The 144,179-nt window shown below is 39.2% G+C and overlaps 1 protein-coding gene and 2 non-coding genes across 4 annotated transcripts; all 3 read left to right on the forward strand.

The window, feature by feature from the left end:
- Positions 1-13,811: 13,811 nt before the first annotated feature.
- Positions 13,812-101,776, forward strand: clmpb (CXADR like membrane protein b). 2 transcript variants are annotated; one of them, XM_027161708.2, is made up of 7 exons: positions 13,812-14,386; positions 80,651-80,808; positions 85,787-85,982; positions 89,132-89,299; positions 93,943-94,065; positions 94,245-94,386; positions 96,233-101,776. In XM_027161708.2, exons 1-7 carry the CDS (start codon positions 14,356-14,358, stop codon positions 96,543-96,545), a joined length of 1,131 nt encoding a protein of 376 aa, XP_027017509.1. In that variant the 5' UTR covers positions 13,812-14,355; the 3' UTR covers positions 96,546-101,776. The 2 variants fall into 2 exon arrangements, with proteins under 2 accessions (XP_027017509.1, XP_027017510.2); XM_027161709.2 differs by lacking the exons at positions 13,812-14,386; positions 80,651-80,808 and adding an exon at positions 85,254-85,420.
- Positions 32,389-32,461, forward strand: trnar-ccu. The gene has a single exon. It is a non-coding gene; the product is annotated as a tRNA-Arg (tRNA).
- Positions 101,777-103,672: 1,896 nt separating the features above from the next.
- trnam-cau lies at positions 103,673-103,745 on the forward strand. The gene has a single exon. It is a non-coding gene; the product is annotated as a tRNA-Met (tRNA).
- The last annotated feature ends 40,434 nt before the right edge of the window (positions 103,746-144,179 follow it).

Consider the following 144,179-nt stretch of genomic DNA (forward strand, 5'->3'; position numbering starts at 1 on the left):
CATTTGGGGTAATATTTCACTTATCCAACAATTTGAATTTCATCACTTTTCCAGCAATTTAGGTAGGGCAGCATTTTTACCCTTTGAGGTACCTTATTTATTCATTAATTTCAAAAACAAACGAACAAATTCATTTAACGACAATATGACATTCAGGACCTTTGACCCCTGAAAACAAGGTGAAAGGACGCCCTGACTGGTACCAGACAATCAAAGAGTACCATATACCACACACATATTCAAACATAGCAGCTTTAAAAGCATAATGCTTGCTTATGCCCCAGCTGTGGCAGCTCAGTGATGCTGGGATTTAAAAATTTGACCTTCTGATCAGCAGCCTAATGTCTTCACCACTAAGCTACCATGGCGTCAGTTTTTGGCAGGTGGATTCCATGTTTTTGGGGGGTGAAATAAAGCCAGAGAATATGTAAAACTCACTGCTGCTCAGACAGCCTCTCAAGATGGGGATCATTCTGGAGACCCTGGGGCTGTTACCTGACTCTACCAGCTGCACCACCATGCCACCTAATCTATTTTATTTTGGGTAAATGTTAGTGGCATCACAGAAATCCTTCTCAAATTAGGTTAAAACCAATTCATTCCGTTCTGTAATTAGTTAGCACCGTAGTACAAGCATAATATGTACCTATGTAAACAAACAGTTTGTTTTGTAGCTAGCTAATAATCATAACAGTGTTCATAGAATACCAAGAGAAATTACATGGGTAAAATGTACTGTATTACCGGCACAGAAAAAAGGACTTGTCGAAGCTTATTTGGATTGTTGTGCTCTTCACTTACTAAATGGATCCTGCTTGGAGCTTGTCTAATAGGGAAACCCTTTACACATATGATTTTGATGGTTTCCACCAGAAGGACCAACCAAGGAACACTTTAGGGTTACAGATTAAAAAAAAAAACATTTTGTATGTAATCATATCACCCTCCAAACAAGTTTTGCCCCCAAAGACTTTTAATAGGGGTGGCCAGAGGAGGCCACAGCAAATCTTGGGGTGGCACCAAAAAAAAAAGTTTAAAAAAAAGTGTAGTAACGACGAGATGGGGAGGGGGAGGGGCAGTGAAACAGCTACTCTGGTGGCACCAATCTTTTTTGGTGGCTGCAGCGTGTGCTTCATTTTATCTATCTATCTATCTATCTATCTATCTATCTATCTATCTATCTATCTATCTATCTATCTATCTATCTATCTATCTATCTATCTATCTATCTATTTGTTTGTTTGTTTGTTTTTCACTTCATGAACTATTGTGAATTTTCATTATGCATTCAAATACAAATTCATACTAGGGTTGGCCAGAGCTTAAACAGTTTATACCAGCTATTGTCTAAAAGTAAATTACTAGCTTAACAACCAACTAGCTATGTTAATAAGTCAAAATTGTCCTGTTTTTTTTCCTTGCAGAAACAGGAACAGAAATGAAAAGATGACTGGGCTAATTATTCCCATGGAACTGAGTCATGGAGCCAGATACAGTGTCCACCTCCAGTTACCCTGCATACAAGAACAATTCCCAATATTCTGGGGCTGGATTAGATTTTCTAAGCATTTTTTTTAGTTCAGCTCAGCAGCAGTTACAGTACATATGCACATAAATATTAAGTTTAACTAGAGCTAGCTTTCTCCTTACATAGGTAACCAACTCTGTCTCATAGTATAGTTCCCCAAGTGGGTGACAATCTAACTAATGCCACAATGTATTACAAAAAAGCATTAAAAATGCAGACAGAACCTGCCACTTGAGAAAAGGGCATGTGTATTGGGTGCAACGGCAGTTGCAGATTGTTGAGAATAATGTCTCCATTACCGTACCTGAACCCATGTGGCATTTACTGTAGCTGAATATAAAGGAGACGACACATAAAGTTCAGATATGAGGTTCACAAAGCATATGACATTATGGGAAGCACTACGGGTTTTGACACTAACATGGTACGCAGTTGGATGCATACACGACAAAAATGAATTTGACATACAGCATGGAAAGCGAAGAAATTTGTGTATCGGATTTGACCATATGTAACTGTTGAATTAGAGGCGTTAAGTTGATGGCATGGGCTGAGTGAGCAGGATGCTGCATAAATCTCCTGTGCTTCATCTTGAAGTCAAGGCTCATTGTCTCATAGAGGTGTTTGATTCATGAGCTGATACACCAGTGCTGGAGGGGGGTTGGCTGCTCTCACTCCCTCATGCGGGTGTGATTTACTGCAGTCTCTGAATGCTTGTCTTCATGCCAAACTTCCTGATTGCTAAAACTTTTTTTTTTGTTGTTGTTGTTTGTTTTAAAGTTAGACTCTATAAAGAAAAGGTAAGCGGATAAATGTTTAAAAAAGTCACTGTTTTATTCACTGGGCATGGTGGCTTAGTGGTTAGCATGTTGGCCTCACACCTTCAGGGTCGGGGTTCGATTCCCGCCTATACATTGTGTGTGTGTGTGTGGAGTTTGCATGTTCTCCCCGTGCCTCGGGGTATTTCCTCCGGGTACTCCGGTTTCCTCCCCCGGTCCAAAGACATGAATGGTAGGTTGATTTTTGTCTGTAGTGTATGATTGTGTGAGTGAATGAGAGTGTGTGTGTGCCCTGTGATGGGTTGGCACTCCGTCCAGGGTGTATTCTGCCTTGATGCCCGATGACGCTTGAGATAGGCACAGGCTCCCTGTGACCCGAGAATAGTTCGGATAAGCGGTAGAAAATGAATTAATGATATTACAAATATTTTCAGTATATTCGGTATGTGAACCTGCAATGAAATCGTTTTACTTACATTTGTTGAGCATCAAAACGATATTGTAGATAAAGTGGTAAATGCAAATATTTACTGTAAGTTGATAATAAATGGTGTTATAAATATACATGTTATCTAAATGGAAGGAAAGTCTATCTTAGACTTTGCTTGCTCCATCAGGATAATGAATTCATTACATTTCAAGAGAAAGTAACATCCTAACAGTATCTGTTACTGAGTATCGGTGCAGCTCGTTATTCATCAATTAAAATTCATTGGCACTGAAGGGATTGTTGTTAAGTAAATTTAAGGCTACTCTGAAGCTTTCCTAATGCAATATCCAACAACATGTGGCCAATTTATGGTAAACCAAGCTACTGGCTCCCGGTTTTTAAAGATCTCTGAAAATAATCAATACTAGTGGTGCCATTCAATCTGACTTTAAAAATGAAGGCTATTCAGCTAATCCATTTGGTTCAATAAAGTCTTGAAGACTTACATATCCTAATTACTACCCTTCAATTGTTTCCATTTTCCAAATTATCCTGGGTCAGCCGATCAGTTTTGCTGACTGGGAATGTTTCTCTCTGTGCTGGGGTTAGAAAAGCAGGTGAAGATGCATGAGCAACTGCTCACATCTGGTTGTAAATGCCGTAACTCAATTTGGCCGCCATCTCAGTTGATCTCATCTCATTAACGTCTTTGTCCCTGTGCAGGACTGAGACAATCTGTTCAGCCACAAGGGCCTATAACACAGAGAAAGAGAAAGAGGATACCTGCAATGTGCTGAGCCAGATATTACAGAATATTAATCAGAATGATACTTTTCTACAAGATTTAACAGAGTGCTACCGTATTAATAATGCACAGGCCAGTTAAAGCAGTGAAATGGAAACGAAGAAGAACTAACAGATCGTTTATCTAAATTGCAGTGCATTAAAGGACCAGTGCATAATTTTTAGAGGCCACATGTGATTAATTTGGTCACTGCTAAGCCTTTTCCTTTCCCATTAACAAAATGTGTTTCATGCGCTTATCTTTCTTTAAGAATAAGAAGCATAGCTATCTTGTTGCTATGGGCGTGGCTCATTTCAGGGCCAGAAAAATGTAAAACATAATATAGGAATCATTGGTACCCCGCTTATCGACTTTAATCTTTTCTTTAAAACTGGTCAAAATGCAAAAAGGTCGAAGGGCGAATGTAATTATCCCAATAGAAATAATAGATACCCAATTAATCCGTTCCCGACCTCCACCGATACCTAATAATTAACAATTTTTGCCCTGTTTTTAGCAGTATTAATACTAAATAATACATAAAATAATACAGGTATATAAATAATATTGTATATAATGCAGTAAAAAATTATAAATTAAAAACTTTAATGATTGTACTGTACTGTACTTACTCGTTAAGTCGCAGTGATGGCTTGATGGAGTGGGCGGGAGGAGGCTGAGTGGTGGTGTTAGTTGGAGGAGGATGAGCCCTCACTGCCAGGAGACTTTACACTTTAAACAAAGTATTGTATATACAATATACACGCACTAAATTGTTATATTGACCGCTAAATAACACTAATATTGTTCACAAACCGAAGTTTAATTTACGGTAGATGCTCTCTCCACGAAGGCTGCGGCGAGACTGGGAAGATCCTTCCCCTCGTGCTACGTGGGTCGAGGTCGATAAGCGGGGATTTGGTCGTTCGGTGGCCACAAATTGCAGTCGAAAAACTGTTCGCTAAGCGAAAAGGTCGATGTCCGAGCCGGTCGATAAGCAGGGTACCACTGTATATGTAAACTCATTAATTACATTGTTATGCACAATTTGTCACAACTTTATACCGCATATTTACACTGTATGATTATTACAGGTCAAGCTACAGAAATATGATGTGAAGCAGCACAACAAATTCAGTGTCATGTACAGTGGAGCACAAGTTATGTGATTTGGATTGATGGATTCGTCTTGACAGCATCGGCCCCAAAAAAAGTAATTCACCTTTTAAAGGAGGCTTGCACAGCACTGCTGTCAATCACCAGATGATAGATGACATTACTTTTGCTCCTGTTTTGATAAGGCACCGAAGACATCAAGCAACGGGGTGGGTGTTTAATCTAGTTTAATCCAAAATACTTCATCATTAGAAAAACTTTCAACTTTGCAGAGTTGGTGTTAGTGCCACACAGTTTAAGTTTTAATTAAGGTACAACTCGATCCCTTAATTTCTTCAGATTTTATCCATCATTATATAAATGAAAGATTTGTAATGGTTTGAGTGACCAGAAGGTTAGTAAATAACACACGAGTGCCAAAGAACCATCTTTGGAACCCTAAGAATGATAGTTCAAGAACAAGCCAGAGGAAACATTGGCAAGGAAAAACTTGGAACCAAAGAGAGTCCATAGAGAAGTCATCCTACTCTTGGTGGCCCTGGATATCAAGATTACATATATATAATTACTCACTGCCAACATTATACTATACAGTCAAAAATTTCTAATATTGTTGAAATGATTGATTACGAGTCCTTAAATGAACACATAAGTGTTCACAAATAAATTGGCAGGCGATGATCATGAGATCTGGTTAGTGACTGAAAGAATATGGTCTCAGATAAGGACAGTGGAAATGAGGTTCCTTCAATGGGTTGCCAGATTTATTCTGTGTAAAAACTGTGAGATCCTCTGAATCATGAAGAGACAGATATGGTGCTTCAAGGATGGACTAAGGGTTGACAGTCTATGGAGAACCTGGTGCAGATCCAGGACCCTCCTGGGAGATTAAATCTCACAGTTGGCTTGGGAACATCTGGGAATCATCCAAGAAGAGCAGAAATCCAGGGCTGTGCAAATAAGAAAATCTAAGATAACCTTCTCAGCCTATAAGTCTGAGATGACCTTCTGCCACCACAATGACTTCCACTAAGGAAAATGGAGAACCGTGAAAAGGAACAATGTGCCAATTATTCATTTCTGCAGTGTTGTATCATTTATTACAACCTCTCCACATCTGTAATAACATCATAAAAAATATTTTGTTTGGTATCCATAATTCTGGATAATATACCTCCCCTATTCCCTTATCGCACTAGGTCCTTGTGAAAGTTTCTCATGCAAACCAGTTATGAATAAAACAAAGCAAAAAAGCAACACAGACTGTCTGAATCCAGCAGCACTTTGGGGAGATTGGCTCAAACATCATTTTCTGTTCATTGCAATCATAGCAAAAGCCCATGACAAGGGGTCCCTTTGGTCTTCCGGTCCTTATAACTGTGTCCTTTTCTGTGCAACATGAGGTATGGCACATATATTCTTAAGCCACCCCAGCAGTCATAACAGATTAACAGGTACTAACAACATGAGAAGACGGTGTGATTTTTGTCATTGGGTTAAAAAGGGCAGCACCTTGATGAGCGCCCTGTTACATTAAAACTAATGGGATTGCACTTTACTTACTCATAAACAAACATGGAATGCAGATCAATAAATTGCGAGGCCATTGCTGCCTGAAGCCCTCGAGCATAAATCTCAGAAGGCCGTCCCTTCCCTCATTAAATTACGAAAGATCCATGAGCCGTGAAATTCGAACGCTGAAGGATCTTGGCAGCAAGCTAAAAATAGCACCTTTGCACAAAGAGATGCATATTGTTTCCCAGGAAGCCTTTTAACTTTGTATCAGTCCCAGGATGTCAGCTTGGATAGGGTCACCTTCCTGTGGCACATGTGTATACTTACGGGTGTGTTTTCTTCTAGCAGGATCGGGACTACTCGATATCTCCATCACTGCTGATGTTACTCGTTGCAAAGCAATTAGCATTGCAAATCTACATAATGCACATGAATATGAACGGCTCCTGAATACAAAAGGAAACTGTGCAGTGTCTTGTTAAAAAAATCATACCACTTGCACTTAGGCTAGATTACGTTTTCATGCATTTCCTAACATATTGATGTCATGGGATTAAATAACCTCTTACGTTCCAGGTCCTCTCACAAAGGACACTGTCTAAAGCCCTATTCGGACGGGATTAGTTTTACGTGGGGACGTGGGGTAATGCAATTTTACCTCAGGACGTCTGTAATATTAATTGGCCAATTCGCACGGGACAAGACATCTCAGTAAAACTAGCAGAAGTGGGAGGGGTAACTCGCTTTAAGCACCACAGTAACCTCCTTGTCGTCATGTGCGTATGACGTTGCTTCCTGTTTCAAGCGCCTCCATGCTTGCAAAACGTGCCAAAAACTACTTTTAAACAGGAAATGATGGAATTTTACCGTACATATTTACAGCGGGTCTATTCGGACGGGATTAGTATTACCTGAGGTAATTTTTCTGGACCTTTTTACAGAAGGTAAAAGTCGCCGTAATCATTGTACTGACATTGTCCGTAATGATTACCGAGATGGCACATTCGGACGGGACTAAAATCACAGAGAAGCTCTGGTAATAATTACTTTACCCCCACGTCCCCACCTTAAACTAATCTCGTCCGAATAGGGCTTAAGGGACAACGGTTACACAACAATTACGGAAAAAACTCATTTTACTCTTCACTTCTAATTTTTCATACAAGTCAATGCATTTATAGGTGTATTTTAGGGAATATTGCCCCTTTGTGAGGGCATGTGTATTAATATGACTAGAATATAATAAAATAAAAGGTTTTATTTTTACACATATTCATTACAGCACAGTAAAATTCTTTTTCTGCATATCCCAATTTTTTGTAGGTTAGGTTCAGAGTGCAGAGTCAGCCATGATACAGCACCTCTGGACAAAAGAGAGTTAAGGGCCTTGTTCAAGGGCCCATCAATGGCAGCTTGGCAACGCTGGGGCTTGAACCCTGATCTTCAACCCAGAGACTTAACCACTTGAGCCACCACTGCCCACTACTCTACCATGTAAATGAAACTTCTCCTCAGCTTATTTTATATGCTATATCCTTGTCAGCCATTAAACTAGCACTCTTAGTACTCTTAGTACAAAAAGGTACAGACAGAAAATATGAAAAACAATTAAAAGGAGCATCAGATTCATCACGTTTTACACAGTTTATGTAATCGCTCTGTAAAGTTAGCATCATTGAACATTGGAACAAATGAAAGAAAAACTATTTTTAGAGCCAATCAATATTTTTGCAGCTTTTTTTAAAACTCTGATATGAACTGACCTGATCTAGAAGCCCTGTCCTCCTTCACCCCTCCCCCGTCTCACCATTCTAATGTTTTAGCAGGTGTTCGCTTTCTGTTATAATAAATTGACAATGTTTTTAATATTCTAATGTAATTCTAATAACACCTTCTGGCCAATCAGTATCAAGAATTATTCAGCAGCCTGGTAAAAAAATACGTTCACATGTACAGTGATTGTTTTTTCTGCAAATCTCAATGAAGTGCTGTACAATGAAGTCACCATTTGATGTTCGTACAAATTTGATGATCGCCAGAGTACAGTAGTAACGTTCATAAGTGGATGGAGCGACTAGGATTCCACTCGAGAACAAGTAAAAGTTTTCTTGCTTTTAAAATGTAACTTTCTGGAGAGAGTTTTAGTGTTTGTATATAAACTTTATCTATATCGTCTATATCTGCATCATTTAATACAAGAAGAAGTGTGTGCTCTTTGCCACGGAGCTACCGTCTAACCTCCTGTTGGTAGTCGCTGCACCGACTTCAAGTCAAGTCAAGTCAAGTCAAGATCAAGTCAAGTTTATTGTCATTTCAACCACATATAGCTGTTGCAGTACATAGCGACATGAGACAACGTTTCTCCAGGATCAGGGTGCTACATAAAACAAAGACAGGGCTAAGGACATGTAAGTAGTCTTAGCCACATGTGTGCAAACAGTGCAGGACAAGACAAACAAGACAGACAAGACAGTGCAGGACAGTGTGGCCAAAAAGTTACAAGACAATACAAAAAGTACAAAAAATACAATAAACAAAAGACAATAAACAGTAAACAGAAACAGCGCCGACCGACCCGTGTAAGTACTGTATGTGACTTGCTCCATATTTGCATAAAATTGAAATTTTCTCAATTCTGTCCCATCCCCCATATCTAGTGACACTTTTATCCTTCATACAGTAGTATAAACTTATGGTATTCTTCCTAGTATAGACTTGTCACCATTGTTTTGTCAATAGAATAGGACAATAGAATTGCCTGCCAAAATGTTTTCCCATTCTGTCTCTTCTGACTTTTACATCTGAGATACAGCTTAAATAACGCTTCCAGAGCAGAGGAATCTTGACAGGATGTCCCTCGTGTCATGCTCTGTAACATGTCCAGTTCCTTTGAGAGATGTTTGTTCGGGATCCTTTACTGAGCACAGGGTTTTCTGGGGTAAAGCAGAGCTTCCATACATCAGCCTTATTTACAATGTTTATGTTGTGAATCATGTAAACTTACTGTACAAGTGTGACACTGCAATTTAAAATACAATTCAAATAAATTTAAACCTTATATCAACATGGATTAGGCTAGGGATTATCATATGTGCTTTATTATATTTTATTGCTTCTGCCTGTATTTTAATGCTGTGTTCAGTAAGCTGTATTCTGTTGTGATGTGGTTTGGATGCTGACAAACTGCCTGCCGCCGAGCTCTGACAGATTAGACAACGTGATGTTATGCTATCATCAGTCACAGTGTACGGAAAGGTAAAAGCTATCACACGGCCTACAAAAATACTGTTATATACGACATGTTCGAGTTATCAGTTCCTGGTTACATTATTGAGGCTTTTCACGGTGCAGTGTAAAATTCACCGATAAAATTCAACCATGGAAATAGCAAGAAATAAAACAAGTTAGGGCACAGTGAGATGGGATGGAGTTGACTTCCTCTTACCAACCTTAGATTAAAATATTCTTAACATCTTAAAGTGTTTTAATCCTCAAATAACAGCAATTTTAGAATTTTAAAGAACGACACATCATACTTTTCTTCGAAGATGTTGCCGCTGAGGTCGGCTGCCGTCACGACTGCCCTGAACATGCTTTGTTTGTTTTTTCTTACATTTAATCGCAGTAATCACTGTATTCAGAAACTATCTTTTCTATTTATTTTTTAAATTATATTTCTTTTTCTATTGCAATTTTCCACCATATTTTCCTTTATTTGTTCTATTTTATATTGTTGTCTTAATTTGTGTTTTATTTTTATTAGTGTTAATGGACTTTATTTTTCAAGGACAGCCATAAAAAGCATTTAACTTCATATCATACTGTGTACGTATATGTGACAAATAAAATTTTAATTACAATTTTTATTTTTCTATTTACAGCAGCATTTTACAGGTCATGGAGCATTATCGTTTACATTGTAGCAGCAATTTCACACTTCCCTCCCTCATTTTTATCATTGCCAAAGTTAATAGAGTTAAGGCAAAAAATTGCAGCATTTTTCTTTTTTTCTTTTTGTATCTCTACCTTGAGGTATACAATGACTATGAACATATAGGACATAAGGACAAGGGCAACAAACAAAAACAAAAAAAACTATGTATTGGTTTCAAGGACTCATAAATAACGTATGCAGTTTAAAAATAGTAAAAATGATGATATGATATTGTTGTTCAGCTCTCAGCATTTGGACATATGAAAGACGATCCAGAGACGATCCATAGTTAGGAGGAAAGTGGACAGGGACATTGATGAATGCTTGTATAAATCAATGTGTGTGTGTGTGTGTGTGTAGCACTGCTTTGAATGAGGAAGCCCAGGACTTGTATAGTGCTGGCAGGTTGTTGAGAGAAAGTTGAGTTGGGTATTAATGTGACCGGAGACTGTGCACCGCTGCACTTTCTCTCTTATTCAGCTTGTTTACTTAACACGCATCGCCTGCTCACATCTCAGCCAACAAAGCAAGGAATAAATAAATCACGAGCCCACAATCCCTTAAAGGGAATAGAGTCGTGTGCTGTTGCTTCTCTTAGTCTCTCAGTGCTATTTAAGGAAAGCACACGTTTCCTAAGTGAACTCAATTTACTTATCAGTTCACCTGCAAGCGATAATATTTATATTATTCTGGATTTAGACAAAATAATATTTGTTTTGGCAGAAAGATGAAAGATGACTTACTTACATCTACATGGATTCTTATTTTCCACAGTCCTGGGAAAGAGAGCCGGATAAATTAATACATGATAAGTCTCTAATCATTGTTGCTTTATTGTGTTTTTTTTTCGTAGATATAAGGATGTTCTTATACAAACAGATCTCTTAAAACTTAACTAGCAGCAGCTAACAAACAATGTAGAAAACTTTGTTTAGAACATTTTGTCACATTAACAAGCTAGCTTTGTTATAGGCTGTTCTTAGACATTAGCTAGCTAGAATTATTTTGGGGGGTTTGTTTATATTAGCTAACTATGTTTGTTATAAACTGTTCTCTGAACTGTTCTAGCTAGCTTAATTTGAAGCTATTCCTTACATTAAATAGCTAGCTTTGTTATAGTCTGTTCTCTGACATTTGCTAGCTGTGTTTGTTTTAGGCTGTGTTCTGACATTAGTTAATTATGGCTCCACTTTGACATTAGCTTGCTAGTTTTAGTGAATCTAGCTTGGTTCTTTGACCACCGTTAGCTGCTTGTATTCTATGACCTTAGGTAACTTTATTGAAGATTTTTTTCTTTGACCTTAGCTAGCTTTATGTGAGGCTATTTTCTTTTATTAGATGTTAAATTTTATTCTATAACATACAAGCCTTGATTATCTGCTTCTAATTTAAGTTTCATTAAAGTCAGTAACAATTTAAAAACAACGTATAAAAACTGTTGGGGCAGAGGAAGATTAATTTATTTAAAGCAGACTTAATAAGGTTGCTTTTAGTATAAACACTGTAGAAATATTCTCAAAAAAAAAAAAATAGGTCACTAATTCAGTATATTATTTGTAGCATCTTTTATAAGATCTTGTGCAGAGTGTAGCATCTCTGCTTTCCACAAACCTTCCAAAAACATAGCGGGAGTCAATTGGTACCTTAGTCTACTGTAGGTGTGAATGAGTGTGTGAATGAGTGTGTTGTCCTGTGATAGACTAGCATCTTACCCAAAGAGTCCAGACCCATCATGACGCTGATAAGAGGTTGCTGAAGATTAATGAATGACTGAGTGAACTACTTTAAAGCAATGGAGTCATTGTGTGCCAGTATAAACATCATTTTAACATTACGCTCTTGTTTCAGACTTCCCCATTATGTGATATATTTTAATTTAAACTAGATTTTATGAAACCTGTGTGTTTGTGTAAGCATTGCAAAGGAAAGCATCTGTCTTAAAACATTTATATACAGCTGTTGTAAACAACAATCTAGTTTAGGAACATCTGCTCAGACTATTTATTAAGACCCAGACATGCTCCACATACCTTCGTTTGAAGGAAAGCATGTAGAATGTGATTTGGGGAAGTGTTCGTACTGGATCAGGATTTGGTATTGATTTTTTTGCAGCTATGTGTCCCAGTGGGAGTGTGTTAAATTGTTCAGTCCGTTTTAAGCCAGCATTTTTAAAGAGTACAGAATCCAAGAGAGTTTTGCTTGAGATCATTTAAAAGTTACATTTTTTTAAAGGAATACTAATTAAAACTAAGACTATAGCAATTAACATGTTCAGTTTTATTTAATTAACGCTTCCCATACATTCTATCAAAATTAGCTCTGTGCTGCAATCAGTGTTAAGTGCTTATTGTCTTTGTGGGTTGTCCGGTTTCCGTTTCTGTATCCCAGTATCACTTCCGGAAATGAATGAACGAATCAGTTGTAATCAATTCATCACTGTAATGCAATAAGAAGCCAGCAAATTCAGATGGCGAAAGTGTTTCTTAAAAGCAGCAGTTTTGTTCCTAAAGAATAAAGAGTGACACAATTTAGACTTGGGATACCAATTCACTGGGTTATATTGCTATCTTCAAAAGTATGTGAATACCTAACCAATGAATGTCCCATTCCAAACTGTCAGCATTAATATAGATTTAGATTAGAACAAGATTTCCAAGTCTTTTTCTCTGGGATTTGTGTTCATTCATCTACAAGAGCCCAGGAGTAAAAATGCTGATGTCAAGCAAGAAAGTCTGGTATGAAGTTTGTGTTTCAGTTTATCCCAAAGGTGTTAAGGTTGAATTGAGATCCGGACTCTATGAAGTTCTTCCGGTTCAGTTTTGCCAAACCATGTCTTCATGGGGCTCGCCTTGCACAGAGTAATTGTCACATTGGAATAGGTTTCTGGGGAAAAATCTTAATACTATGAAGGCATCATATACCATTTTGTGGCAACTGTGTGGTGATGACCCAAATATAGACGTGATTGTTAGGTGTATAGTGTATAGTGCATAGTGATGGAACCATCAGACCTGGAAAATCCACTGTAGTGTGTTTTTATGTGACTTTTCTAAAAACTGAATCTGACATTAAAAGAATCATATTATACAGTAAGATACAGTAAACAATAAGTGTGGCTATATAGGCTATAAAATGATAATAACTGGGTATTCAAAATAATAATAAAATAATAATAATAATAATAATAATAATAATAATAATAATAATAATAATAATAATAATAATACATTTTTTGTTTGTATTTATGTTCATTTAGGCTTAAGATTCCTGCACATTTTAGTGTTTTACCTGCTCTAACACCTACTTCATGGAACAACTAACTTAGGGGTAGTTGTTAATTCGTTTATTAATTAATTAATTGACTCAGGTATGGAGAATGAAAAAGAAATGTCATCCAACATGACCGTCTTGGGAACCTGTGATTAATGCTGTTTATTATTATTATTATTATTATTATTATTATTATTATTATTATTATTATTATTATTATTTCTCCTTTCTCTTTTTCTTCTTCTTCTTCTTCTTCTTCTTCTTCTTCTTCTTCTTCTTCTTCTTCTTCTTCTTCTTCTTCTTCCAAACCACTGAAACATATTTGTATTTGTGTGCAGATAATGTAGTGTTGCAGTGCTGACTGTGTGAAAACGAGCGTAAAGGATGTTTCTTCAGTTAATCACAGGCATGCATGCTGTAACTAAATTCGTATCGTGACGCAGAGCGCGTAGAAAACGTGCCACTGTTTTGCGCCCTTGCCGGTTAAAACGGTGCCAGTCCGCATTCCAGTCCGCGCGTGCTATTGCCCCTAGTTGTTCCGAAAGCGTTCGCGAGAGCTTCGGACTCTAGAGGTCCCCATCCTCCTCCAGCATCCGCAGCAGTACGCTCCAGTCCTAAGCATCAGCTCGTGCACTCTCGGACGAAAGGACAAAACGTGTTTCGAGGGAACCCGAGAGCTTGAAAGAGGCGATTCGATTCCATCGAGCAGGACGTATGGAAGAGTCCCAGGGACGCGGCTTGGTTCCTTAAAGGCGGGAGGATAGAAGAAGAGAAGGAGGAGGAGGAGGAGGAGGAGGAGGGAGATGGATTCGTCTTTCACAATAATTTAGATACACTGTCCTTGGCGCACGGGTCCTACCTACATTTTTTTTTTTGTGTGCGTTCTCTTATCCGAAATAGTGTTGCTTAATTGTGCGGGAGGTTTTTGCGCGCTGTAGCGCATTAAAGTGCTTTGTTTCCAACCCCAAAGGACTTCTGTCACCTCCGTCCTGCGCCGCGATGTCTGCTTCATTCCAGTCCCTGTTCCTCGGTAAGTAAATTTGTCCAAAATAATGCAGTTTCAAACAAGTTAGATAAAAATGTGATTTTGTCTGGAGTGTGTAATCAGTGCGGGACAAAGAGATTTCTTCCACAGAGTCTGCTCGGTTCGCCAAGTGCTAGACCTGATGGCACGTATTGTTTCATTTTACTCTCAGCAGTGAGTTTTCTCAGACACCTTTCTGAAGTGATGCACGGGTCCATTTATTTATTTATTTATTTAGTTTTTGTTTCCTGTCTTACAATGCGTCTGAAATTCACAAGTGGGCATTCATTTGGATTGTGCAGTTATTGAAGTGTGACTCTTCCCCAAACACACACACACACACACACACACACACACACACACACACACACACACACACACACACACACACACACACACACATGCATGCATATAGGGCGTCTCATTTAGAAATCATCTCCTCTCCAGATGCATTTGGGTGCTGAAGCCCTGAGCATGAGTTTTAATATACAGTGTCTTTTGTTTGGTGAGAACAAAGGCAGCACGCGTCGTCCAGCTCCGGTTTCTGCAGATGTGCATCAGTAGAGTGACCCGAGCAGCTCAAGCTCTCTGTATACGACATAAAGTGAGATGCGGAGCCGGGATTCAGAGAACACGCAGGGCGTTGCAGAGGAAAGTGTGCGACACAGTGCGTCTCGCGTCTTAGTTCCTTTCAGGGTTTTTACGCATGCTGTAGGCTATTTAGCGCGTACTCTTAACACGTGGATTGCTCTGTCTATATGGTATTGCTGTATTGCAGCTCTGAAATTACTGCAGCAAACTTTGTCCCCCTCAATTGTGTGGCTCGTGGCTCTGAAGGCCCACTGAAGGAGTGGCTCTAACTGTTCTCATGTCCCCTCGATTTATGACACGCACTCTATTAAAATTCCTCGCGCGTTCTCTGCGGCGCGCGAAGGTCAAACACCTCCCGCAAACACACACACACACACACACACACACACACACACACACACACACACACACACACACACACAGAGAGAGAGAGAGAGAGAGAGAGAGAGAGAGAGAGAGAGAGAGAGAGAGAGAGAGAGAGAGAGAGAGCTGTGGCAGGAAGATCATAAAAACACGGTTGGTTTATGTTCTGTCCTCAACCATGTCTCAGGTGTATACTGTAGATACATCACCAGTTCAGCGCGCGCACCTTGAGAACAGGCTGAATATGATGTTGACGTGAGAAGTGAAATACACGTGCGCCAGTTCCTTTAGGGCATCCGGATACTTTTTTACTTATTTACTTCATTTAAGCTCCATAACTGGACAGAAAGCTATATACTGTAAAGCTGCACCACCACCTGCACCTTCCCAGGTAAAAGATACATACCCAAGGTTCAAAACATGTGCAACCCAATGGCAATACTTGAATTCTATAATGTCTATAACTATTTGTCTTGATTATTCACACAGCAAAGTAAAAGATAAACAAAGCACCACCCCTCTATCAAGACCCCTCTAAATATGGTCTAAATACGGTCTACAATAAATATTTACATATAAATAAAAATCAAAAATTAAGTTCTCTACTCTCTCAAAAAGAAGGTAATTTTTGCTTGGCTGGTATCTTGAAACAATTTTACATTTATTATGCACTTTGTACCATTGTACGTTTAAAGCTTAACCTCAGATGTCCGAATACGTAACATAGATCATACAACATTCCCAAGTGAACGACAGACACAGTTTAAAGGTACAGAGAAAATGTAAGGCAAGTTTAGTGCTTAAGTACAGATTTGTACCTTTTTTCAGTGCACATTATTTAACCTGTGTTCTAAGATACAGAACCCATGTCCATTCCACTTTGTACTGTGCTCCGTTCCAAAAGCAGTGCTGTAAAGAGTCTCGTTTCTTGTGATTAATGACATGAATAAAGCCGAAAGGTAAAAATCCAACTACACTCCAGAGGCTTCATTATGCCCCTGCTGAAGCTCATCAATGTGTCAGAAACAAAAATATATCCTAAAGGTCATTTGTTACATAAATGCAGAATAAAGCCAGATAAATAACAGTTAACAAAATAAGCAATAAAGTAGTTCTAAGTATCCCCTGATGTAATGAATCGAATTTGTGGTGTGTAGTAATAGGAATTTCTGAATTGTTTGATTGTAATCGTTATAATGACTTTAATGTAATACAATTCAGGAATCATGAAGCCTTTGAAAAGGGGAAAATGAGGGAAAGTGGATAGTTTTTGTTTGTTTTTTCCAGAATGCAGTATCGAATTCGTAGCAAATCCAAACGTGATAAATGAGAGTCTCGTCCTTTCTGAGAGGATGCCTGACTGTGAATGAGCAACACTAAATGACGTTCTAGCAGATTGCAGTTCACTTCTCAGCACAGTAATGGACCAGACCATAATTCTTTTTTTTTTTTTTTTTTTTTTTCATGGCCAAAAAGTCACTCAAGCTCTTCAGTCCTACAGAAGTGAGTGGTTATGAACTCATGTACATATTTGCATCTATGCTTCTGGATAGATGTACTGTAGGACTATGAGTTCAATATTAGCAGCTCTGTTTGATCGAGGATGACGGCCGGATCTCGTACCGGCGCACAGCTACAAACCGGTCGAAGAAATGCAGATTCGGGTTCTGCGCTATATTTAGCCGATATCCTGCGGCAGAAAGCAGATCTCAGAAACCCAGAGATGACAGGACATTGCGCACCCAGAGGTTATAAAGTGACATCCTGATGCTTTTGTCCCTGAATCACTGGGATATGCAAAGACGTACATGCAGATATTCAAAGGGCGAACTGTCATTCACGTTTAGACATTTGAGATGGGATGCATCGAATGTTGTGATATTTTTTTTTATTGTGTAGGTTGTGTTCGCATTGACACATACTGTGCAAGGACAAAGACAAAGTCTACTGTGTATCCATGTACCGATCAATCCATAGGTCATGTGGTATTTTACACAATCCTATGTCCTTTAACAAATCAAGGCATAACCTGCTGAAATGTACCGTCACACATGTACATTCTCACGTTTTATTTCTCTATATACATGCTTTCCTGAGTTGGCTTCCACATCTGGCTGCAAAGCGACTCTGACATTCCTGAGGTTTTCCATGAGGTCCTTGTTGGGATTGAGCACGCAGCCTAGGATTCAATGTTTCTCATTGTTGCACAGACTGCATTCTGCTTAATCGTTTCTTGCTGCTCGCCATCATCGCCAATTTCTACGACTTTGCTTTGGTTATCAGAAGGCTTTTCATGAAGCCTTCACTTTGGCTAAACCCAACATGGGAGATGTTAAGCTTTGTTGATCTTTTGTAGCCGATTTTCACTGCGTTGTAACCATCACGCATTGACATGACGGGAATTAGAAGGGTTGAAAATAAAACCTGATATTGTTGATGCTGTAGTCCTTGGTTCTTGGATGTTTGCGTAACAGCAAGTTATATTAACTTTATTTGAATTTATACCGTATATTTTTAAAGACAAAGCAGATTTAATCTCTTCTGTCCCATTTGTACCATTTTGTCCCTCATTAAAATCCAAACAAACAGAACTTTCCACTGAAATGTATAGCACCTAGACTTGCAAGGGGATACGCAGCGTAGGTGTTCTGACAGACTGAACATCAGCAAGGTTACTGACACTGTATGACTGATAAATCTCATCTTTTTCCGCATCTCAGCACTACGCCAGGAAGAACACTTTTTGTATCAGTCACTCTCACTGACAGACAGTCTCTCTGTGAGTTGTATTGTCGGCGTCTTTGTGATTAGCATGTTGTGTGAAGCTCTGATTAACCAGGTGCTGTGCTTTTTTTTTTCTATGGACCCGAGACGTTTGTCGTCCTGAATCATTAATTTACACTTTCAAGGACTTTAAATGTTAAACTGAAATCAGTCCACTATGAAACGGTTGTGTTTAAAAATACACCAGATTTCTGTAACACAGCTAAGTTACGGGGGGCACGGTGGCTTAGTGGTTAACACGTTTGCCTCACACCTCCAGGGTTGGGGGTTCGATTCCCTCCTCCACCTTGTGTGTGTGGAGTTTGCATGTTCTCCTCGTGCCTCGGGGGTTTCCTCCGGGTACTCTGGTTTCCTCCCCCGGTCCAAAGACATGCACGGTAGGTTGATTGGCATCACTGGAAAATTGTTCGTAGTGTGTGAGTGTGTGAGTGAATGAGAGTGTGTGTGTGCCCTGTGATGGGTCAGCACTCCGTCCAGGGTGTATCCTGCCTCGATGCCCGATGACGCCTGAGATAAGCACAGGCTCCCCGTGACCCGAGAAGTTCGGGTAAGCGGTAGAAAATGAGTGAGAGAGTGAGTGAGTGATCTAAGTTACGATGTTAAAATTGGCATTTGGAAAAAAAATATTTGGCACAAATGTGTTTTCTTAGTGCTGGCGATACCGTTAATATTCCAGTGACGAGGTTTCAATAATACAGATGTTAATACCAACATCAAGGTAATGGCAAAATTATATTTTAACATATGATATATGTATATTTTATCCTTGACTAAAATTAGTCTGTATTATTAGTACCGAAAACCCGTATGCTTTGTTGTGTACAGTGGAAAATGAATATAGTGTGCTGTGAATGACTAATAAATGCCAAAGGGATCCAAAGTAAACTAGAGTCACATTCTCAAAGCTATAAATGTGAGTCGTTTTTAGACCCAGCTTGCTAAATTACTTCCAGATTACTCTGTAGCTGACGAACAGGAACTGCCCATTTTCCTTCATGGTTAACCTCCGGCAGATGCTTGTGAATGGTTCGTGTTTGCGTTAACTCCGAGCAGATGTGTCACTCAATGTAGATCTCAACCTAGCTTTCTTTCAGAAGTTTTTGTCCATGCATGGAACACTCCACTCCACTCCACCCCTGGTGTAACACACATTTCCAGTTTTATAAAGCAGCCTCCGTGATTGCCAGGCCCTGCAGGGTTAGGTAATCGCCTCTGTTATGCCCATCTGCGTTCAAAAGCAAAGTGGAATTTTGCATTATTTGCCATGGTAAATAACCATGAAAGTCAATGGGGCAAAAACAATTGCTGAGTCTTTTTTATTTTTCTTAATAGAGTCTGGTTCCTGGAAATCTCTAACACGCTGCCCGAAGCTTTCAGAGAGTATAAACACTTTGATGAGGGTCTTCACAGAAGTGCTGAGATTTATACAAAGGCAAACAATGACGAAATGTGGCATGCGTCAACGACAGGCTAATCACAGTCTGGGTTTATCATGAGAAATTCCAGCTAGTGATCAGGACAAACAAGTGAAACAACCTAGTGGGAACATCAGACAGTTTATGTTGCTAATAACAAATGGATGCTGATAAGAAGCCAGGTAGCAGGATGTTTACGAGGGCATGATAACACCTATCATTCCAGTTGACTGATTAAGCTTTTCTCCTGTTTAAGATCTCCTGTATGTTTAGGAAAGTGTTTTTGAGTATGTGTGTATCCTTGAGATGCTGTGTATGTGAGCACAGGAGATTCACACAATTGACTATTCGTGTTTGTGTGGTGTGTTGGGCTGGAGGGGTCCTAGTGCCTTAGACCCAGTTAAAGAGGCAAGGCCTTGCTTTCATTTCCAGTGAAGTAAGTGTGCCTTTTGTGCTTTATTTCCAGTGATGTTCAAATTCAAGTTCAACTTTATTTATATAGCACATTTACAAACAGCCACACGGCTTAGCAAAATGCTTCACAGTGCGTTTGACATTACACGTACACTTAAAAATACACACATACACAATAAAATAGAGTTCAAAAAGCTAAAATAAGAATCATTAAAAAAAAAAAAAGTAGACCAGATAAAATAATGTGGACTTTTTACCTCAGTTCCAGTAAAGGAGGCTTGGGCTTTCTTGCACTTCCAGTGAAGGAGGTGTGGCTTTTGTTTCTCAAACCCAACGAAGGAGACATGGTCTGTGTGCCTCAGTACCAGTGAAGAAGGTGTGACCTTTCATCTCATAGAAAAAAGTACTTCATTTCCAGTAAAGGAGGCGCGGGCTTTCTTTCTTTACCACTGAAGGAGGCAAAGTGGGTGTGGTCTTAATTTTCTCTTGAATTGGGGTCTGGTCTTTGCGCCTCAGTCCCAGTAAAAGAGTTGTGGCTTTTCTTTCATGTCTCTTCTTGAAGGGGGTGTGGTCTTTGTTCCACAGTCCCAGTGAAGTAGGTGTGGCATGTGTGAATGTTCCAGTTAAAGGGGTGTGGATTTTTTTTCATGTCTCTTGAAGGGGGTGTGGTCTTTTGCCCAGTCCCAGTGAAGGAGGTGTGGCATATGTAATGCCCCATTCCCACCAAGGCAGTTCGAGTGCAGGTTCGGAGCCTAATTTAGAACCAGTTCTTTCTTTTTCGACAGCCAAAGCACCGGCTCCGAACCAGGAAAAGTGATTCTTAAGTAGCATCAACACGTTGCTGGTCTAGACTTAAGAACCGCTTGCGTCAGGAGCTGGGGGCGGGGCTACTGTTAGCGCATTTGATAATGCACCTTAAGTATACTAATGTTTAATACACATTTACTTTACCGCAATATGATCAATTATCAGCACACATGATAGTAGGTAGCTATATGCTAAGGCTAACTTTTTTCTGTGTTAATGATAAAATAATGTTCTGTACTTTATCGATTACAACCTCCGTTTATACAGATTACACGGAGCTGCACGTACACGTTTTATTCGCCGCGTTTGGATGCCAATGTAGGTTCGCAAAGCCATGAGCATTAACAGTAAAGCAACATCCGCCACTGTTGTTGTGGTGCTGGGACACGTGACACGTATACAGTGACGTCAGACTCGGCTCATTGATGCTCTCTAGCCGGTGGAAAGGCAAACCGGTTCTTAGAAGGTTTGCCAGTGGAACCAACTTTGAACCAGCACTAGCGCTAGCTCTGAACCAGCACCCGGTTCTTTCCGGTGGAAAAGAGGCATAACTGTCCCAGTGAAAGGGGTGTGGATTTTTGTATAAGAAAGATAAATGACCTAATTGCACCTGCCATAGTGTATAGGATTTAACAAGTATTATCATGATTCTAAAAATGTAACAGGTCGTGTCATATTATAGACTCTTTCACTCCATTTGCATCTTAGAGAATTATTGGTTCCTTGAGTATAAGCATTTTGCATAGATTCGACAGCTACACCCCCAGTGCTGTGTGCCCCAGGGTGCATGTTGACTTGTTAGCAAGCCAGTGTCTGGTTAGGAACTGGCAGACAGGGAAATGGGAAGGAGGTTGGCGCTCTTGTCTATTTACAGCCCAAGAAGCTTTGATCTACACTCCACGCTTGGGAATCAGAAAGGCTTCTCTGAGAAGGTGCAGTGATCTACTTGTGCAGAATGAAAATAAAAGAGAATAAATAGGCTGGAGAGAGACAATAAGGAAATAAGACACTGCTGGTGGTTTAACAATCAGATGCAAAGAACAAATAGTTCTTTGCAGCTAATGGACTGATTACAGCAGGGGGGATCATCTGGTGGACCGCAGACCATATGTGGACGTGGAAAAGTATTTCACTGAGCATCAAAGAAATACTTTACATGTAAAAAAAAAAAAAAAAAAAAGAAGATGATAGCTCAGTTAGTAAGATTTTCTGTAAAAGAACCTTGGTTGTAGTTTATCCAATTACATGCGTTTATGCTAATTACTTTTTGGCAGGTCACTGAAGCACAGACTAGCTACAAGGCCACATTAGTAGCTTGGCAGATTTCAATTGAACATGTTAGAGAATCCTTCAGGAATAACCTGTGATTTCATTTTCATGGCTGGTTTAGAGAGAGAGAGAGAGAGAGAGAGAGAGAGAGAGAGAGAGAGAGAGAGAGAGAAAGCTTACAGAACGCAACATCTGATGAGAAGTTTCTGCCTTACCATGCACCTCCTCTCAGCACAATCTGTCGCTAGATGATGGATTATCACTGTAATCGTACCTTATTGCAGCAGGCGTCCTTACCGAGGGTGATTCGGAGCACATTGCTCACTCTGTAACCTCTCTGTTCAGCGGGGTTTCGCTCAGGTACGGCATAAAGCTCTTTCGGATTGGAGACAACAACACTCTCTGAATTCACACTGAGGCCATTCCTGTTGCTCATTCGCCACAACGCTTTCTCACATTTCTCTCATGCGAGGGACTTCATAATCGGAAACAGATGTTCCAGTTGTGGTCGTTTGTCGATTTCCTAGATGAGTGACTCAAAGCAAGATAAAACAACAGTGCTTGTTGAGCTTTGAAATTCATACATCGAACATGCTGCTTTTTTTTTACTCCAGGATATCTGGAATTAATCAGAGCAATCCTGAGTGTTTGTTTTGCCTAGGATTTACATATGACTGATTTGATTACCATTAGGCCAATAGGCAGGGCGAATATCATTTCTGAAGCTTGTGACTTGTTGTTCTCAGTTTTACAAACAGTTCTATGTCCAAGAAACCTCAAGAATCTTAATCGGATAAAACTGAAATCATGAAGATTGTCTTAAGCTCATGTCAAGACTCTTATCCACAATATGTTAGTGTATATATCTCACCCAGATGAGGCCACGTTCTCTGATTCCTCTTAAGGCTCCTTACTCATGTCATCACCGGTTTGTTGATCGGTATAGATTTCTGTAAAGCCGTTTTATCCATCATTTAAACCACTGCACGAATCTATTCGCTAATTTGATGGTAATTAATTCTGCTTCAGCTGTCTGACTCTCTTTTTTTTTTTTTTTGTCTTTCTTTGTTGTTGTTTTTTTTTTTTTTTTACATTTCTGCTCCAAACAGGAGGTAAATGATCCGTATCGGTTTCACTTACATTTAGAGTCGACTTTGTGTCTTAGTCAGTGAAGGATGTCTGGTCTTTTATTACCGATGAAGAAGCTATGTCCATTCTGCTTTATTTCCAGTAACGGATGAGTGGCCTTTGTTACAAGGTGTGGCTTGTGTGTTATGATATGGCTTAGTTTTCTTGTTCCTCTTAGGCTCTTAGCACTAGCTTGCCGTTCAATATAAATTTCTGCGACGCTGTTCAAAGCGATACACAAATCTAATTGGAAATTAGTCGAATTTTGTTCCAGCTGTGTGTTTTTTTCCCCACCTCATACAGGAGGGAAATGTTCCGTATCGGTCCACTTAGACACCTGCTGTACCTTTCCATCTGAAACAGGCTATCGACTTCACTCACAGGGCAGTCCACTGGGTGTGCTTTACCCTGCATGTTGGACTGTTTGCATTGCTTCCAGCTACAAAGCTCCTCATTTCAAAATGGGAAATACACCAATGCCTTTTCCCACCTGCTTTCTGCCTTTTAATCATTCTCTTCTTTAGCGGCTTCAATCACCTGCCTTTCCACCGCATGCTATGCCCAGACCAGTTAGCATGCTGGTATACACTAGTATACCCTGGGCAGAGAGTTTGTTTAATGTCAAATATGTATAACAAAATAGTCAAATGTATAAAAGTAGATTTTTTTCAAAAATGAATAATTATTTAAAGAATAAAACTCTTGTGTTTAAGAATGTGCTATTAGAAGAAAATGAGCTGTGGCCTGACGAGATGCGGAGTTACACTTATCGTCCTGAAGTCGAAGACTATTTAAGTTGAAAGTGTTTTAATCCCTTCCTTTCATCATTATATATTAATTTAAATAAATGAATTGAACTATTCCTTCCAATTATAATTATATAATAAGTAATGTTGTGGAACACATGCGAAACAAGTTAGTCCCCTGTTCAAGTGGGTTAAAGCATCTGTCATTCTATTTCTGTAAAATCTCTCTGTTATATCTTGCAATTGTAGAACGTCCTCTGTGGGACGTCCTCTGTGGGACGAAGCCTTTGGACGTCCACTGAGCCGAGGCCGACTCTAAGTATCCTGAGACATCTCCAGTTAGACTCTGTGGTACTCAGGAGATCAGAAGTCCTTGAACCTCACACCAATACCACATTTAGCACGTTCGCCTCACACCTCCAGGGTTGGGGGTTCGATTCCCGCCTCCGCCTTGTGTGTGTGTGGAGTTTGCATGTTCTCCCCGTGCCTCGGGGGTTTCCTCCGGGTACTCCGGTTTCCTCCCCCGGTCCAAAGACATGCATGGTAGGTTGATTGGCATCTCTGGAAAAATGTCCGTAGTGTGTGAGTGTGTGAGGGAATGAGAGTGTGTGTGTGCCCTGTGATGGGTTGGCACTCCGTCCAGGGTGTATCCTGCCTCGATGCCCGATGACGCCTAAGATAGGCACAGGTTCCCCGTGACCCGAGAAGCTCGGATAAGCGGTAGAAAATGAATGAATGAATGAATGAATGAATGAATTAATTAATAATAATAACAATAATTTTTATTTTAACAATTGTATTTTCTAAATCAAGGCAACTGATTGTAAATTCTTTGCTAATTGCCACGTTGCACATGCTAAGTGTTTAAGGGTGACTCATTCCACCAACAAGCGGTATTAAGTAACAAACTCCAGTGACGCACATTTCTTGCTTTGTTTTTTGTTTTATGTCAGATTTAAAAAAATTAGTTTTAGAGCGTCACTGATGGATTGCCAGCCTGCCTTCAATTAACTCTGCTAACATGGCTGATTACACAGATCTGCAGCGCGCCGGCTTAACACAGCACTTTAACCTTTAAACCTGCCAGCCGCCACACACACTCGCCGAATGAAGTTTATGTTTGCGCAGAAGATTACGGCTCTCGGTCAGGTGCCTTAACCATCAGAGTACCGTGAGCACTGCTCCAATGAAAACCGCTTCTCTCTTTCACTCTTCTGTTCTTCCTCCTAATTTTCCCACTTCTTTGCTCTATGGAAACAGTTCCACAACAGATGGTGCCTCAATGTTTTGTTTTTTTTTTTCGTTTTTTCTTTCTTTTTTTAACAAGTCGTTAAGATCGAGACTCTTCGCCACCGTGCAGATGTGCATTTTTTGCGGTTTACTGTATCATCCATGTCACTGCTTTCTATATGCAAATAGAAAAAAACAAAAAAAAAGCAAAACAAAGATGGAGCAGAAATGTGTAAGCTCCTGATATGGCTGGTGTGTCTCAAAAAAAGAAAAAAAATCGAGCTCTTTTTGCTGTTGTCATGCATGAATGAAACACAAATGCTTTAGCCTGAAGTCCTGGGAGACAAACTCTGTGTTGTAAAGCTGCAGATTTATTTGGTTTAGCGATAAGCAGATCCCTTTTGTGTTCCACAGTAGCCTCGCAGTAGATCTTGTTAGCCTTATCTCTGTAAACCGACCTGGAAACTTCTTCTCTACAAAGCCTGCTGACTAGACTCGTTAAAATAAAACATTTTTGCTATTTTACATATTGACAAATTAAGGCTTCGTCCGGAATTAAACCCAGAATTGCTTAGGCTCCGTTCTAATAAGAAATGATTAGCGTGCCATGCTTAACATAATCCCGTAATTCAGAAACACGGCACATGAAATTAGATCAGGACACGGAATTTCTCGCTGACTGTCATTTTAAAAGGAGAGGAGAGATTTCTAGAGTCCACACTTGGCATGATTTGCTGGCAATGCTCCTGGGGTTCTTGCAAACAAGAAATGTGCTCCATCTGCAAAATGACGCTTTCAGAATAATTAAACAGAGAATTATTTCAAATATTTAGGTGTACCAGATCCCAGGAGCTTTCTCACTGCCAAAGGATTGTTGCTTTTTTATCTTTCATTTACTGTTTATGTGTTAAATATTTGTGCATTCCATTACCAGTATAACATGAGCCTAGTCTCAGAGGCAGTAAAGCGGCCCTGGTGCTTAGCTGTGGGGGGAATGGGGATGTGAAAGGGGTATCTACTTTTGTAGTAGGTTAGTGATACTTTGCTGACATTCCTGATCAAAGTGGATGGTTTAGCTACATGCTAACAAGGCTATAAATCAGTCATGGCATGGTTTCCTGAGGTGTCCCAGAATGCACAATGATGCTAGTACTACTACTTGCTGTTGTTGTCCTGAGGCTGCTACCTGTTCAGGGTCACATCATCAGATCCGATCCCATCTACACAGGTTTAAATTTTGGAACTGGTTTTATGCCGGATCCCGTTTCCGTTGCAACCCTCCTGTGTTATCCGGGGCTCGGGACAGGTACTGAGATTTCAGTGAGCTCTCGGTGACTGGGTCGGTTCCCTGCACAGGAATAGAACCAGGGCCATGGAGGAGAGATTGTTGGCCCACCAGGAAATCAGTACTACTAATAATTAAAAATATGAATTATGAAATTATTTAAAATATTTATTAAAGTAATTAGTATTCGTTATTTATTTATATTATTTATTAAAATACATTTTAGGAAGCAACTTTCATGTAGCATGTTTTCATGGAGAATTTCTGTATAAAGAAATTCTAAACCAGAAAATAAACAATAAATGTAATATAATAAAAAGGTAATACATTTTCTGAAAACTCACAGAAATGATGTCATCATGATAAAACAGTAGATACAAATAGGCCAAAGCAGGGAATTGTATCCCTAAAATAAAAATAGAATAAATAAATAAATAAATAAATAAATAAATAAATAAATAAATAAATAAATAAAATGTAATATTTATAGCAAATAAAAAAAATTTATAATTACTAGTAACATGCCCTTGTTATATCTAACAAATCTAAATTTATATCTACATTTATTGATGTATGTTTGGTAAATCTCATAGGGCTGGTTAGTGACCACATCCACTTTTGCCCTCACACAATCCTCGCTAGCTTCAGGCAGGAGATTGTTCACTGTGCCTCATTCCGCTGCACTACTCCGGCTAATCAAATGAAGCTCATCAGGCAAGACTTCCTTTTCATTACAGCTCTGATCTACAGTACGTGTGTTAAAGTCAGTATGCAGTAAGTGCTATAATGTCATTTACAGATTGATTGATTCGACCTGTATCATTTACAAACCTGAATTCCTCCAAAACCACCAGGATTAAATCAGCAGGATACCGCAAAACTCTGTGAAATTTGGATTCGAAGCCCTCTTCAAATCACTCAAGTCATTACATATGTATTCTTTAAAGTAGGAGTTTTTCAGATTCAACAAGTTTGGTGGCAACAATCACAAAAAAAAAAACCTCGCTGGTTAATGTCTTGTTGCTGTAAATCATTTCCTTTCTTTCAAGGGTATGCAAACTTTTGCACTCTGGAAAGTCATGCAAGCTTGTTGCCAGAGTTCATGTAACATATCGTAGATGTTCAGAAATGTTATGTTACAGAGAATTTAAGGCTTCTGAAATACAGCATACATATAATATACAGCAAGCCCCTTTAAAAGAAAAACATATCATGGGTTCTGAACCTAAGTCAACCTTTGGGTTCTGAAAATAAGTCAGTAGGTGAATTGTAGGTGCTTAATTGGGTTAAATTATGAAGGATTTTTATGAATGTCATGTTGACGTCTTCACGGGTCCACTTAGATCCGAAAACCCGAGGTCCGACCCGAGAACCGAGCGGGTTCGGGTCTAAAAGTTTCACGTGCGCCTCGGACACGGGTCGGGTCTAATAATAGCGGCATCGGGTCTCGGGTGATTTAAAATGAATGTGTTTTTACCGAACAGAACCGAGAAGACCCAAACTACTGTATCTCGTGTGTGTGCATCGACCCGAGTCCTTTTCCAACATCTCCTCTGTTTGCCAAGACCTCTTGCGACGTGTGGCTGGCCACATGTGGCTGGCGCTAAGCTAATTTTCGTTGAAACAGACCTTTCAATCAATTTTGAATCCACGCTGTAGCGGTCACTTTAGTGTAGAGTTACGCAACATTTGGGTCCAGTCGGGATAAAAAAAATTGCCAACGAGTCTGGTCGGACTCGGGTCAATTTTTTTCGGGTTTGTCTCGGGTCGGGTCTTTCTTTTAAAAAAAAAATTATGCACTTCGGGTTCGGGTACAGTACATTCGGGTCGGGTACATTTCTTTAGATCCAAGAAGACCTCTAATGTCATGTCCAAGGGGCCCAGTGTTCCTGGTATAGACTCAGGATCTTGTGTAACCCAGGCCAGGATAAAGCACTCTTCATCATCATCATCATTATCATCATCATCATCATCATCATCATCATCATCATCATATCTTGTTGGTTCTGAAGTAACAGAGATGCCCTGGAGGATTGTCTGAGGCAAGATCTCATTTCCCACCCTCTCTGAGCTTCACAGCGTAGGTTCAATATAAAATCATTTAACGTTTCAGCTGCCGTCCACGGACTTGTGCGTTTTCCAATCCTCGAGTGTCTGACCCAGTAAAGTGGATTGGATGCTGCTGAAGAGATTCTGCTCAGAGTATTTACTACACACTGACTATTATTTATTCATGCCACAGACAGACCTTGCCATGCTTCAGAGAGCAGCTTTACCTACAGCGCTCATTCGCACCCCAGAAAAAAAGCCTCCCTGTACAGAGAAGCGTTTTCACATCTTTCTCACCTCCGCTGAATGCTTTTTTTTTTTTTTTTTTAATGTGAGCATAACGAAAAGCGAGAGCTGTGTAACTCTGATCCCTTCTAGGCAGGAACAATTCATGCTTCGATGTTAATTGTTTACACTGCAGGCAAAGTTTGGAGACGAGACTATAAAATAGGTTCTCGGGCCCAATTAAATTAGACGGACATCAATTACGGCACCTCGTATGCCGACTGGCGGCTCGCAGCCGTGTCATCCCGAGGACGAGGAGCACGCGAGGGTGGCAGGCTAATGCGTTTAAGGCAGGCGCAATTAAAAAGAGCGAGCTTTCTGATAACGACAGGCTTAAAGTTGCTCAGAAGGGATTAGAGAGCCGAGCTGCCTGTCCCCGAATGCTGTGGCTTATCTTCCTGCTCTCGTCTGCGAGCTAACGAACGGACAACTTGGCATTCTGGGAGAGTAGGGGCCTCGTTAACTACAGGCACACAGGTAAGGGCGATGGGAGGAACGGCGTAGCCAGAGTTCTGCCAGAAATCTTGTGTGTGTGTGTGTGTGGGATGGATATGTGTATAATATGTTTAGGTGTGTGTTTATTATTGCTGAATGAAATTTTTGCAAAAAAACAAAATCTAGATGAAACTTGTAATTTATGTAAACACGTATTCATTTGTACATCCTTGTCCGGAGTGGACATGGAGAAATGTTATTTATTTTAAAAATATCATTATATACAGTAGCAGAGAGGCACGGTGGCTTATTGGTTAGCACGTGCGCCTCACACCTCCAGGGTTGGGGGTTCGATTCCAGCCTCCGCCTTGTGTGTGTGGAGTTTGCATGTTCTCCCCGTGCCTTGGGGGTTTCCTCCGGGTACTCCGGTTTCCTTCCCCGGTCCAAAGACATGCATGGTAGGTTGATTTTCATCTCTGGAAAATTGTCCGTAGTGTGTGAGTGTGTGAGTGAATGAGAGTGTGTGTGCCCTGTGATGGGTTGGCACTCCGTCCAGGGTGTGTCCTGCCTCGATGCCCGATGACACCTGAGATAGGCACAGGCTCCCCATGACCCGAGAAGTTCGGATAAGCGGTAGAAAATGAATCAATGAATGAATGAATGATATAGCATTTAGAGAATAAGGCTCTATTATCAGTTCTTTGTAACTGTCAGAGAAATAAAGCATAAAATCTTAATGGTTTCTTGAATTGCTGCATTTCATTCAGTCTTAATATAAAGGAAATAATATTTATCTCTAACGATCAAGCCCGAAGTGACGGTGGTGAGGAAAAGCTCCCTGAGATGATATGAGGAAGAAACCTTGAGAGGAACCAGAGCCAGCAGTGAACCTCATCCTCATTTAGTGACACCGGACATGAAATAATATAAATGTAAATAATATAAATGTAAATAATGTCCTTTCTACAACAGTTTGTAGTCCAGTGGAATTAAGCAACCAGGAGCTCCTGAGGAACTACCAGGTCAGAGTGATTACTGAGTTCATTACAGAATTAACACTAACTCCTCCCTGCTGAAGTCTTCAGATGTTCACCGATGAAGCTCCTGTACTTTCTACCCAAGCACCCATTATTCAGTATGCCAGTGTTTGTCTCAGGAGGAAAACTGTTCAACTCCATATGTTCCATTGAAAAGCTCAGACTTATTAGTCTCTGTCTTTTTCTTCTCCCAGATTCTCTTACTCAATCCCTCAACGCCCCGGACGATGATATATATCACGTCTCGGTTCAAGAGATCGGGATCAATACCCAGAATTCTGCTCTGTTGTGTATCATGAAAGGAGCAGGTCTCGGACAGGAGTGTTTCCTCTTCAGGGTCACCTGGAGGACACGGTGACAGGATACTGAAAAAGTGCATCTGTTAGCAAGAGCTGCGATCGTATCCATCACGGTCAGGCCAGAACAAGAGTCGAGCCAGTTTGCGTGTGGGTGTGTTTTCAACCTGAAAAGTTCAGATCCCTTTGAACAACTACTTATACAGATGTAGTATTAAAGTAGCACAATTTTTAACAGACTTGGGTTCGACATTCCAACCTGCCCGCTATCTCTTTGTTATCGCTCGTACGGCGAGCGTCCTCGTGTCCCGCTTCTGTCCTTTAGAGTTTCACTTGGTTAATGAGTGCTAATTTTCCACCAGTTTTAGAACATCCCTAGAACACTAGACTAGACTGATAAAGCAAGCCGATAACACGAAAGCAGCGGATGATGATACAGAGAGAAATCAATCTTAAATTTTTCGCTTGATTTTCCTGGTGCTCGGTATATCGCAGACAAGACACGGCTTTGCCCTCTGCTAGCTTTTAACACGTATATTGTACACCCTTTACACTGCTATATTTAGCCTTATGCGGGGCAGTGGTGACTCAAGCGGTTAAGGCTCTGGGCTGTTGATCATGGTTCAAGCCTCAGCACTGCTAATCTACCACTGTTGGGCTCTTGAGCAAGACCCTTACTGTACCTGCTCCGGGGCACTGAAGCATATCGACCCCTGGGCTGCGACCCACGGTGAAATACGTGAAGAAAGAATTTCCCTGTGCTGTAATGTACATGTGACAATAATAAAGGCTTCTATTATAATGATAGATCTATAAATTACAATGAAACTCCACTACTGAGTAGAAAATAATCAGAATCAGTAGCATTTTGAGAAAAAACAAAAAAAACAAAATTGTCAACATGAAAATTGCCCTTCGCTCTTCGGATGTACAGCCGATGAGATCATCATCATCATCATCATCATCATCATCATCATCGTCGCACTTCAAGCAGCTGTTTGAGTTGGTAGATGAATCCTGAACCTTTTTACTCCTCACCCGTTTTTCACCGATATGTATGTTCTTTGTTTCTCCTGCATTTGTTTTCCCCCACACTCTGTCACCCACTATTGATTTCACTCAAGCGGCATGGAGCCGGAGTTTAACGCGTCCTGTCCGGCAGGCGAGCGTTTTGGTTTATCGCGCTGTGCATTGTCATTTGAATGCATAAACGTGCATGTAGCTTGTGGCAAATGTATGCTGGACTGCAAAACCTACAGTATATACCGCTTCTTTTTTTTTTTTTTCCTGTCTGAGCGTTTGCTTGTTTTTCTGCAGGCTGGAGTTTGTCCTAAGTAATTTCAGAGATCGCTCATATCAGCCTGCTATTGTCTGCCGTGCTGCTAGCTGATTGGTCATAAAAAAAATCTCATTACAGGGATTCTTTTGTGCCATTGTGTGGTTTAGTGAGAAGGGTAAAAATAAATGAGGTTTACAGTTCTTTTACAGGGTCTCAGAAATGAACTGCTCTTGTATAACTAAGGGTTGCCAAATATTATGTATTCACACCAGAGCCTGATATTATGCATATTCATATTTCATTTAGTAAGTAAATAAGTAAGTTATATATTTGAATTCAGCTTACGATGAATAAAGCACATAATAAAATTACAAGACATACTAAAATTAGATTATCTAACTATGAGTAGAAAGAACAAAAGGAGATAAATAGTTTGACAATAAACGCCAGGTTAAGAGGCTGGTAAAGCCAGTGAATAAAAGTATGTGTTGAGCCTAGACTTAAAAACATTTCTGATGTCTGGAAGGAAGTTGATTCCACAGGTGAGGAGCAGCTGCTGCAAACACTAAGGTGAGATCTAGGGATGTGTAGGAGTGCCCCAGTGGCCTAATGGATAAGGCACTGGCCTCCTAAGCCAGGGATTGTGGGTTCGAATCCCATCTGGGGTGTGCTTAAGCAGCGCGGTGCAGCAAAAACTACCACTTTTGCTCTAGGCTTTGGCTGAATGGTTAAGGCACTGGCTTCCTAAGCCCAGGATTGTGGGTTCAAGTCCCATCGGGGATGTGCTTAAGCAGAGTGGTGAAGCGGTTGTAATGTTCAGAATTGTAGGCATGTGGTAGCCTAGTAATTCTAGTGTTGGGCTGCCGTTTGGAAGGTTGTGAGTTTGATCCCAATAGAAGTAATAAAAAGTAAAATAATATTTAATAAATAAATACAATTTAATACTACTATTTAATGCATTTGTAGGAGGTGATGGCTTAGTGGTTAGCACGTTTGCCTCACACCTCCAGGGTTGGGGGTTCGATTCCCACCTCCGCCTTGTGTGTGTGGAGTTTGCCTGTTCTCCCCGTGCCTCGGGGGTTTCCTCCGGGTACGCCGATTTCCTCCCCCGGTCCAAAGACATGCATGGTAGGTTGATTGGCATCTCTGGAAAAATTGTCCGTAGTGTGTGAGTGAATGAGAGTGTGTGTGTGTGTGCCCTGTGATGGGTTGGCACTCCGTCCATCCTGCCTTGATGCCCGATGACGAATGAGATAGGCACAGGCTCCCTGTGACCCGAGGTAGTTCGGATAAGCGTTAGAAAATGAATGAATGTATGAACTTTTTCCAGCATACTGTATACTTTACGCTCTCTCCTTCAGACAACATTTCAGAGAAGATTTGAGTCAACTAGTAATGATGCTCGCTGTTCCATAGACTCTAGGTGAGCTCGGTGCGTCAGTCGTCACACGTTTCCTTGGTCTTTCGCTCTCTGTGTTTTTCTGCCCCAAACCCTGAGCATGCCCAGTTTAGAAGTGTACTGTATGTATTAACCTTGTTCTGGATGAGGGACGGGGACACAAGCACTGGTGTGGAAATGATGTCCCTCCCCATTTAATGCAAGAAATGTGTGAGTCAGCAAGACCTGGGCCAATCAATCTGTTTACTGTGGCAGAGAGGAGCAGAGTTGAGAAGGAAGGAGAAATGATTGATTCATACTGGGGGGAAATTTGTGTTTTCTTCAGACTGCCGGAGTGTGTACGATATGTGTGTGTGTGTGTGTGTGTGTGTGTGTGTGTAGTGTCTTCTGGATATCTACTGAATGTGAAAATGTTTCTGTTCTCTGGTATGCCACGGAAGTCACAATGTGTATTTGCAAAGGCTGTTTCGAGCACATCAAGGGACGCCAAGATCCAGCCCGTGTTAGCTTATGAATATATTCGACCGGTGCCGTTCGCAGGCAGAAGAAATAATCTGTAGACTTCAAATCCCTTTTTTCAAGAGCAAAATGAATACTTTTAGTTCATTTGCTGTTTAGTTTGCTTTGAAGTCAAATTGCTCATAATTAAAAAAAACAGTAATAATGTTTCCTGTGTGATGTGGCGTAGGACTGAAAACATCACCATTGCTCTATCGACTTAAATGGGCAGAAATCCTACTGTGGAAATAAAAGATAAAGACAAACCGTAGGCATAGACAAATTAGTGTGAGGATGAGAAACACTGAATTAGTGATAAATAAATCTATAAACAAATCATTGATCGACAAATCGATTACTAGTTTTGTGAACTCACTACTTTTGTTAACATGTTCAGCTTTAGTCTACATATCCTGAGCTCTGTTCTCTTCCTCTGCTTGTGCCACATCTTGCATTGTGTTGCAGAATTTAGTCTGTTTAAATCGAACCGAAACCCTTGAAAGTTCCTGCCTCACACCCAGTGCTCCTGGGACATGCTTCGAATCCAACCACGACCTCGACGGGCAGCATACTTTTTTTTGCATCCATTCTCTTTTTCTTTCTCCTCATTTCTCTTTCTTTGGTTTTGCCTGTGAAGGAAACATGAAACAATGGGTGAGATAATCAAATAGACTTGAGATGAATAACCATCCAAGCTGGGCATCGTTGAGTTTATTACGTCTGCTTATGACATGGCCTCTTTCACAATTTCTGTGTCTAAGGCATTTACACACACACACACACACACACACACACACACACACACACACACACACACACACACACACACACACACACAAATAAACAAACAAACAAACAAACAAATAAATAAATAAATAAATAAATAAATAAATAAATAAATAAATAAATAGGATTAGAGAAATAAATTAATCTAATTTTCCAAACTGTAACAAAAATTCCTCAGCTGTCTGGATCAATCTTGATTTCATCATTTTTCTCCACATTTGTGTAGTGCAACCCCCCCACCCCCCCACCCCCAATTTTTTTTTTTTTAAAATCCTTCCTTTAAAGTAATACATAACGCGTGGAATCAGTTTGTCTGGATCACAAACAGGAACAAAACAGAAACAAACCGCCGTCTTCTGCTTTCTTTCATTTTTAATGTGACATTTTTAGCCATGGTCTGAAATGTTTTAGGCTACAGGCTGTAGGTGAGTTGGAGTTTAGATGAAATCCAATGCATTTTTAATGAAACCAGTTTTTTTCTGTGCTTTAAATGTGTGTTTTTTTCTGGGTCGGAACAGCTTCAGAGATCGGTCTTGTACCGTATTTTCCGCACCATAAGGCGCACCGGATTATAAGGCGCAGTCTCAATTACGGGGTCTATTACTTAACCCATACATACTGTAAGGCGCACGCTAAAACATACGCTCTACAAAAAAAGGTACCGGAAGCAAAACAGTGAGTTTAGTTGAATTTTATTCTACTATTTAACAATATGCACACATTATTTTTTAATCAATCTTCTCCCACAAATCCATCAAAGTCCTCACCTACCGGAGATGTGGAGGAGGTAAGCGTACGTACTGTACGTATTGCGTAATGTCCTCTGATTGGTTTATCGCTGCCAGCGTGCGTAGTGTACGTATTACGTCCCTGTGTCAGCGGGAAATGGTCCGACAGTCAATCAAGCGGATTGCTTACCAAAGTAACACAACAACATTTTTACAGATTTTGGAACTCAGTGCACATATAAAGCGCACCGTATTATTAGGCACATGGCCGATTTTTGAGAACATTTAAGGCTCTTAGGTTCGCCTTATAGTGCGGAAAATACTGGAATCCTGTAAGACCTTGTGTGTCTAAAGCCCTATTCGGACGGGATTAGTTTTACGTGGGGACGTGGAGTAATGCAATTTTACCTCAGGACGTCTGTAATATTAATTGGCCAATCCGCACGGGACAAGACATCTCAGTAAAACTAGCAGAAGTGGGAGGGGTAACTCGCTTTATGCACCACGGTAACCTCCTTGTCGTCATGTGCGTATGACGTTGCTTCCTGTTTCAAGCGCCTCCATGCTTGTAAAACGTGCCAAAAACATTTAAACAGGAAATGACGGAATTTTAGAGTACATATTTACAGCGGGTCTATTCGGACGGGATTAGTGTTACCTGAGGTAATTTTCAGTCGCCGTAATCTTTACTGACATTGTCCGTAATTATTACCGAGATGGCACATTCGGACGGAACTAAAATCACAGAGAAGCTCTGGTAATAATTACTTTACTCCCACGTCCCCACGTAAAACTAATCCCGTCCGAATAGTGCTTTAGACATAGAGGAAAGATCTCACATCTCTCAGCCATCCAACTTATAGAACTTAAAATTATTGGCACCTTTCGTGAAAATACATCACTGCCAAGACACAACTTGGAATAATTCAATAATTTATTCTCATTAGAAGTTTTTACATCCGTAAATATGATGTTTAATGAATTGCTCTTGGGGTTTTTTCTTAATTGTATGCCTTTAACCTTGTCCTTGTTCATACCCTGTATCACTGAAGTATAGATATAAGGTGATTTGCATTTAAAATCACTTCGACTGTCATGGATGGCTTGGACTATTTCCTGCCTGTACACCAGGGGGCGTTCCAGCAGGGGTTTGTTTATGTAATGTGTTATGTTTTGTTGTTTTTATTTTGTACTCAGGTGTTTTTGCCACATCTATCTTTATCCCCTTTCCTCCTCTGCACACCTACCTGTGCCTAATGTTTCTCTAATTGCTTCCCCATTTATACCAGTTGTCTTATGCATATTATTTGCTGAGTCTTTCTAATCGTGTGCCTCTATTGTTCCCGTTATCCTTTTCGAAGTTTTATCTAATCTAATCTAATCTAATCTAATCTAATCTAATCTAAGAAACAGAATATTGTTTTAGTTCCAGCTGTAAATCAATCCACAGGTTTATGTTAATGCACTTATACACCCTAATACTTTATCATTAGTTTAACTATAGTGACTCTATACCTTTATCCGAACTTTTAATCTTTGTCAAGAGATTTATTTAGCATTTGTGGAATCAGTTCTAAAGTTCTGATTATTAGAATTTAAGTGTTAAGCTTTAAGATTTGTTACATGCTAAAGTGTTCAGAACAGAGGAATTAACGGTTTGTAGTTTCTCAGTATTATTAACTTCAATAGAGAGAGAAAGAAAAGACTAGTAAAGGAATAACTGTTTATCATTGCTATAGCGTAAGCCATATGAATTTCTGGACGTTCCACAACATTAAACTTCACTCTAAATGGAGTGTGTAGATTTGGAGGACTTGCTGCCTGGGTAAGAGCAACTCATGCCCTCGTGTGTGTTTAACACACTTTATTGTCCAACCCCTGATTTTACAGTTTTTTCTATATTTATCTTTCTTTTTTTTTTTTTTACACTTTGTACTTAAACACAATAAATATATAGCCTAGTGGTTAAACTACTGATCAGAAGGCTGTGAGTTTGAATCTCAGATCCATTAAAGGTAGGGTTTCCGATATTTGAGAAATGCTTCTTAAAACTGTGTTGGGCCACCAAACAAAACAAAAATCAAAACAAACGTGTAGCCAATGAGCAGAAAGGGGCGGGTCTTTTCAATATGGGCGAAGAGAGTGTTCAGTTTCCCGAGTCAGTAACTCCTGAGCTAAACGCTGTTACTACACTAAACGCGGTTGTAGCTGCCTCTCTACATTACGACGATAGAAAAGAGGTGTTATTTGTGTAGTAACAGCGTTTAGCTCAGGAGTTATTGACTCTGGAAACTCCAACCTGTGAATATGTGGCCAACTTCCTGCTCCTTCAGTTCTCTCCAGTGCTGGAAAGCTGATCCTATATTAACACGTCCTACTTCTTGCCTTATCGTAAGTCTTTCTTCACTTTCTTTTTTTGTTTTTATCCTCCATGTCAATGTTAAAACCGCTTTCTGCTAATGTCACACATGCGCACTGAACACTCTCTCCGCCGCATATTGACAAGCCCCGCCCCTTTCTGCTCATTGGCTACACGTTTGTTCTGAAGCATTTCTCAAAAATCTGAGATCCTGCCATTAAGCTACCACTGCTGGGCCCCTGAGCAAGGCCCTTAACACTCAGTTGTATAAATTTAAATAAAATGTCGCAATGGATAACGGTGTCTGCCGAATGCCAGAAATATATATATATAAATTTCAACTCTCAAATATATATATTTAATATATATTTAATAAATATATTTATAAATATATATAATTTTTCAACTCTCAAATTTGCGACTTAAGTCTGACTCGAGTCAAGTCGAGTCCCCCATCTCTGAATCATTTAACTCAAGTCCGGGTCAAGTCTCGAGTCATGAATGTCAAGTCAAAGGCAAGTCGAGTCTTTTTTTTAATATTTTTCAAGTCTCAAATTTGCGACTTAAGTCTGACTCGAGTCAAGTCGAGTCCCCCATCTCTGAATCATTTAACTCAAGTCCGAGTCAAGTCTCAAGTCATGAATGTCAAGTCAAAGTCAAGTCAAGTCTTATGACTCGAGTCCCCCATCTCTGTTAAATAGTGTGCAAATTAATGGCAGTAATAAATACTGTAGAAAGTAAGGTGTTAGAAACAAACGGAGAGATGTATTTCTGCTGAAAACTTTCCACTGAATACATGTGCTGAACCGATAATAATTTGTGCTAAAGAAAGAGCAGAATTTTACTTTCTAAGTAGAAGCGATACTTCCTTCTCAGACCTCCTTCTTTCTCCATGACTCGCTGTTCATTTCCATTTTGCAACGACACAGACGCCGAGTCACCGTGTTCCTTCCCAGCCATCTATCGGCTGCCTGGGATACCATACAAACTCTTTGAAGCCGTACTTCTGTGTTTCCCTTTCGCTGTTTCTTCCCATCATCTGTTTCTTCGCTTCCTTACCAACCACATGAACAGCAAACAAACTTTCTCTGAACTCCGCCAGAGTCCTGTTCTGAGTCTTTGTAAGCAGGAAAGAAAAAATGTATCAATCTGAATATTTTAGCATCCTCAAGACACAAACGTCCCTGGTCTCTCTTGTGCCTCGTCTGTCCTCCTGATGATCATCAGCTCGCTTCATTTGTGATGTAAACGCAGCGTGCGCAAACCTATAATTAGATTCAGGATGTGCCACTGTTAACCAGTGTAAATAATGAAATGAGCTAAATAAATAAATATATCATCAAGCAGGCATGTGGAATGTGATGGAAAGACTTCGCGTGACGTTCTCGTGTCGCTAATGATGGCGTGATAAGGCTGAGCTGGCCTTGAGTGGGAAAATGATCTTATCGAATGTTTCTCAAGGCGGATGCCAAATCTACACACACACATGCACACACACACACATGCACACATGCACACACATGCACACTAGGGCTCAGTGCATGATAATGAACTGCAATTTAGCAGCCAGTAATGACAGCCTGAGAGAGCGCTCCCTGTATTTGTGTGATTAGCGAGAATGCTAATTTAGTCTCTAACAGTCTGGATGACCCTTATTTTTTCTCGGAAGCACCTCCGGCTTTTTTATATCCTTCTTCCAAACGGTGACAGGTACACTAAGTAGGTACAACTAGAGATTTATTTCAATTAATGGCATGGAGAGAGTGAGAAACATCAGGTCGTCATTTGTTATTGTGTTGTTTATTTTCCAGAAATTCCAAAAAACTCCAGAAAATTTCGACTAACTTCAGAATAAACGAATGAACAAATGAGTTTGTTTAATAAAGCAGCTTCATAGGGATTTGCTTGTAGTGGTGTCAGAGGTTATGAGATCAAGCTCAAACTCCCTGAGACAGCACGAGGAAGAGATGTTGAGAAGAACAGGTCTATAATATCCAGCTGAAATCATCCTCTAACTCAAGGCTGTTTATTTGGGACATGCAAATTTTAGGGTATCCCATGCACAGCGGCAGAAAGTGAGTCATGAAAGGTAAAACGCTCAGGATCAGAACGAATCAGTTAGATCTGGAGGGTAAGAGGAGCCTCAGCAGTGGAACTGGATCAGGATCTGGCATCACATCAGCCAACAGCGGTTCACATGAAGCTCGACACGGAGGGAGAACAGAATATTACATACCATCTGCTCATCCTGAAGTGGTTTAAAAGAGTGTACCTTGTGATCAGAGTGCAAGCAGGGACTCCAGCAGGTCTGGTTATGATCATTTTTTTGATAGTTGGATGCCCAGGTTGCAGCCCTCTCTCCTATAATACTGTACACGTCATATTATAGTGACCCAAATAAACTTTTCAATTCAGGTAGAAGCTCTTTTTAAGAGTTTCATTAAGAAGACCAAGAGAAAAATCATCTGATATCATTAGAGCACGTAATCTTTGACCTCCAGGACTGTAATACACTTGACATTTGACAGCATTAGGAATTGGTGATAGATTCCATGGAAATTAAGTCAAGGTCTGTCCAAGTTGTATACCGCTTATCCTACACAGGTTAGCAGAGAGCATGGAGTTCATCTCAGGGGACTCAGGGCGAAAGGTAGGGGACACCCTGGACAGGGTGCAAACCTATTAGAGGACACAATCTCACACTACAGATGTTTACATTTCACATTCACCCTTATCCATAGTGACTTAACAGCAGCTCGGTGGTCTTTAAACTCACAACCTTCCAATTGGGAGTCCAGAACATACACTCCACATACACACAGACACAGGGCAGAGACGGGAATCAAACACCCAACGGCATAGGGGTGAGACCAACGTACTAACAACTCTTCCGGCTTTAACATCAACTAAATTAATTCTGCAGCATACTTTTTTTTGCATTCATTCATTCATTTTCTACCACTTATCTGAACTACGGGAATCGAACCCTCAACCCTGGAGATGTGAGGCGAACGTGCTAACCACTTAGCCACCGTGCTAAGCGTATATTTAAGCAGGCCAGGCTTTCCATGAAATCTCCAAGCAGTCGTCTGGGCCAGAGACAGATTAAAAAGCTAAAAGCCTGCGTCTGTTTGCTAATCAATCGCATAACTTTATGAGAAAGAAATGCAGAGACAAAGAGAAGCCTGGAGGACAGTCGGTGTTGCTGAGTAGCAGTCAGTCCGAGTTCGAGCTCAGCCGAGGATTATAATTGAGACAGCCGATAAGGAAACGATACGGTGGCTAGTGATCAAAGAGATTAAAACAAAACACTGCAGCGAGAGCCAGGGAAGAGAGGAATTAATTATAATTCCATCTCTCCCCATTCCAGAGATGGTGAGAGCTCACAGACAAACCGCTGAGGACTTAAAAGCCCGCTTTATATAAAGTGAATCCATGTGTGACTTGATGAACTATGAGAAAAGTGATTCAGATCATTAGCCACTGTTTTTAGTAGATCATTGTGCTTTTGTGCACTGTGGAGCTGTGAAATAAGTCCATTTCTAATGAAATCTTTTCTTTCTTTCAGGCTATTAACCCTTTCAACATGATAATGCCTAAATCAGTTTCATTTTGCATTCATACCTCTATTCCAACTGAATCTTTATTGCTTATAAAATGAAAAATTAGACAGATAATTAGATAGCCAACTTGCATTCAGTGCTCAGAGCAGGGGTGGTTCTAGGCCTTTTTTAGTGTGGCTTCAGCCCCCTGTGTGTGATCTCAGCCACCCTAAAACTATAAGTATAATTTTTACTTTCATAAATAAACAATAAAAATTACGGTAAAATGCAGGACATGATGTCGATGGGAAAGAAAGTTATTTATCAGTTTGATCCAAGAGTGATTTTTTTCCTTTGCTTTTACACGCGTGTGTTGTAGTCTTTCAAAAGTGCGTCATCAGCTGTCTGCTTTATTTGAACAGAAAAGCACAGGTACGCGCAGCGTGCACGCGCAGTCAGAGCTGGAGGCGTTTATCTATAACGTTAATCGGCGGAAAGACGCAAAGACGGCAACCAAAAGCAGTGAACTGTCACTATTCTTATTACCAGAGTTGTAGCACAAACAAAATATTAATGCAATATCAATACTAAATAAAAATAACATTTATTGATTTGGTCTTTGTCTTGTGAATATTTTTTTTTATTAATGACTGCATTCATTGGACACACTGTTTGTAGAGAATGCACACATACATGAACTGATTTGATTCAAGACTGGCATCATTACATCATGCATAAAATTTTGGTGTCCACTTTTGCCATTTTAAATAATACCATAACTTTTGGCTTACTATGTAGTCATATAATATATCATATAAAACTCTTCTTGTTTTAAATTCTCACTGAGGGCTAAAACCCCGTAAAGATGAAACCCTAGAACCGCCCCTGACTCAGAGTATGAATCCAGTGTTTCAACGAATGGAGCAAAGCAAACAAAAGATAAACTCACTCTCTTTCGCTAATTTGCTAATTACCGCCGTTTCATTATTTAGTTATTTATTTTTCCGGTCAGCATTAACCCGTCGAATGTGCTCAGAGCTGACAGAGCAGTTTGCATACAGCCTAAATGTGTTCACATGATGATGACACCTCTACAGCAATTCATCAACATCTCGGCTAATTCACCAAGGACAGCAAAACATGGAGCGCAACATCTGCGGAGCAACAGAGAGTGTTAGTAACACAACCTTGTGAAAGCTTTTAGTTGCGTAGAAACGCAGGGAAAACGGCTGCAAACTGTTAGCGCAAAACCCTGGAGAGGTGGGTGTGTATTAAAACAACAGTGATTTGTTGAAATCTTTAGGCAAATAGCCTGGAACAATAAAATAAAAGCTTGCACCAAGTAACAGTTTCAAATAAGGTTTTAGTTTTGACTGTAAGTCAGATAATGTCCATACTGTACTTCACCTGGACATTCTAAGGACACTTTAACTCTGGACTTGTACAGCACAGTGCCATTTTGTACACTATTTACACACCATACTGCATCCGGACACTTTATCCTTAAATCTTTAAAAACCATACACATTTATGTATATGTATATTTATATATATATATATGTATATACATATTTCTTCATCTATATTTTCAAATTTTTATATAGTTTTTTTTATATAGTTTACTTATTATTTTTTATTATTTTATTCTTATTTAATTTTTTTTGCTTTTTTTATACTTTTTTTTTTTAAATATTTTTTATTCTTATACCGGACAGTTGCATAAAGCATTTCACTGCATATCGTACCCTGTATGTATGTATGTGTATGTGACAAATAAAATTTGATTTGATTTGATTTACTTTTAGTGGGTGCTACAGTACGTCCTCCATAACGGGGCATATAATTCATCCTAGAAAGCTTCATGTGTCACGGTGAAATAAATAAATAAACATAAAGCCATATACACATGTAGCAGGGTTGCAAGTAAGCATTTTAAATCGTTCATATTAATGCATTTGTTTCTGTAAGATTTTCTTTTCCACTTACCCACAGCTAAATTGTCCTACTTATGCTAGCTAGTCAATATCACAGACTATATACCTGCAGATGTAGAGCTCTAATTCTAAAATGTTTTCACTATAAAATATAGGACAGATTTTACATCCTGACTTTCTAATCATGCAAGTGGTCAAACTTTGCAGCACCTCACTATTAATATCCTTAAACATACCACATTTATTTATATATTCTCTTACTGTTACAGAATTCTCCTGTAAAACAGTAGGAATTGCAATATATTCATTCATTCATTCATTTTCTACCGCTTATCCGAACTTCTCGGGTCACGGGGATCTCGGGCGTCATCGGGCATCAAGGCAGGATACACACTAGACGGAGCGCCAACCCATCGCAGGGCACACACATTCTCATTCACTCACACACACTACGGACAATTTTCCAGAGATGCCAATCAACCTACCATGCATATCTTTGGACCGGGGGAGGAAACCGGAGTACCCGGAGGAAACCCCCGAGGCACGGGGACAACATGCAAACTCCACACACACAAGGTGGAGGCGGGAATCGAACCCCCAACCCTGGAGGTGTGAGGCGAACGTGCTAACCACTAAGCCACCGTGTCCCCCTGACTTGCAATATATTAGACCATTAAATGTAAGGCAGTAATTTTGGGAGTGATTTTCGTTAATGTCCAATTATCTAGAATGGTGATAAAATTGTTCTCATTTTCTTCAGTGATGAGACATTTAAACACAGTTCCAATGTAATCTTAATGTCTCTAAAAGCCTAATAATATTCTATCGAAATCAGCTCATTTTCGCCAGAAATTACTTCCTCTATTTATGGACTATGAAGCAGTGATATAAAGAATAAAGACAGAAATAACCAGTACAGCTATCTGACCCATTAAAAATTTCCTCTACTGAAATCTGAAAAGGAGAAGTCATCATTAGCGTTCCAGCGATTTTGAGTATGAGCGTGTATGATTTAAATGAAGCACACTAGGCTCAGTTCATTTCATTTGTTAATGACATTTATCCACAGAGAACAGTTTTAGCTGCTTCTCTTTCAGCATTTTCACAAAAATACAAGCAAGGCTGTTGTTTATTATTGGCAAGAAGTACATATTTGCGATGCCGTAGAAACTATAAGGCCTGCACTGGGCGATTAGCCAGGTCGAGGAATCGTGTTTCAATGTGCAGTTTGAGAATCCAGATGTTTTTAGCCGTGAGGTCGAGATGGGCGGTGGGAGGGGGAGGATTTATCAAGCGTTTGCTCCCAGATGTGAAACAATTTTGCACAGCTCACTGTGTTTTCTGCTTGGTACAGTGAGGCCTTCTCTGCCTCAGCGGTGGAGTCAAGATGATGTCAGCTCTCCCTCAAATACTCCCTCAAAAAACTCACGCTCGATCTCTCTTACCACTGTGAGCCAACTGCTCCCGTTGTAGGTACACTCTGCATTTGTTTTATTGTGGACCATCCGAGAATCCTCATGAACTACAGTATGGGGCATTGCACAAGCAAGCAACCAGGAGGACTGACAATAAATCTGCAAAGAGAATAAGACACAACAAGAGGTCGTATGAAGAAAAACTAATCAACACTTGACCACAATCAGGAAGCACGCCAAAGACTTAAATACAAACAAAAGCAAGCACATGGTAATATAAGCAAAAGGACAAAAGAGCCACATATCACATATCATGTTTCCCAATCAAAAAGGTTTCCACCTGAATCCACTTCCTTTCAAGAAACCAAGGAGGGACTTGTAATCAGAAAGTATAATCGCATCAGATGATCCGGTATATAATGGATACCGTTGACCAATGTGGGGCTGCTGTTTTAATCTAAACTGTTTTGCTTGACCTTTTACTCCAAGATGAAATGCAATAAATAGTGATCAAATTAAGTACCACAAGATTTACATCATGGCCTTGTCAAAATTAATCATGTGAAATTTCACCTGCACTGACCTCTTAGCCATGTTAGAGGTCCCAAATGATAGTCTAAAGATGGGGGTGGAAGCCTTTAATATCTATCCTGCCCTCAATCACACCCTTATACCTGAAGCTTACTGGCCTTTATTGTTGTGTGGCCTCTGACCTCAGTGTTGAAGGTCATCGGGATTGGCTCTATAGTGACCGCTCAGGTTCATTGCCCAATCAGGGTATCCTTCCTTCTGACAGATGTCTGAGCCGCTTCCCCCAACCATGGTGATAAACGATGGTCATTAGAATGCCAGCATGGGTTCAAAGCAGCACTTGATTAAAATAGGTGAATCATCTCATGCCAAATCCCAAGGGTATGTGAACCACACCGATGAAAACTTCCTTTGAGCTTTTCACAAATACATTACACACATTTTCAAAATCCCTAAAGTGCTAATAGCTACAACAATGAGTATCAAGTGACACGTGGAATATCTTCGGAAAGCCAAAAGTGCTGACCATCCAAAGAACCCTTGAAGGTCAAGCTTTTGAGTTTAAGCAGAAAACCTTGATTAAAACCTTGATTGTATACACACTTGGAAAACAGAGCTCTTCAAGGTTGCTCTGCATGGTTAATGCTCCTACCTTTTTACCAAGACTGTTATATGATTTTCATTGCCTCCCCCTAGAGGGACACACTGAAGAGCCCTTTAGTCAGTAGATAGACGTTTTCCTAAGAGTGCATTTAAGTATTTATGGAAAGAGTGAGGTCATTGGTTAGCAGCCAAGTAGCATCCAGACCTCTGGATGACAGTCTTGCACTGATAGCAGCCGTCATGGTGATGGGAAGGTCATGACAACATCATCCGACACTCTTCACCTTTTATCTTATAGCTCTCAGAGGGACACTCAAGATAGAAAGGGGGAATTGAGGAAGAGTGTGATGCAGGGAGATTAGAGATGCTAAATCTAGAGATCTCGTTGAAGGAGTGTGAGAAAGAAGATTCCTGTGATACGGTTTGTCTGATAGTACTTTCATTTGTGATTTGGTTCCTTCTGTGTTTTCTGGTTTTATCACACCTTCCAAAAAACATGCACTTTCACTCACTCCAAGGCTTTGGCTCTGCAAATGTGTCTGTCCCTGGTGCACTTCCATGGACTGTTGTTCCATTCATGGTGTATTCCCATCTTGTGCCCAGTGTTACCTGAATAGGCTTTGGATCTACAGTACCACGACTCTAAGCAGGAAGGAGTAGTTTTAGAGGGGAGAGACATTCTAGCATTATCCACACCTAGTTTTCAGCTAAGGAGTTGAATCGGAGAGAAAGTTCATCTTTTTCTATGCCAGGACTTCAGCTAGAAAGATGGATGATCCTGAATCCTGGAGAAGGCAGCTGGTCCCCCTTCTGACTTGGCTGAGTGATGGCAACATGCTTGTATTTTCGCAACATGTTTTACCCAAGTGTTTACTAAAGGCTTAGTATAACAAAACCTCCTCAAGCTCACACAGATGGATTGAATCACTTTAGATTGTTTCTGAAGGAGTCATTAAAGTAGGAATTACTGCAAAAACATGGGGTTTATTAATGTCGAAACAACAGGGATGTTCAAATACATGCATGGGTCTTCAATAATCTGTACATCTTTAAATATAGTTCTTGATGTTTAAGTTGTCATTTATCTTGGATTATTTTAGCAATTTCTGATTGGGTCCTTCCAATTTGCTCTATGACCATTTTGGTGATGGTAGGGTTAGGGTTAGCAACTACTGCTATGCTGGGTGGGGATGTAAGCAAAGTTTTGCTGAACCTCAAGATCGATCATTTGTGCCAATTAGCAAATGGGACAACGTCAAAGGTTCTTGCTGCAGTTCTTGCTTGGGAATTTCCTACATGGGAGATCATTATAGACTCTCACTTTCTCAGGCTCATATTAAGTCTCCTGACTTTACATCAGGGGGAAAAAAATGTATCATAAATCCCAGCATACAAGGAATTACCACAAGTCTAGGAGGCAGGATAATAACCATTGCACATCATCTGATTGTTTGTCCAATTATTTTGCCTGTGGTTGTACTTGTTTGTACACTGTTATGACTGACATACTGTACAGTATTTTTTTAGTATTTGTTCAAATCGCTGTGCACCAGTTGTCCTATCTTAGATCGAAGCTTGAGCTCCACTTTATTGCCTGCCTGAATCAATAAGCTACTTGTAATCCCAGTAATTCATTTAACATTTCGAGGCTTCTCAGACTGTCTCCATTAAGGCATGTCAGGTCTAATATGGAGGAGGAACTGTAATTGTTCTCGACCATGTCTGTAAATTTTTAAGTAACTCTGAGAGAGATGTGCATAGAAATTGATTTGAGAAGGAATACAAGGGCATACTAATCTTCAATGTCTAGAATAAAATGACAAAACCTGACCTTCGTATTGTTAAACTGCCATCTCCCTTTGCATTAATGTTGTTGTGTTACTTAAGATGTATTATCAATATACAAATTGCATTCCTCAGATTTACAAGTAGTACAACACATGCTATTTTTTTTTGCTATGCTGCGTTATGTCAGCTAGGCTAATGGATCGGTGGGCCGACTAGGTTTTTAACCAGTTTACATCTGTAGACTTTTGGGGTTCTGCCAAGATAAGATCGATATATCACCAGTTATTTTAATCGCTCATCACCCGCAACATTTTTTACATTTTATCCACTGCATAAAGCACACAGTAGACTGATCACTTCTTTGCTAAGACTGAGCACCTAGAGAGTTAAATTTCCTCAGCTCTATGACAGGGACACAAGTTTCTCTTAAAAAAAAAAAATCCCTACACAGTGCTTTGGTGTTTCTAAAGAAAGACTCAGCAGACAGCAAGGCAGAAAGGTACCACAAATAATTTTTATTATCAGTTCTTTAGTCCCTCATCTCTCATGTGCTTGCCTTTGTGATAGGCAGATCGGTTGCGTATGTGGAACATTATACATGCCACCAGTGCAGGATAAAAGGTGGTGAGGTTTCTGTCTCTCTCTCCTTCGCTCTTTGTCCCCTGCTGCCATGAAAGGTGAGAGACTGTTGCCATGCCTGTATAAGGCGACGTTGTTGGAGAACTGAACAGGGGGACATGGTGTGTGTGTGTGTGTGTGTGTGTGTGTGTGTGTGTGTGTGTGTGTGTGTGTGTGTGTGTGTGTGTGTGTGTGTGTGTGTGTGTGTGTTGTTTATGCTAAGCATGAGGCATGTGATTCTCACAGTTTTAACTCAGTCCCTGGCAGGATCTGCTCTGGCTCATCTTATCCAAACAACAGCCTACCTAAACAAGTGGACTGTTTAACCAGGTACCTGTTGAGAGGTAGGATACAATAGGAAACAAATGTACAGTCGGTTCTTGGAGTTGATGAGTTTGAAGGAGGAAAAACACTGTGTTGGCAGGACAACCTGTTCAGAGCATCTCCAAAACAGCAGGGCTTGTGGGGTGTTCGCAGTATGCAGTGGTATCTACCTACCTAAACACTGCTGTGGACCATGTACACTCCCACATTGCAACACTATTCATATTGTCAGTGGCCTCTTACAGCAGGAAAATGCAGTCTCCAGGAAAAGTTCCTCTGGTATCAGTCCAATAAAGCATCTTTGGGTTTTGCTGGACAAACAAATCTAATCCATGAACACTTTGAAACTTACAGCATCTGTTGCTAAATTATGTTAGTGCCATATAATACTATAATAGAATTTCAGCATAATACTTAGAATTTGTTTACACCTCAAGGTGTAGGTCATGTTATGAAAAGTGTGTGTTGGTTTATTTCAGCCTCACCTGACTCTCTTTAAGATGAGATGAGTGTGTTTGGATAACACAGTCTGGTACATTTTCTTCTATAAACACCATCCCTGAGGTTTAAATAAAGCTCTATTCCGTGTCTTTTAAGGCCCTGCGGAGCTGCTCTACTGGAGCTAAAGACACTGTGCTATCCTACTTGTAGCTATTTGCTGCCATGTCATCGGCTCACTTCACAGAAAAAGCTCTTTTGTCCTTCATCCACAAGAAGAAATTTGAGATTGTTTCAAGGAGCAAGAGAGTCCCTGTGGATTTGGCACTTAAATTGCAGCCTTGTGTTTTGCTTTGGACCCTTGAAAGCTTGAGTGTGTGAGCAGGTTTTTTCTTGTGGTTTTATCTGTCTATCACTGTGGGGTGGTTTTGGGAAAAGATTTAAATTGGACCATCCTTGTTCAAAAGTGGTATTTTAAGGTACAAAATCCTGGCTATTAACGTTTCATATTAAAGGAATGAAATATATAATGTACTGTACTTATGGCTATCCGGAACAATTTTCTATTTTGTTTGTTATAATATTGTTATATCCTTTGTATGTTGTATAATATTCAACCACCTTTTTCAAATCAACTCAAAGTTTTGGCTAAATTCCCCCTATTGCATGATGAAACGGTCTTTTAATTCATGGATGCATTTAATTCAATTATTCCACACATTATTTTGTCATTGTTTAATGCGGCCAATCTTTAATAAGCAATGACAAACTGAAGATAGATACAATGATCTCAAGAAATGATTACTAAGACTAGATAAATTAGAGAAAAAGATTATTATTAATAATATTATTATTAATATTTATTATTATTATTATTATTATTATTATTATTATTATTAGTAGTAGTAGTAGTAGTAGTAGTAGTAGTAGTATTAGTATTAGTATTATTAATATTATTTTGTATTGCTGTTTATATTGCTATTGGTTATTTGAATGTAATCTACAGTAATGCTATATCATAATAAATAAATAAATATTTTATATATTTATTTGTTTGTTTGTTTGTTTGTTTGTTTGTTTGTTTTTGTCTCAGCCACTTGTACACTCTCTGGCAACAAGCTTCAGTATCTTTGTTGCAATTTTAGTGGTTCTTCAGACTTCAGCCTATATGCATTTCCATATAACTAGTGAAAACAAACCTTTAAATTTATTCAGTATTACCTAGAGAGTTTTAAGAAAATAGTTTGTTATATAATCCTTTAAACTTGTGTTTCATTAAGGGTGCATTTATCTGTCTGTCCGTTGCATAATGATGTAACGATGGCTAGCAGAGCAAAAAGTGCATCTCATCTGAGCCTTCCTAATAATACAGGACAAAATATGATCACATTATCTCTGTGCTTTCATTACACTTGGCTCAATTCTTACAGAAATCCCACATTCAAAACCATGTCTTCTCTCAGCTCTAATTAAAATAGCACAGCGACATTTTCCTTTGGCTCCGCCAAAACGAACCCGTGCGGCCAGAGAGGCGTAAAAAAAAAAGCGCAGAGACAGCAAAAGGGCTGGCTGTGGCAGAAAACTGCTCCACCGCCATCCTGCTAGCGTCACCTCATTCATCCTTACTCATCTGTCGCTCCGGGTCAGAAGCAGTCATGTCCATTTGGCAGGCCAATTAAGCTCTGCTGACATTCAGGCAGAACGGACTGTGTGACATTAAGATCCGTTTTTTTGTAACATGCCTGTGACATTCGGCTGAGCTCCTATAGTGCCCCGAGTCGTCAAGATAATGTTCTTTTGAATGCTATCAAAAAACGGCACGCATGCATAGGGTGAGCTTGTTCTGTTTGCTTCATCAATTCACCCTGTCCTTCATGCATATGCAGACTTCCTCTGTATTTTGTGGTAGGGGCAGCGGTCGGGCTATATTCAGTCGAGACACTACAGCTTGAAGGTCATATTGTGCTTATAGTGGTGCCTTTGTGTCCAGAAACTGAGTCGCTCATGTGTTAAGTGTTCTGCTGTTGGTTTTTGAGATTCCTGTGTCTGGGTCAGAGAGCCAGCAAGGCCATTGAGCAAATGAAAGCTACCCAATCCACTAGAGTATAAGCGTGACCTAAAGTGCTTCCATGGGAATGTGTGATTAATAATATGTCTGCCACTGGCAAAGGGTGAAAGCTATGGACATTTAGCCTGCTAGGAATGGACGGATAGCAGAAGGCAGCTTGCAGAATGCTGGGGTGTGCAACTGAGTACATTATTGAGAATATATTCTACGTAAATTCACATATAAATAAAAATATGCCTAGGAGGTCGGTCCTTCCTTCCTTCTTTCCTTCCTTCTTTCTTTCCTTCCTTCCTTCCTTCCTTCCATCAGAAAGCTTCCCAGAAAAGGTTCACATTGAATCTGCTTGAGTATCATATAGTTTATAGTTTATTATAAACCGTAGAGACGTAGTTGAGACTGCGGAACTGCCGAAGCAAGATTCACACAGTATAAAGCTTATATTTCTGGCTCTCAGTTCTTTAGGCTTTGTTGAGGCCCACAGCTACAGATACAGATATTTGGGACACAGATACAGACGCATTGCAATACGCCCTAGCAGAAAGCCAGATGGACACACAATTCTCCCCGGTACCAAGTGCACCACAGGCACTGAGACCTGGAGACTTAATCAACTTCTGTGATACTGAGTAATGACATCGTTCCAGCATTGGCACAGTGCAGCACTGGCGTCAGCTTTCACGAACATGTTGAGATTTCTTTTGCTCGATAGAGCAAGGGGCAGGACGTCACTCTGGTTGCACACCATTGCATAGGACTAACATGGGAATTTGAGGATGTAGAACGGGGAGGAGGTGTTTGGCAGGCTTTTGTGTGGACTTCGACTGAATTCTGACACACCCTGTGAGTCAGAGAATCAGGATTATAGACAGCAGAAGGGAAGTAAGAGGAAGGCAAACACAAACACACAAACACACACACCTATATAGAAGGATACACTGTATGTAAGTGTTTATATTTCTAAGCTTAGGGTTGTTTATATGGCCTAAAATAAAATAAAAGATTTTCTTTTTAAAGTATTCCCTACTTTAAATATTGGATTTTTCTTATAGCTTGCTGTGTTACAATGATAACGTTTTTCAATATACAGTAATCCATCGCCACTTCGCAGTTCAAGTTTCGCGGTTCAAGTTTCGCGGCCTCAGTGCATCGCTGATTTTTCAAAAATATTCATCGAAAAATAAAAATAAAAACGGTTTCCCAGGATGCCAGACAAAGAGAGAAACTCTCTCAGAGGCTTTGTACATACCCACGGGCACTCAGACAAGGCACATGATTGGTTCCTGGCGTGAGATCTGAGCTGATTGGCTGCGCATCATCGCATCGTCTCCCAGCTTCTTCCCTTGTTGTATCTCGCCACTCTCGTTCACGCTGTCAACTGTGTCTCGCGTATTGTGTTTGAAATGAACGTTTCCTTAAGCCCTTACGATGCCTCCTAAGTGCCGTGCCCCTGCGGAAGATTCTTCTAGTGAGCCCAAGAGGAAGAGGAAGATGATGACCATCAGTGAAAAGGTCAAACTTAGGGCCAATCCTACTTCACGGATTTTCACCTATCGCGAGGGGTTCCGGTCCCCATTAACCGTGATAAACGAGGGATCACTGTATAAGTTTTGGAAATTTGGAAAGTTTTGGAAATTTGGTTATTACCTTCTAATAATTATTCTCTTGCTGTCCAAATTTGCCTGGTTGATAGAATGTTGAGAGTGTAATGTGTTCACATTTCTGAAATCCAAACCAGGAATATATGCAAGTTAAGTTTTTTTTTTCTCCTTCAGAATCTCACTTTAGTGTTACCATAGCAACAACTGGTAATTCAAGGCTGTCATTAATGCCCATTGTATCTGAAGTGTCTTGCCACTTGAAAAGAGAAACTCTTTGTTCTGTTTTTATGATCAACATAATGATCAATCTGTCATCTCACTGTTTCTCTGATGTACAGCTGTTTGTATATCTTATTATGCACGAGATAAAACGATGCACGAGGAGTAATGGGGAACAATATTGGCTCCTTTTAGGCCTGTGACTGGTGTTCTCTGTTCACAAATTAGCATGCTGAACACTGAATACGGTGTTATAAAGACATCTAACACATGACAAGAAAAAAACAAGCACGGTAGGATGTTAATTGCTTAATGGCATCATGCTGTACACCTGTCCAAAAGCATCCGCACTCATTATATTTCTCTACTCATTTATTCAGGATTTTCCATTTATTTTTCACCTTTCCGTATACATACGTGTCCATGAACTGTGGATTTTGTTTCATGGTTTTAATAAAAGGATATATCTACATTTGCAATAGTTTCTTGGGGAATGCTGTAAACTGTTCACCCAGAAATTGCATTTATAGATAATTCTTGCGTGAAAAAGATTAAAATTTTCGATTTCTTGATTCTTCTAGCATTCTTAATTTTAACCACCTGTTTGTTAAGGAAACAACGAGTTACACTAAAATGGGGCAAATAAAATTGTCATAAAAGACCCAACAGGGAAGGATGACGCACGTGATAGCAGGTATTTTCCCATTGTCCTAATTTACCTAAGCGAATTCACAAGCTTCTCTCTTATTATACAGATGTTTGTGGTGAATATTTTTCCTCGCTGCCTGCTTGCATTTCCTAGTCAGCAATGTTGACACATGCTAGCAGCATTACAGCAGGTTTCTTGATTTTATATCAAGAAAACTAATGACCAAAATGACAAGTGTTCAAGTGAAACACCAGGCAACTCCATCGCGTCGATCTGTGGACGTTTGCCTCACACCTCCAGGGTTGGGGGTTCGATTCCCACCTCCGCCTTGTGTGTGTGTGTGGAGTTTGCATGTTCTCCCCGTGCCTCGGGGGTTTCCTCCGGGTACTCCGGTTTCCTCCCCCGGTCCAAAGACATGCATGGTAGGTTGATTGGCATCTCTGGAAAATTGTCTGTAGTGTGTGAGTATGTGAGTGTGTGAGTGAATGAGAGTGTGTGTGTGCCCTGTGATGGGTTGGCACTCCGTCCTGGGTGTATCCTGCCTCGATGCCCGATGACGCCTGAGATAGGCACAGGCTCCCCGTGACCCGAGGTAGCGGTAGAAAATGAGTGAGTATTGCGATATATTGCTTAAAAACAAACAAAATGCAATACATGAAATTGATTTTAGTGCCTGGAATTAATTTTCATTCAAAATGTTTCGTTTTGGCTCCTGTAATGTGTTGAAAGCTGAGTGGTATGAATTACAAGAAAACTGTGTTACTTTTGTTGATTTTCAGATTTATAAGAAAATCCTGTGGACATTAAACCATTATGTTGAGCAAATTGCACTCAATGGCATTTAATAGCTATGGATTGCATAGCAAGGTGAAAGGGAACAGTACTGAAGATACTATCCAAATGGTGTACTATTGTTTGTTTTTATTCAGAGTCTTTAGGATGGACATCAACACACACACACACACACACACACACACACACACACACACACACACACACACACAAATCACCTAGGATAAACTCATAGCCCAAGGCCATCGTCACATCAGCGATGATAGGGCTATGGAAAAACTCTTTTCTTTGAACATGCAAACCCTATTAGCTCTAACCCACATTGTCATTTTGATGCACTTCAAATCAGATTTCCTGCTCCGAAACAGACATTTCCTCTTGAGCACTCGAGCTGAGATATTGTTATATATTTGCCCGCTCTGTAAAATGGTGGAGAGGGAGAGCGAGAGAGAAATTGCTTGTCAGGGTACTGCAGCTTTTCTAGGAGGAGGTTGAGTTCAGTGTTAGAATCCGAAGCGCTCGATGCCCATGATTAATCGTCAGACAAAGCTCTTACATCAGCAGGGGCACAATCGTAGCTTTTTGTGTTTAGATTTTTTTTGTTGTTGTTGTTTCTTCTGAATAGCAGAGGACCAAAGTGAAAGGACCAGCAGCGCCCACACCTTTGACCTGGCGCTGAACATTGATCTGTTTTAATTAAGAGGAAAATATTGCCCTCGAGACTGGGGCACGAGAGACAAAGCAGTTATCGTGTCTAGTCTTAAATAAGTCTACATTGTGTTGCTAAAAATAAATCCCATTTATTTAGCCCTCGAGGGCATAGTGATTCATGGCTCAGAGGAGGCCTGCTCGACGTTTCTTTCTCTGATTTCCTTTCTATTATTTATCTCTCTCACTCTCAAACTATATTAAATACACTATACCGAAAGCCGTGTTCAAAAAATAAGTGACGTGTATTTTCATAACGCAGAACGTGGGATAAAAACAAATGAAAGAAAGAGCAATCCTAATGAATAACGAAGACTAAAGAAGATCCAGATTGATAGTGGGTGGGAACTTTATTTAATTTTATTTACACACACAGCACACACATCTCCTCTTTAATAGCAAAGAGGCTCATTTGGTGGGAGACAAGCAAAGATCATAGAGAAGAACAAACATATTGATTTGGAGTAATCCCTGGGAAAAACATCTAAGAGCCAGGCTAGATGTGAGCGTAAGGAAAATACAGTCGGAGATGTGGATGTGGTGTGCAGGAAGGAAAGCTGTATAGAGTCCCACTGAGTAGACTGATTAAGGACTAATAAAGCTCTGCGTGTGTTGTGGGAAGAGTGGTAGCAGTTAAACACAGCAGGTAGGCAAATCAGGAGTGCTTCCTTGCGTACGCTCTGATGGGAACCACATGTGTTTCCTTTCTTCTGCTTTTACAGCGAACCACAAATTCGATCTAATCGCTTTATACGAGAGATTCCCGATGGAGCGGACACGCCGTCGTTTCACCAGGGATCCGTGGAGTTTAGCTTGCTTCCTTCAGACACGAGTTTGTTCGACATCCAAAGAGTTTGTGCATAAGCTATTGCTCCTAAAGACCTTCATGTATAAGATGAGGGTTAGATATTAGATAATTATCTGATAATCCATACATTGAACTGCAGGATATTACAGGGAAACCGAAGAGTCCTGAAGAGTTTCTTGAAGAACTTTTAAACACTATTTTCCACTATTACCATAATCCTATGTAGTACAAGTGGGACATAAATTGAACAGATTAAGATGATGGCCTAGAGCAAGGTCATCGAGCGTGCAGATGCAGACTCTGCAAACAGACCACTTGGACCAATACTGAACCAGATCAGCTTCTGGAGTACGAGCTTTCAATCTTTTTTATAGATTTGTCATTTACCTCCACATATTTACCTCCTCTCGTCTGATCGGTGAGCTTGTGTTTATTTCTCCACTATAAATTCAAAACCTGACTCGTCTGTTGAGTCTGTGGCGCTAGACATAACACGATAACATAAAGTTCTACTTCAAAACAAAACATAACTGCGTTAGATTCTTATTTATAACCTAATGGTTTATCATTAAAAGATTTACGTACTCTTGATGCAATTCAGTAATTTTGTTGTTTATTCAGATCTTTATAATGTATGAACTGATTATAAATTGGTAAGTGGGCTTTTATTTAAATACTAGTTGAATCCCTGTCATTATGAATCTCTCCACATGAATGCATATGACATTATTTATAGTTATTATAGAATCACACAAAATGTCTATCGGATATAAGGCTAAACTACATTATTTAGACATTACTTAGGCACGAATACAGCTAAACCCTGCCATTTTCAGCATTTCAATCATCTCATGCCGTCTGAGCTTCTTATAAAAGGTCTTCCTTTATCAAACATGAAAGTTTTTACAAATTAAACATTAAGAAAATTAGACTGACAAGATGCTCATCAAGAGAACAGTCAAGAAGAGATAATGCACACACACACGTACATTTCACCCATTTTTATTTTTCGAAAAGTCCAAATAGGTTGATTTGCTGTTCCATCACAGCAACACCATTGAACAGGGTTTGATGGATTCCAGATCTTTTTGGTGGTCCACCAAGCACATGTGCGTTCTACAAAGCTACAAAAATGCTCGGTGACGTAGCTGCGATGGTATGTGAATGAGATTTGCATTGGGAGAAAACAGACATGGTCTTGTGGGTGCAAGGCAAACGTTCCAGAGCAAACAGTCCTCTCGGGTTGACCACAAGCATGAGGCAGCTATAGTTCACCCTGGGAAAACAAGACCTCCGTTCTCTGTTTGTGTTTTGTGTCCTTCGGGGCATACGAAGGCCAGGACAAAAAGTTTCTCAATCTGTTGCAAAAAAAAACTAAATAAAAAAGGCCAGAATTGCTCAAGCTTTCACACAGTGGTTGGTGAATTTTCTTTTAATAAACTGTCGATTTTAGCCGTGTACTTTTCTCAATTGTCATGCAAATCTTTCTGTGATTTCTCTGCACAGCCTTGTACATGCTAATACATGGATTTTAATTCCTCTGGCACCGCTCCCATTGCGGCGCATGACGCCGGTGTTGACGGAGGCGTTCCTTTTTTTTCAGTACACTCTCAAAACAATTTTCAGTTTGTCCTCGTTCTTCCTGCCAACATCGCTGTGTTAGCTTTCCACCCCATTGGCCTACTTTCTACTGCTTTTCCTTTAAACCCTAAATGCAAGGTGACAGCATCTGAGTATACCGTATGAGCACTCCACCGAATTAACCAAGCTCAACAGAATTACAAAGGAGCATCACGCAAGGAAAAGAAAGAACGAACGAGAGACAGAGTTTATGAAAGGCAGGACTTGAAGTGGAGGATGAGAGCCAAGGATATCAATCAATCCATGTCAGCCGGTTCGGGACACCCGAGACTTGGCCTCACCTTTTAATCAGCCTTTAGGGAGAGAAATATGGGTCTGCCACACCCGTCACTCCAACGCCTCATTCATCTGGTTTCAATCTCCTCTCCTTCCTTGGAACGGGGATGGAAACTTTTTTCACTGGAGAAAAAACAAGGGAAAGGTTTTCGTTAGAATAGTTCTCTATGAATAAAAGACAAGACTTCAGTGGAACTTTTGAAATAAAATGCGGCGATTTTGTAAATGTTGTACCGTGACCCTGCAGTGTAGTTTTATTAAAATATGGCCGACAGCATTTTTTTGAAAGGGGATCCTCTCTGATAATATAAAATGAGGAGAGATAATCCAAAGAACGCTTTGTAAGTTTCTACTTTTTTTTAACACGAGACCAGATGTGATTCCTGATCATAAATTCACTACAGTTTCTTCCAACCTTCCAAAGGGAATCCCTTCATTGTAGATTCATACACTGAAGCGTGTGGGACGAAGCCTTTGGACGTCCACTGAGCCGAGGCCGACTCTAAGAATCCTGAGACATCTCCGGTTGGACTCTGTGATGCTAGGGAGATCCATGGATGCTAGGGAGTCCATGATCCTTGCACCAATGCAACATTTAAATGACTGTATATTACAATCACACCCCCAGTGTCACCCATATGAGGATGGGTTCCCCCTTGAGTCCGGTTCCTCTCAAGGTTTCTTCCTTTACCAATTTAAGGGAGTTTTTCCTTGCCACTGCTGCCTGAGTCACCTCAGACTTGCTCATAGGGGAATAAATACATACACACTGTGAACTATATATATCTAATAATAATCTAGAATTTTTATTCTATAAATTCTTATTTCTTTTATTATTCGTTATTTCCTTTATCATTAATTATGTTTACCTTCTTCTCTATGTTTATGTTCTGTAAAGCTGCTTTTTTATACAATGTCTATTGTAAAAAGCGCTATACAAATAAAATTGAATTGAATTGAAGCGTGACAGATGATCCAAGAAGGACAAAATCGAAGGGTGTAAGATTTATCCTTTTTTGGGTAGTCGGATTGTAGATCTGAGCCTTGATCACAAATTTACAACATTTGCTTGGAACAACATTCATTTTTCAAAGAAAAGCCTAAGATTTAGGTTTATTTATACCACATGTCAAATTCGAGCTCTATACAGACCAAACACCGCCCAGTGCCTTTGAGTGTTTCTTTTATCCGCCTGAACTCAAACTTGCCAAAATAATATTGAATTAGTCTGTAGTACATTACTACTCAACATTTTTATACAATATCTAGAATTTAAAGCAGATGCATAGTGTGATGACTTATATGGATATTTATCATGTCTCATGTCTCAAATGCTGGTTAAATTCAAATGCTCGATCTCTCAAGAGAGATGGGAGACAGGCAACATGTTCTTAGCAGATATAATCATCCTGTATAAATTTTAAATCAGTAACTTACAGTCAAATGTTTTCTCTATTGGGAAACAGACATATTAACTTTTTAAACCAAATGGAATTTGTGCCTGTTTTATTTGTGCCCATGTTCAGCATCGAATGTCTTTGTCATGTTTTCACAAGTATTTATGTTTTTTTTTCCCCTAGCCTACTAGAGACAGTATATACACAGAAAAGAAAGAAGAAAAGTTCCAATAAAACAAAAATGGTTAATTATTTTGCACAAATGTTTAAGAGTAGATGAAATTATCAAAGCCATTTCTGCTCTCTGAGCTGTGTTTGTTCATAAGCTTCTAAAATTTGAAGGTGTTTATATTGAACTACTAAAATTTGTGTAAGGTGTGTAAGGTTATCAACAGGGGGGAAAAACACACGTCTCATACTGAAAGACAAGAGAAAGACAGAGTCCTGACTTTTCACTTTTCACCAGACTCACAGACTCAATGGCTCAGTGGTTCGCATGTTCGCCTCACGCCCCAAGGGTTGGGGTTCTCCCCGTGCCTCGGGGGTTTCCTCCGGGTACTCCGGTTTCCTCCCCTGGTCCAAAGACATGCATGGTAGGTTGATTTGCATCTCTGGAAAATTGTCCATAGTGTGTGAGGTTGTGAGTGAATGAGAGTGTGTGTGTGTGTGTGTGCCCTGTGATGGGTTGGCACTCCGTTCAGGGTGTATCCTGCCTTGATGCCCGATGACGCCAGAGATAGGCACAGGCTCCCAGTGACCCGAGAAGTTCGGTTAAGCGGTAGAAAATGAGTGAGAGAGTGAGTGAATGAAAATGAGCCTCATAAAAACTCATGGTTAGAAACAGCAGATTACTGCTACAAAGGGTTAATAAAAAGGAATACAATCAATAATGGATAGCATAAAGAATGTGTTTCAAAGTAATAGCCTGATATTGTGGCCCTTCTTTCATAAACAAACAAACAAACAAACAAATAAATAAATAAATAATTTTTTTTTTTTAAAGAATAATAACAAAGCTTAAGTATAACAGATTTGTGTTTTCTACTTCCTTACTACAACAAAATGGAGAGGGATTAGACAGGACAGATGGTGAGATGCTTCTCTGCTTTAATGGCACCTGCCCATAAGTTTTGTCTCTTCACTGCCCGTCCCGGTCCAATTGCTGTCACATCACTGGTCTGTTTGAGCCTTAAACACCTCAAACCATTGCTCAGCTAGGGAATCTGGGAACGGTTCTCCTGCCAGTCTGACTTTCCGATCACATATTTTTGTCCATGTGTGGTCACACATTGTCCAGCTGGCTTCTTTCAGGTGACCTTTTTTCTGCTTAGATGGACGATTGAAAAGCTCATCCAGACGAGTGGCGCTAATATGTCAACACGGCGCTCGCTGCAAATTAGCGGGGAGGGGAATGTGCATTCCGTCTGTTTCTAATTAGCCAGTAAAATGTGCAGCAGGGAAGCTGCCTGGTTCTGTTGTTATAGTGTTTCAATCCCTCACTGACAGAGGTCATCATTCCTCCACTGACAGGCTCAGCGTTATTTGGAAAGAAACCTACTACACTGAACAGCTGCGGCTTTCTTTAGTCATGGGTAAAAATGTCTCTTAATTTTCTGGGTAACATTTTTAGTAGGAGTATAATAATAATGTGTATCTGTATACGCTTAGTGATCCAGATATTCTATCTATCTATCTATCTATCTATCTATCTATCTATCTATCTATCTATCTATCTATCTATCTATCTATCTATCTATCTATCTATCTATCTATCTATCTATCTATCTATCTATCTATCTATCTATCTATCTATTAAAATAGGAACCCTAATGCTATCACTAAGCTCCTGAAAAACACTGAAAATAAACACTGCTATTGGAAAGAGAAGTTATTCTCTTATTAATTATTCATTTTCTTCTCGGGTCACGGGGAGCCTGTGCCCTATCTCAGGCGTCATCGGGCATCGAGGCAGGATACACCCTGGACGGAGTGCCAACCCATCGCAGGGCACACACACACTCTTATTCACTCACACACTTAAACACTACGGACAATTTTCCAGAGATGCCAATCAACCTACCATACATGTCTTTGGACCGGGGGAGGAAACCGGAGTACCCGGAGGGAACCCCCGAGGCACAGGGAGAACATGCAAACTCCACACACACAAGGCGGAGGTGGGAATCGAACCCCCAACCCTGGAGGTTTGAGGCGAACGTGCTAACCTCTAAGTCACCGTGTCCCCGAAGTAATTTTTAATTCATAAAATATAACAAGATATAACGATTTACAGAACTTTTATTCAACTCATGGACTTTTACAGACATCTTAAATTCAGCTATATGTATGTTGGAGTTCATTATTCTCTCAACCAAACACCTTGTGGATCTTTCCAGTGAGCTTTCTCTCTAATGTGAATTAAATAAGCGATCTATCAGAAGACTTGCCCAAACTGTGGTCCTTTAAAGCTGCATTTCATTATAATGCTTCTGTGAAGTTTTATTTGTCACAGATACATCAAAGCTCAGTGAAATGATTTTCTTTGCATACCTTAGCTATAGCTAAGGGTTAAGGGCCGCCCTCAAGGGCCCAACAGTGGCAGATTGACAGTACTGGGGCTCAAACCAACCAACTTTCTGATCAAAAACACGGAGCCATATCTATCTGAGTTAGCATGATTATCATCCTGAATGTTTATTAAACCAGTGAGGAAAGTTAAAAAACACATTTTCTGAAATTCAGTCGAGTTTGTATAGAACTTGTATAGCAATAGAGTAGTAAGGCAGTGTGTAGGTCAGGCTACTAGAGCAAAGTAACGATAGATAATGAGCTTTTTACCCCTATCTGTGTTAGTATCCCTTAAGGACACACCGTCTTTTCATTTATGAGTAATGTATTTCTATTCATTTGCATCTCTAACTCTCGGGCCGTGGTTGTGATGTCACAAGAAAACAAAACGTTCTGAACCATTTCTCACCCAAAGCACTAATAGCCACGAATCACAGGGTTTAATTTCCGTCCGTCATAGTCGTACATGTAACCATTCTTTTGCACCCGTTTGCCTTTCATTGTCTCTTTCATTCCCTGCAGTAACCTAAACCCCGTGTTGCAGTTTTAAAACCTCCAGACTAACAAAAAACTCTGAGTACAGACAGAGACTGCATTTCACCTTGTCACTGGTCTGGTGCTATTACACCGCATCCATTAAGCCGCCGGACACTTATACATTTTGTGTGGCTGTTTCTACACTCCTTCAGATGAATTTCCAGCTTAATGGACGTAAAAAAGATGCAGTTTGCAGCAAAAAAGCTACTCAAAAGCTTATTAAGTATCGACCCAAGGAGGTCAATCTACTCGTTCAGCTCCAAGCACGGCGAGAGCGTTCTGAATGAACGAGTAAGTATTACTCTGCTTTATTTTGTGCAGGGAGTGAAAACAGCTATAAGAGGCTGTACTTATTAAATAAAAGTGGGACAGATTTATTACAGTATGTTAGTCATTCTTAGTGAAGTTTAGCTCATTTGAAGGAAAACGCAATAGCGTTGATTGTGAATTAGCAATCTTTCCTCTCACTCTCTGCACTCTCTGATGTGAGATTTCCATTTCATTTATTTAATAGAAAGAACAGTAAAAGTTGTGTACTGACTGTAAAACAGGATGACGATCGAAAATGTTGAAATTTTCCGGACGGTATGTGGCATGAAACGCAAGTGTACAAGTCAGAAATGTTATTAGTAATCTGTAAATAATTATCTGAGTCATCAGAATGGAGAAGTTCTCAGCACTGTGGTAGTCAGATAGATAGTCAGATTACTGATAATCTGTATGTATGTTACAAGCATACAGAATAATTCCATCATCTTCTTCACTTCTGAGTCTGGTTCCTCTCAAGGTTTCTTCCTTATATCGTCTCAGGGAGTTTTCCCTTGCCACCGTCACCTCAGGCTGCCTCATTAGGGATCGATGTTCGAGATACTGTATAATAAAATACATTTACCGCATATCGCAGACACGCTTATCCAGAGCTACTTACATTTTATTTCAATTTATATTATATCAACTGAGCAATTGAGGGTTAAGGGCCTTGCTCAGGGGCCCAGCAGCCTGGGGATCTGGTATTCAAACGCACGATCTTCGGATCAGTAATCAGCACCTTAACCACTAGGCTACCACATCCCCCTTAACCTCTGTTTCTATACATATGTAAAGCTGCTTTGAGAAAATATGAATTGTGAAAAGCGCTATGCAAATAAACGGAACTGAATTGAATTTATTTGATGGACAGATTGAAGTGTTTGACACTTCAGTGCATTCAGAGTCCAATAACCGTTAGGAAAGATCTGACCGTGTGCGAGTGAAGCAGGACACAAATGGAAATTGCTTTTGATAATTGTTTATTATGTTCAACAATGCAAATTTGCAAAGATTGGAAGAGCAATGTGATAGAAAACAAGAAGGTGGGTTGTGGGTTGGTCAAAAACAGGGATGAGAGAGAGAGAGAGAGAGAGAGAGAGAGAGAGAGAGAGAGAGACAGAGAGAGAGAGAGAGAGAGAGAGAGAGAGAGAGAGAGAGACAGAGAGACTTGTTTTTATTTCATTGCCAGTCATGTTCTCATCACACTAGGTTTGAGTATTATTTCTCTCCTTCTCTTTCAGTCCCAGTGAGTTTTTTATTTTCTTTTTCTGAACCTTACACATCTGCTTGTAGGAAAAAGCTAAAACCAAAACTGAACCTGGCCAAGCTTGTGAACCCCGTTTGTGGATACTTACCTGCAGTTGAAAGTCATGCCATTCTTCTTCTTCTTCTTCTTCTTCTTCTTCTTCTTCTTCCTATAAGAATTCCACCATTTCCAGACATTTCTGAGAAGACGTGTGCCAAGGAAAATAAAAGATTACCGTTAGCAGTAAAAGAAATTCCTGGAAGTTTTTTTTTTTTTTTTTTCCTGAGAGAGTTTATTTTAAATAAAAGTGATCCAATACTGTGGAGTGATTGGATCTAGGATTTGATTTTGTTGCTCCTTCGGGGCACAATCACAATATTTCTCTCTCACACATGCACACACACACACACACACACACACACACACACACACACACACACACACACACACACACACACAGAAACAAAAACACACACACTAAATTGATTCCAAGTTGCCCTATAGAAGGATTTTCACTGTGGCTCACCTGTCGGATTTGTGCAGAACGGCCTGTGCGCGTGTGTGTGTGTGTGTGTGTGTGTGTGTGTGTGTGTGTGTGTGTGTGTGTGTGCTCATGTGTGCCATATTTCACTGAAACATACACCCACATCCGAGTTAACAGCTTTCCAAAACAAACAGTAACTCAGACAGAAGCATGGGGCGCTTGTCTAGAACCAGGCACTCGAACCTGCAGACGTTTTGCTACAGATTTCCCAAACTCTCTGATTCTGCATCTAGTTTCTAGTTGACTGTATATTTATAGATGCTCAGCTCAGTTCAGCATGGCGTGCGCTGAAGGGGTCAGATATAACGGGAAATTCAGGCCTTTGCTTTTTTCAGCCAGACTAATATATTTAGCATCAGAGCACCAGCAGAAGCCGAGTCTCTGTGACGTGTGTCTGCCCGGATGCTGGACACACAGCTCTGGGATTTGTCACACGAGTTTCAGTCTCACGACAGAGCTCTGATGTGGCGACAGCTGCTCAAAAGCTCTCTACGTTCTCTCTTGGAACTGTGCGACGTCTGAAGACTCGTAGACGTAATTAAAATTTTAAATGTCAGCCAAAAAAAAAACAAACTGAAAAAACAATTGGCTTTGAGGAAAAGTATGGGATGGGTGTTAAGGCTGTATTTTGGTGTGTGTTCCTGTGTTGCCGAGCCTTTAGAGTGCTTTTCCATTTTGTCTGTGATGGAAAGCTTACAAGGTGAAATGTCGAGAGTGAGAAGGAAAAGAAATGGAGCGTGTGGTTTTTGTCTTTTGTTTTTAAATGTCAAGTCAAGTTACTTTTATTGTCACATCACCACAGCACTTTACATACATGTAAGTTAAGAAACATGTGAAAATGTGCAGAATGCTCATTACATTACATATTACATTATAGTTATTGATATATAAAAGCATAAATATAGATATTATATATATGTAATATGTTAAGGTGCAACAGATTGTACAGATACAGAAATATCCAGTGGTAACAGATAGACTATTATATTAAACTAGAACGGTACATTTCCTGAAGAAAATGTGACTGGTGCTTGCACGTGGCAAGTTCCCCTCGTCGTGCTGAGTGTTTTGATATGTCACATGTTCATGTTGTGCAAACTTTTAGATTTCGCTTATTTTGGGGGCGTGGCTATACGTGACAAATGCAGTGTGTATGTATAGTCTAGTGTGTATAAATGTAGTGTGTATGTATAGTCCAGTGTGTATAAATGCAGTGTGTATGTATAGTCCAGTGTGTATAAATGCAGTGTGTACAGTATGTATAGTCCAGTGTGTATAAATGCAGTGTGTATGTATAGTCCAGTGTGTATAAATGCAGTGTGTATGTATAGTCCAGTGTGTATAAATGCAGTGTGTGTGTATAGTCCAGTGTGTATAAATGCAGTGTGTACAGTATGTATAGTCCAGTGTGTATAAATGTAGTGTGTATGTATAGTCCAGTGTGTATAAATGCAGTGTGTACAGTATGTATAGTCCAGTGTGTATAAATGTAGTGTGTATCGTATGTATAGTCCAGTGTGTAAAAAAGTGCAGTGTGTGGCATATTGTTTGTTTAAAGTGTATTGCTAAGGCTTAGAGGTTAGGACTTTCAGGGTGGGGGGTTTGAGTTCGATCTCTGCCCTGCTTGCATGAATTTTGTGTGTACTTCAGGGGTTTACTTTAAGGTTCTCCGTTCTCTTCCCTTGTCCAGAGACGTGCACTGTAGGCTGATAAACGTGACTAAATAGCCCATAGTGTCTGAATACATGTGTAGTTGTATGTGTTGGCACCCTGTCCAATGTGTCCCCTGGATAGACTCCAGGTTCCCTGTTACCCTGTGTAGGATAGAGAGGAGAAAGTGGATGGATGGATGATTTTCCTATATTTGCCTGAAAGAAGAATTCAATTTTAATTCAACTCTATTTGTATAGCACTTTTAACAATGGATAGCCACAAACAGCTTTACAGAACATTACAAAAAGTATTTATACCCATTGAGCAAGTCTGGGGTGACTGAGGCGACTATAATGAGGAAAAACTCCCTTAGATGGAAGAGGAAGAAACCTTGAGAGGAACCAAACTCAAAAGTGAATCTCATCCTCATTCGGGTGACGACGGAGTGTGTGATTATAAACTGTTATAAACACCAAGAGTGTTATAATGAATAATGTCCTTTCTACAGTCAGATACAGTCCGACAGTTGTGTATTGATGATGAGGTCACTGTCCTTAAAGACCACATCTTCTCTTTGAATGTCCGCAACCCTCATGAACTAGAGCTGGTTCATTTCGAGATGCCTCAGGATCCTCACAGAGTCGGCCTCTTGTCACTGAAGGTCCGAAATCTTCACACAACAATTTTTATTTTTATCCTTAATGAGCAAGCCATAGGTGACAGCGGCAAGGTAAAACTCCCTGAATCGATGAGAAGGAAATCTTCTTAAGAGGAACCAGACTCGAAAGGGAACTAGTGAGACATTGTGAGAGTGTGATTAGAAATCATTTCCTTTTTGTAACTGTACACTGTATAGTCGAGTGCTGAGTACTGTGTATGTGTAAACAGTAAAAGTTATAGAAAGTTGGATGTATTTGCTTCATAACGAGAGTTTTAGTTGAAGTTCTTTAAAAGTTGCAGTGTTGTGTTTTTTTTTTTTGTTTGTTTGTTTGTTTTTTTCGTTTTTTGTGTTTTTGGTTTGTTATTTTTTTTTAGTCTGCTTTCTTACTCTTCTTTTCATACAGTGAGAATGACATTAGTGAGGAATAAAACACTTTGGAGTCATAACACTAACATTGCTACGGCTGAGTAATTATTATAACACAGCTCCTCAGATTAATTCTATTCTTCCCTAAAATATATTTCTCCATAAGAGCACATCCCGATGTTTGTTTTATAAAACGAAGGAAATGGTACGATCCAAATCTGTTAGAATATGTTTAATCTTTACTGAACCCAGCGCCATGTGATGCTTCCGAATCGGGTGTCTTTGTTTCCTTCATCCATTGTTTTCCTGAAGGAATTGATCACTGAAACCTTACTGATGCCCATGATTGGCTTGTGTCACTGTAACTGACATCTCTTCTGCCTAGACAACATGACCATCTCTCTCTCTCTCTCTCTCTCTCTCTCTCTCTCTCTCTCTCTCTCTCTCTCTCTCTCTCTCTCTCTCTCTCTCTATCTATCTATCTATCTATCTATCTATCTCTCTCTCCATAAAATACAGCATGTAATTGTACTTGTGACATAAAACCTAAGTCTGTCAAGTATTTTGACTGAATTCTAACATCACAGATTTTCACCCCCGTGAAAAATGAAATATATTTCTAATAAAAAAAGTCTTATATGAAAAGCCATGTTTAGGATTTAATATCCACTGAAATATTGTTCCCAGCCACAGGAAGTTTGACAGGACATTGCAGCTTGGAACATAAAATGACAACATTTTAAACAGGTTTCAGACAATTTTTAAAATATTCTAGTGAGTCTGAACACCAACGCCTGGGCATGCCAAAATACTGCACTTTTTTAAATATTGTTAAATTTGGTCAATATCCTGAATTCCATTGTCTGCTCAAACCTCTGAATGTTTCATTCATTCATTCATTTTCTACCACTTATCCGAACTACCTCGGGTCACGGGGAGCCTGTGCCTATCTCAGGCATCATTGGGCATCAAGGCAGGATACACCCTGGCCAACCCATCGCAGGGCACACACACACACTCTCATTCACTCACACACATCGGGGTGCTGGCAAATGGTTTATTTATGTATTATTGTCTTTATTCCCATTATTCCCATGGTTCCCATTATTCCCATTATACCTTCCTTAAGGTTTTCCAGCTTTTTCAGGCGTACCTTATGTTCCCTTGATGCACGGCTCTATGTAAGCTTGCCGTGAAGTCTTTGTGGTCGTCAGTCAGCATGGTACGTTCGAGTGTGTTTAAGGTTTTGTTATGTTTTGTTGTATCTGTTGCTTCGATCCCTGCAAGTTACAAAATCATTCTAAAGGAAGTAGAAAAAAATGTGATGCTATGTTTAATTCAGCCAAAATGCTTACAGACTTTGGTTTAAGGTCATAAGCAACAAGTCATTGGCAGTCGTGGCTGAGGGTTAGAGAGTCTGACTCGTAACCCGAAGGTTGTGGGTTCAAGTCTCGGGCCGGCCACGACTGAGGTGCCCTTGAGCAAGGCACCGAATTCCCCTCAACTGCTCCCCAGGTGCCGCAGAATAAATGGCTTCCCACTGCTCCGGGTGTGTGTTCACGGAGTGTTTGGACTTTGGAACGGTTAAATGTGGAGAACGAATTCTGAGTATGGGTCACTGTACTTAGCCATATGTCACTTCACTTATATGTAACGAACAAAATCTGAGACGTGCAGCAACAAAACAATGAGAATTAACATGGAATCAATCTAGATATGAGGATTCTTATTGCTGATTGTAGGACTTTTTTTCCTTGTTTGTTGTTTTTGTTTTGTGTCTATTTAAGACTGAAATCTTGAAGAATATTTGACAGCATCTTTTGTGTTTGATCATTTAATGGTCTCATCTTCCCAATTCCCAGTTCACCACTTCCCAGAACTGCTTGTCTATAAACCCGTCCAGCTGCTCAGCCGATGTCATTGTCATGGTGTATTGCTGAACGTAACTGAAGTGACTTTAACACGCTTTAAACTCCGTGTTGTGGAATACTTGGAGATGTTCATCTCTTTAATGACACACAGTAAGGACACACACCTTAATTATTCACACCACTACGCCATTAGTGCTGAAGCTTTTACACAGCCACGAGTCATAAACCCTGCACTCTATCTCACTTCTTCTCACACTGTCACGCTTTCTCACGGTTCTCACACTCGCTGCCTTCACATTTTCTGGATTTCTCGTTTTTTTTTTTTCTCTCAAACTCTATTACACATACACAGACACACACAAAACCACTGCCAGGGATGTATCCCCTTTACCTTACTGCTCCCGTGTGTGTGTGTGTGTGTGTGTGTGTGTGTGTGTGTGTGTGTGTGTGTGTGTGTGTGTGTGTGTGTGTGTGTGTGTGATTTTACTGCAGAGGAGGAATTTCTTCACTGATTTTTTTTTTTAGTATATAAATATACATCATATACACATATACTGAGCTGCCAGTGAATAACTAAACGGATGTCAAAACTAATCACAGATTTCAAATACCAGAAAAGTTTATCCTATTTACGCATTTCAAGGCAAAAAAAAGGCTTATTTATTTCTGTTTCAGTGTTACTCAGCTCATATGAGTATCTATATATTTAAATAGAAGTCTAACTGTGGCTGAATAACCGTTTTTGTTTTGTTTTGTTGCTTTGTGTAGGATGAAAGCTCTGAATAAATGCATCAATAATGACATTTTATTTGTATTTGTATTCTTTTATTATGTATGTAAGCTGTTAGTAAATTTATAAAAAAAAAAAAAAAGGCTTTTTTTCTATGCATGGATTGCTAACGATCTCCTAGCCAGAGTCTACAATATTAATATGATGTAGAATGTGTGTGCAGTAAATTGGAAGGCGTTTGGGATTCATCATGTTTTAGATGAAAAACAAACAATCAGTTTTGCCTTTAAAAGCACATTCATTTTCTTAGTGATGGTTTACGCTACTAGGATGTTCTGGGCGTCTTGGGGACCTTGGCACAGTTTTGCTGACTAGTTTGTACTTCTACACGACCCTAAACATGTTTTGATGATGAGTTTTGATGTTGTATTTATTTGAACTAGTGTCATATGACTTGAAGCTGGTTGTGGTTGTGAATCAGGTCGTAAAAACAGATCGAGAAAGCTCAGCTGCTGTAATGCTCATGTTGATTTAATTGTTCAGTCTAGACACACTTTAGAGAAAATGGAAGGTCAAACTCACTGTGACGTGGGTGTAATGCCATGCGGTCTCAATAACAAAAGATACATAGCATGGCTTGTCAGGATCGTCAGCTATAATAATTAACTCGTTCTCAACAACATCAAAAATTCTATTTAATGTATAAGAGCTGTAACTTGCTTGGAACATGTTACCTGCCGGAGCACTGGGGAGGTGAGCGCTGGCAGGTGTACTGCTGTTTACCGTCATGTGATTATATCTTGTATATTTCTCAAGTTTCACATAAGTCCTTACGTAGTTTTTTGTTTTTTTGATCCTGTTTTTGTTTTAGCCGTGTTACCTAGTTTTCAAGTGCTCTCGTTTTTGGTTAGTACCATGTCAAGTGACATTTTGTTATGTTCTCGTCATAAAAATAAACCACGGTTCATCTCTATCGCTGCACTTTTTCTGCTCGATCATAATATGACAATGCTTCTGTCTATTATTCACAGTCCAAAATATATAGAGCAAAATGTTAAAAGTCCAAATTCCAGCTTGTTAATAAATAAATATTTGTCAGTAGCTGAGGTTCTGGTTCAGAGTTTAATGCTCTATACTGCCCCCTAGTGGGATCTCTTTTCATCCAGAACAAGGATTCATTCGTTGGGTTAGATGTGTTTAGATTATTTATAATGTGTAGATTATAATGTTGTAACAGTTTCCCTGTTACTCATGTACCAGGAGTACTCTTAATGCAGCTATGTAATTACCTACCTGAGCAGTAGGGGGGGCGATCTGTCCAGGTGATACAGAAAAGCCCTATTTAAGGTAACAAAGAAGGAGTCAGGCAGGAAGATAAGTCTCTATCTCCTTTGGGGATGCACTTATTTCCAGGGATTTCAGAACAACGTAACAGATATTGCGTCATCGGGTAGGCGTGGCCTGTTTGATAATCTAACCCTAACCCTAACCGTAGTTTTTGGTTGTTTATTTGTTTTCGAAAATAGCTTAACTGTAAGATAATAAAGCATAATAGATATAAAATATAAAATCTACCTGTATGACTGTTTTGTCCTTCATTATCCATCGTAGGTACGCTCTTTTTTTTTTGAAAGAGGGCGTTTTTCCAAGACCTCCAGAAACACGCCCACTTTACGTCGTGGTAAGGAAACCACTGGAATTTTGTGAATGCCATCTCCTTTGGAGCAGCTTGCCTCATGGTGGTTTGGGCCTTTGTACCCCGGTTGAGGAACGTAATAGGTCTAGACTCAATCAGGGTTTGTGTTCGGAGAATGGTGGATGTTTCATTGCTTTACAAAGACTATGCAAAGAAGACGTTTAAAAGAAACCAAAGACTGTACATTGGGGGGAAATATTGCTTTATTGTAAACTGTGGGATTCTTGGTGTGGTGATTGTTGGTGTAGTTTAGGATTTTCATATGCAGGTTAACTCTTTAATACACTTGACTCGTGAGTAAAATTGGTCTGCTGAGTTCTTTCATTCATTGTAATACTTAAACTAATATCAACGGATTAGGTGTTACAATGTGTTAAGATTATTAACCATAATCCCTTAGGCTGTATGTCATTTGTCAATCAGATATAAAATTGAGTAAGGACGCTTTGGAAGTTGGCTTTCACCGTGAGACGCATGTTTATTCCTCTGTTGGATAACCGTATAAAGAATTTTTATATATAGTTTAGAATATTTGAAACACCTTCAAAATTTCAATGCTTTTCAGACAGCAGGTGACTGCGACGTTACCATGCCAGACGACTAGGGGGCGCTGGAATGTGTATCGCTGTTTATTGTGAATTGTTTGTCTCCACCTGTGCATAATGTGGTTTTCTATTGACTCTTTTATTGGATCATTGTTTATAGCATGTCTGCTTTGTGTAGAAGAGTTGTGTCATGTTCGGTTTTCTGCTCTACATTGTTTATTTATGATTGTGCTTTTGTTTCAGTGATATTTCTACAGTTCCAGGTATTTGCCTTTCTTTATGTTTTTATTAATAAATCAAGGATTGATTTATTAATACAACAACCAGAACCATACGATAACTGAAGAAACATTTTTGTTTCTTTTAAAATTTTCATAATTATATATATTCTGGGAAACATACAGGCTTCTGGGAAATGAATAAATGTGCACTTTTATTGTTTTCATTGCGTTTGTCTAACGCATATGAGTGCATATACAAATCCATGTGTTATGGCCAAAGATTCACATCCCTCATGTCTTTTCATTGGAAAAATTGTATGCAAAATGTATAGTAGTAGCTGTATAATGAAACATAACACATATAACATATTTATAAATAAGATAAATCAGAACCTCTGCTTATTTATTTGAGAGAATCTGTAAAAAGTTGTGCAGAATATACAAAGGGGGAGAAAACTGAGAAGCATGTAATACATGTCCTGCATGGACTACAATATATTACATTTCTATCTCCTTCCTTTTGTCCTACAAGTTTGCAAACTTTTGGACTTGACAGTATGTCCTTCGAGGTTTATGTACATGTTTACATCATCCAAATGACACTCATATTGAATTAGTGCAGACAAATGTATGTTTAGGTACAACCAGACTCTTTGTGTGTGTTTGTGCGCATTTGCAGCACGTGGAATAAAACCATGCCCGGCTCCCGTCGATACGTTAACCTTCGCTGGCTTTAAGTGTAATAAAGAGAGCTTAGCTTATAAATCAGTGTCACGCTGAAGCGGCACAGCTACTGTCCTCTGTCATTGCTCCATCACACATCACTCACGGTGACTTCGCCTTCCATTAATCCATTAGAGGGATAAAATAAAACCAGGGCAATTTCAATTCAATTCCTCTAGCATGTTTATAAGAATGAACAAGTGGCAGGAGAAGTGAGAGAAAGAAAAAAGTGAAGGATTCTTTTGTTGTTGTTTTAAAGCAAAAAAAGAATTCATGCAGCAAACATTTGGCACTGAAAATGAATCTCTTTTTTTTTTTTAAATAGCTGTGAAATATCGTATTTTTATAATCTTTTTCTCTTCCCTTTAACTTTCACACAATTCCCATAAACTTTCAGACAATAACCATGTATACTACTGTATATATGCAGGATACACCCTGGACGGAGTGCCAACCCATCGCAGGGCACACACACACACTCTCTCATTCACTTCAGAATGAATAAATAAAGAAATTCTTCCCAAAAAGATCAACTAAGGATAATATAAAACTGCCTGATAAGACATAATGAGTTGCAGAAAATGAGCTCCAAGGCGGTTAAAATTTATTTTTTTTCCACAACCAGAGACTTTCCATGAAACCTGGGCTTAGCCCACGCAAATTTGTGTCTTGCCCATCCAATCAAAGATTGCCTTCTTTATTTTAACCAAAGGGAAAAATAACAGAAAATACCAGCATGATTTCTAACTTCTGATTGGCCTACAGCCAATGGACAATGCAGCAGCCCCACACAAAGCCCCGCCCCCTCAGCACATGCTACTGTCAGTTCGAAACGCTTACAGCCAGGCCCGGCTCCACGGGGGGGCCAGAGTGGGCCTGGCCCACCCAATCAGAGGCCTGGCCCACCTTGGCCCCACACCACATAACAGCCAATCACAAAATTGGTGCAATATTCAATTCAGCTCGAGATACGTTATTTTCTAATTTCCGCCCAACCCCCTTTTCCCCCTCCTAGACAGACACAGACTTAGCTCATTCATTCACATTCATTCAACCTTTGTGGTAAATGGATAAAGCAATAAACGACAGTCACACTTAGTAAATTAGAACTGTTAGTGAACTTGACTAACACACTATATAGCCTAATAAAATACAACATATACAGGTTTGTTCTACTTGATGTAAAGTTATTTTAAAAGAACTGTCCCTTTTTAACAAAACATTACAAGAATAAACCCAATTCTTAGTTCATGCTTCACTCAAGTAACAAGTTTGTTTTAGTTGAATTGTCGCTATTTATCAAATCTAAAGTTACTTAATTGATACAAGATCTGTTAAGGGGTCAAAATAATATTACAAATGCAAAAAGAGAGAATGTAAAGATAAACATGTTAACCCTTTTTATATATAAAGCTACTAAATAGTTCCAAAATATGTACAAAAAATATTAAAAATGAAGAAAACACAAACACAACAATAACAAACAACCCTAACAATTATCTTAATATATGGTATTAAAACTATAGACAGGAGGGATTAAAGTATTAAAGGAACCCCCAACCGACCGGCCCACCTGGAATATCACTTGGCCCACCTTTTATCTCATATCTGGAGCTGGGCCTGCTTACAGCTATATACTCCTTACTGACTTTTTAAAACTTTTATACTTTACCTACTTTTCTCAATAACGAAGCTATAACAAAGGCTCATAATTTGACCAACATTAAATTTTATTACGTTTATTTGACAATTGTTACAACTTGATGTATTGGGTGATGTTGTATTTAAAAAAAGATAAAAAAAAATCTTTGAAATTATGTGGAAAATAAAGAAAAAACTTCCTGGGAAGAATGTTGATGTTTCTGGACAAGTCTGGATTAGGCTAATTGATGACATAATCAGAACACGGTAACTTAAGGATGTAACACGTTAGCACGCAGTTGCACGTAGTTGTGTTGTGTTCATTTCAAACGGCACAACGTTGCAAAAATCAGACTTCAAGTGAAAATCAGTGAAAATCAGGCTTCAATTATGTAAACATGTTAATTTATAATAGTTTTGTCAGTTGTACTGTAGGTGCACTAACTATCAATGATCTCTGCACTACATAGGAGCACTGTGAGGGAATATAATGTGTAAAATTGATCCAGCGGGTTTGCTATATTACTGTCTGAACTGCAGACGCTGTGTGTTGTAAAGGAACGAGGCTGGATAGAGAGGATAGTGATGGTGGTGATGAAGGGCAGGCTGGTAAATCGGGTACAGTGGGATGGAGAGATGCTCTATAATAAGATTGTAGGAGGGATTTACTGCAGCACAATTTCCCCTGGGGCACTCATATAGAAACTCTGTCCCTCTCTTTAGTTCTCTCTCTCTCTCTCTCTCACTCTCTGTCTATTGCAGACTATTTTCTCTTTTTCTTCATTCTCTTTTTCGTTGTCCACTTTCTCCTGAGTTCCCACAGAGTTGTTATTTTCTCAAGCTCAGAACCCGATACAGCTTGGATATTCACAGAAGGTGTGGTAGACACACGGACCAGTCAGAGGAGAGGACAAACAGTGCAAAAAGGGAGAGAGAAGAAGGAAGGGAAGGGAGGAAAGGTGGATGATATTACTCATACCCTCACAAGGTTAAAGCAACCTGCAAATATGCAAAACATGTTTTTTCTCAATCAACCATGTGGCCACATGTGCACACAAAATGTAGAGCCAAGCCAAATGAGTCAGCTCTGTGTGTGTGTGTGTGTGTGTGTGTGTGTGTGTGTGTGTGTGTGTGTGTGTGTGTGTGTGTGTGTGTGTGTGTGTGTGTGTCATCGGACAGCCCATCAGCCCATGTTGACACACGTGTGAAGCATTAAACTTCCCCTTCCCTACACACCCCTCTGCTGGCTACAGCTCATCGGCCTGGACATTACATTTCCCCAAGCGGACGACTAAGTTAAGTTTTTGTTCCAAATTAAATTCAGATTTTATTCCAGGAATCGAAATCTTAACATTGTGGTTAAGAATATTTTAATGTGCACTCGCAACTGGTTATGGTTTATTTGTAGACTGTCTGAAACTTTCGACAGGCAAAAAAATCCAGACGCCCCTGACTGCATAGTGAACGAACATTTTCGTCACTCACACACACACACACACACACACACACACACACACACACACACACACACACACACACAAACACACAAAGGATACTCTTGTTCTTTTTTACTTTTTGGAAACTTTCTGCACTCGTGTGAGTGGAAGAACACTGCACCTCAAAAATTTTTAACCTGGCTAAATCCATTACGGCCCTTAAGGTTTCACTCTTCCTTAAATATGCTTAAATACATAGAACTTTAGCGACCTGGATTTGATCCTAAGCCCAATATATTCTGTGTGTCTGTGTACAATGTTAGCATAAGGATTTCCATTCATCCACACATCCAACGATCCATTTTCTCTACCGCTTATCCTACACAGGGTCATGTGGAGCCTGGAGTCTATCCCAGAGGACTCTGGGCAGAAGGGGTGGTACCAGTGGGGTGGAAGGGTTACCAACCCATCTCACACACACATACACACTTGAACAATTTAGTGATATCATATACTGTAGTCAACAGCACATGTTTTTCCTTTGGACTGGGGGAGGAAACCAGATTACCCAGAAGAAACCTTCTGAAGTATAGAGAGAAGCTGCAATCGAACCCCCAACCCTGCATGCATTAGTGTGCATTATTGATGTAATTAGAAGAAGCAGAAGCCTTAATTTTATCACATACACATTACAGCAGCTTGAAACCCTGTTTTCACAAGGGTCGGGGTCAGAGTGCCGGTCAGCCATGATACAACACCTAACCTGAGGGTTAAGGGCCTTGCTCAAGGGCCCAACAGTAGTAGCTTGGCAGTGCTGGGGCTTGAAATCCGATCCACATCAATACAACCCAGTCCACAACCCAGAGCCTTAATCTCTTCAGTCATCACTGACCCAAATTTACTAATGAAACTATTCATTATAAGCATAATGCAAGACCGTACAATGGTAAAGGAGCTTTAAAACCCCTCGTATAATTTAGCTTGAACATGCAACAGGTGTGTAGAGAAACGCTGAACCATGTCTTTAAATCAAAATTATGTTAATCCCGGTATCGTATACCCACAGCAAATCGATCATGTATCATCCTCTTGCTTGTTCTTTGACTCATGAAAAGAATTTTGATGTCTTTAAAGAAGGACGTTCAATCGATTTCCAATTCGCAGGCTTCCAGGAATTGCTGAGGTATCAATTAATGTACCCTGGATGAAGTGAATCGGTTACTAAGACCTTTGCAAAGATGAGGGAGAAAGATGAAAGAGAGGTGAGAGTGCTAAAACTTAGCTAAATCAGCTCTGGAATTGTATCTTCCCATGAATTTAAAGAAACCACCTGTTGTCGGTGATGGAAAGGCGTATTAGCGATTAGTAACACAGAGTGCGTAAAATAAATGTGGGTCCAGGAGAGGCATTAAAAAGTCATGAGCAGGATTGGATGCAGAGGAAGCTCCACTCTGCTGCAGTCTGCTGAGTCATGCTATTCACTCAGCTTCATGCTGGCAAAGAAAAAAAAGAGACGTGTCTCCTAATGGCACATATAAAGCACAAATATCACCCTAATGTGACTTGTGATAACGACCTTGTTATGCAGAGCTCCACAGGTTCTCCTTATACTTCTTTAGATGAAACTGTGGATTCCAGAGCACGTTTTTTTATCAAGACAAATGTAATCTAATAGTGTAATATGTACTAGTAGTCTGTATTGGGTCCGTGGAGCTTACAGGTCCTTCTTGTGCTTCAGGGAGTCCTCTGGGTACTCTGGTTTCCTCCCCAGTCCAAAGGCATGTGATCAGGGTTCAAGCCCCAGCCCTGCTACGCTGCAACCGTTGGGCTTTTCAGCAAGGCACTTAACCCTCACTGCTCCAGGGTTGCTGTATCATGTTTGACCCTGCACTCTGTAAAGACAGAATTTCACTGTTCTGTAATAAAAATGTGACAAAATAAAGGCTTTTATTCATGTACATTATACAGCTGTGCAATTGATCGTTAAGGGCCTTGCTCAGGGGCCCAGCAGTGGCAGCTTGGTGGCCCCGGGATTCAAACTCACTACCAGAAGTCCAACACTTCGAACACTGAACTACCACTTTCCCACTTGTACCCTGTGATGTACCCCAGATGTGGATAAACTCCAGGCTCCTCATGACCCTGTGTATGATAAGCAGTACAGAAAATGGATGGATGGATGGATGGATGGATGGATGAAAATCCTTATACAAACATGGAGCATATACACACACACACACACACACACACACACACACACACACACACACACACACACACACACACACACACACACACAGATCAAAGGCATTAGTGGATCAAAGGCAGGATCCTGGAGCTGTACATATTTATAAGAGTGAAAAGCAGTCTCAGTTTAAATCCATACATTACTGAACTACTGACTAAATAAAGAGGAGGTAAAATGTATTTTATCTGCATAGCCTATTCATAAAAAAGCTACATTTGCAAATGTAATAAAGTAAATGTAGTTGCTGTCTATATATATATGAGGGATTTGAACCCATGACCTTCCGATTCATCCAGCATGTCAGTCATTATCAAGCGTTAAGATGATCTCTGCTAAGAGTTTATAGCATCGTCGCAAAATGTCACGGAGTTTGTGTAGAGAAAATGTCACAAGCTGAACGCACTGCTGTTGGCTCTGTTTCAGACACTATTGTGTTACTGTGGCAAGGCTGTCCCCAAGATTAAGTGCTGTACTTATGCTAATACCAGAGCTTTATAAATATCTGCTGAATCTGCACACAAACACTCAAAGCGATGGTGCATTGCTTGCACTTTTTTATCTCTATTCATCAGGTGGGGAAAATCAGGTATTCTTTCTGTTCCCGAGGGAGCTTAAACCTAAAGCTGTCCGCATCCAGCGCTACATCACAGGCAGGAATAAAATTAGCCTAGCATCCCTGTAGTCCGATTTGAGCTAGCTACTGTAACATTACTTATGCAAACATTAATCAAACTTGATTTTGCTTTTGACTGGTGTTTTTTAAATATGCAGTTTATCTGAAATAACATTGCATGAGTTTAGGCTAGTTTTTGAGGTAGACAGTTATAAAACCATGTGCTAGTTCATCTACAGAAAAAAAATACCATGGATTAATTCATGTAGTCCATCAGTTTAAATACTGGGGGAAAAAAGCAACATTCTGTATTGAACTTTTGATCCCCTTTATTACTTAGCCAGAGGAAATGCTTTAGTCACCCAAGACCTGATGAAAATGCTAATGCTAGCGCTCTCTGATTCACAAGCCTGACAGAATTCTTGATCTTGATAGACTTTGTCTTTTTTTTTATTTATTTATTTATTTTTTTTGTAGCCTGTTGACTCAAAGCTCTGTTACTGAAAAATATTTCTTACAATGACAGCAAACCCGAAATAAACTTCGACGTCTTGAGGTGCATGATATGTAACGAAGGCGAAGCAGGAAGTGAGAGCTCTCCATAAATACATTCCCAATTTGCTCAAGTACTTGAAAGACAAATGTAAATGGTGTAATACTAAGGACTATATAAGTTTATTTTTTTTAACGTTATCACATCCATATCGCTGTTATGCTTAAATGTAGAATTGTGTGTACAGGAATTCTGACTGATTTATTATTCAAATGTATTTTTTTTCCACATTTATTTATTTTCATCACTAACAGTGTTGACTGAAAAAGCACTGAAGCAGGAGATGTTATAAGTAGCTTGAGTGTGACAGTTAATTAAAACATAGTTTGATGCTTTTGTTGTTGTTTATTCACATTTATCTGTACTTATAAAACAGCCTAAAATAGTGATGTCCTGATTGATCTTATTACTATTAGAATTATTAAAATCATTCAACTCGTAGAAATGAATAGTCATACAGCTCCTAATTGATGGCATGTTTGCAGCAACTAAAGTAAATATAGGCTGGATATTATGCTAATAGGACGGGGCAGGAAAGCCTTTATTATCACCACATATACATTACAGCACAGTGGAATTCTTTTCTTCACATACCCCAAATGAGGAGATTGGGGTCAGAGTGCAGGGGCACTTGCTGGGCCTTGAACAATCTTCCGATCAACAACCGAGAGCCTTAACCAGTTGAGCCATTAGAAGTGCACAGTGCAGGCTTGAAATGGTCCCTTAGTTACAAAAACAAATAACATATAAGAGTTTAGTGGTAGAAAGACTACAGGCATCAGGTTTCCAGTATTTCCAGGCATCAGGAGTTGTTGGGAGAACATGGTGCAAATGTGGATGTCACCCAGTATGTATGGCAATAAAGAGACCTAGAATAAGAAACAAGGTTACAAGCTAAGACCACTCAACCGTACTACATTTCCATTTCCACTCGATGGGGATGGAGTCACTACTGGAACACACCGCTCCCATCGGGATAGAAAGGTGATCGTTCAGACGAACCTTGTATTGATTTGTCCTTGGAAAAGGACAAATGGATGTAAGCCTACACGCAAAATGTCCTTGTCCTTTGCATAGGAAGTCAAATGGTTCATTTTTATATCTGTATCATATTATTCCCACGTTTCTGTAGACCAAATGTATGTGTATTTGTCTTTGTGAACAGGGGTCCGAGTGCTGCATCTTTTCAATAAGGTTACTCTCCGTAGATGCTGATGGTCTCATTACATCCTGTATGTCCAGGCACCGATCTCAATCACATGAGCATCACATCACTAAATGTGCACATTTAATTAGCATAATATAATTAAAGCACAGCCAGCTGAGTAAGGCTGGATACTCGAGATTCCAGATATCTGTTTTGGAGTTGTGTTTCGAGATCATCCTCTTTTTTTTTGGGTGGTGTTATCATCTCCTGCGCTGTTCCAAACATAGTAATATACTGTATAATGATATAAAGGGATTTAAGTGTCAGTGCAGCAATAAGAGCCTCTCTTTAAGTATTCAACCATTCTTAGCATCCTTCTATGTGTGTGTGTGTGTGTGTGTGTGTGTGTGTGTGTGTGTGATTTGTTCAGTGCTGCTCAGCGTGCTCTCTGTTGGGGCTCAGACAGAAATGAAGAAGGTTGTTGGGGACAACGCGACGCTGCCGTGTCATCACCAGTTCCGGCAGTCAAACGGACAGACGCTGGACATCGAGTGGATTCTGCAGAAACCCAGCTTCAAACAGCGCGTGGTAACTCCATTTTATTAACTCTATTCACTTTTATTTATACCACATCGCTGTTAAATACTTCATTCTGATTGGTCAACATGTATTAACAGCAACTCTGACAGTAGTTCCAGCTCCAGATCACAGGTTTATATCAATGCACTCGTTCTAATATGTTATATTCACAGGAACGTTCATGCTCCACATGAACGAATTAAAATACCTGTTTCCTCTTAATGTGCCATCGATCACATTAGAAATGATGATCAGCATGAGATTTTTTGGAGACCAGACTTTTAAAAGATTTTTTTTTAAATATGTTCTTATTTAACAAAGAAATACTGTATATATGGGGCACGGTGGCTTAGTGGTTAGCACGTTCGCCTCACACCTCCGTGGTTGGGGGTTCGATTCCCACCTCCGCCTTGTGTGTGTGGAGTTTGCATGTTCTCCCCGTGCCTCGGGGGTTTCCTCCGGGTACTCCGGTTTCCTCCCCCGGTCCAAAGACATGCATGGTTGGTTGATTGGCATCTCTGGAAAATTGTCTGTAGTGTGTGTGCCCTGCGATGGGTTGGCACTCTGTCCAGGGTGTATCCTGCCTTGATGCCTGATGACGCCTGAGATAGGCACAGGCTCCCCGTGACCCGAGTAGTTCGGATAAGCGGTAGAAAATGAATGAAAGAATACTGTATATGTAATTTTTGATGTGGTGATGTTTTTTTTTTTCTAGTTGTTTTCTAGTTCTCTATGTTCAACATTTATGGAAGGAGTCTCCAGTGTTAGTGCTTTGTAATGCTTAGTAAGTTTGCATTACAGGCAAGTCTTTCTTATTAACATTGATGATTCCTTAATTTAACCTTTTTACCAGTACTCTGGTGCTCAGGACTCATTGTCTTTCGGTGTGAGATGTGTGTGTTTCTCTCTGTTTATAACCTTATACCGAATTTTAGTGGTTGAAGATAAACGTCTTCAAAACATTGTACTTCAAAAAATGTTTTACATGCTTATGGACAAGAACTTTGGGGCATCTCAGAGAGCAGAAATGGGTTTGATATCAGCAGTTACTTTGAAGATAGAAAAATCTATGTGGAAGAAAAAAGTTTTCAGACTTTTTCTATATACCTGTATATCACTCCTAGTATTTTAGAGAAAAACAGAAATACTACAAATTTTTTGGCCTCTGGGGGGAAAATAGTTAAGGAAATGAAGAGGAATTAAACAGTTAGGTTGATCATGTTTAGATGGCTAATCATTTACTTATTATTACATATTCACTCGTCTTTTTCTTATCTATCATCGGCTTTATCTCACCTGCTTTATCTGCCAGCATCCACTCTCTTTTCCTCGGCGCTTTGCTTTGACAGAAAGAGCTACACTCATGTCATTGTCGCACTCTTCTTGTTTTGCTCTTGCATGTTTCTTCTTTTTTTCTCTCTCTCTCTTCTTCTTGTTTACTTGATTCCATTTCGTTCTGTCTCTCGTTCCACTCAGCTGTCCTTCCACAGGCCAAATCTGCTTTCTCCATGGCTTCACAAACAAACCTGAAGACAGATCCACCTGGAGCCATATGGCTGTCAAACGAATGCCTACATCTTTATCCCACGCTGTCTCACTCTCTCTGTCTATCACACAGATACTGATTACACTATTTGTCACTATAAGTCTATTTGGAGCAACATTTTTAATTGGATGAAATAATGACTTTAAGAGCGGCTAATCTAATATTTGCTTATCTGATTCCAGAGGCAGTTAAATCATGTTTTGGTGTCAGCACTGCTGCTGTAATGCTGCTGAACAAGCTTAATAAGTGTGTCACTAAGAACATTATCATTTCAAATGAAATTAAACATCGGATAAGACGCTCTATTTTCCGCAGAGTCATAAAGAGCTGTCTGTGTGCACGTAAAATAAATCATCTCTTTCAATTCACGTCACTGGGGTTTAGTTCTACGGCTGAAAGGAAGAAGAGGTGTGAGTCCGAGTTAAAGCTTCCCAGTCTTCTGAGTCGGCTCACGTTTAATGCAACATTTAATGAGGAGATAACTTTAAAGTCCTGTTAATTAAAGCAGTGTCTGAAAGTTTGATTAGGAACGAGGTGGAAACAGTGATGGGATGAATAAATCATTGTCTGAGTTTTGTGAGAGGTTTGACTACAACTGAGATGCAGGAAGAAAGTCTTCTCTTTCAACTATCCAAAAAAAAAACAGCTTATTATTTCTTTATTTCTTGTAAGGCACATTATTCTGTAATGACTATGAATTATTTTGTGACTGCAGTGAGAATAAGAGTAATGTGGTGTAGTTATGAGAGCGAGGAATGAACGTCTGGATTCACTGATGTGTTCTGGGATTGCAGTAAAGTGGATGACCGGGTCAGTGGACACATGAATTTTCAGTGCATTATCCTGCACAGGGTTTTATGTGTGTGTGTGTGTGTGTGTGTGTGTGTGTGTGTGTGTGTGTGTGTGTGTGTGTGTGTGTGTGTGTGTGTGTGTGTGTGTGTGCGTGCGTGCGTGCGTGTGTGCGTGTGTGTTGCCAGTTTGAGGCATCAGTATTTTTATGGGGCTTTTTTTGTTTTTCATCACAGCGACAACACACAGACAACACAGTGACAACACAAAGACAACATGTTGACAAAACAGTGACAACACAAATATATCACATTGACATCACAGTCACATCACAATGAGAACACAGTGACAACACAATGACAACACAGTAAGAACACAATGACAACACAGTGACAACACAATGACAACACAGTAAGAACACAATGACAACACAGTGACATCACAGTGACAACACAATGACCACACAGTGACAACACAGTGAGACACAGTGACATCACAGTGACAAAACAAAGACAACACACTGACAACACAAAGACAACACAGTGACATCACAGTGACAACACGGTGACAACACAGTGACAACACAGTGACAACACAGTAAGAACACAATGACATCACAGTGACAACACAATGACAACACAGTGAGAACACCATGACATCACAGTGACATCACAGTGACAAAACAGTGACAACACAAATATATCACAGTGACTTCACAGTCACATCACAATAACACAGTGACAACACAGTAAGAACACAATGACATCACAGTGACAACACAGTCACATCACAGTGAGAACACAGTGACATCACAGTGACAACACAGTGACATCACCTTGACATCACAGTGACAACAAAAAGACAACACGGTGACAACACAGTGACATCACACTGACAACACGGTGACAACACGGTGACAACAGTGAGAACACACTGACATCACAGAAACAACACAGTCACATCACAGTGAAAACACAATGACAACACCATGACAACACCATGACATCACAGTGACAACACCATGACATCATGGTGACAACACGGTGACAACATGGTGACAACACGGTGACAACACAGTGGCAACACAGTGACATCACAGTGACAACACAGTGACATCACAGTGAAAACACACTGACATCACAGAAACAACACAGTCACATCACAGTGAAAACACAGTGAGAACACAATGACAACACCATGACATCACAGTGACAACACCATGACATCATGGTGACAACACGGTGACAACATGGCGACAACACAGTGGCAACACAGTGACATCACAGTGACAACACAGTGACATCACAGTGACATCACAGTGGCAACACACAGACAACACGGTGACAACACAGTGACAACACAAATATATCACAGTCACATCACAATGAGAACATAGTGACAACACAATGACAACACAGTAAGAACACAATGACAACACAGTGACGAAACAAAGACAACACGGTGACAACACAGTGACATCACAGTGACAACACAGTGACATCACAGCGACAACAAAAAGACAACACTGTGACAACACAGTGACATCACACTGCCAACACAGTGACATCACAGTGACAACACAAAGACAACACGGTGACAACACAAAGACAACACAGTGAGAACACAGTGACAACACGACAACACCGTGACATCATAGTGACAACACAGCGACAACACGGTGACAACAGTGACATCACAGTGACATCACAGTGACAACACGGTGACAACACAGTGAGAACACAGTGAGAACACAATGACAACACAGTGACATCACAGGGACATCACAGTGACAACACCGTGACATCATGGTGACAACACGGTGACAACACGGTGACAACAGTGACAACACAGTGACATCACAGTGACATCACAGTGACAACACAAAGACAACACCGTGACATCACACTGACAACACAATGACAACACAGTGACAACACAGTGACATTGTAATGACAACACAGTGAAAACACAGTGGCATCACAGTGACAACACAATGATATCACAGTGACAACACAGTGACAACACAGTGACATCACAGTGACAACACAGTGACATCACAGTGATAACACAGTGACAACATAGAGACATCACAGTGACAACACAATGACATCACAGTGACAACACAATGACATCACAGTGACAGCACGCACACACTTTCATATCTAGCAATTTATTGTAAAAAATAGACCATCCAGCATGTTATTGGGTGGAACCAGAAGAAACACATGCAACAACAAGTACTGGTATTATGTTGTACCTGTGACCTCTGTGTGTCTGTGTGTGCAGGTAAATGCCGGTGAACACTGCAGCACTGATACACACAGGCATTACTATTTAGCTTTTTGTTACTCTAGGCAGTTCAAACACACTAACATTTATTTACTGTATCTCTGTGTGAACACGTTTATTTGTTTTTTTTACCTTTGTGGGGACCAATATTTAGGGGAGCAATATTTTTATTCGTGAGGAAATTTGACTGCAAAATTCATTTATTTTTACTGTTAGATTTGGGTGTATTATAGCATTTATGCATTTATTAGCTGCAGTAATCATTGGACACAAGGACAGTAAGACATCTTTGTGTGGAAACTTAGTTTCTCTATCTCTCTCTCTCTCTCTCTCTCTCTCTCTCTCTCTCTCTCTCGCTCTCAGATCATCACGTTTTTCAACAACGAAGTCTACACCAATGATAACCAGGCAGGCCGCCTGTCCTTCGCTGCAGACTACCTGAACGGCGATGCCTCTCTTCTGATTAACGATCTCCAGCTGAGCGACTCGGGCGAGTACCACTGCAAAGTGAAGACGGGCGGGAAGTATCTTTGGACCCAGGTTAATCTCGTGGTCCTGGGTAAGTACACCTCCCACTGCACTGAGTTTCCAGGAAGCATCTCTCTCCAGGCCTCATTTCCTCCTAACCAGACCACCTAATAACGCTTCAATTTAATTCCTGCTTCTGATGATTTGATTTCACCGCTCTTCACATTGTTAGGGCTTGTCTTGCATCGTTGAGGAGGGGTTGTTTATTTGTTTTCGGTTGGTCAAAGTTGCTCACGTGCCGTGTGCGAATCTGTTTGTAGCTTTATGTTAAAGGAAATTACGTGATATCGCAGTTTGATGAAACTCCTCCTCTATTTTTTCCTTTGTCCAAATAAATTTAAATAACGGGCGGTCGCCTGGGAAACCCTGCAAGATGGAGATTTTTTTAACAAAAACGTTTTTGTCGATATCATAAGTGACATGTTCTCACCAAAACAGACTTAGATGTGAGTTGGAACATGTTCTGTCTATCATCATCCTGTCATGTATCCTCACTATCTCTGATCGTCTTGTGTGAGACTTTATAGATATGCAGTGGTGCTAGGGCAGAAAAATAGGGGCATGTCCAAGCCGGTTACAAGTCAGTCTAGCTGCTAGTTGTTAGCATTTTAGCATTAATTCAGATTTTGAATAATTATCTATTAATGAGATCAGAAATTAAGCCATTTGCTTAGTGGCTTAGTGATTAGCATTTTTGCCTCACACCTCCAGGGTTTGGGGTTTGATTCCTGCCTCCACTCGGTTGCATAGACTTAGCATTTTCTCCTCATGCTTTAAAAGTTCCTGAGGCGGATTGGCATCTTTAAATTGTTCGAATCCACTGAGAATTTTTTACATAGTACCATCATAGCGATACCAGGCATTATTACGATCGAGTGTATGGAGGGATGTTGAGAACACTGAGGTGTTGGGAGAATGAATAGAGCTTGTCATGTCACTAGAGAAAGATGGCTTCCGGTCGGGTTCGCACGAGACAAAGAGAGGTTTCTTGTGATAATATTTCAGCAGATCTGGTTTCCATTAGATGGCGCGTGTTGTTGCCAAGCTGTTGTCTGACGGAACAGACGCTTCAGCACGAGCGCCGGAGGATCGGAAACAGTGATGGTCAAAGGGTTCTGCTCACTTTCTACTTAATTCTGAAGGCTTCAGGTTGCAGCCGAGCTGCGTGAAGTGGGGATGAAGTGCGATGGGTTTTCCTTTGTGGTGAATTTTTAATCATAATCGTATTTGGTAAACTTTGTTAGGAGGAGATTAATGTGATCTAATGACAATTACACAGCGAGAAGCCGCAAACCACTACACGTGTTCAAGAACAGACAGTAAGATCATTTTTATTTCTCTCTCTCTCTCTTTCTCTCTCTCTCTCTCTCTCTCTCTCTCTATCTCTATCTATCTTTCTTCCTGTTGACCTCCATGTTGCTCGCTCTGTTTGTCTGTCTTTCTCTATCTCATTCTCTCTTTCTCTTTTCTGTCTGTCTCTGTCCCTTTCTGTCTCTGTCCATCTTTCTCTCTCTCTCTCTCTCTCTCTCTCTCTCTCTCTCTCTCTCTCTCTCTCTCTCTCTGTATGTCTCTGTCTCTCTCCATCTTATTATCCCTCTCTCTCTCTCTCTCTCTGTTTCTGTCTCTCTCTCTCTCTCTCTCTCTCTCTCTCTCTCTCTTTCCTATCTCTTCTCAATCTCTCTCTCTCTCTCTCTCTCTCTCTCTCTCTCTCTCTCTCTCTCTCTTGGTTCCTGTCAACCTTCCTCCATGTTAGTCTCTCTGTTTGTCTGCCTCTCTCGCTCTCTTACTCTTTCTCTACTCTTCTTCTTGTCCCTCTCTGATCTGTCTGTCTCCTCCCCCCTCTCTCTCGCTCTCTTTCTCTCTCAGCTGGTTGTTATCAATATTGTCAAAGCATTCTAATAATATCCCATTAGCATCAATAAACATTCATTAGCATTTAATAAAACATTAGAAACAGATGAGTTGTCGGTTTTGCAGTGTGACTCATGCATACAGAAAACACTTAATGAATTGTTGGAGAAATGAAAGAGAGCAGTGGATGGGTGGATGTGTAGCTGGGCTTCACTTGGGTGTGTGCAGGAATAACAACTGGAGTCCTGTTCAGAGCACAAGAGACTAAAAGCAACTTTTCATTTTCATTTGAAATGAGAAATTATCATTTTCTCTTTGGCATCCTGAGCTACTTCGCTCCACCCTCTCTCTCTCTCTCTCTCTCTCTCTCTCTCTCTCTCTCTCTCTCTCTCTCTCTCTCTCTCTCTCTCTCTCTCTCTCTCGTGCTCTCTCTCTCTCTCTCTCTCTCTGTGTATGAAGACATTGCAGTGGATAAACTTCAAGGTCTTTACAAATTGCTGTCAGCTTTATGGTGACACTCTCAATTTTGGGCGACGAGCATTTGCATATTTTCTCTGCCACTGAGATAATGGTCTGGCACTGTTTCCCTCGCTGTGTGTGTGTGTGTGTGTGTGTGTGTGTGTGTGTGTGTGTGTGTGTGTGTGTGTGTGTGTGTGTGTGTGTTCGTCTATGTTTGTGTTCTGCCTGTGTGTAGAATTTAGCCTCCAGTCACACACTAACTGTACACAACAGAGCAGTAAGTTTGGCTGCTTTAGCGTCTCTCTCTCTCTCTCTCTCTCTCTCTCTCTCTCTCTCTCTCTCTCTCTCTCTCTCTCTCATACACACACACACACACACAAAATGACATACAGAAATCAAAGCCTCCTATTACTTCAAGTGTGTGTTTGTACATTTGTACACAAGTGTTTGCGTGTGAAGTTCTAGACAGCATCAATACAGAGCTGAAGTGAGGCGCAGAACTCTACAGACGGTCTGCATGAGACAGACCATTTGATCTGCTTCCATTTATTTATTTATTTATTTATTTACTTTCCATCCATCCATCCATCCATCCCTCCCACCCACTTCTCCTCAGTGCTCTGACGTTTTCTTCATACCATATTTTCTTGTTTTTCTCTCATTAATTATCTCATCTTCTCACCCACCTCTCTGTCTCTGTCTTCTCTCTCATTTCACTCCCTATCCTGCCCCCTGCTCATCCACATGTTCATTCAATAAATGATACAAATCTCTTTTTTCTGTTCCTCTCTCTTTCTCTCTCTTTCTCTCTCTCTCTCTCTCTCTCTCTCTCTCTCTCTCTCTCTCTCTCTCTCTCTCTCTGCACTGCAGTGAAGCCGTCTAAGCCCCGGTGTTGGATGGAAGGGCACTTGCTGGAGGGCAGCGATGTGAAACTGAGCTGTAAGTCTTCAGACGGCTCCGACCCCATCTACTATAAGTGGGAGAGAGTCCTGGACATGGGCAAAAGCGTGGGAAAGCTGCCGGAGTTTGCTCTAATCGGTGAGTACGACACCTACACGAGCTACACCGAGGTCTCTTTAAGTACCCTCCTCTACGCTACAGACGGATGTTTACAGAAAGGCAAACGTGAGATCTTTATGGACTGTAATGAAAGGAGTCTCCAGGAATTACGCTCAGGGTCACACATGATAATGGTTTCAATATTTTCTTCTAACAGCAGGGTTTTAATGCCCCAGTATTTGGTGTGCTGATTCAGCATTCGAGGGAGCTAATTGAGACGCAGGTTTAAGGGCCTTGCTCAAGGGCCCAACAGTAGCAGCTTGTTTGTGCTTGGGGCTTGAGCCTTAACTGCTTTAGCCTTTACTGCTACATAAGATTATGTGATTGTAGAAAGTAGAACAGTATGACATCATAGCGCTAAAAATAACTCAATCGATCAGGCCAACATTTGATTATTTAGCATGAATAATAAACCCCCATGTTTTTTATTCCTTACTTATTTTTTGTGTCAGTTGACTGTAACACAAGATTAAATCCCAAAGTGGGCAGTTAAAGGTGTATATATATTTTTTTTTTGCTCTGATGATCAACGAATTGCCTGAAAACAGTGTAGATGTCCAAGACGGGTCACGAGCGTGATCATGAAACCAGGTCAAAGTTTTTTGGTTTTTTGTTCAGCTTAAGTGAAGCTCTCAATTTAGTATTGCTATAAACTACTGTTTATAACAGTAACTAACTTGTGTCACATTGTCATGGACACGCCGGCTTCCCTGCACTTCACAGGGTCACAGGTTCACATCACATGACTGTTTGCATCTCATTTTGGTTTAATGAGTGCTTGTATTTAAGTAAACTTTGCTCAACCTTTGTGTCAGTGTAAAAACCAAACCCAAAAGCAGGGATAACGATACGGACACGATTTATACCCGGAAACACAGAGGGAAACAGAAAACACTGGGGATACTGGGCAGGTAAGATGAGCAGAAATAAAACTGAAACACGAACTATGGAAAAGATTCTAAGACTTGAGGCACCGAAAATCAAAATCAAGGACAGAGACGAACACGTTCTGACAGGCAGTGACAGTTATACCTGACTGAGACTGTTATAACGTACTCGACGATGATGGATAAATAGGGGAAACAATTAGAGACACATAAAGGACAGGTGTGCAGAGGCAGGAAGGAATTAAGGCTAGGGCGGGGCCAGGACACGTGAACATGAAACAAACAAAAACACATGCCGGAACGCCCCCTAGACCAGTGGTCCCCAACCTTTTTTTCGCCGCGGACCGGTCAATGTTTGATAATTTTACCGCGTCCCGCTGAGGGTGGGGGGTGGCGGCTATACAATTAAATTAAAATTAAAAACACTCCCCGATGTGTGTTGCTTATGTCCAGTTTATTCCGTTGTTTTGTTTTGGTTGCCGTCACTGCAGAAATCCCCGCTTCACACAGATAGCATGTCGGAAATGGCGATAGGGATTTAAGTGCTGTGGTGGCAATCTCAGGGTATTCCGCCATGACTTTAATCCAGAACACCGGCAGAGTTTCTAACTTTCTAACGACGTCTGTTTCGTGCTCAGTTTTGCTAATTTGTGGGTTAAATTTGAGCAAACACGATATACACGTACACCAAGCACTGTTAAACATGACAAAGTACCGGTGAACAGAGAGAAGAGCGATACACACCTTCTCTACACCAAAGCTACAACACCACTGCCGCTTGCAGCCGCTCAGCTCCAGACGTCACCTAAAACCGGCCCGATAGCATGATATTTTGCGCATGCGCGGTATTGGTGCGGCTTTAGGTGACGTCTCTCAGCTCCCGGTTAACCTCTCGTCCATGGAAAGTCGCACAAACCCGAGAGAAATACACCACAGTAAACAAAATGGAAATAATTTATTGTTCCTTGGACGGCCCGGTACCATTTGGTCCACGGACCGGTACCGGTCCGCTGGCCTGGGGTTGGGGACCACTGCCCTAGAGTATCAACAGCCAATGTCCGAGCGTAAACCTGACAATATAAACCTGACTTTAGCTCAGAATTGCATTCCAACATAACCGTCTTTGTTTAAATCTTACTCTGATTCCTGATGGACATCGTGCCCAAACATCGTAGATCTCCAAGACAGAGACAGTGTGTTTTCGTGAATGATCCTTAAATCGTTGTTTCAGCTGAAACTTTCATGTTGTTTAGCTTCTGTCAAGCCCTCACGTCCTCCTTAAACTACTTCGATTCATTCAGTGGAAAACCTGGAAGTTTAGTACAGTGTCTCTGTAGTACAGAGGCTGTGATTTATTCCTAAATCACTTTGTGTGTGTGTGTGTGTGTGTGTGTGTGTGTGTGTGTGTGTGTGTGTGTGTGTGTGTGTGTGTGTGTAAAGCACCTGTTTACATCTCTAAACATCTCTAAACTAAGCTCATTTCTGCTGGATCGTGCCCTCACCCGAGTCCAGCAATTAACGACTTGCACCAAACACCACCTGTTCATCCTAATTAGTTTTCTTTGGCTGTTAGTTTGAGCGAGGGATAAGGGAGAAGTAGAGCGAGTGAGCAGTAAGCGCAGGATGAGGAGTAAATGGATGAGGCTCTCGGGCCGGAGTCTCTCTGAGCGGCGTCCAGTCACTGCTCCTAAATCATGGCGTATTGCTGCGGACACGAGCGCTTCATCACAGGTGGAGGAGCGCATGAACTGTTCATCTGCTGGAGGCACTGCAGAGGCATTCATCAGCCTGACACACACACACACACACACACACACACACACACACACACACACACACACACACACTAAAACACACTCACATTCACACATTCTCATGATATTAGTATATTCATTAATGCATGATGACATGCAGTTATGGCAATTCAGAGGATGATGAAGCTGACATCCCATAATTTACCCAGAAGGCAGCTAGCTAACTACATTTCCCAGTAATGTGTGTTCCTCTTATAGTTTGGAATTAAGCAAAGAATAAATATAAAAAATGTGTATCTACTTTATGTATCATTTCCTAGTTGTAACTTAACAACTAACATTATTAATTTCATCTAATGTTTACTTTTGTGTAATATAATTAGCGTTTAGCCTGTTTTCATCCTCTTAACCTAAAATATGACATTTTTATAAGATTTCTTTCTTAAGATGCCATTTAACATTATTTGATATTCTTATATTTATCATTTGATTTTTTTTCTTAAATAACTTTTAAATTTCACACATTTTCCGATAAGAAATGTGTACATATATATTTATTTATTTAACATAATTTAACATTTTTGGTTTCTTTATGGGGTCACGGTGGCTTAGTGGTTAGCACGTTTGCCTCACACCTCCAGGGTTGGGGGTTTGATTCCCTCCTCCACCTTGTGTGTGTGGAGTTTGCATGTTCTCCTCGTGCCTCGGAGGTTTCCTCCGGGTACTCCGGTTTCCTCCCCCGGGCCAAAGACATGCATGGTAGATTGATTGGCATCTCTGGAAAATTGTCTGTAGTGTGTGAGTGTGTGAGTGAATGAGAGAGTGTGTGTGTGGCCTGCGATGGGTTGGCACTCCGTCCTGGGTGTATCCTGCCTCGATGCACTATGACGCCTGAGACGCACAGGCTCCCCGTGACCCGAGAAGTTCGGATAAGCGGTAGAAAATGAATGAATGAATATTTTCTTTACACACCTCATAAAAGCTTTACTTATTAATTATTCCATTTGCTACGTATTTCTTGTTGGTTTGGTGTAAAGAACAATTCAACAATTATTTCTCTGAGTTTCTCTTTCTGAGCCTGAAGACTTTAAGACGTGAAAATTAGCCTGTTTTTCTGTAATCTGTTAAAATACTAACAATAAATGTGTCCGCGTTTAGTCCAGGCACCGCATTTTTTTCTTCTCAGTGGATTTTCATCACTACCGCTAATCTCATTATTATTCTGAAAAAAAAAACAAGCTGCAATAGTTTCCATTATTTGGAGCTGAAAGAACACTTTTTTTTAAAAGTAGCTAGTAATAAAATGTGAATATGAGAACTATACAACATCCCACAACAAAGTCACACATATGAAAGGGTTGGTAGGAAGGTGGAGTGGGGGTATTAGTAGGGTAGTTAGGGAGGTAGAAACCAAGGAAGGCATAGAGGGAGGTACTGTAAGTAGAGGCGGAGGGAGGAAGTGGAGTGTTTCATAAGAGAAATGAAGAACGAAATGAGATTAGCATGGATTTTGATGATAAATGTTACTAACATGGTCATCTTGTCTGACTTGTAAACCCAAAGGTTTTGGGTTCGAGTCTCGGGCCGGCCACGACTGAGGTGCCCTTGAGCAAGGCACCGAACCACCCCAACTGCTCCCTGGGCGCCACAGCATAAAATGGCTGCCCACTGCTCCGGGTGTGTGTGTCTGTGTGTGTGTGTGTGTGTGTGTGTGTGTGTGTGTGTGTGTGTGTGTGTGTGTGTGTGTGTGTGTGTGTGTGTGTCTGTGTGTGTGTGTGTGTGTGTGCGTGCACACTTTGGATGGGTTAAATGCAGAGAACAAATTCTGAGTATGTGTCACCGTACTTAGCCGTACGTCACGTCACTTCACTTCACTTATTGCTAATGGAGGAGTTAAATGTAAGGTGAGGACAGATTGGTCAGAATTTCCAACTGTCACATTGTTTAATCTGATTCGCTTTTGTGTCCCTCTTTGTTGCAGATCTGAAGAACCCGGAGTTTGTGACGTTGAGGAACCTGAGTCACGAGAGCTCAGGCGTGTACAGGTGCACAGCCAGCAACGACGTGGGAGAGGAGAACTGTATCATTGAAGTTACTATGCAGTGTGAGTGGACCTGTGTGAGTGGGTGGGGTCAGGGTGTATAAGGGAAGAGAAGAGACGCAGATGTGTTGTTACAGAACAAAGATGAATATATAAGATGCTAGTGAGAGAACGACTGCTATAAGTGAAGCGATAACAGGAACTGTCGAGTATAAATCTATTTAAAAACATGTCCTGTGTAGACGTGCGAGGTGTAGGCGTGGTGGCCGGTGCTGTGGTCGGCGTGTCCTTCGGCGTCCTCATCATCATCCTCATCATCTGGCTGGTCTTCCGCAAGAAAGAGAAAAAGAAGTACGAGGAGGAGGAGACACCCAATGAGATCAGGTTAGATTCCGTCCTTTATCCGATACCCGATTGTTCAATCTACTCATATATCCAATGCCGTGAAAAAGTATTTGCGCCTTTCAGGATTTCTTAAAGATTCTTAAAGAAGTGTTTACACTCCACAATGGCAGTTATTAAGCCTGGATGGGACTAATCCCCAGTAATTAGTTACATTTGGTTGGTTGATTGAGTAATTTAAAGGGTAATTACATTTTCACACAGGGTACTTTGAAAAGTCCAGAGATTAAAGATTATTTAGACAAAATAAAGGCAGTACAATGAAAGGACAAGAAAAATAGTATTGCCACTAGTCAAGCAGGGTGTGTGTGTGTGTGTGTGTGTGTGTGTGTGTGTGTGTGTGTGTGTGTGTGTGTGTGTGTGTGTTTGTGTGTCTTATACTGCATTGTGAGTGAAGTGTTGTGGCAGTAAGACCTCACAGTAAGGTGCCCCAATGGATTTTGGAGCATTACTGAGGCTTAGAGCTTATATTATTCCTCAGGTAACATGCTCACAGAGCTCTATAATCGAGTTCAGATAGATTAAACACTCATATGGGATGTCACTGGATCAGTGTTTATTAATCTGTATCATATCTGTGATAATAACTGATACAATACAGAAAGCTGCGCCCCAAATGACTTACCACACATTATGCCCCGACACTGTGCCCTGTGCACTCTGCCGACTTGCGGACGAATTTAATGACGGTAGTATCCTCTCCATTTTTTTTTACTAAGCATTTTTTAATAACTACTATAGATGTAGAAGTGGGGATGTGGTAGCCTAGTGGTTAAGGTGTTGGGCTACCAATCAGAAGGTTGTGAGTTCAATTCCTACATCCACCAAGCTGCCACTGCTGGGCCCCTGAGGAAGGCCCTTAACGCTCAGTTGTATAAAAATGAGATAAAATGTAAGTCGCTCTGGATAAGTGTGCCTGCTAAATGCTGTAAATGTACAAGCGTGAACTCTACCCTCGGAAAAACTGTTATTTTTTTTAAATGTTAAAAAATAAATCACACAACATGGCCTACTTTTTATAGACATTACAAGTTATAATTTATAATTATAGTTTACAATTATACTTTTATTTTAAAGACATTACACAGGAGTGTCGTCGGATACCTCGAATTGTTTTTCGAACCCAGCATCACCCCCGTGTAGCCCCGCCCCCTCTCTTCTGCTGTAGAAGAAAAGCTGCGAGTGTTGAGTGTATGTTGAGTTTAGTTTCCAAAATTCTATTTTTTGGAAATTTTTTTTTTCTTTTTTTTCAAACTGTGAACACAAAACTCACTCTATTTATGCTACACAATGGTGTGAATAGCATGCACTTGTCCACCACTGTGTAAGGCTGCGTCCCAAATCGGGGTATCAGATTTTCTTTCACAGTTGAACAAGCGGTTTCAGTCAGCGGTTAATAAAATGCTTACCAGCAATTATTTTGACTTCAGTTGGCCAAGAAACACAGAAAACAACGTTTAATTTGATATGTTTATTTTTAGAATAACAAGAAACTTATTGATTCATTATTACACATCCTCCGTGCTGTAGTGAGTGCTGCTCATTTCTGAATACAAATGCACAACAAGGATGCGATCCTCATCTGCACAGACGTTATCAGGAGAGGAAAAAAGAGGATTAAATTCCGTATGTGTATTTTCCATTGTCTTAATGAGTAGGAATGCACTCAATTTTGAGTTATATCTTTGATAATTAGGCTTCGTTTAGCTTTCTCTTGCACAGTGGACTCAGTGACACCTTTGTGAAAAGATTGCTTGTCTGGGACGATTTGTACCTTTGTATCACTTTCTTAACCTGGGACTTATATCTGTGTCGTTTGGTCCTATAGGGAGGATGCGGAGGCTCCCAAAGCTAAGCTTGTAAAACCCAACTCGCTGTCATCTTCTCGTTCGGGCAGCTCTCGCTCCGGTGCCTCGTCCACCCAGTCCATGGTGCACAGCACGGCTCCACGCAGCCATCGACCCCGCCCCCCGGCCATCTGCGCCCTCAAGGAGAACGGTCAACCCCCGGAGTTCTTGCAGTCCTCCCCAGAACCGCCCACTACCCCTAAATTCAGGCTGCCTAATCCACCAGTGGGCCTCGCGGTGCCCACTACAGGGGTCCTGATGCCCCCACAGAGCAAAGCCTTTCAGACTGTGTAGGGGCAAGAAAAAAGATCCAGTAACATCTCTGGACAGGAAACACACACTGACTCATCTAACTGCAGATATGTCGACTATTGCAACTACCGTTAAAAGAAATTATGAGAGAAAAAAAACAAGCATAAGAAGAATTAATACTATAAAATCTAAAATCTAAATGAATGCATACATGAAATCTTTTTAAGTGCTTGCCCGCCCACTGCTGAACTGTACAGAGAGAAAAACATTGCCGTGTCACTCCTTATTGCTCTTTCTCCGTCTCTTCATCTTGCGCTCTCTGCCTGTCTGAACTTACCTTATGTTATTTTTATCACTTTATTGTTTTTTTTTTTTTTCTTTTTTTTCAGGAAGCATATTGAGCGACGAGCTGGAAAGATTTGCCCCAAGTGACGCTTTATTTATTTATTGAAAGTGAAGGGGCAGAGAAAGCCAGGGCAAGCCGAGTTTATGAAATATCAGGGATGATGGGAGAAAAAAGAAAGAAGAAAAGAAAGCATTAACAACAGCAGATTGACGCTCTCCCCGTAGAAAGATCATCACTGGTGGATTCCTGTGCGGAGTCGTTAAAATGAGAGCGTCAGAGAGAAGACAGTCCATTAAAACTTCTGCTGATTCCCATGATGCAGTGCAGGCCCTATAGAGAATAAGAGGCATTTCCAGTGACCACATGCACACTGCAGCACATAAAGAAAAAATAATTATGATTTTGTCATAATAGTTGCCAGGTATTCGGTTACGGCACATGTTTGACACACAACACTGTGGGACAAATTCACCAATTTCACATTTAATGTATGTATCTGTGTATGTATGGAGTCCCATGAAGGACGGATGTCCCATCCAGGGGCTTCGATCCCAGAGGTACTGGTTATAACTAACTAAATGAATGAATGAATAAACAATTTTTTTTTTTTTTACATCTATTCACATAACATCGATATTTTGCAGATTTACATTTCTAGACGACGTTATGTACAGGTGTCTTGCTCTCGTGCTCGCTCAACTTTTTTTTTTTTTTAACTCTCATTGCTTTACCAAATAACTGTTAAGAATTCTGAAATATGGGGGAAAAAATCTGAGCGGAAATATTCCTGAATGTCTTTTTAACCAATGTAGCCATTCGTTGTATTTTGTTTGTTTGTTTTGTTTCCTTTCTAGAATATCCAATGATACTTTTCTAGCACTCGAGGCACAAATAACTGAATATATGGTAACATCACCGTGCTGTGGATAAGAGCTGGCAGCGGCAGGAACTTATCTACAGCACCGGTGCGCATGGAGGTTCTCGTGTAGGACTTTTCCGATCATGCTTTAAGAAGACAGCTGCCTGTTTTGTGTCAGTGACTCGTCGGGTTCTCGGGACAGCGCTGCCACAGGGCCGGTCATTCTCCTCGTCCCGAAGTCCTTCCCAACCATGTAGGTGCATCTGAACACACAAGTAGCCTATGTTGTGTGCCTTTGAGATTTTACCTATCCTGTGCATCTGCTGACCCCAAAGCCAACCTTTTTGTAAGCACCGGCCCTGTGCAGGCTGGACGGCGAGGACGAGGTTGGACCACAAGGCAGTTGCTCCCTTTCATCTAGATCTAGTGTACAGTACATACGATGTTTTATATTGTACATATGAATAGTTAATCACACACAATATCCTTTTACATGAATGAGCGGTTGTCAAGATCAACTGACATAGATACTGTAAATGAATACTAAAGCATTTTTAAGGACTATTTAGGGGGTCAGTCTACTCTGGGAGCCACTAGAACTAGTCTCTTCGTTACGAATGACAAATAACAGCGTCTCTCTCTTTCACTGTCTGTTTGGACTCATTAGAATCCATATCGAGTCTCAGTCTGGACTTTCACATCAGTTTTTCTATTCAATTACAGCTAGAGTGATTTAAAAAAAAAGGCACAAAGAAATACGGATGGGGATTTAGATCCCGAGTCAGAGGTGACAGTGGAGGGAAAGAAAAAGAAATAAGGATGAGGATGAAATCTTGACAGGAAGAAGGACTCCAGTTCTGGGTGAAACTAGATATTGAGATTACACCGTAAATCGTTACACTATCAGTCTCTATGATTTAGCAGTTCTTTTTGTTTTCGTTCATTTTGTTTATTCATAAATTATTGGGTGGAATTTAATTGTAAAATCAATTTCACAGAGATTTAGTTCATTGGCATTATTTAAACGTGATCGGTAATATTTTATTTATATCGGATTCCTTTCTTTTAGCACTGAACAGAACACATTCAGTCCCAGCAAACAACATTAATATGCAGTGGTGGAATTGTACTTTATTATTATATATCAATCTTATTAAATGACTTCTTACTCCTTATATTTTTACCTCAAACTTTTACGCTATACATCAAACTCACGCTCGTTCTTTATTATAGTAAACATGTTGCGTGCGTGTTTCGGTTTGCTAATGTACCGTACAAACACTCGAAATGAGACGTCTCCTTCTCCAACCCAAATAGTACATTTTTATAAATTTGATAACGAGCTGTCTGTATTTAATCAAGTTAACTCGTTTAAATTGCTGATGTCAGGGTCGATTAGCATGGAGTCCCGTAGCTAGCATAACTGGCTAGAATTCAACTCCGGTTCTAACGCATGCTAATGATTGATTTTTAACAATTGTCAACAAAAACAAAATATACACAAAAAGCAAACATAGAAAAACATAGTTGCATTAAAACAAAAATCAATGTTTTTTTTTTATATTAATAAAAACTTTGATTAACTTTTAATATTAACTTCAATATTAGGACATTTTAATTGGCTTCTTTTTTATTAGTAAAAATCTTTTTTGTTGTTGTTGTTGTTTATAGTTTTTTGGCTGGATTCCAGATTTTGACTTTAAATATAATTTCTCACCCAGTGCATTTTCCACCTCTGGTTATACAATATATTTATTACAGCTTTATATTGAGATTTATTTTATAATTTATATATAGCCTGAAATTCAGCATGACCCTGATCAGGATAAAGTACTTACTGAAGATTTATGTGTTTGAGTTTAGAGGCTGGGATTAAAGCCAAGGGACCAGTCCAGTCCAATCCAGTCCAGTCCAATCCAGTCCAGTCCAATCCAGTCCAGAGTATACGAGTTTAATAATACATGCAAAAACTGGGGTTGTAATTTCTAATGGCATCTATGCATCTAAGTAACTAAAAAAAACACACAACTCACCCTCCCATAGATTGCTCGTCTAAGCTTGATTTCACATCTTCCTGTAACCTTACTCCATAATTGTATTACACACACACACACACACACACACACACACAGTAGTCTTACTTTTATTTATGACCACAAACTTGGCCAAAAAAGAACTGTCTCTATTTCGCAAACACACACACACACACATACAAACACACACAGACACACATGAACAAACACATACATACACACATACTGTATGCATATACAGTACATACACACATACAAACACACACAAACAAAAACACACAGACACACACACAAACACAGTAGTGTTACTTCATGTCCACACACTTGGCCAGACAATATATATATCTCTCTCTCGCACACACACAGACACACACACACACTTGTGTTCTTACTTCCAATTTAAGCGAGTGCTTGCAGCACGGTGTTGCAAGGTGCAGTGGCATCGCTAAGTGTGATGGATGTGCTGTCAGCAGGGTGGAGGATGAAGTATGGAGCTGAGCCAGCAGGGAACACGGGCAAGACGCTGCGTAGCTTTAACCCCACTCCACTACACTGTATCCACACATCAAACCGCTCCTCATGACAAAAGTGTGTGTTTGTCTGAATCTCCAACAGCCTTCTCTGTGGGCCCGGCTCCTCATCTGTTTATGGTACCATTTATGAGTGTGTGTGTGTGTGTGTGTGTGTGCTGTCTCTGCACCAGCACTCGGACCCAAGGAAATGAAAACAAGCTTTCCTCCATCTGTTCTTCACATCGGACTCTCTGGGTCTCAGGTGGCATTTTAGCCAGTTTATGAGTCTCTGTTCCAGGCGGCTCTACATCTTCACACTCTCTCGCTCGCTCGAGCATCAGGAACTGATACGCAAACTCCAACATGGCTCGAGATTTCTATAATATCATATTCGACATATTTGATCATCATGTTGTGGGAATGGTGAGGTTTTTAAAAGACGCTCACGGATGCTGGTTTCCAGTAAGAGAAGTGATTACTGTACATCATTATTGTAGAAGCCCGACACTTGTGCTAGTTAGTAGTGTACAGCATTAACATTAACGCTGGCTTACTCATGCTATTATTATAACTTGCTTTATGAGTTTAGTCCAAACTCTGCTACTGTTAAACTTTTTGACTAACTTCTGTCTACTCACTGATGGTTTCCGGGTCATTTTGGAGAACTTGCTAAATGACTGAATCTGAGCGTATTTCTGTTGCATCCTGGGAAAACCCTCACGCTGGAAAGTATTTTCTTCAAATCAGTCTGCTGTCATCTCTACAGAGTGTGTAAGTGCTCTTCTTTGTTTTGATGATGATGATGATGATGATGGTGATGATGAAAGCACAGGAGCATCACAGACATTTTTACAGCCCTGATATGATCACAAACTACATTCGATTTAGATTATTTTATCTTCTCTGTCATGCAGCTACAGTACACGACATGACTTCTTCAGTCAGACTGTTTGACTCGATCGTGATCTTTGCAGGAAGACACCAAGACACCAATTTAGAAAGCAGCCTTAGTAAAAAACGTCTGGTTTTCCCAGAACGCCACGACTTCCACAAATCCAAAAAAATAAAAAATCATTCCACAGATCTATTAAAGGTGATGGAACTTAATGTAATACTGTAATCCTATAACTAATAAAAAGAATCTTTCTCTCTTTTAAAGGAAGATGAAGATAAATATATATGGTTTATTGGAGCAGATATTGGGTTCGCTTTGAAGTGGTGTTTTCTTTGTTTCACCGAGATTCGTCTTTCTTTCTCTCTGAGTTTGTTCCATTCAGTTTCTCTTCATTACAGACCTCAGTGTTAGTACAGACTGTAGAGGAGGATGAGTAGACTCCAGTAAATGTCCCTTACTTTCCCTTACTTCAGCTTTATGGTATTTTTTTTCTCTCCAAACCGGTCCATTTGTTCTCAAAGTGACCCAGTCTTGTAAATAAATCCGTCACAACTTAAAAAAAATGTATATTTTTACGGATTCTGAGATATTACTACTTTGTTTGCAAATAAAAATATTCAACAAGTTCTTTTGCCTCTTGTGTCGTTTGAATCAAGTGAATCGGTTCAGGTGAATCGTTTGTATCGGTTCAGGTGATGATCCCTGAAACTTCACCTTGGACCATAAGCTTTGATGAAACGCTAAAGTTTTCAGCACAGAGGAGACATTTTTATTCCTGTAATTTAATTCTAGCTATTAGGTCACCGTATTGTGAGTAAAATCATCAGACGGTGCTCACATTAAGGCTTTTCTGCTTCACTCGGTTCAAATTACCTTCACATGATTCAGCTCACTTTGTTCAAAGTGCTTTTTATTTTTATTGCACCGGTGAATCATTCAGTGTCATTTATACCAGAGGAAAATGAGTTCATTCAAAAAGCCCATTTCGATAAATAAATAAATAAATAAATAAATAAATAAATAAATAAATAGTTTCACTTGTCCTGATATGAGACAAGTTATTGCTACGATGCCACATGGTTAGAAGAAGAAGAAGAAGAAGAAGAAGAATTTTCATATTTCTATTGCTGTTTTCTGCTGCTGTGATGTGATGTCATGTGATGTCATGTGACGGACGTGACGTGATGTGATATGACGTGACGTGATGTGACGTGTGATGTGATGTGATGTGGTGTGATGTGACGTGACGTGATGTGACGTGGTGTGATGCGACATGTGTGAAGTGACGTGTGTGATGTCATGTGACGTGATGTGACGTGATGTGACGTGATGTGACGTGATGTGACGTGATGTGACGTGATGTGACGTGATGTGGTGTGATGTGATGTTCTATGATTTGATGTGATTCCACCGTAAAACGGTCTACAGGTTAAAACTGTTACGCAATAGCGCCTCCTTTTGTACATGAAGAGTAAACGCACAAACAAGACGGGAAGACAGAAATGCATATATGGATAAATGATTATAAATTAGATGTCAGTGTCATGATATATGGATAGCTGATACTGTATGCTGAGTCTTAAGAGGTTTTATGAACGTTTATGGAAAGAGTCTATAGTGTTATTTAAGAATGTTCCTGTAGGTTGTCTGCCACATGAAAGTCAGAATAAAATGTATTATTATTATTATTATTATGATTATTTTCAAAAGACAAAAAAAATACAAACACACACACACACACACACAATGCGTTGGGCCACATGTAAAGCACATTTCACTGTCTGAAGAGCAGACTCATTTGGACACAGCTCATAAAAGCAAAGTGTAGAGTTTTATGGCCTGTTATTTTTAACTTATTCTGACACAGAAGAAACACAGAAGAAACGTTTCAAGCTTAATATTACAACATGAAGCTCTGAAACTCTGGTGTTGGAGAAGTGTGTTTAATGAGTCATGTGTCATGTGGGTTTTAGATACAGATGATCAGAGACAGCTGGAGTGTCGGCTCTTTTCTCTAGAAATCCATGAATACCATTTGACCTAATTGACAAAAAAAATCTATATTTAAGACTTAAAAGAGCTTTGTAAGCAAAATAAAAACTGAATTTATATGAGTTAAAACGTGTATGTGTGGTGTCGTGTGTGTTGTTGGGAAAATAATCAGCAGGATTTGTGTAATGTGTCCTAATATAAAGCGAAGTTACTGTTAACAGCATGAGGTTCAATTATTTCCAATGAAAGCACATTAAAAAAAAAGCTAGAATTCACTGCAGTACCAAAGCAGACCAGTAGGGGGCTTTTTGTTCGCCACTGAGCTGTAAACTAATCGAACTCTCAGCAGCTCAGTGAGTGTCAGTTTTTAAACAAAATGCGTGTAGATTTGTCGAAAAAAAAACAATATTTTGTGCGTCTCGGAGTACATTCGTAATCGTACTGTTACGATACAATTTTGTAAAACTATTAACTACTAAGAACTAACGAAGCTTGAGCTTTGTAAACGGATTAAGTCACATGTGCGTACACCGCCTCGTTAGCGCAGTAGGTAGCGCGTCAGTCTCATAATCTGAAGGTCGTGAGTTCGATCCTCACACGGGGCAACATTTATTTTAAAAAAAATGTTCAAACTTTATTTATCAATAAATGTTCAAACTTTATTTACATGTATACCTTTTCATTTTAGCTTACATCCTGCTAAATATTTGATTTGCACATCTGCTACATCCCTTATGTCGATACTGTATGTAATAATATAAAGTAGGAGCACAGTCATATGATTTCTGTAGTTGCAGCTCTGAAATTTGATCTTTATTGTATTACCTGTATTGTTTTTTTTCATGTTTCAGCAATCCACTAAATAAAAATAGATCTGGTTTTCAGCACGATCTATTGTAGTGCTCCTGAGCCCTGCCAAGAGAATCGATTTGCTTCGGTAATCTTATCATGCCCATGTTGAGAATGTACAATTACATTTTCAGCTCAGTTATTGATTGAGAACAACAGCCAACACGTGTACATGTTAAAGCCTGCTTTTCAAAATCATCTTTGTAAAGAACACGCTGTGAGATATCGATAATTCTTCATAGTGCAGCATGAGACCTGATCATCTAAAGTAAATCTTCAAGGTAAAGAAAGATTTAACTGTTTAACTGATTTCATGTTTGTTCTAGTGAGACCAATGGATCAGAGTGATACTGCGAATAATATAATAATAAAATATCAATTTTATTTCTCACCATGGTTCACTCACAGAGTATGTAGTGAAACTTTCAAGGCGCATTACTTTATAAAGGTCTCGATTGTGAACGGAAATTAGCCGTTTAATGATTAGGACATTTCAGGAAAGAATGCGCAGAAATAGACACGAGCTAATGGAGATGGGGAAAAAAAGACTTTAAAGAAAAAAGCAGGTAGCTGTCAATAGTTCTGATATGCTAGTAGTTATGATATGCTAATAGTTATTTCATAAACATGGCACCTTGGAATAGTTCAAAGACTGCTGCTATTTTTGCTTGCTCAACACTGACTGAATAAAATATGCTTCAAAAATATGCTGCATTCAGGACTTTTGTGCATTTCTTCACGGTTGATACCGCTGTTTAAAAATATACCTGGGGATCATTATAACTTACAACTTTTGATAACTTACAGTATCTCTTTGGATCCTGAACCAAAAAACACACCAATCTCCAGACAGACAGTATTCAATGCTACCTTCTGTAAATATTGTCTCTTTTATATGATTCTAATCTGCCTTAGAAGTCAATTGTATGTCGTTTTGCATCAATATCTTAGCTCATGTCATTTTGTGTCAAAGTTTATGGTTACTATATTTTATAAAAACACAATTCCTGACGAGGATGATTAAAAAAGTCTACTGAGAGATATTTTTGTACTGTATGTCACTGACAATACCAGTGTCACAAAAGCCTCTTTTCAGCAGTAAATTTATATCACTAAGATATAAGGCACTAAGAGCTAGTAGATCAACAACAATCACACTGAAAAGAGATGGAAAAAGGGAGTTATTTCTGTTGATTGGGTTGAAGAATAAAAATTGACATTATAATGTCATTACTTTAGATCTCTCACTCATTCATTTTCTACCGCTTATCCAAACTTCTTGGGTCACGGGGAGCCTGTGCCTATCTCAGGCGTCAGTGGGCATCGAGGCAGGATACACCCTGGACAGAGTGCCAAGACATCGCAGGGCACACACATACTCTCATTCAATACGGACAATTTTTCCAGAGATGCCAGTCAACCTACCATGCATGTCTTTGGACCGGGGGAGGAAACCAGAGTACCTGGACGAAACCCCCGAGGAACGAGGAGAACATGCAAACTCCACACACACAAGATGGAGGTGGGAATCGAACCCCCAACCCTGGAGGTGTGAGGCGAATGTGCTAACGTTCAAATAGTCCTCATAGTTTGCATGATCTGAAAAAAGCACCAAGAAAATAACCCAGCTCTACATAACACTTATTTTATGTAAATATTGATGTCTAATGAAATCAATACACAGGCATTAAATAATCCAGAAAATACAGTCGAAGGAAAAGATTAGACATTAGAAAATATTATTTACTGCACACACACACACACACACACACAAACACACATATATAATACAGTACAGTGAAATTATTTATTTCTCCATATACCGAAGCTGGAGTCAGAGCAGATAGAGTGAAGGTCCCAGTGTGATGGTTTGACAAGCAACAACCTTGTGATCAGTAACTCAGAGCCTTAAGCCATTGTTGAGCTCAGATACAGTGATCTGGACTTCAGACTGTATGCTGTGATGTTTTATTGCAAGTCAGGCTACCCGTGTGAGCGAACATGCACTACATGCTGTTTCAAATGAAGCAATGAGCTTCTTTGGCCTGAACCTTCATCTCTTCTGTGCAAATGTATGATAACTGTTTGGTAATATTACATTTACATTACATTTACATTTATAGCATTTGGCAGATTTTATTTTTGGAGGATGAAAAGGCCAGAGAGAGATGTATTTTTCTGTGAGAGAAATCATTCTAAATAATAATTTAAAAGAGAAAAAAGGATTGGCTGAAGGGGACAGAGAGAGAGAGAGAGAGAGAGAGAGAGAGAATTTGTGTATGAGAGAAAGAGAGAAAGAGAGAGAGTGGTTATGTATTAGAAATAGAGAGAGACAGAGAGTGTATGACAGAAAGACACATAGCGTGTGTGTGTGTGTGTGAGAGAGAGAGACACAAAGTGAGAGTGTGAGTATGAGAGAGACAGAGTGTGTATTAGAAAGACAGAGAGAGAGAGAGAGAGAGAAAGACAGAGAGAGAGTATTAGAGAGACAGAGTGTATGACAGAAAGACAGATAGCGGGTGTGTGTGTGTGAGAGAGAATGTGAGTATGAGAGAGACAGAGTGTGAGTGGTGTATGACAGAAAGACAGAGAGAGAGAGAGAGAGAGAGAGAGAGAGAGAGAGAGAGAGTGTGTGTGTGTGTGACAGAAAATGCAGAGGTCTTTAGAAATCATTATTATAACTTTATTTATCTTCATGACCCCTTTGCCAGGAAACAGCCTTCAAGTAAATCACTAACATGACACTGACACTGCTGGGCCCCTGAACAAGGCCCCTGAACAAGGCTCTTAACCCTCATTTGCTCAGTTGCATAAAATCAATTAAAAAAATGTAAGTCACTTTGGATAAGGGTGTCCGCTAAATGCTGTAAATGTTTCTGTGCTGCTGTTGTTTTCCTGGAGGATGAAATCATGCACATGAGGATAATATCTTTATTCCTTTTTTCTCTAGCAGTAATAAAGTTAGCACTAGCTAAGGTTTTGGGCCCCTGGCAAGGCCCTTAAGTTACGATACACAGTGCTACCTGTCTGCACTTACCACTCTGAACCACTGCAGACAAAACGAAAATGTCCGAGTCAGCCGATTAAACAGTGTACGCATGACAAAATGGATTCACATCCCAAAGGGCAGCGATCTCAGGTCTCGGTTCGTATCTGACACTTCAGCAGAAACCCCAATGATTCCGAGGAAATGAATTTGAGAGTGTGAAATAGTCTTAGGAATATTAATCAGGTTAAAACTTTTTGGGCTGTAAATGTTTAGTGCAGAGCTTGAATAGAGAACTGTCTGTAAGACTTTATTCTGTCACATATACATTACAGCACACTGAAATTCTTTCTCTGGAAGTTGGGGTCAGAGCACAAGGTCAGCCATGATGCGAAACCGGAGTACCCAGAGGAAACCCCAGAAGCATGGTGAGAACATGCAAACTCCACACACACAAGGCGGAGGCGGGAATCGAACCACCCAACCCTGGAGGTGTGAGGCAAACGTGCTAACCACTAAGCCACCGTGACCCCCATATATACACAGCACAGTGACATTCATTCTTTGGAAGTTGGGGTCAGAGCGCAAGGTCAGCCATAATGCAGGACCCCCTGAGCAGAGAGGGTTAAATCCATTTAATCTACAGTAAGTCTTTTCAGAACTAATGGCACCCTTAGGCTAATTACAATATAAAAAGAATATTACACACATTTCTTTTTTTACGTATTACAACATGCATTTGTGTAACATCAGGATTACGTAGAGGCAACAGATGCAACGGCCGATTTATTGAAACCGTGTAATGAGAACCATAAACAAAAACTAGAGATACATTAAAAAGAGAGATATAATGCAGATTATGAGCAAAGCTGTGGGACACACAGCGTATCATATACACAACAATGACAAAAGCAAATAGAAAATGAAACGTACAGAAACAAAGACTTAAGTAAAAGTTTTTGCTTTTTTTTTAGGTTCAAACAAATAGGTATTTTTTATTAATTGCATAACAGGAACAATAACATATACATATATAGCAGATTACAGCACATTCAATTATTATCAATTAAAAAAGCTTTTCAAAAGAATTCAAAGATCTTATACATCCTTTATTTTATTAAACCTCAGTGTGAAAAGTTAAATTTTAAATAGTGTATTTTTAGGTTTAATATTATATGTTATTTCCCATAAATAATTAATAAATGAATCACCAAATTATGCTCCTTTTTTAATACAACAATAATATATCTTTACCAGATTTAAGTAAAAGTAAAGGATGGGGCAATGTGACATGGACACGTGATGTGCTGGGGAGGATGCTTACTGTAGTTTAGCCTTGATTCCTGATATATTGTGTAGTATTAACAGGTTTATACACACTCTGTGGTCATTAGCGTCAAAGCTTTTCAGCACAGAATCATTTTATCTGCAGTACATATGGATGATGTAAAATATAGACGTTCAAATAGATTTAGGTTTCACATTTACGCAGTTAATAATATTTCCATCCTGCACTTAAAGTCATCAGCCACATGGAGGCACCAGAAGAGTGCTGAGTAAATCCTGAATGTGGTAAAGACAGAAAAAATGCAGTGTGTCAAAGAATAACAAACAAGTCAGATCCAGATTCATCATTAAAAAAGAGAAAACAATAGGAATCGTCTTCTAAACTCCTACCAATGAGGACGCACACGTAATTTATTCAGTTTTTTGTCACACATGAACAGAATCACACTTCACTTTGGCTGAATGTTTCAAACTCCTCTGAATGTCAGCATTTGCTTGATCTTGCGTTCGTTCCTTTGATTCCAAACACCCAAAATCCTAAAGGGATCGTATACGGTAGCTGAGTATGAGGTGAAAAGAAGGTTGCAGTAAAGTAAACACTCTGTACAACTGCAGTGAGCAGAAAAGCATCTCAACTCTCTTGCACAACACATCAAAACTCGACAAGTAAGCCACAACAAGAAAGATCCATAAACCGTCAGCTAAGAAAAGGGATATGGGTGTAGAGCAAGTACTGAAACTGGCAGGTTTGAAACATCACCAGGTCTTTTTTCCGATCTTCTTCTGACCAGATTTCTATCTACTCTAAAAGAATGTGAGGAAAATGTTACCAAATTTAATGACAAAAAACCCTGACCTGCTAATATCTGTAGTCAAGTTTCTTCATGATGGATATAAATGGCAGACCAGTGCGTGTTTGTCCATGTCAATGTCTTAAACTAGAGCCAGTAAATGAAGCTTAAAGGCGGGGTCTCCGATTTTTGAGAAATGCTTCAGAAAACTGAGTCGGGCCGAATAATAAACAAAAAACTAAACAAAAATCAAAACAAACGTGTAGCCAATGAGCAGAAAGGGGTGGAACTTGTTAATATGGGTGGAGAGAGTTTTTAGCCCGCATGTGTGACATTAGCAGAAAGCGGTTTTAACATTGACATGGAGGTTAAAAACAAAAAAAAAGAAAGAGAAGAAAGACTTACGATAAGGCAAGAAGTAGGACGTGTTAATATAGGATCAGCTTTCCAGCGCTGGAGAGAACTGAAGGAGCAGGAAGTTGGCCACATATTCACAGGTTGGAGTTTCCCGAGTCAATAACTCCTGAGCTAAACGCTGTTACTACACAAATAACACCTCTTTTCTATCGTAGTAATGTAGAGATGCAGCTACAACTGCATTTTGTGTAGTAACAGCGTTTAGCTCAGGAGTTATTAACTCGGGAAACTCAACTTTACTTAAGACGCCGAGGCGCTTTTTTCCTTCTCGATAGGTGAGTAACGTTGGTTTTGCTTTGTTACACAGAACTAATATATGCCTTTGTCCTTTACATGATTATGCTTGTGTGTCATTTTTGTTTGTTTGTTTATCTACAATCGTATTGTTCTTCCCTTCAGCTATGATAAAGACACATTTCTTTCCAGTAGTTGCCTGGGTTACGTACAGTATGTATGTGTGGGCGGAGCTGACAATACAGGGGTGGGGCCTATTTGGGTTAGGGGTCTGTTTGTTTTGGTGATTTCAAATGTTGACATTGGCTTTCAAACATCGGAGACCCTACCTTTAACGTGAAAGGTTTAGGGTTGAGGGGTGACCTTTAATGTTCAATTCCTTTTCTTGCAACTGTCTCATGATATCTGGTTCTCAATTCATTGCTAATAATATTTTAATAAATAACCTTTCTGATAAAAAAATACACTCCAATAAACCTCTCGTCCACTGTCCACTATAGTGGTGCCGAATTTTTTACCGCCTTCATTTAATGAACTCTTTATCCATCTCTCCATCTGCACTCATGATTAAATATATATTACTGTGATCATTTATCATCTTCACTAATAATATTTGCTTAATAGAACAAATGAGCTCATTCTTGATCTGATTCATCAGATTCATCTTTTTTTTAATTTTAACAATATTCTTTTCTTAGCTCTTATTACATAAATCGCCTCAGGCAGCTGAACACAAGCACTGAAGTTACTGAAGGAAGAGTTTTATTTTATACTTCGATCAGCTCTGTGCAGTTATCATGACATCTTAGTGAGAACTCTCTTGTTAACTGTCAAGCTAAGAAGATATTGAACTCGGTGACTGTCAGAGTAATTATTCTCTCACTGTAATGACTTTACAGCTTTCTGGTTTAATAAATAGCTGTGTTTCTCCTAGCAACATAATGAGACATGTGCCTTTATTATTAAGTTAGGATATATTGCACAGACGTAGGCGCTTCAAAATATTATCACATAGGAGGAGACAGTTTACATACTGTAAGAGAACAGCAGGACAGGAATATTAGCCAGCGTGCTGTGGTACGAATCTGACATCCTACATCACAGAGATGTAGGTCTCATGATCATGACACACATGTACTGTAGAGCACAGCCATATAAACTCACCATAATTTTTTGTCTGATTTTGGTGCTATTAATTAATGCGGCAGTAAGGATCCTCATCTACAGAAGTCCCAACAAACACATGCATTATTATATTTTTTTTTCTTTCTTGTTTTGTCATGATCATGAATTTGTTTGCTTGTTATTTCAACGGGGGGCATGGTGGCTTAGTGGCTAGCACGTTCGCCTCACACCTCCCGGGTCGGGGTTCGATTCCCGCCTCTGCCTTGTGTGTGGTGTTTGAAGGAAGGTCCAAACCAACCTGTTAGGTTGATTGAGTGTGCATGCCCGCCCTGCGATGGGTTGGTACTCCGTCCAGGGTGTATCCTGCCTTGATGCCCGATGATGCCTGAGATAGCCACAGGCTCCCCGTGAGTTCAGGTAGTTCAGGTAGTTCAGATAAGCGGTAGAAAATGAGTGAGGGAGAGTGTTCTCAACATAACTAAAGTTTTTTCTCGTTATCTCAACATCAGATGTTTAATCAGGGAGTCATGCGACTGACAACTTCCACATAAGTGTCCGGCCCTTGAGAAGTTAGCTTCGATGTTTATCATCGAAGACAGTATAGCAACCCTTCTGTGGTTAATCCAGCCACTGTTTCTGAAAGCACAGTTAAAATCACCACAAGAAGCAACTTTGGTTATGTCCAGATAAAAAAAAAAAGAAAGAAATTTTTTTATAATAATAATAATAATAATAATAATAATTTCTGTAACTAACAATGTCGTTACTGAATAAAACACACAGCTAATGACGGCACAGTTCCAGCGCAACCCAACTCACACAACCTACAGAGTACGGTACAGTCCTGCACACCCCACTCCACATGACAGTTTTCACATTAACCTAACTGGATAATCATGCAGTTTCAGTAGAAACACACTACATCCATAAAAAGAAACCTTTGAATTTATTCATTAAATACAAGCAGTAGCCTAATTTTTGTATTAGTTGTATTTGTTAAAACTATGCAGAAACTTTCTGAAGAACCTCTGAAATTGATCTGCAATCCCATCTGTGTGTTTCTAAAAGCCCAATCCCCTGTGTGAGTCCTGATTTCAATCATTTTCTCCTAAATGAAATGAAAGTTGCAAGTGTAATCAATCTCTTATAGTCACAGTTAATCATGATAAAGCACATTATTCTGTAAGCGTAGTGAAATCAAAAAGAGACATGTGCTTTAACACCCACCAGTTCTGCTAGTGTTAGCGGTTAATGTTTATTGGAGGACAGGGGAAGTGTAGTGCATGTAAAAGATGAATGCTTATTTGCAAGGTCAAGCACAACCTCCATGTCAAACATAAAATCCATTTCTGTTCCAGAAAAAAAAAAGTTGACACTAGAAAAAAAAAAAAAGCATTCAAAAACATTCTTCTTTGTTTACTCGTCGATAATGATTTCATGCCAAGGTTCTCTGTATTGTATTTATTATGATGTATATTGTATTGCAAAGAGATGACCGGTTTTGCATAAGTGACCTTTACAAATTCTAATGAAAATCCAATCAGAGGATGAATATCAACATTGAACTAAACAACGACGGCTGGGATTAAATGACTAGATGTTATCCTTTCTATTTAATATAATGAGAACACATTGTAGGTAGATTATTAAAATAATACAAACAACTCAATTGTTTGAGCAACTTTGCCCACAGCACTAACACTAACACTAATTACGAATCGTCTGATTATGCGTTTGATATGTAAATCATATAGAGCTGTGGAAATGTAGCCCTTATGAGCTCGTGTTGCTATGAAAAGAGTTTCATTTACGACAAAACAGCTGAAAACAATGAATAATTCAACCTCCCTTCAAGCTGTACTCGAGGAAAAATGGTCTGAACTTCACACTACACAGCATCACCGTTACATACTGTGTTACACAGAGCTCGTGTACCGAGTTTTTCTGGACTGGAGAGATCTAATAGTAGAAACAAACAACAAAATATTGTTTATTGTGTATTTGATGACAGTATTGATAAACCCGCAGTGGTGTAAAATTGAGAATCTTGCTCTGTCTCTCTTTAATACATCATAAAGTGATATGATGGAGTAAACTGTCATCTTTGGAGTTTATGGGCTTAGTCGGTGTTGTAATATCTTCATCCAAGCGACACCACTGTTTAGTTTCTTTTTTCATTTTTTTTTACAAAATGTCCATGCCACCGAATACATACACGCATATTGGAGGATCATGACATTTCAGACAGTAGTCGTTTATCAGCTGTGCATAAAGGATTTCTCCTATCCTGAGGTTAGACACTTTAAGAGCAATGGGCTTACTGGTAGCCTAGTGGTTAAGGTGTTGGCTTACTGATCAGTTGGTCATGAGTTTGAGTCTGGATAAAGGTGTCTTGTATTATTTGCCTTTCACACTTTAAGATGCAGCCACACAGTTACACACATTTAGTATCCTTATTTCAGTATATCCTGAACATTGAATCATCTCTAACTTCTCCTTTTAGGATTTCAGGATTTAACTATGGGTTGTTTACACTATTGTATCCTGCCTTGATGCCCGATGACGCCTGAGATAGACACAGGCTCCCCGTGACCCGAGGTAGTTCGGATAAGCGGCAGAAAATGAGTGAGTGTTTACACTATTTAACAAAAAAAAATATAATGAACATAAAAAAAAAGTCAGGCTCACAAACTGAAGCTCCAAAGGATTATGCCTGAATTCTCAGTATTCAAAAAGCAGTATAAAAATATTTGCATTGTTACATTGTGCAATATGTACTGAATCAACAGCTGAGCAGTTGTTATCGATTCAAATGCGGTAGGTCCTGAATCATTTGTGGTAGGTGATGAATTGAATGAGGCAGTTAATGAATCAAATTTGGTAGGTACTGAATCAAATGTGGTAGGCACTGATTTGAATGTAGTAGGTACTGAATCAAATGTGGTATGTAATGAATCAAATGTGGTAGGCATTGACTTAAATGTGGGAGCTACTGAATCAAATGTCACACAGTGCATGATTTCAGAATCTCATTGTCTGGATATGGTTTAAACGTCTGAGCTTTTTACTAAAATATGTAGAAAACATTCCCAGCAATGTGTGTAGAATATTTGGTATATATAATTTGTCGTATTTGTTTGTTTGTTATTTTATTTTACAGATGATGATAGTTTTATAGATTCATTTCATTGTGTGTTTCATCGTGTTCCTCGACACACCATCGCCTGGTTTTATAAGAAACATAGTGTCCTGAACTTGCTCTATTTTTTAAACACATTTCTTTAAATGTGTATTTCTTTCATTTTTCTTTGAAGAACATACAAAGCCCCATGTAGGAATTTTCTTTTTTTTTTATGAGTAACCGGGTTTAGTTTTTTTAATGAATTACAACAAATCTGTCTAACTACTGTAGCATCTACACCAACACCACAAAGACACTATGCATGGTCTTCAACATTCTCCACAAATGGCCAGCAGAGGCTTTCATCCCAACCAATCAGGAGCCACACCTGATTCCACTTGTTTAGTCAGTTCATCTTAGCCTCCGATCAGCTATCAACTATACAATTGACGTCCTCCTCTGTGTCTGGAATGAGTGCCTGCAACACTGGTGCCTTGTAGATGAGATTTTCTTTTTAAGGAGAAAAAACACATTTTATTACATTTACCAGTTGCCCTCATCTAGAACAACTTACATTTTTATACAACTGAGCATTAAGGGCCTTGCTCAGGGGCCCAGCAGTGGCAGCTTAGTGGACCTGGGATTTAAACTCACAACCTTCCAATTACTACACCTTATACACTAGGCTACCACATTATTGCTTACAGTTAAGATATTCTTAGACAAACTATATCACTGGCCTTTTATTTGCTCGTACCCATGATTATATTTTCTGATCTACTGTTCCATTTTATGTAATTGCTCCTACAGCTCATTCAAAGGATTGAAAAACCCCAAATGTTTTTGTTGCTTGGGTATGAAATGAGTAACAAAATTTTTTAATAGCTTTTTGTCCTTAACGAGCTGCCTTAAAGGAAACACGGTGTTTCATATAATTCTCAGCCTGGAGTGTTATAGATATCACTGGTGTGGTATCACATGTCTCTGCTCTTGTGCTGTTTCTCCTGTGTTGCTTTTATTTGTTGTATGTTTTAATGTCTGGAATTGTTCTTTTATGTGAAGTGGCATGTGCTGCCAAATATATAAAGCCAAATAGATCTTAAAATTGAAGAAAAAAGAATAAAAAGACATTGTAGTTATAAAAAGCAAAGCCTCAGAAAACAGTCTTACTGTCATGTTTTGCTCGCGAAATGAAGAACAAGCATGAATAAATAATCTTCTCATTAACAACACACAGGTGTAAACACTCATCCATTACCTTGTTCTTTCCAGCTCTTTCTCCCAATCACAGATTCATCATTTCCTTGCTGCCACAGATTAGAATATAGCATTTCTCTACTAAAACATCTTTTTTTTTTTTTGTGGAAAAAAAAATAGATCTATATAAATTTATATTACTTTAGATCGTTACATGGTTCATTAGGGAACTTGTATTGCATTCTAGTACAGATTATATTACTAGTGGTTATAGATTATAGTGAGTTTTGAAGTTTGTTTAGGTCATATTTAATTAAAACCAATGTATTTTTTTTTGTCTGTTTATGTTTTGATAGTAACTTTCTTGATAAAGTGTTAAAGTCCCTTTAGTGAGTTAAAATATGTATCAGGTCTTTATTCGTCCATAAACAAAAGAAAGAAAGTCTTATTATGGTTATTTTGTGCTAGATTGTACCATTATACCGAGTGTCATGGTGCGGCAAGGGCGAGTGAGGATCCAATTGCAGTTTTAACATTTATTAATCAAAAACAAGTAACAGGTAAACAGACAGGCAGGCAGGCAAAACTAGGCAGAACACAGAGCTAACGGGACACATTAAACAAGGACTAGCACCAGGGAAGTGAACAAACAGTGTAGATATATCAGACAGGAACCAAACAAAAAGCAGAGACAATCTGTAACTAAGACAACACACCTGAGGGAAAGAATGAGTTCAATGAGTGTCCTTGGCAACAAACAAGTGGGCGGGGCAATCAATTAACAGCAGGGCAAACCACAGACAGACTCATTACACCGATTAATTATAGTTATGTTATATTTTATGTTATATTACCCAAACATCACCAAATTTTATATAGACAAGTTGTGTAGATTTTGCTTTTGCTTCATATTTTTTAGATTTTGTGAAAAGGAAACCTTACGAACACCAGACACACACACACACACACACACACACACACACACACACACACACACACACACACACACACACACATTAAATCTTCTCCTGGTATTTACCTACATTTGAATATTATAATGTAATAACATCTGCCAAAATGTATTATTGTCTAATAAATCTTTACAAGGACAGTGACAGTTTTTGTATCTTGATTATTTTGTGCTACGAAAAAAATGAAATAAGGAAAGAAATGAAAGCATTTCATTTCAGTTTATGTTGGCTTTAAGCAATTGTTTAAGCTGCCAGAGCTGAAATTATGATGAAGGTTTCTTACATAATGTGTTTGTGGTGTTCGTGCACAAACATTTATATCTTTCTTTAAAGCTGCAGGCAACTAATAAAAGAAAGCGTCACTATCGCGAACCGAGGACTGATCTGTATATCAGAATCAGGAAGGTCTTTATTGCCAAGTATGTTTTCACATACGAGGAATTTGTTCTGGTACAGGAGCTCCACAGTGTAAACAGACTGGCAATGGTAAGAAATGAACACATATATAATAGATAGTTGTATGTGCAAATTGAAGTATAGATGTGCAAATTATAGTATAAATAAGTACTTGTAATCAATGTAAGAATAGGGTTTGTTCTGTGTATGTTAGGTGTTCATCAGATGGATTCCCTGAGGGAAGAAACTGTTCCTATATCTGGTCGTTTTGGTGCTCAAGGCTCTGTAGCGTCGACCAGATGGCAACAGTTCAAAGAGGGAGTGTGCTAGATGTGAGGGGTCCAGAGTGATTGTCTTTGCCCTTTTGCTCACTCTGGAGAATGGTTCAGCAGTCCGGACTACCCTCTGTAGTCTTCTGAGGTCGGATTGGGTGGCTGAGCTGAACCAAACAGACACTCAGGTGCAGAGGATGGATTCAATGATGGCAGTGTAGAACTGTTTCAGCAGATCCTGTGGATCTTGTGCCTGCTATTTTCCTGTGGATTTTGTGCCTGCTATCATAACGTCTGTACATACACCCATAGAGAGGAAGGATCAAGATAGGATTTTAAAGGGATCTTAAAGAAAACCCATGATGTTTATAAATCAAACCCAACAACAGATTTTCGCTTTTAAAGAATGTTCCTTCCAAAGAAGTCAAGTCAGGAAGCTTTTATTGTTATTTCAACAATACAGTATGTAGCTGTTGCAGTACACGGTGAAATGCGACAACGTTTCTCCAGGACCATGGTGTTACATAACACAAAGACAGAGCTAAGAACTTAGTTAGTCCTACAGTAGATACATAAAGTGCATCTGTGTGACTTAGTGAAAACAGTGCAGGACAAGACAAACAAGACAGACAAGACAGGACAAAAGATACACAATACACAAAAGACAGAAGAAACCACGTGGACTTTTTATTTTTTCCAAAAGCGTATGAGGAATCATAAAGGTATTTGGAGTTTGTGTTCATGAACATTTCCGCAATCACAGGGTGTGCTATTATAAATGATAATAGTCACTGGTGCACAGCTGCCTTCACTTGAGGAGATCTACAGCACTAGATGCGTACGACCAGCCAGAAATATAACAAAGGACTTTTCTCACCCCGGCAACAACCTCTTCACTCTTCACTCCGGAAGACGCTATCGGTTCCTAAATAAACAAACCACCAGACTCCTAATATCACTACACTCAAAACACTCACAAAGTACAACTACTAGATGTGCAATAAACTCTCTTCTGCCAATAGTTATATATTATTTAATTCTTCTCTTTTATTTATTTCAATATGTTTAATGTGTTTTACTTTGCACTTTGCACTCACCCTATTTTGCATATTTTGTACACAGTTGCTATTGTAGATGTTTACATTTGCATTTTGTATCATTTGTTCACAATGTATGTGTGTGAGTGTGTGCACCTTTTAAATGAGACAGCCTTGATTTAACACTTAACACTTAAGTCGTGCAGCTGTACAATTTCAATAAAGTAATCTATTTGATAATAACAGTGTTGTGTGATGCCGTAATAACCACAAAGTTGATTATTTTTCAATAACTAAATGTTCTATAACTAAGTGTTTTATTACTTATGCAGCAATTTTACAACACATAGTATAGTATAGTATAGTATAGTATAGTATAGTATAGTATAGTATAGTATGGTATAGTATAGGGGTCATTTTCTCACCAGCCTCACTCAGAGAGAGAGAGAGAGAGAGAGAGAGAGAGAGAGAGAGAGAGAGAGAGAGAGAGAGAGAGAGAGAGAGAGAGAGACTACAAAGAAAAAAAAAACATATTTCCAGTATCAGTAAACTTACAGTTACTTTAGACTGTTATAAAGCACTGACACTAGAGAATCCTCCAGTAAATAAACATCTTCTCACTAAAAATGTTGTTCTTTGCTATGGTAATAAATTTTAAGCTCCATTTATGTACAGTGTTTGTGATAAAAGTAAAGGTTGTTACTATAGAACTGATTTTATTAGGAAGAGTTTATTAATATCGATGTATGATTCACAGTTGATGTTATAGAAAATTCATCAGTACCTTCCAGCCAATCAGAACAGAGAATTCAGGAACGCTGTGGTAAAATATCTGCTATTTATTCTCTTGTAATCTTTGTCCTAAATCATTTAAATTCATTTATACCATACCATTTTAATACAGTTATGTTATACCATTCACTCAAGTGGTCACATTACATCGGGACAATTAAAATTCAGAAATGCACCATTTTGTATTCACAATTTGTTATACAGATATACTGTAATTTTACCTTGGCCACTATTCAGACCAATTTACGAGAACATACAGTATGAAAGATTAAGAAACTGACTTAACGTCAAGCGCATAGTGTATAACATCTAACATAATAAAACACTACCTACGAATATACTTCCTACACAGAACTCTTAATTACATGTTGGACTAACTAATGCAGCACTGTAGTGGATGTAGGAAATGACTCAGTGGTTCTTTTTGTACCTGGTAATTATCCTGGATATAAAAAGGCTCAGGAGATAGGTTAGTTATAACAAGAATAAAGTAAAAACAGGTTTCATGAAAGCATAATATGGCATACGAAAATGTCCTCCAACATTCAGAGACATCTTTTACTAAATTTTTGCTTTTAGCATATACAGTATAATAACATTTTTGTTTAGTCTCTATATCCAATTTCTGAAATCCAAACAGAGAGACCTTTGGTTCTAACTAACAAAAATATGCTCTAAGGATGTTTTGTTAACGATCCTGTTAAGTTATATAACATTATTTATAGAACTTTTTTAAAGACGAGATGCGTTACTCAGATGTTTCTTCATAACACTGAAAGAACCTTACCACATTAGCCAAAGTTTTAAGAATGTCCCTTGTTAGTTAGCTGAGGTCATTCTGCCCGTGTTTGTATTTGTTCCCAGAAACCGCGATTTTTTTGTACTGTATAACCGCAGACAATGACGCAACAACAGTAGTGCACAAAATTGTACTGTGCTGTATAGACGGTGAAATCTCAAGAAAACCATTGCAAACCAAGCTGGAGCTGGACATATTGCCTTCTCAGATGAACCTGTCCTCTGTCTGTTAGGACTCAGCCCGGACTTTGGCCACGTGCATGTGTTTATGTTCATCGTCACGTGTCTGCCCCACCCTTGTCTGCTCCTCCCGTTTCCACACACCTGTTTCCTTTTGTGATCACCTTTGTCAATTTAACTGTGCCGCTTTGCCTTGTGCAGCGCGGAATCTATTGTTGTCTTGTCCTTTCTTTAGTCCGGGTCATGTTTAGTGTTCTTTTGTTATTAAACCCTGTTTGTTCCACCATCCTGCATTTAGGTCTGGTTTATCCCCTGTTCGTGACACTTTCACTCCAGTCCACTGTGATCACACCTGTACTTATTATTTTCCAGTTTTTATTCCTGGCTTGTTGATATGTAGAAAAATTTTTGCCAGATAGAAAAGCATATGGAATAGAATAATGGAGTCGGTACCACAGTGAAAAAGCTTTATTTTCTCTTCTTGATTTGTTCTTGCTTCACTTTATGGTTAGTGAATACCGAATGATTTGTTTTTATGCCTTAACCTATCCTCATATCAGAAATAGATGTAATATCTCTCTCATTGGATTGCATTCCAATTTTGTCCCTAAGTGCATCGTAGTCACGTCAAACTGAAACCGTCCAATCACAATCATGCTTTTGGAGGTGGCTTTATTTTTTAACCGAGATCCAAAAAGTGATTATTATAGAGTTGCTGTTCTAAATAACCGAACATCATAATCAGTGACTAGATTATTGAACCTTTAAATCATTCATCTTTTAAGAATTACTATTAAAAATACTTACAGCTCACCACAGTATCGCAGTCTTATCAAATTTCAGTACTTGATATCATCAGCGCTGTCCGTCATGATCAGTTTTGCTTCTTGACTCATCAAATGTTGAAAAAAATCTTGGTTTAAACCCAGTTTTACTGCACAAGCTTTAAACCCATGCTGCATCCCATATTGCGAGCTGATTACCAGTTGAGTCCATGGAAACCAAATTTCTACTTGTTTAGTTTCCATAGCAACTCAACTCAAAATAACTCCAGGTAATCAATAACTGTATCATGTTTGTAAAGCCAATATTATGTTAATAATACTGTGTAATTATCTAATATTATGCTGCTGGTGTAACATTAGTGATGACTTAGAGTGTGTACCGGGAGAAAAATATACGGGTACTTCAGTAAAGATTAAAGATGAAGTCGTGAATTTACACAGTTTGGAACTCCTTTTTTATTTTCTGTCACCTTTCCTGCTGTGCAAGCAATCATCTGATTATTAATAACTTTATAGAGTCAGACTTGTTTTAAAGAACTCTCACAATTTTTAGACACAGACTAAAAAAAATCTACTTCAAATCTACTTTATGACCACAGTAATTCTGCTTTATTTTAGACTGGATCACATCACACAACAGTGTTGATTGTTTCCTAAAACTGCACCTGGTGAAGGGTTTTATTTAAAATTTAAAATTGTTAAAATCTCATTTATAGTATTTTTAGTTATTTGAGCAAAGTCTTGTTATCTGTCTCATTATTGTAAATGTAAACAGTTTCTTCGTCACCCATCACCAGCTTATTTTTTCTGTCCAATCTTAAAGTGGCAATATATATATATATATATATATATATATATATATATATATATATATATATATATATATATATATATATAATTTATTTATTTATTTATTTATTTATTTATTTATTTATTTATTTATAGCTTGAAGTCTTATAATAAAAGAAGAAATTAACACTGGAGACTCCTTCTATAAATGTTACAGAAAAGCACTAACACTGGAGACTCCTTCCATAAATGTTTCCTAAGAACAATGACACTGGAGGCTCCTTTCGTTTTACATAAAATTGCTGACATTGACAACACCTTCATAAATGTTGCATTAAGGTTTCCCCATCACCAATTTATATCGAGCATCCTCCATAGCCATGTAGTCTCCATGTAAGTTGTTACTATGGAAACAATGATATATTACAAGAAGTGCATTGGAACTGGTTATAGTAAATTAATCACCTTCTGAGTGATCATCTGAGATATGACCAGGTACAAAAGTTCATATAAAATACAAGTAGCCATCTTGCACACACGAGTACTGTAGACTATGTACTTTAGATGTGTAACTTCCTGCAGAACATTAGCCTGGATTCTGTCCTTTACTGCGAGCATGTATAATTTAAACATAAAGCCTGCAGACATGCACCATACTACACATTAAATAAAACATTCATTGTAGAGAAATCTATTTTTGACAGGAAATTCTCTTTGCGATTCCTCAACCCGTATGTCTAATGCGATATGCCGTGATAATTGTGCTAACAGTCCCTGCTAAGTCCCTTAGTCGATACTTGGAAAGATACCCTTTCAGTTCAGATCTCATTAGAAGCACCTCAAAATAAACCTTGATAGCACATATTGCTTTCATTCTTCTGTTCCTCTGAGTCCCATTTCTGAAAATATCCTCCTGTGTGATAATATGATTTCTTTCTGCCAGTAAATAAAGGTCAAAAACTCACAGCTCAGAGCAACAAACCTTTCTGCGTGTCTGCTGTGGTGAGGGAGGTAAGTACAATGACATTCTTTAAAGACTGACTTTATACAGCTTGAGCAAAATTGGCTTAAGGGCCAATCTTTTAAAGATCAATAAAAACATCAATAAAATGCTTAAGTGTTTGGCATAAAGTTCACCATTATTTACTTTAAAATATCTTTAAACAGATTGCTTTTGAAGTGAGAGAAAAATCTATTAGGGATATAATGAAGTCAGACCTAGCTTGCTGCCTATCTATTTACATCAAGTCAAATAATGCCATAAATTAGCTAGCTAAATCAGATGGAGGAAGTATAGTAAGTCTTTTTACTGTATATGCCAAACAAAATTGGGAAAGACTTCAGATTAATCAGGAGGAGGAGGATGGAAGGTAAAAGAGAAGCCAGCAGTCACTGGAAAAGAGTTGCAGGAAGATCTGAAAGCAGCACAATTACACAGAGATATGAACCAAACTACCATCTCTGATAAAAAATGAAGCACAGAGATGTCTAAAAGCGTTTAGATAAATCTGAACCCTGTTGGAACAATATTCAGTGATCAGATGAAAGAAAAAAATATCTGAATCTAGGAAGAAGATGCAGGTTTCAACAGGACAATGACCACAAACACACATCCAAAAGAACAAATTCATCTCAAGAATGCATTGTACTGCCTAGTCAATGTCCTGACCCGAATCCTATTAAAGATGCATGTCCATTGATCAACTGTCACCTTTGGGAATTCAAGACAAATATCCAAGTAGAGGTGAAAAATGATGAATATCACTGCTACAAAAAGCTAATTACTTAAGCAGTAACTGCAAACAACGTACTAATGCTGTTCATTTGTGATTAAAAAAAGCATTCAGAGAAATGTAATATATAAAATATTTGTGATATACATTTGTAATATACAAATGTAATACGTAAACTATGCATATTTGCCTTCATTGTAAATCAATTGAATTCATGTTTGTTTCTTTTCTTTTTCTTTCTTTTTTTTCATATAGCGCTTTTTCCAATGGACAATGTCACAAACTGGTTTCACAGAAATATATTTATTCAGGACAGAAATGGATAACAATTTTAAAAGCAAGAAACTGACCAGCATGTATTAAGTGTTATTTAAATGACCTGCGTGTATACTTTTGCTCATCTAAGTACTGTGAAGTCTACAACTAAAGATGCCATGTTTCTAGCTGATCAAGACGTCCAGAAGCAATGAAAGCTGAAACCTCGATCCACGGTCACGCACTCATCCCCCGATCCTAAATACAAACACTTACTTAATACAAATACAAATACTTCCTTACATAACAAAAAACAAAATCTATAGTAGATTAGTATAGAATATCTTTCGCTATATAATATCGCTGTAGCATTACATTTTCTTTCGCTTAATGCACATTAGGAATAAATCTAAAAAAAATAATAATAATAAAATTTCTGTATATTTTTTTTTTGCTTTGTGAAAAAAAAAACAACATACAAATAAATATGAATTGAATTGAATTCACTTAAATTCTTCATCCAGTATGACAACATCCCCTGTGGGAAAAAAACGAGCTGCATGAAGACATGGTTTGCCAAAGTTTGGAGTGTATGACGAATTTGAATGAAATATTTGGATATATTAATATATAAATATTTTCCTGAATGTCCTCATGCCAATAGCATGGATGGTAGTTAGCCACATTTTGTGTATTCTCTAATTCTATGTTAAAGATATTAAATAGTCATTTATGAATAAAATGTTTAAAATAATGCCAAAATAAAATCTTCTTTTCTTTTTTTCTTTTTTATCATGAGTTAAATGGCCACAATCATAGAATCACCAATGAACAATACACTACACTGCATGTATGAATGTATTATGTACACAGATGCACAAAAAAGCAGTCTTTCTCTCTGACGCGTGAAGGAGGGAGGAGGAGAGTAAGCACATGGGGAGAGGGAGGGGAAGCACAGAGAGGAGGAAAGTGGACTGCTCCATCATTACGCGTGGATATCAGATATTCCCTCATACAAGGAATCCCTGCATGGAGAGAAAGGGAGAGACAGGAGACTGAGAGGAGGAAAAAATAAAAAAAACACAGAACCGGGGACGGGAGAGAAAAGGAAAGAGTTTACGGCATGCCAAAGTGATGCTTCAGTATAATCTATTCCTCTTTGACACAACTTAGCACTCAAGGTAATGGTGTCTATGCACATTTCACGTGTTTACACATCTGTGTGTGTGTGTGTGTGTGTGTGTGTGTGTGTGTGTGTGTGTGTGTGTGTGTGTGTGTGTGTGTGTGTGTGTGTGTGTGTGTGTGTGTGTGTGTGTGTGTGTGTGTGTAAGCTGCCTGCGGACCACTGCTGCTGCCGGATACTATTGGCTTGTTTTTGGTAGTGTGCGTGAATGTGTGTGTGTGTGTGTGTGTGTGTGTGTGTGTGTGTGTGTGTGTGTGTGTGTGTGTGTGTGTGTGTGTGTGTGTGTGTAAAAGAGAGAGAGACAGGTGTATATATAGAGAGAGAACCTAATGATGTAGACGGCATCATCAGACAGCAGAAAGTTTAACGATCCGTCACAGGATGAACATCATTGCCAAGATTAGGAGATCAATTCCACGCTGTGTGTTTAACCACCTGAAGTTGATATTATGATAATCGAGTGCCGGTGCTCAGCTGTGGATTTATGGCTTTGCTGGCTAATCTACTTGACTTATTTACCCACGCTGCATTGCTGGATGTAGCACAAGGTGAAAACAAGAGCCTCAGGAAAGAGGCAGGGCTGGAGGATTATTTGTTTGAATTCTTGAGAAAAACACATCATCAAACTGAAGCTAATGGCATTTGATAGTTGCAGTAAATTAACACAAATAGATAAATGCTTCTGAATTGGTTTTGATTCATCAGAAGGTGTGACGTACAGTACGTGGAGTTTTCTGTGGAAGTATGACCCACAGCACTAACATATGCTTATTTAAAAATAGAGGATATGAAATCAATCCTTTACAACAGCCTTCGAACATTATGCAATGTATTTGTAAAATTTCCACTATTGTGCAATAAATCAGCACAGTGCTGTTGAAATCATAATTAATTTTCTAGAACAGTGAACTGAACACTATTTCTGTTCATTTCTGTATTTTATAATAACGTGCTTTTAAATAAATTGAGTTTCTTATAATTATATTACGGCTAATTTATAGATAAGTTGACGACGTTTTTTGTAGAAGATGTTTATCTAAAATTTTTGGAAGGAGTCTCCGGTGTCAGCACTTTGTAACAGTTAAAACATACTACAGTAATCCATCGCCACTTCGAGGTTCAAATTTCGCGGCCTCAGTGCATCGCTGATTTTTCAAAAATATTCATTGAAAAATAAAAATAAAAACGGTTTCCCAGGATGCCAGACAAAGAGAGAAACTCTCTCAGACGCTTTGTACATACCCACGGGCACTCAGACAAGGCACATGATTGGTTCCCGGCGTGAGATCTGAGCTGATTGGCTGCTCATCATCGCATCCTCTCCCAACTTCTTCCCTTGTTGTATCTCGCCACTCTCGTTTGCGATGTCAACTGTGTCTCATGTATTGTCTTCAAAATTAACTTTTCGTTAAGACCTTACGATGCCTCCTAAGTGCCGTGCCCCTGTGAACGATTCCTCTAGTGAGCCTAAGAGGAAGAGGAAGATGATGACCATCAGTGAAAAGGTCAAACTTAGGGCCAATGCTACTATTTTCACCTATCGCGAGGGGTTCCGCCCCCCATTAACCGTGATAAACGAGGGATCACTGTATTTCTAAGTTGAGGAAAGTCTTCAAATTCAAGGATTTTATTTTGTAAAGAGGAAAAAAAAGCAATTTATAGATGCAATAGCAAAATTTATAACAGGAACTCACTTGGGGTTTTTTTTGGATTTACGTGACATTAAATGTAACTAGAAATGGATAAAAAGTACAATGGTTCAGTTTTTAATAATAAAAACAAAAAATAATTATCAGCAATTACCTGTGGTGTAAATATATAGTGGCATTAACGGTGACTCCACTTTATACTGAGCTGAATTACATGTTGATTTATTTTATTCCTTAAATACTGCTTGTTCCTTTTTTTATCTTTCTCTGAACATCTTCATCTTTCTGCTTTACTCTGTGTTTTGTCTTTTGTCTGTTAGTAAGAGATTGTTAAAAAAATGAGGAAGAAACAGAATGAACTCTCATTAAAGCTACACTAAAACATCTCTGTTTTTAATTCAGAACAAAACTTTTACGCTGTGATGAAACATCAAACAGCGACTCATTTGGGGAAAATCAGCTAGAACGTTTGAGCTTGGGCAGAAATCAAATCTAAACTAGCCGGAAGACAATTTTTAATTACTGTCCAACTTACATTAAAATCCCAGTGAATAGTGCAATAACCTCATTCATAACTCCACATCCATGCACAGAAACAGAACCCGTAAACGTTTCCGTCGGCCTTCTCTAAGGAAATCAACAGAAGTGCTTTTTCCAGAATATTCCCTTGTTGCTGTGTTCATCTTCACCTGAATCCAGGGTGAATAGTAGCAGAGTAGTAGCTTACACTCCTCCATCTACTGAAATATCAGTTCGGTGGTGAAATTGTAGCAGAGGATGTGTATACTCAGTTGTCCTGAAGGTGTGACGGAGAGATCTGATGTTTTGACACGTTTCCAGCATCACTGACAGGTGAAAATTTCTGCTCCAGAACACTTTTAGTGTTTCCAAGACAATTACGTTAAACACGTCGAGACCGTTTCAAGTGATTATTAGATTGATTGCTAGATTTTTTTCCAAATTGAAAAAGTTGTAGGAAAATTCACATACTCATTTGTTAAATGTAGTTAGCTAGCTCATGCATATGTGTGATTACATAATGTTATCACTTTCAATCCTAGCTCATTAGGTTTGTTGCTAAACCAGTTGCAGTTGGTAAAGGTTAGAACTCTAAGCTGTTTTGAGCTGTTACTGTGTTTCTAGCCCAATTATGTAAAATTTACCGACACTGTTTAAAAGAGATGGTTATAGTTACAGTGTTTTGGGATTTATTTAGCATTTAGCAGAAGCCCTTATACTGTATAGAGCAACTTACAAAAGTGGTTTTAAGTCTCTATCGATGAATAAATTAACACTAGTTAACTAGGCTACAGACTTAAGATACCATCAACCGAAAGCCGTGTTCATGGTTCTTTTTTAATTTAAATATTCACCTTAAATCAAACAGGGAATTTAAGTGCTAGTTTAAGTGTTTCAGGAAGAGACAAACCTGTCGTTTGAAGACAGTCAGTGACTCAGTTATTCAGACATCTATGGGAAGTTAATTCCTCCACCTCGGTGTTGAACAGAGAAGAGTCTTGATGTAAACCTACCTCTAACCCTGAGAGATGGTGGGACTATTCGAGCAGTGCTGGTACAGTAGATCTAAGGGAGTGAGGTGCAGAGCTAGGATTTTTGGGCAAGCATCAGTGTTTACAATCATATTTGTGCAGGTACTGGAAGCCAGTGGAGGGAGTGCAGCAGTGGAGTGGTGTAGGAAAGCTTAGGCAGGTTGTAAACAAGCCGTGCAGCTGCATTTTGGATCATTTTCAGAGAATGAATTGCGTTTATAGTTAGACCTGCCAGCAGAGAGGTGCAGTAGTCTAGTCTCGAAATGACAAGAGAATGGACAAAGGTACCTGAGCAGTCTTTCTGGATAGAAATGGCAGAATCCTTTTGTTGTTGTAGATCAGACACACCACTTGTCTCAGATGTTACTGTTTGTTATTTATTTTGTGCAAATGTCTTCTTTTTTTGTCAAATATAATGTCAAATAATGTTCTAACCATAACCCTTAGATACTATGTGAATAAAGATGCACAGAAAAGAATAACAGAATAAGATAATAATAATAATAATAATAATAATAATAATAATAATAATAATAATAATAATAATAATAATAATAATAATAAAGTATCACTTCTAACTAACTCATTCAAACTGGACTCAAAGCTCCACAAGTCCTGAAGCACTATTACTCAGATTATAAAAAAACAAATATAAGATGATTAAGATAAGATAAGATAAGATAAGATAAGATAAGATATACCTTTATTCATCCCACCATGGGGAAATTTCTTTGTTACAGCAGCAAAGAGAAAGATATGCAAATATATAAAAAGAATAGAGACATAAAATAATATACAGTATATACACAACACAATATATAAATACAGAGAAGAAGAAAAAAGATTTCTAGGTAAACATGAACTATTTCTACAAATATCAAACATCAATTAATTCATTCTTTTTCTAACAGTGGCTTAGTGGGTAGCACGTTCGCCTCACACCTCCAGGGTTGGGGGTTCGATTCCCACCTCCGCCTTGTGTGTGTGGAGTTTGCATGTTCTCCCCGTGCCTCGGGGGTTTCCTCCCCCGGTCCAAAGACATGCATGGTAGATTGATTGGCATCTCTGGAAAATTGTCTGTAGTATGAGAGTGTGTGTGTGCCCTGTGATGGGTTGGCACTCCATCCAGGGTGTATCCTGCCTTGATGCCCGATGATGCCTGAGATGGCAGGCTGACGCCTGAGATGACAGGCTCCCCGATGTAGTTCGGATAAAGCGGTAGAAAATGAGTGAGTGAGTGAATCTTACAAGTATTCGGGTTTTTTTTTACATCGCCAAGAAAACTGGAAAGTGCCTTGTTTCAACCTTTTAAGCAGTATAAACAAAAGAACGATTTTCTGGTGGTGAGTCTGATATAAAATCAGTCAGGACCACGTAGGATAAATAAAAACTGAAATATTTTAACAAAACATCTGAGAGTTTACTTTACTATGAGCTTCATATTAACCATTACTTTGGAGTGAGATATGACAAAGACATTCAGTCTCCAACATGGACACAACAAATTCAATTTTTGAGCCTGTGGGAAAAGATAATCTTAGATATTATTTCTTAATCGTAATCTTTTAATAGTAAATACTAGATGTTCTTCGGATTTTCTGATTTAATAAGATCAGTACCTTGCTACATTGAATAGTTATTGTTAGCTAAGTTGACTGTTCTGATCCTGTAAAACAAGCTCAGTTACAGTAAATTAGTTAGTTTGTTCACTATATAAATGACAAGGCAGGTGCAAAGCCTTGGTCGTGATCGATCATATTAGAGATGTTCTAACATCTGTATGTTATAAATGTAATAAATGTAAATGTAAACATCTCTGACACAGAGCAGAAATGTCATAGAGACAAATTATATCATTTCTGCCGCTGCCAGAGATGTTAAAAATCTTTAAATGACATAGTAGCAATACTGTACTGTATATGTATGTCATTTGTACACTGTTTGAGATGTTATCTCTATTATGATCGGTCACAACAAAAAATCCTAATGTGTATCATCTTATTAACTCACTATCATTATTAAATATTGTATACAGTACATTTCTTCTCCTCTTCACCTTTCAGACATTTTCTCCTCTGATAAAGAAACTCTTAATCCTCATAAAAGTCCTCCTCACTACTACTAACACTGTTTAACCTTAAGAGCTCTTTTAAGGGTTAATATGCTTTATGAATAACGTTTATCTTTAATAGGATCCTTTTTATTTCATCATACATGCCGGGAAATACATGTTATTAAAAATAAAGTCAAATTGAATAAAATAGAACAGGAACAGAATAGTTCAGAGTACAATGGAATAATAAATTGGAATTTAAAAAAAAGATAAAATAAAATGAGTTTTACAGAACAGAGAAAAAATGTAAATAACATTAGCTGTAAAAAAAATACAATGAAATAATATAAAATATTTAAAAAATGAATAAAACACAGCATATGAATACAGTACTCTGACGTATGATCTGAATATGAATATGGTAATGTTACATTATGTTCCACTTTTAAGACCATTTTATTAGATTAGTTTTAAACCAGGACAGGGGATTGAGCTTCTACTTGCCCAGAGGTCTTTTAGATATATTACTTGTCCACCCTTTTAAGCTCATTGACCTTCAACAGATCAATTGTTTGTGACAGTTCTCATAAAGCTGTTTACACTAGCATGTCACAAGAGACCATGTATACTGGGATGTTTTCTTTTTAATGCATTAGGTTTGACGTAAGAAAGCGACAAGTCCAAACGAATTTGAATCCCAGGACCATCAAGGTGCTGCTGCTGAGCCCCTGAACAAGGTCCTTAACCTTCAGATGTATAAAAATGACATAGTAATGTAAGGTGCCCTCAATAATAGTAAATGTAAAAGAATGTACTTGGATCAACCCTGATTTCTGAAATAGCTACTGACCCAAAATCCCTCATCAAACCCCATTAAACTGGGCATAGATCGAATCCAGGGTGCAAAGTCTAGGTTTAGATAAACAGACATAAACATAATGTAAATTCTAATCTATAATAATCATGGCTTTTACACGTGCCTTTATTAAATGCTGGGTTTAAATATAAAAGAAAGAGATGAATCAAATTATTCAGCTTTTCACTTCTGGGATTTAATAGCGGAAAGAATGCAAACTGATTCTGCGATACTGTGCCAAACTTGACGCAGAAGTCAGCTCGGTTAATTTAAATCTCTGTTCAAAGACTTTATGGTGTTTTCTTTTTGACCCTCTGTGTCCTCTCATTAGAGACACACAATGCTGTGTGAGCTTGGAGAAATAATCCCAGTGGTGCTGCCATTAGTGGCCTAGCCATTAGTGTGGCTCACACAAGTGTGGAGTTATAACACTGCTGGGATCAGTCTTTACATGCAGTGTCTTTATGGTTTATTTTTTATTTAACACACACACACACACACACACCTACTCACTCACTCACTCACTCACTCACTCACTCACTCACTCACTCACTCACTCACTCACTCACTCACTCACTTTCTACCGCTTATCCAAACTTCTCGGGTCACGGGGAGCCTGTGTCTATCTCAGGTGTCATTGGGCATCAAGTCAGGATACACCCTGGACGGAGTGCCAACCCATCACAGGGCACACACACACTCTCATTCACTCACACACACACTTTGCACTGCACACGATACTCACTCACTCTCTCTCACTCATTTTCTACCGCTTATCCGATGTACACGATACTTTCCTATTTAATAAATTGATGATCTTTTTGATTGGTCTCACTGTTATATCACCAGAAATCTGTCCCACTCACTGAACACGAATCCTCTTCGAAATTAAACTCGTACATGTTTATTCGTCTCATATGATCATCTCCTATGATGGTGACATTTGGCAGCACCACATTCTGTTTCCCTTCATCTCTTCCTCTCTTCTTTCTGTGCCCATGCTTTGTTTGGCAGGGCTTCCCTCCTTTGTTCCCTCTCCATCCGTCGGCTCTGTATCTCTCTCCTCATCTCGCCATCTCTTTGTTTCTCTCCCACTGTGCTTCCATTCCTCCTCAGATCTGCTCTCCTCCTGTTCGGTTAAATGAGAACACATGAAGGAATGAAGGTGCTGCTCGGTTTCAGCTGGTTTCTGAATCCATGTTTGCCTGCTAACTGAAGGCAGATTGATTACATTTGTTTATCCTGGACCTGGGAAATCTGTAATTATCAGCTGGTGTCACACATTATGTGAGAAATACAGTATCGCTTCACTTTGGCCGGCGTACAAACACACAGTCAGGCTTTAGTCTTCTGCAGCTGGCACCCTGTGAGCCAGAGTTAATAAAAACCCTATTACACGACTCTCTGACTTACTTTAGTAACACACTTGCTTTAAGTGTTTCTAATCCTTATTTAAAAACTCGGCCTGTTTCTATAAAGTGCAAGGCGGCGCAGCTGCTCCTACTTCATGACTCGGTGTCTACAGATCCTCTAAATTTCATTTACTAGATTACTTTTTTTTTAAGAGAAAAAGCTCATTAGTCTGTGTGACTGGGAGAAGGTGGAAGAAAAGGGAAATTTTTACTCAGAAGCACCAGATCTCAGCCTGAGCGTCCCCGAATTAAATAGGTCTCAGGATGCGACTCGAATGTAACGGATGTTAATCGAAACATAGAGAGGATCAAAATGAAATACAAATGCAATAGACCTCATTTCAAAATAAGTCACGATTAGAGTTTTTTTTAGCGTGAACACAATTAGATGCTGTATTAATAAAAATAACTAAAAAAAATAAAAATAAAAATAAAAGTAATAAATAAACGTTTTTTAAAAGAAATGCAAAATTAAAAAAACAAAAAGATTTTTTAAATACGAATCAACAGAATTCCATAAAAATGAAAAGAAATAAAAAACAATATGAAAGACATAGAATGTAACTCAAATGCAGCGATTCTAACTCACATCAAGGCATTATACTTATAATTAATCTTGTCTATATTTTACCTTGCACTCTGTTCATTTATTCTTATTTATTTCTTAATTTAAATTCCTTTAATTCCTCGTTACTGTCTGAAAGCTACCGCACTACATTTTGTTGTATTGTATAAAATTCCTAGTAGAGAGAAGCGGCTGATATTTCGGATGTGAAGTCGCTAAAGACTAAAGTGGGTTGAGTCATCACTGGTTACTGTGTGAATAACGATCTGGTTTGATCTGTCAGCTTCTCGGTAGGTCCTTCCTCACAGCACTGACCAAGTGCCACAGCATATGTGTCCACCACTGTGCCAAGCCACGTTGTGTACTGAGATGTGGGTTTGCCAGGCATGATGTGTCACTGCCACATTTGATGTGTAAAGAGCTGTGTGTGAACATGTCAGCATGTGTGGTTCAGTTTTGTTGAGTAACGTTGCATTCTGTAAAGAAATGGACTAGTATGTGGGAATTTATCATACTCGTATGACATTATGTCGTAGCCTAATGGTCAGAGAGTCTGACTCCTAACCCTAAGGTTATGGGTTCGAGTCTCTGGCCGGCCACGACTGAGGTGCCCTGGAGAAAGGCACAGAACCTCCAACTGCTCAACGGGTGCCGCAGCATAAATGGCTGCCCACTGCTGTGTGTTCACTGCTGTGTGTTCACTGCTGCGTGTGCGCACTTTGGATGGTTTAAATGCAGAAAACAAATTCTGAGTATGGGTCACCATACTTAGCTGCATGTCACGTCACGTAAGTGTTATTTGATTCGAGGCAAAAATACAACAACTGCATAATTACAACTCATACGACTTATAAATAAGGAAGTAGAAAAGGAAAAAATATGAATCAAAGGGAAACACAGCTGAAACAGCTGAAAAAATTAAGGAAACACACCCATGATAAGACAGGAGCAGAAGCAGGACAAAAACCAAAACATAATCAAAACACGAATCATGAACTCCGTGTCCAGTCTCAAATCCCTCGTATACACTTGAACAAATTCTTCAATCTCTCATCAGGTCTTAAACATTTCGCTCATACCTGTGCAGCTCTGATTGTGAGCCCTAGATTCATTGGGATTTGCTCAAATTATCAAACTCTATGTGCTTATTTTCATTGCTGATATTACATAATGAAGGAATAAAAATTGACAGGCTGAGCAATAAAAAAACAACAATCTAAATAACAACACTTTCATTTGATATTAGCTTTAGATTGTCTTGCACATGTAAATTATTTTTACTGTACTGTGGAAACAATCAAAATAGTGCATACAGTAAATCGTGGACTTGAAGCTCTGTCCTAATCAGCGCTATTGTCAAAGCTGCTGAATGCTTTCTGACCAATCAGATTCAGGAATTCGATAGCACTGTGATATGAGGAAAAATATTTTTTCCTCACACACACACACACACACATGCATGCTATTCCTCCTACATTACAGCAAACTACCAATAATTTCATTAAACATTTAAACAATGACATCATTTTCTTATCCAGTTTATTTCTGGTTCTCATTTATTTCTTGTTTCCTTTATGGATGTGGCTATGACGAAAATGGGATCTGATGATCCTCGCTGTAGCTACATCATGAATCATAGAACTGTCTATGTGATATATAGTTATACTGTATATTATAAGATGTTTATAGGTATGGCTGCATGATTTTTATTGCATAATCAAGTGCCACTGCATCTGTTCATGTTATAATATGCTTCAGAAAGTCATTAGGTCCCCAAAAGAGGAAGAACACAAACTAAACAGGAAGTACAACAGAAATAAGGCCACAGAAAAAATTAGATGAAGCATAAACAGAGCACTAATGACAAAAAGATTATATTAATTGTGTGTGTGTGTGTGTGTGTGTGTGTGTGTGTGTGTGTGTGTGTGTGTGTGTGTGTGTGAGAGAGAGAGAGAGAGAGAGAGAGAGAGAGAGAGAGAGAGAGAGAGAGAGAGAGAGAGAGAGAGAGAGAGAATAAAAATATTTTAAATTATACCACAGTGTTATTGAATTCTTGAATCTGATTGGTCAGAAAACATTCAGTAGCTTTGACAATAGCTCTGATTGGGACAGAGCTTCAAGTCCATGATTTACTGTGTATAAATATAAATGCACTAGTTCTAATAATTTTATTGTTTCTACAGTACAGTAAACATCATTTACATGTTCCAGACAAAAGACTAAAGCTATAATAACAAATAAAAGTGTTGTTATTTAACAACATTAAAAATCAGAATTGTTTATATGATGAACTTTTCAATAAGGAGATGTTTACTGAACATTTTCATAAGGCGACTATGACATGGTTATGACCAGTCTGTGCTTGACAGTGGTGACTCAAGTGGTTAAGGGTCTGGGTTGTTGATCGGTGGAATGAGGTTCAAGCCCCAGCACTGCCAAGCTGACACTGTTACTCTTTGCTCTAATGGTGCTGTATAATGGCTGATGACCCAACTTTCAATACTGGGAAAGTAGAAGAAAGGATTTCACTGTGCTTTAATGTAACGTGACAAAATAAAAGGCTGCTTCTTGACTACAATTCCCATCAGCCCCATAACATCACCAGTGTTTTGTTTCACCCTAATGAGCACCTTTATATAGATTCCTGTGTATCATTTACAGAATTTAGCAGACACCCTTATCAAGAGTGACTTACATTTAATTTCATTTTATACAACTGAGGGTTAAGGGCCTTTGCTAAGGGGCCCAGCAGTGGCAGCTGCTGTAGTTTTATTCATTGTGAAATAAGTAGAATAGAATAGAAGCCTTTATTTTGTCACATATACATTACAGCACAGTAAAATTCTTTCTTTGTCAAGGCAAGTCAAGACAAGTCAAGAAGCTTTTATTGTCATTTCAACAATATATAGCTGTTGCAGTACACAGTGAAATGAGACAACGTTTCTTCAGGACCACGATGGTACATAAAACAAAGACAGAGCCAAGGACTTAGTAAGTAAGTCCTAGATACATAACGTGCGTCTCTGTGACCTGGTGCAAACAGTGCAGAACAAGACAGACAAGACAGTGCAGGAAAAGACAAATAAGGCAGTGCAGGACAAAAGAAAGTGCAAATAAAAAATACAAGACAATACACAAAAGACAATAAACAGAAACAGTGCCGACTTGCTTATCTCAATTCAGAGTGCAGAGTCAGCCCTGAAGCACCCCTGGATGAAAGAGGGTTAAGGGTCTTCCTCAAACACCTGATAGTAGCAGCTTGGCAATGCTGGGGCTTGAACCCTGATCCTTGACCCAGAGCCTTAACCGCTTGACCTCCACTCCCATCTTTAAAAGCCATTAATAAAGAAAGTACGGATAATATGTAATAACAATAATCTTTCTGTCCAGTAACAAAATCAAATCTTAAATGGACATCATACTAAAATCGAATTAGTGCCGCAATGGAGTCCGATCTGTAATAGTACTGAGTGAGTGAACTGCATAATCTAAAGCATGAACTGAAACTGTCTGAGTCTAAACAGAATTAGCCCAGCAAATCAAGTCAGAGATCTATAAATAGTACAACATTTATTTTATAATTTTGGTCATAGTGTGTGAGCTGAATACTGATTAGCTGCATAATAAACAGGTTTCAGTGGTTTTACTGATATTAGTGAAAGCCATAGCATGAGGAGATTAGTGTTAGTGGAAGTCTGCGGGGTTTCTCTTCTGTTCTTTTGCTTAGAAAAAACTCAGCGTTCCTCCCCTGCAGTCCTTTAATAAAGCGATGGAAATTTATGCATTACCATGTTTTCCATACCACCTGCACATATTTTTTGTTTCTGTCATTCAAGCAGTTTCTGTAATGAAGACTAAAAACAGCATGAGGCATGATGAGCCTCTGGCTTGTGCATTAGGAGACTGCAGAGAAAAATAAAAACCGAATGTGTTGATTTTGTTCATAATTTGTATGTTTGAGAATGCTAGCTGTAAGGGATGGTTTAAAATGGTAAAATGGTTACAGTGGCTTGCAAAAGTATTTGTACCCACTGAACTTTTTCACCTTTTGACCCGTTACAACCACAAACAAGAATGTATTTTATTAGGATTTTATATGATAGACCTACACAAAGTGGCACCTAATTGTGAAGTGGAAGGAAAATGATAAAGTGTCCAATTTTTTTACAAATAAATATCTGAAAAGTGTGACGTGCATTTGTATTCAGCCCCAATGAGTCAATACTTTGTAGAACCACCTTTCGCTGCAATTACAGCTGCAAGTCTTTTGGGGTACAGGATGTGTCTACCAGCTTTGCACATCTAGAGAGTGACATTTTTGCCCATTCTTCTTTGCAAAATAGCTCAAGCTGAGTCAGATTGGATGACGAGTTTCTGTGAACAGCGATTTTCAAGTCTCATTACAGATTCTCAATTAAATTTAGTTCTGGACTTTGATTGGGCCGTTGAATGAATGAAACCATTCCATTGTAGCTCTGGCTGTATATTTAGGGTCATTGTCTTGCAGGAAGGTGAACCTCTTTCCCAGTCTCAAGTCTTTTGCTGAATCGAACCCCCACCCTGGAGGTGAGGCGAACGTGCTAACCACTAACCACCGTGCCCCCCTTTTTTTTAACTTAGTTCCTAAATATATTAATTATGTGCACAGTTTGAAAAACAGTATGTCAGGTTTTCATTTTACTGCAAGTTGTATTTTGTATACAGTTTTATAACTGTGTACGTGACAGCTAAAGATCTTGAAAATATTGGGCAGTCAGAGTCTGTCCAGTATAAATTAGAAAATACTGGACAAATAAATTCAATCCAGTATAAATTAAAATTTAAATGGACCATCTGAACAACAATAATACCATTTTTTAAAGGTTTAAGACTCTGTGGATCTCTGACTCAACTAAATCAAATGTACCAACTGATTTGGACTCCAATGAATCAAATATATCAACTGACTCTGACCACTGAATCAAATGAATCAATTGAATCAAATGAATCTTCACCGTATCAAGAAAATCAACTAAATCATTGTTCACATGTGACTCCTTACTGCTTTGTTCCCTGAATAAAAACCTTTCACCTTTTTCTTTTTGCTTTACAGTTTTGAAAATGTTACTATTCTTGGTTGGCTGAGACTTTGTTAAAGTCGTCAAAGACATTTTTTTTTGTTATCTTCTAAATAGTGTGAAATTTCCGTGTGTCATCCTCTGGACTATTAGTAGTGCACCTGAGGTCACACTTATCGCCTCCATCCTCAGAAGGGACTTCACACTCTTTAATTAGAGTATGAGATCTGTAAGACAAACACACACTGATCTGCCTAAGTTTTCCAGACCCATTAAATGAGTGTGCACAGTGTGCTATGGTTGTTACGGCAGGGTATACCTTATCATTTTGTTTATAGCCATTTGACAGTGAATCCTCAGTCCGATGATAAAAATGAGAGTGTAGGTAATGTCTTGAGAACTCATGCTGTGCTAAATTAGCTCCCTGTGGCACAGACCTGTGATTGAAAATGACGAATGCAATGAGTAATGAGAAATTGCGCAACGATGGCATCAGATAAGTATAAAGTGTTGTTGGATATCTAGTGCTACTGATTGCCCTGAGCTCTTCAAAAGGAAAAGAGAGAAAATTATCTTCCTCTGATACATGACATTTAGTAAATAATCTGTGCAGGCAGATGTTATTTTATCTGCTCCATTGGTGTTAATTATGTTTTTAGCTATGTCTTAAATTAGAACAAATTTCTTAAATCTTGTCTCGCAGAAATCGCCCCAGCAACAGTCCTACGTAAGCGCTGGTTTCTATCTTTGCTCGGTTTGTTTATCCCACCTGAGACAGAGCAGGTGAGTTTATAAAGGTGTGCGATTACTCCACAGGGCCCTGACACTAAATCTATTGATGAGCCGTTGCTCACACACCGAAAAAAGCTTGATACTATACAATCTATACATGTACTAGACTGGGGAAATCATTTACAGTGTAAATAAATACATTTATTTAGCATTTTTAGGTCTGGTTACAATTAGAAAAACAAAATGATGAGAAAATGTGTATAAATAGAAGGCACGCTATTGTTTTATTGGCGCTTTGTTGTTGTTTTAATTTTTTTTTTCCTTGCCATTTTCACAGGGCTTAAAAAATAAAAAAATCAATTTGTGCACTGGAACTTAGTGGTCAGAAAAAAGGAAGGAAGGAAGGAAGATGATGATGGTTGATGGTATATGAACGTATGCTACAGTGTCCATGCTGCATGATCAGGGTGGCAGTGGCTGATATTAAGCTACAAGGTTGCCTAGGTTTAATTAAAAACCAACAGCCAGATATGAACAAAAATAATACCTGCATGAGGGGGATTTACCTCAGGATCAATGATGGTTTATTACACTATATAAATAATGACTACTTCGGTGAGTTTAGGTCTATTGGCCAAATTTGAATGATGAATAAAAAAATGCACATCTTGGTTTGTTTTATCTATAGAGTTTAAGTAATAATATGTTTCAGTCAACGAATATTAGCTGATAACCAGCTATCCATCCAGCTATCCATCCATCCATTCTGTTCACCACTTGTCCTAGTGCTATATTTTATACTGTATAGCTCAGGTTTTTATTCAGTCACACTCGTCACAGTCACACTCAAAACCTTCGCCTTTTACTAAAGATTTCCATGAAGTGGAATATTGATAGGTTCAATATATTTTGGGGCAGTGGTGGCTCATGTGGTTAAGGCTCTGGGTTGTTTATTTATTGTGGTTCAAGCCCCATTACTGCCAAGCTGTCACTGTTGGGCCCTTGAGTAAGGCCCTTAACCCTCTCTGCTCCAGGGGTGCTGTATCATGAATGTGCTCTGACCGCAATATCCAAAGTTGGGATATGTGAAGAAAGAATTTCACTGTGCTGTAATGTATATGTGACTAAATAAAGGCTTCTATTCTATTCTACCTGGTCACGGGGAACCTGTCAAGAAGACTCTGGGCACAAGTGAGCGTTCATCCTGGACAGAATGCCAATCCATCACAGTGCACTCACACACACATTCACTCACCCATTTACACACTAGGGATAATTTAGTGATGCCAGTCAGCCTACAACACATGTTAATTATTTATTTACTTACTTACTTACTTACTTTCATCAGTTTCTATATGACACATAACCAAGAATTTGATCCAAGCTTGGTATTCAAGACACACTGTGAAACACACACTCAACTAGCTATTAAACATCATTGGACCATCTGTTTTTACATCCCAGTTTGTTTCCTACATAGCCACATAATCAAGTCACAAACACTTAGTTTAGAAAGTTAATTAAAACAGCAGGGATCTTTTTCATGAAATAAATAAAAAAAAAAACAGAAACAGATGTCATTTTTGGTTTTAAATCTTTTTTGGCTATTTGTCATATGGCAGGTTTTCTCAGACTGCTATACATATTGTACATTAATTTCTTTTGTTCACACACCGGAAAGATTTCCACTTCTGCTGATGGCACCAGAGAGACGTCCAGAAAGCATTCATGCAGTGACTCTGTACCTTGCAACGTGCTGGATTTGTCTCATGAGAAATTGCACCACCTGCTCCGCTTGATAAATGGAGAGTGAAAAATAAATAAATTAATTAATACAAGAATAAAAGCACCTAGGATAAAAATAGCCAGATCAGGAGTACAGTGTTATTTGACACTTGAAATAGAATAAAAATAGCTTTGAAAAAAAGAAAACCGGAGCATTTTGAGCTGTCTGTTTTCTGCAGGTGCATGCGTTAAATTTCAGCTACTATTTTTAGCGAGCGTGAAGTGTCTTATTGACCTACTGAAGCAGGGGATATTTTATATGGTTCCTGTCTGAGTGGATTTTGATGGATTAGATAGAGCTTTCGAATCTGCATTGAGCAGCAGTCACTACTCAGTCATAAATCTCATGAATCTCATCCTTGGCCGAAGTATCATACAATGCATAACAATAATACCGACAAAATTCCATTTTATTTGTCACATATACAATTCATAGTATGACATGGAAATTGTGACTTTTTTCAACTGTCTGTCATTAAAACAGATCAAAATGACATAAAAATCTAGAATTAAAGTTAAAAATGACAATACGTTAGAATTTAACTACACATTTACAAAAGGAAACATAGAGAAAATATAAACAAACAAACAAATAAATAAATAAGTGAGAATAGTTTGAAAAATAAAAAATATTTATATGATATAAGTATAAATATATAATTATCAAACTCAGCGAGAATAGTTTGTTTTAATTTGATGTAATCACATCATTTGGTAGCTAATATAATACAGATTTTTGGGGGGCTTTTGTTTTGTAATTTATTTTGACAAACCCATACACTGTATAATGTAGCTAAAATTCTTCTGGTATTAAGAAAAAAGAATATTTCTAAATGACGGGTTGATAACGAGAGTGAAATTGTTCCCCGTCTCCCAAGTCATATTGCCAAAAGAAACGCAGGTGAACAGTTTCTGTATAAGTCCCAATAAATTATTAGAATTGACCGTATCGTTCTGTAGAACAATGCAAAAGTCAGACAAAGAAAAATGACTTCCTTGCTGCTTCATCATTTCATTTTGACCCGTTATCTGTCATAAACTGTCCATCCTAGTGATTAGTAATGATGGTGGTAAGTGCTTTTACTGTGTAATTATTCAGCTTGGGGGCTCTATAATGGTTTGGCAATCCCAGCATCAGCTCATACACACTCTAAATAATGATGGATGTAATGAGGCTGCTGGTATTTTTGTGTGATTATTTTGGAGGAGCGCTGCATTGGATTTGACGCCAATGAGGCAAATACTTACGCAGGCACTTTTTTACATTTTATTTATAAATAATTTTTCAATCCAAATTGATTTCCTCTTCCACTGACTTCAGTCTTATGGGTTATTTTATGCCAGTATCTGACATATAATCCAAATAAAGTCCATTTAAATCATGAGTTGCACAAAAAGACTTTAGCAAAGAAAGAGAGGACAAACTTGGAATTCTAAACTAGCTCAATTATGATATTTTTCTCCTGCACAGCTCTTATATTTTATATAACATTGTTTATACCCAGGGGAGCACGATGGCTTAGTGGGTAGCACGTTTCCCTCACACCTCCAGGGTTGGGGGTTTGATTCCCGCCTCCGCCTTGTGTGTGTGGAGTTTGCATGTTCTCCCCGTGCCTCGGGGGTTTCCTCCGGGTACTCCGGTTTCCTCCCCCGGTCCAAAGACATGCATAGTAGGTTGATTGGCATCTCTGGAAAATTGTCCGTAGTGTGTGATTGCGTGAGTGAATGAGAGTGTGTGTGTGCCCTGTGATGGGTTGGCACACCGTCCAGGGTGTATCCTGCCTTGATGCCCAATGACGCCTGGGATAGGCACAGGTTCCTCGTGACCCGAGGTAGTTCGGATAAGTGAATAAATGAATGAATGAATGAATGTTTAAACCCATCTCTCTCCTTCTCCGGAAACTGAATATATTCAAAATAAATGGTTTATTTAAATATTAAAAGCTGTTTCCAAATAATAGAAATATTACTGTGTAATTTGATTGGATTTCCACCAGTTATAAAGATTAGATTCTTCATCATCCTTTCTTTCCAACAGTCTTCCTGTGACCATCAGACAGGAAGTTAATGCCTGTTAGCTTCTCAGTGGCCTTCAACACACTTCTACCTCATGTGTCGAGGCAGCACATTACTCAGCACTTTAATTCAGTGAATCGATATCCAATTACAGCCAGAGTACGAGAGTAGCCTCAACTCTGTGAAGACACGTGGCCGAGGGACTAGCTGTAGTCAGTCTGTAGGATCTTCATCATATATTCTCCTGAGGGTTTGTAATTTTTGCTAGCTACAGTTACAGCAAGGATGTGTGTAAGATACAGCAACTTGCACAGGTCCAGTTCAATTCAATTCAATTTTATTTGTATACAATGGACATTTTCTCAAAGCAGATTTACAGAACTTAAGAAATATACTATAAAAAGTTGAGCGAACAAGCCTGAGGTGACTGAGGTGAGAAAAACTCACTTAGACGGAAGAGGAAGAAACCTTGAGAGGAACCAGACTCAAAAGTGAACCTCATCCTCATTTGGGTGACACTGGAGGGTGTGATTATAAACTGTTATAAACACTGGAAAGTGTCGATATTAATAACGTAGTTTTTACAGTGATATTCGGTCCATCTATTGTGTACTTATTAGCAGGTTGTTGTCCTCAAACACCACATGTGTTTGGTGTCTCCTCTATAAGTATTTACCCCCATGAACTATGTCATATTTTGTAATGTTACATCCTGGAGCTGCAATGAAGTTATAATTGGGATTATATTGATCATAATACAACTTTAATAATAATAATAATAATAATAACAATAATAATAATTATTGTTATTATTATTATTATTATTATTATTATTATTATTATTATTATTATTATTATTATTATTATTATTATTATTATAACTTAACCGATTAATTAAATACAACACAACAAAAGATACATTAATTTATGTTTTTTTTTTTTTTTTTACAAATAAATCGTTTAAAGAATAGAAAAATAGAATAATACAAATTATTCATAATTATTCAATATATTAAATCAATTTGAACATGTGAATGTGACTGCATATTATTCATTCTCCTGAAATATTTACCATCAAAAATAATTGACAGTAATTGATAATTGGTTCGATTTCACCTGCATGTCATTACACTGCCGCATGATCTCACTTCTCAACATGATAAACAAAAATGTCCAACATTTCTGAATGGGAATCTCTTCATTAGCATCTAATCCAGAGTACAGTAAATACACACTCTGCATGCTGACTGGACATGAATCTGTGTTTACTGGCTGGTTGCTAGCAGGATAATACACAGTTGGTAAGGCTATCAAGTCAAGTCAAGTCAAGTCAAGTCACCTTTATTGTCACATCACCACAGCACATGTGCCATGGTGAGTGAAATTTTTGGGAACGAGCTCCAGAAATTGCAGAACTACTTACATGCAATAGTTAAGAAACAGAAATTAGAACAATTTACAAACAGGTTAAAAAATGTGCAAAATGCTTAGTATAGCAGAATAACTAGTAAGATAATTGAAAAACTGCAAAGTTTCCTCGCAGCTCGCAACACGGCTACCATGCTCGGCGCCATCTCTATCAGACTCATGGAGCAGATTAAAAGGGACAAATTGGGCTTTTATGACTCTTTGGTTGGCCACACAGATGCCATTTCCCTGGTTTTATTGTTTTATCTGCCCACTTGATGTGGACACCAGGCAGTGACTGTAACTGCTCGCTTTAAGAGCCTGTTCACCTTGTAAACAGAACCCGCTGTCTGAAAGCAGAGATTGAAATCTGTTGTCTTTACGGTGTCGTTTTCTCAACGCTGCAGGCACAACATTCAATTTTGCCCACAATCATTTAATGTAAGATGCCCTGGAGTGAAGCTGAAATCTGTCCTATTTATAATCTATTTAAACACTGACAATGCAGCACAAGTGGATATAAAGGGTCAAATAACGGGAGAGAAGCGGTAGGGTGTCTCGTATCTCTTTCACTGGACGCATACCGATTTCTTCAAGTCTGGAGCTCCCTAATAGTGATGTTTTCTCTAAATCGTTTTAGGTACAGTGACCTGTTCAAGTCTTGTGGTTTATCAGTCGTTCGACAGCCTGCAGGGGCCGCAAGGAGATCGTGAAGTGTTCCCAGTTCACTGAAGACTGCTTCTCTCATTAATTAGACAA

Source organism: Tachysurus fulvidraco, chromosome 13 (genome assembly GCF_022655615.1).
Source record: "Tachysurus fulvidraco isolate hzauxx_2018 chromosome 13, HZAU_PFXX_2.0, whole genome shotgun sequence".
NCBI classification, from domain to species: domain Eukaryota; kingdom Metazoa; phylum Chordata; class Actinopteri; order Siluriformes; family Bagridae; genus Tachysurus; species Tachysurus fulvidraco.

Excerpts from the sequence above, each read along its gene's own strand:
- clmpb (XM_027161708.2), top strand. The coding sequence starts at position 14,356 with ATGTCTGCTTCATTCCAGTCCCTGTTCCTCG. Across the intron at positions 14,387-80,650 it reads ATTCCAGTCCCTGTTCCTCG|TGCTGCTCAGCGTGCTCTCT; the intron begins GTAAGTAAATTT and ends TGATTTGTTCAG. Across the intron at positions 85,983-89,131 it reads GGTTAATCTCGTGGTCCTGG|TGAAGCCGTCTAAGCCCCGG; the intron begins GTAAGTACACCT and ends TCTGCACTGCAG.